This window comes from Lytechinus variegatus, chromosome 5, assembly GCF_018143015.1.
Source record: "Lytechinus variegatus isolate NC3 chromosome 5, Lvar_3.0, whole genome shotgun sequence".
Classification (NCBI taxonomy): domain Eukaryota; kingdom Metazoa; phylum Echinodermata; class Echinoidea; order Temnopleuroida; family Toxopneustidae; genus Lytechinus; species Lytechinus variegatus.
This window is the reverse complement of record NC_054744.1, coordinates 45,821,710-45,945,817: the sequence shown is the minus strand read 5'-3', so window position 1 is coordinate 45,945,817 and position 124,108 is coordinate 45,821,710. Positions and strand designations below refer to the sequence as shown.

Genomic DNA, 124,108 nt, shown 5'->3' with positions numbered 1-124,108 from the left:
TTACAAACTCTTTATCCATTATATATTCTTAAAAAATATGTATTACATGCCCTCATGTAGAAAGAACACATGATTTATGGATAGATGTGATAAAAGAGGCAATTCAAGTGAAATATATACTAAAGTAATGGGGAGAGTTGTTCATCAGTGACATCACACATCTTTGTCACATTGCCAATTTGCTATCTCCATAGCATTAGTGATCGCAATATTGAAATGCTCATAACTTTCTCATTATTTGTCCGATTTTTCTCAAACTTTTGTTGATCTGTTTCTTTGATTTTTCTGTTTTCACACAAGCTATCTTGTTCCAATGGTTTCATTCTCCTTTAATGCTTGGCGATGCCAGATAAAGTATTCCTGTCCTTTCCCTATTAGTATGTGGTACCTTCCTGAAGTGATATTTTTCCAGTTTTGTGTTTCATATGAAAAGATGTACTGCTTTTAAATTATGATGGCTTGAGCAGTTCATGCAGTGAAGTAATATTGGAGAAAAGTGGTGGAACAACTTTTTAAAAGAAATTGGTACATATGTCATGACATAGTTATGTAATGCTGATTAATATTGATACAGCTATAATGTTTGAGTGTTATGTGACTTATCAAGACACCAATTTTGTGAGGAAATTTGTGATCCCACCATAATTTATGTGCACTTTATGCAAACCTTGGCTTCAAATGCAAACAGACATAGGTATTTACTCAGGAAATATTGGGATAGAGTTAATTCACTAACAGTTACCTCGTGACGAGTGTACATTTTTTATATTTATAATAATTTAAAGAAGTTACATCGTATTGCATTATACTGTATGGATTGTACAGGTTTTAGTGACTCTATTTGAAATTACTGTCGGTTCAGAGCCCAGAAGTAGAAAGTGTTGCATACATGTACCGGTAAATCATGTCATTAATTATCACCCTTCATCTCTGTCAATATACTTTGGTGATTTTTTTTTCAAACTCAAAGCTATTTCAATACAAGTTTGGGGAGATACATTTAAATCAAGGGGTCTGTATTAAAGTTACATCATTTCATCAATTATGCATAAACAGCTGTAAACTTGTTTTTATGATTTTGATGCATAATGAAATTATGGTTTTAAAGTTGTAGTTATTCCATAGATGAGAATCCATACTTTCTATATTCACAATGTTTTTTTAGAATAAATACCTTGATACCTTGATTGCTCATACAGATTTCATATCAAATTCTTATATGTTGATTGATATCCATTCCAGTTGTCCTCCTCTTATTAATCACATTCAAATAATCAGTTGATCTTATTTCAATATTTAGAACAAGTATGGTTTCCCAGTATTCAACATTGTTATTCCTTCTGGATAAAACAGATTTGGAGGATTTTTATTTTCGTATTCATTCTTAAAATAACATTATTTTACATTCTCCTTGTATGCAAGCTCTTTATACTCAAATCTCAATATTATAAATCAATAATCAATCTTTGTTATTTTTATTTTATGTCTCTATTATTAAAGAATATATTTCTAATATGTTTTAATTATTTTGAGGTATAATGCCAAAAGTGTAAATCTAGCATGCTATCTGAGATTGATTGAATACAATGAAATAGTATTCAATGCAGTATTCTCATCAGATAAGAAGTGCTCTCATGAAGGTTTTTTTTTTTTAAACTTTTATTTACATGTATTTATTGTAATGTTACCCCCCTCTTTATTCTAAAGACATGAAGCACAATTCATTTCAGAGGTGTTACATATACCCTGTTTTCACATACTTGTACTTGTATAAGTGTGATATAACCCAGTCTTGCCAATGTTTGAACAATTCTCAGCGTTTGGTTTCCTTAAAGTGATTGAATTCTTGATTTATTTCTTATTTTACCTTGGGTTTGTTTCACCTTCATGATGATTTTGCCAGCAAGTATTGCATACCAAGTAGCAAGTGAGATGATTCTTTTTCCTGCTGTGTAAACTATATTATGACGGTTCATCTTTGAATTACCATTACCGGTAGATATTCTCAATATACTGTGTGAGTCGAAAAAAAAAACTTGACACCTCATAAATCCCTAATTTAAGGAAAAAATATTCCATGCATGCATAATCATTACATATGGTCTGAAAGAGCATGTTCTTCCAAATAATTTGATACCATATTTATGCGGTACATGTATGTGTTAACGCTTGGATGGCCAGGAGGTATTCTTTGCAGCGATGTAAATCTTGATTTGCGCCAAATTACGGCATGACTTCAATGACTGAATCCAGATGTCAATGATGTCATAATCCTACAAGGGTTGCATTAAAATCCACTTCAAATCACCTTTCCAGTAATTGACACATTTTTGTAACAATTCTTTAGTTAATTTCACTGAAAATGGATTAGCAAATATGTTTGCTAACTCATGCAGGACTTTGACATCATTGGCATCTGGAGTCATTTGCTGCAATATTGCCTTACTTTGGCATAAGTCTAAATTTACATTACTGCAATAAATACCTACTGATTATCCAAGCGCGAAGACTAACAACATAAATATGGTATCAGATTATTTGGGAGAAGATACTCTTTCCACACATATATAACAATTATGCATTTATGACATATTTTCCCTTCAGTTAAGGGGATTTGTGAGGTGTCAAAGTTTTTTTTTTACTCACTCTGTACAGATGAATTGTTGTATATGTAATAAATAAATTGTGTTTTTCTGTTTGACTTGAAGTTGTGAACAAAACAAATTTCCAATATGGATAAATAAAGACATACTTGAACTTGAACTCAACAATATGTAAGTTAATCTTCAAAATCTACAAAAGTTTTTCAGTTAAACCAATGCAATTTGAAATAAATTAAGAATCACCTTCATGTTTGCAAATCAAATCTGTAAGGTTACAAATAGTTCTGTGAAACACACTTTAGGCTTGTAACTCATTGGTCATTCAATCAATTACATATTTCAATGAAGTATTCTGATTGGTCAATACTGGTCATACAATCAATTACATATTTCAATGAAGTATTCTGATTGGTCAATACTGGTCATACAATCAATTACATATTTCAATGAAGTATTCTGATTGGTCAATACTGGTCATACAATCAATTACATATTTCAATGAAGTATTCTGATTGGTCAATACTGGTCATACAATCAATTACATATTTCAATGAAGTATTCTGATTGGTCAATACTGGATGTGCATGTCACAATAATCTTAATCAGCATTTTTAGCGTTAAAGAATCAGACAGGAGCTATAAGTGCAATTAACAAATAGGAAATATGTAGGCTACATAGTTCAACAGTCTAAGTTTTATGCATATTCACCGCTTGACAGCTGAGTATTTTGCTTAAGAAGAAATAAAACTAACACGTTTCATGGGGATTTGGACAAAAGGCTTACCATTACCCTTCTCCAGCCTCAAGACCAGTGACGTCATGTCGTGTTAAAAGCATTAGGATTCCATAGACTTGTACACTGAAAAAGGAGGTTATTTTTCTGCTTTTCAGATTCTGAATTTGATTTTTTTTTTCAATTTGCAGAAAAAAGGGTAATAACAATTATTCAGTGCTCAAATGGAGGGAAACCTACAACTCTTCACTGAAAGTTTTGTGATTTCTTTTCTTAGCTCTTATTTGGCCTAAATTGCTATGTCAGGAAACCTTGTTACACATAATCTGAATGCAGATATAATTCAAAGGTTGTGCCAAATAAGCAGGAAATCAAATATGGTGAAAACTAGTCCAAAGCCGTAGATTTCGTCATTTCAAGCTTGCAGAAAAAGATATTTATGATATCTCTATGTGACAGAAAAAAAAAATCGTATTTTGAAAGGGGGGAAAAAATCACCCACTTTTTCTGTGTACAACTCTATGGAATTACACCGCTTTTAACACAACATGACATCACAGTCTCGAGGCTGGTAAAAGCATTCACAAGAAAGTCTATTTTCGAAGCCCGATAATTGGAGCTATTCTTAAGCAAAATACTCAGCTGTTAAGTGGTGAAAATGCATAAAGCTTACATTTCTGTATTAAGTAGTTAATTAGCTTTCGATTGGTATATGATTTGTCAGTTTCATGGGTCTTGTCTGGGTCTTTAAAGAGAAATTCCAGTAGTTGCAGTTAACACTGATTTCATGAGAATGTCTGTAAAACAAGGCTTAATTGCCAGTATATCATCGAGGATCTAGATCTGGTACAGTTACATTAACTGGACTTTGTGAAATCTTGAAATCTACGCTGAAAAATGTTCACACCGAAAATCCCCAACACAGATAAGCGCACGTGAGACAATGTATAATTATTGCTTAGGGCGTCGGCCCGACGCCCTACCCGAATCCCGTGCTTATTTGCTGATTTCTCAGCAATTACACAATTTCTTCCAGAATCCTTTGGCACGTGCGTTTTATTTATACAAACATACACTTTGGTGGTCATTTCATTGGATTCTGTATGAACTCATTTTGATATCATTACCAAAACTAGCATTTACCTTTAAATCATAAATGCAGGTTCATATATAGCTTGTTATATTGATTGTTTTGGTGGCCCAATCATGGAAGAGTCTATGTGCCGTGCTTTGTAACAGAAAGGTAAAGTCACTATATCAAATGACTGTTGGATTGGATTATATTATCTCTTCATGTCTTCCCAAGTTGGTTGATGGCTAGATTTATATAGAGGACCTGTGTGTTAATATTGTACATGTACTATATACATGGATGAGGAGTATTGTGAAACTTATTTGATATGGTGAATGATATCTCTTTGTACTTTGGTATTTAGATAGCTTTAAATGTATTACAATGCCTGGTAGGTAGCTTAGAAAAGTTGAGGGAGGAAGGAAAAAAGAAAGATAAAGAGAGAGAGAGAGAGAGAGGGGGAGAGAGGAGGGTGTAGTAGTGGTAGTTGTAGTAGTAGTAGTAGTAATAGTAGTAGTAGTATTAGTAGTAGTAGTAGTAGTAGTAGTAGTAGTAGTAGTAGTAGTAGTAGAGTGCTATCAATTCTTTCTGATAAATCATTCCAAATTTTTTGTTTGGTCAATAACTGATAAAAATGTATAAGTTAAGCATTTAAAACAAATGTTTTATCAAGGAGTGCATCTCTTGAATTGACTCACTACATGTATGATTAGCAGTCTCTCCACTCCACTTGTTATTCTTCATCCAATTTCACCTGAAATCCTCAATATGTATTGAGTGATCTGTTATTCAAACAGACTTTATTGATGATCAAGTATCAACTGAAAATGGTGTCCCACTGCATTACTCTTAAGTTGGTCTTTGTGTCACAAAGTTCAGCATTTCATCAAAGAACAAAATTTTATAATCGATTGCATTGATGTAATGCACAATCAATTGAGGAAATAGTTGCACAATATGTCTCTATGTTTGTGATTAAGGATCCATATATGGACAGGTTCTGCCACAATGGGATAAAGGATAACAGATAGTATGTGCTTGCTCCTTCTCATTCTGGTAAGACAAGAAAGATGCATCATTTACCGTCAAATCTCTACATCTCTACCTTTTATTCATTATCCATCATAGTGAACATCAGAGCCCTGTCTTACAAAGAGTTATGATGGATCCGATCAATCTCAAATATATGGAAATCCAACATTGTCATAATTTTTGTCTCACCTGCACAGCAGAGTGAGACTATAGGCGCCGCTTTTCCGACGGCGGCGGCAGCGTCAACACCAAATCTTAACCAAAGGTTAAGTTTTTGAAATGACATAACTTAGAAAGTGTATGGACCTAGTTCATGAAACTTGGATATAGCTTATTAAAATATTACTTAACATCCGGCCCGTGTTTCAGGTCACATGACCAAGGCCAAAGATCGTTTGGGGTCAAAGAACTTAGACATGTTGGGGGAATCATCATCAAAATCTTAACCTAAGGTTAAGTTTTTGAAATGTCATCATAACTTAGATAAACTTTATAAGTATATAAACCTAGTTCATGAAACTTGGACATAAGGTTAATCAAGTATTACTAAACATCCTGCCGGAGTTTCAAGTCACATGACCCAGGTCAAAAGTCATGTAAGGTCAATGAACTTTGGCCAAGTTGGGGGTATTTTTTGAATTACCATCATAAATTTGAAAGTTTATGGATCTGATTAATGAAACTTGAACATAAGAGTAATCAAGTATCACTGAACATCCTGTGCGAGTTTCAGGTCACATGATCAAGGTCAAAGGTCATTTAAGATCAATGAACTTTGGCCATGGTGGGGGTATTGTTGAATTAACAACATAACTCTGTAAGTGTATTGGTCTAGTTAATAGAACTTGGAAATAAGAGTAATCAAGCATCACTGAACATCCTGTGCGAGTTTCAGGTCATATGACCAAGGTCAAAGGTCAATGAACTTTGGCCAAGTTGGGGGTATTTTTTTAATTACCATCATAACTTTGAAAGTGTATGGGTCTGATTAATGAAACTTGAACATAAGAGTAATCAATTATCACTGAACATCCTGTGCGAGTTTCAGGTTACATGACCAAGGTCAAAGGTCATTTAAGGTCATTGAACTTTGGCCATTTTGGAGGTAATTATTAGATTGCTGTCATAACTTTTAAAGTTTAGAGATAACGTTTATAATATGTGGATATAGGGGTAATTAAGTATCACTGACAAGTCTTGGGTCGCATGGTCAAGGTCAAATGTCATTTGTCAATGAACGTAGTATTTTATCATTATAGGAAAGGTGTTTTTTTAATAATAATTTTATAGTAGTTTTCAAAGTCAGCACTGCTGCTATATTGAATCGCGTGGTGCAGGTGAGTCAGCCAGAGGTGCTCCACTTGTTCCTTTAAGAAATTTCTCAATTTCCATTGAAAACTAAGAGAAGTATACTGATTTGTCAAGAAAACGGTGAATGTATGAATATACAACATTTCTAAAAATTATTTTGAACAAACATGTATTTGAGATGTTGAAGTTACTGGCATTCCATAGTTGCAATTGATTGGATCAAGCGCAACTCTTTGTAAGACATATTTCATCAAGGGATGAAGTGACATGACATTTTGCTTTGGGACTCAGTTCGTCTTAGATGTTGGATTAAGATTATGGTTGCAATAGGGGTTTGTTATAGGATTAGGGTAAGGTATAGTGCTAAATCCAGTCATTTGATTAGTGTGTGGAATACAATAGCGGAGGAACTGTTGCTGGAACAAATGTCATGTAACCTATCGAGGTGATATGATGAGCTAAATTAGATCATGTCATGTAAATTGTATCAGCACTCCATGTATTGTATAAAAAACCCCAATGAAATCCCAGATTAAATCTTGTTCATGTAGATATGTCCAGGTATTTTCTTTCTGAAGTCACTAGATAACTGTGTTATTTCAAAAAGAATCTTATTATCATTCATTGTTTATATTTATTTTGTAATATAACCATATTCTGAAATGTTGATCATATCTCTATTAATGTCCATGAGACTTTAGAAATGGATTAAATGAATACTAAATCCTACACTTTGTTGTGTGTTTTCTGTTGTTGACTGATTTACATAGGCAGATACATATCGTGTTCATGATTACCTTAAGTGCTTAGAATGTCAATTTTCAGGTCGGAAAATCATTAAAAAAATAGCTTGCTTCGCTACCTTTCCTATTCATGATTACAAAATGCTAACAATTTTACATTTTTCAGGTCGGAATAACAAAAATTTTCTGCTAGTGCTTCGCGTTTGCATTATTTGATTGATAAGATTTATAAGATCCGACAAGCCTACCTTCATTTAGTCCTTTGTATTTCCAAATCATTTTTTTTTCATTCTCCCAAAATGCAATCATCGCGGCAACTTATTTTATTACAAGGGAGCGCTGTCCACAAGCACGTAAAGGCAGTTCTATGCACAGCCTGCCCAGCAAACACAAAACGTTTCAGAACATTCAATGAACGCTCTAGATTCCGTGGGTCTTCGTCCAAATTTTACGTTTTAGAATGTTTATAAAACTTCAAATTCGAACTTGGAAATTGAGGCATAGTTACTTAACTACTATTTTTCATTATTTTTAAAAACACTTTTAAACGTCGATGGATGTTCCAAAATGGGACTTTATACGCAAAACATAAAAAACTTTACCGGAACTGTTGGATGTTACTAAACTTTTTTGAAAACGCCATCAGATTTGATTTAAATCTGTTTCAAATAGAAAGGTATAAATTTATATGTAAGAAATATTTTCACTTGCATAATTTTTATGCTGTGAATGCTCTGCCTTCGTGGTCTTTTGAAATAAAAAAAAATAATCGAATGACATTACATACTTATAAACTTCGTCGAATAAATTTTCAGTATCATGCCTGTTGATTAAAAGTGAAAAAAAAAACTTTTGGGGGGATGGACTTTACCTTTAAATTATAGGCCTCCTTTGTTCTTTTTTCATTTATTCATTTCGGTTTATTGTACAAAATACTTCCTTGTTAAAACAGTTGGGAGACTGATACAAACAAAGATTACAGTGTAAACATAAATTTCATGTTACATAAGTGAAATGAAATAGTCAAATAATAATGTTCCCTATATTGATATTAGTGAATGTTTTCAGAACGCTCTTATACGGTTTTCTAAACGTTCACAAAATGTCCCATTAGGTTTTCTGCAGGTCCTTATACTAGAAAGTAAAGGATTATAATCCATTAGTGTTCATAAATAAAAACAAATTCTGGAAATGATAAAGGACAAGCTATTTTTTGGTAAATTTATAATACAAAAGCTATTGAACATTGGTTGTATCCCCTATGACCAAAATGCAAGCCAGGGAGTTATTTCATTGACTTATACTTGACCTATTAACAAGCTTGGGAATTTGAATCGTTTGTTTTTCATTGGCCATTGAGATCAAGTCCCAGTACATTGAAAAACCCGACTATTATTTTCAATAGGTTTAGGATAGCATAGGATAAGTATATCATTTACATGAGAGGTGAAATAGCTATCACACGAGATACATGATATACAGGTGCATAATTTGCTGTTTTTTTTTTTAAAGTTTATCACAAAGGTTTTGGACGTTCTAAAGAACGGAAATTAAAGGTTTCCTATGGCACACTTTCCGAACGGTTCGTAAAACGATATTGAACCATTTTGATTGATTGATTTTTTTTCATTTGATAGCATTTATTCTATTATAAAAGCAAAACACGGTACATACAAAGTTAACATATATTACATGGGAAAATTGTAAATAATACAATGATAAAATCTTGGAAACAGTTGAATAAAAGCAGAGTGTACATAATTTATAAATGAATGAGGAGGCAACTTGAAAGGGATCAGCGCTGCCACCTTTACAAAAATCTGGAAACTGAATATATAAAGTGAAGTAATAAATACTTTTGGCAAGGTTTTCTGAGTGTTCTCGACAGGTTTTCATGGTTTTTCTGGACGTCTGCCGAACTTCCACAGAACGTTTTTTTTTATAATTTTAAAACGGTTTACGTCTATCATGTCTATACCATTCATAATGTTCTTAGCAGGTCTACAATTTTTTTTTCAAAACATTTTTAAAAATCGTTTTGAGCGTGTAATTTAATCGTTTTTAAAAGAATGAAAACCTTACACAAACGGACTTAAACGTTTTGACAAAACGTCCAAATAGAACGGCTAAGTTAAACGGTTTCAGAACGTGACGGTAAACGATCGATTGCTAATTGTCTCCTATATTTGGAAGGCCTTGCATTAATCCTAGCTTGTTTTCCCCATCAGTTCATGATCCGTTCATTTCAATATATTACTTTGTCTAATATAGTCCTTGCACTTGCTTTTCTTGTAAATTAGAAAGATGGAAAGATTATTAATACATTTTTTGTTAATCCCGAAGCCATAGTTTAACCTAGATTGGAACACTTAAGGTCATTATGGTCCTAATCCGTCATAATAATAGGCCGACCATATAGTTCAAGGCACCAATCGGAGCGGGGGTTGCTGTGTCCCCCCGCCATATTATCTATCCATCTTTCTAATTTACAAGAAAAGCCAGTGCAAGGACTATATTAGACAGAGTAATATATTGAAATGAACGGATCATGAATGAAAAGTTTGGATCTCATTCACAAACCACTGGCCGATTGTCCCCCTGTCATAGAAAAAAACAACAACAACAGAATAAATTCTCATGAGTGATAATAGAAACATGCCTGGTTCTTGAGACTTTTCTGTACCACTGTTCGTAGCTATCGGCTTGTAGTCACGCAGGCCATGGGATGGAAGGAGAAAGGAAAAGGAGGAAAAAAGGGAAGTGAACAAGAGGGAAAGAGGAACGGGAACGAAGGGGGGGGGGGGGGGGTGGAGAAAGAAAATGAAACAAAAAAACTTTTAGGAAGAAAGGGAAAGAAATACATATTATGATCATAATAGAAGTGGAAGGCAATGAGTGAAGCGCATACATTCGTAATTCTGAAGCTTTGTTATTCCGAAGGTTCGTTATTCCGAAGGTTCGTATTTCCGAAGGTTCGTAATTCCGAAGGTTCGTAATTCCGAAGGTTCGTTAGTCCAAAAACGAAGTGAGTTTCGTAATTCTGCAGGTTCGTTAATCCGAAAAGAAATGAGGTTCGTAATCCCGAAGGCTCGTTAGTCCGAAAACTAAATGATTAACTAACCTTATTTTGTTTTCGGACTAACGAACCTTCGGAACAACGAACCTGATTTCGTTTTCGGATTAACGAACCTTCGGAAATATCGAACCTTATTTCATTTTCGGATTATCGAACCTTCGGAATTAGTAACCGATTGAAGAGGGTAGAAAGCGGTCGTACGTGCCAATCGGCTCTGCAACGTAACCCCTCCCCAATGAAGTAACGAAGAGGAAGATTGAAAAATAATAAAAAAAACCAAATGATGCAGTCCGGAGCTGAAATGTCAAAAGAAAAAAGACGGGAAAGGAAATAATGATTGGGGGTACACGTAAGTTTTTAGTACATTTCTAAAGACAGGATTTTTGTATTTATTTATTCTTCGAAATGCACAATATAATAAAAAAGAAACACAAGTGTACATATGAACATGAATAAATATAAAAGCAAGATATAAAATAACAAGTAAGAAACAAATATACATGTATACAAAGAAACAGCAATATACCAAAGAGACACGTGAAAAGCCTTACAAAACTTTCTTAGAACAAAAGGGAAACATAGAACATTGGGAATGGGGGGGGGGGTAAGGGTCCAGTATTAAATTTGAAATACTTCATAGATCAGGGAGGAGGAATTGAGCCTATGTACAGATGTAAAGGCATGGTCACACCGCCCGAGCGTTGTTGGAGTGGTAGGGAAAGAGGGTCGAATTTCGCTCTAAAAATTGGGGAAAAAATCGAAAACAAAAGAAAAAAAAATCGAAATCGAAAATGGTTAACGGTAGCGATCGGCGATGATTTTTTTTCTCTCCGCTCCACGACCGCTACAACAACGCTCGGCGGTGTGACCATGCCTTTAGAAGACTTTGAGACTACAAGAGACCTTATAGGATTTGCAGGGAGGTTATTGAACTGAGAAGCACCTCTGTACAAAAATGAACATTTACAATTAAGGTTTTCCTAATATTAGATTTCCATGGGACCTTAAACTGGCTACTGGTAATGTTGGAAAAATACTCTCAAATACATTGAGGAGCAAGTTCACTTAAAGCCCTTAAGGACAAGTCCTACCCAACAAAAATTTGATTTGAATAAAAAGAGAAAATTCCAACAAGAAAAACTCTGGAAACTCTGAAAATAAGAAAGTTATGACATTTCATAATTTTGCTTAATTTCACAAAATAGTTATACGCACATCCCAGTGGTATTCAAATGAGGAAATTGACGACATCCCTCAAGCACTCACAATTTGTATTATATGAATTATGAAACATTCTCAATTTTTTCTCATTGTCCTGTGTTACAAATTTTTATTTGTCCATGCACATTTGGATTACCATTGTTTAAAATTTTATGGTTCAGTCAAGTTGATCCCTATTGTCAAATCTGTGACATTGAAATATTGTACAATTCAAACAACAAAAGAAATAGTGAGTGAGGGACACCATCGATATTTTATCATTTTCATGTGACTATTTTGTGAAAAATAAACGAAACTTTAAATGTCACAACTTTCTTATTTTACATCCGATCGATTTTGATGAACTTCTCAGCATTGCGATTTTCTGATTTGTCTCTATTGATTCAAATCAACAAAAGGTCAGATGAGTGGGCCTGACCTTTTAGAGACCATTGTATTTAGATGATAGCATCTCCTAGTTCATAAGGTTTTCTATTCCAAATTAACATGTAACTCGTGTATAAACACGCGACTGTATGGACTTATTCCTGATATACTTCTGCATGCTATACTTATGCTTCCATATACTATTTAACCGTAGTAAAAAAAAATAGGAAGGATGACGGCATTGCACACAATTATCACATTTTTCCGATCAATAGAGTGAATAAACAAATGAGTTTGTTTAATCTTAACATATAATTGTATTCGATATGCAAATCCCACTTTAAACTGGGATCTAACAACATGCTAAGATATTTTCTTAAATTCTATATTATGAGATGCAAGTTTCAAGAAATTGATTTAAACTTTCAGGCTTTCATAACCTTTGTCAAAGTAAAACAGAAAACAGAATACTATATAGCTGAAAAGAATGATAAGTTGGCACTGCATTTCAAGAAGTGGTCCTTTAATGTAGATTAATGCTTATCCTTCACAAAATTATTGTTTTCTCCATATTCTGGAATCTGGATGCCTTTATGTATTTTTTATTTATTGATTAATTTATTTACTTATTTATTTATTCTTTATCTTTTTGCTACTGAGAGAATCGTGTTTGTCCTGTGTATGTGTCGTCTTGTCATCAGTTGTGTAGATATTTTGTGTAGATATCTTAAGTACAGTAGCTATGAAGTTTTGTTGTTATTGTATATATTATTTTGTTTTACAATAAAAACATAAATACAAAAAAAACATGCTAAGATATTTGGTTGACTCCACTTGTTTGTATTCCATACGTTCAAGTTCAACCTATTACATTTACCAATCATTTTCCAGAGCCAAATAGCATACTTACTGTTTTATCACAGCACACAACCAGTGCTTTTCAGCTCAGAATTCAGTTGGGCTTCAATAGTAAGTTGTTACATTTTATGAGAGAAATAGACTACTGTGTCATCAGCATATAAGCGAATAGAATCTTTTTTAAATATGCTTTACGATATCATCAATGTTAATTAGGAACAAAAGCGGACCAAGCATAGATCCTTGGGGAACACCGTAGTTTATTTCGGAGTCCACAGAACTGCAGAAGTAGATGAGTTGAATTTGGTATATATACGATAACCCTTTAATAAATTTGAAAACCAGGATAAGCAATCAGAAGATACACCAACATAAATAACTTCTTCAAAGGATATCAGCGCCTTGTTGTACAATGAGTTACGATTGATCCGATCAATCTTAACTCTATGGAAATCCATTAGTGTCATATTTTTTTTCTAAGAAAAATTTGCACAATGTCCTTTTTATGCAAAGAGAAGCGCAGTGAATTTTCAAGAAAACAATGAGTGCATGAATATACATCACAGCTAGGAAATATTTTGAACAAACATGCATAATAGATGTTGACGTCGCTGGCTGTAGTTGCGATTGATCGGATCAATCCTAAATCTTTGTACAACAGGGCCCAGGATCCACGGTATCGAACACTTTACGCAGGTCTATGAAGACCTTACCAGTGGACAGACCGTGGTCCATTGCATTCAACCATCGACCTAAGATTTAACCAATCATCGGTAACTCTGACCATGGTAGCTCCATGCTTTGAAAAGTGGTGTAATAGTCGAGTGAATTTTTCTTTAAGCTTGACTGAGCTTTAGACAATTGTTTCTGAGTTTCTCGAGGATTTTGGAAGCAGAAGGTAATTGGATATAGGCCTGTATAGTTGTTAGCTGACCTTTTTGTTACCAGATCTATGAATATTGGTACAATTTTAGATTTTTCCATCTTGTATAGGAAACACTTGTTCAGATAATGAACTATTGAAAATGAGTGTAAGAGCTAATATAATATAGCGTTGCCATTTTTAACATAATTAATCAAAGAGTTATCATCAACACCAGTAGATCTTTTATTATTCAACCCCAAAATTATCCTCTGAACATCATCCTCAGAAACTTAAATAAAAAAAAGCAATTGTAGAAGGCTAATGTTAACATAGTATCTGCACAATTATTAGTTGCAGTGGGTTGCAGTTGGAATGGCAGAAGCCAGTTCAGAACCAACATTTGCAAAAAAATTGATGAATTTTGTAGCTAACGAATACTAATCATTATTATCTTCAGTCGCACCCTTAAATGTTTTTTTTAGAAGGCAATAAAGGTTTGAGTAAAGTCCAGACAATCTTGCTTGAAAATGTACGTCCCATGTACGTCATATTTCACTGAATTTCACAATAAACATTAGCAGAGGTATAAATTGTAGAATTGAAATATTTGTTTCTGTTTAAAACCAGGAGATAAAAATATTTATATCTCTTTGAAAATTTCGAGAAGGGAAAGCTCCTTTATTGTTATTATCTAGTATATATTTTATATTTTACCAATATAATGTTTATAGTGCATGTATGAATTATACTTGCTGTTTATCTCAGATAATTAGCAACCAATTTCTCTCCATGTAAACTCCGATCTTTTCCTTGAATTGATGTAGTGGCGTTAGATCATTTCACAAACAATGATATTCTTACGATGCAACATCCTGGTGCAACATTATAAAATAAAATTCTTCTTGTTTTCTTTTTTTTCCCCATAAACTATTCACGACACCCTGTCAAAGCGCCCCCTTAGGCCCAGGGCGAGACAGGATATCAAGTATATATGGACATTCTCATCTATGCCCTCGGAGGAATTAATTCTCAGAACAAGTATTATGCTTTAAAAACCCCTCAGAGAAAAACTCCTTGGCAATTTTCTAATGTAGCTTATACTCATTTTGTTTCATTGGATTAACGAACATTTCCTCGATTGAGAAATATGCCTAAAGCCAATGAAGTCATTGGTATACATTGAAACACCTGATACCAGTGCATTCTAGTTTATGTATCATGACTGTGCATATAACCAAGAAGATACATGATGTGTGTAATGATAGTGAAATACAATACAATTGGCTGCATTTGGGGGCGTCGCGGGCTAGTGGTTAAGACTATCTGAGGGACGTGGGTTCGATTCCCAGCCAAGGCGTGTTTTCCTTCAGCAAGAAATTTACCCACTTAGTGCCGCACTCAAACAAGGTGAGGTAAATAGGTACCGGTTGGAAGTTATTCCTCACAAAGCTGTGAGCACCGGAAAAGGTATACTCAGGGGCTGATCCAGGCAAATTTGACAAGCAAGCAAGAAAAAAAAAAGAGTAATTCACTTGTAACGTTCCCATTAAAAATATAAAATGTGAATTTCCAAATAGTCTTGTGTAAGAACGGCTGGGTATACAAGCTTCGCCGGAGAATATATAGGAGCGCCTTGATCATCTAACAACATGAACAAGGTGGATGTATAGTACGTGCGCTATATACAAATCCTGTATCATAATTATTTCAAGACGCATGATATAAAGTCTGTTTATTAGATGAACTGCATGTTTGTCTTCCTTTTTACTTATTCCTGTTTATTCAAAAGTTGCTAAATGTGGCAGTGCTCTTTTGTGTAGCGATGGCAGAGACAAAGTGGACGGTTTTATTCACTTTGGACTCATGAAATTAGCAAAAAGAGAACCACCAGATGATAGACCTATTGCTCTCAACGTGTGCACTATTATTGGCCTATACATGTTCCTGACTCGAATTAATTAGTTTTCAGAGTAACATGATTTTAATTTCTGATTATAAGAGGCATTTTTGTGTCTCAATGTGTCTGAAAATTAAGCTTATAATAAAAAAAGAGATAAGCTTCGAATTTCTTGAAACATCAAACGAAATTATCATGAAACAATGTCTTCGTTACCATGGTTACCTTACATGTTGTGGACAAATCAGAGTACCTTGAAGGCTATCAGGATGCTCCTTCCTATAACTAAAGTTCAAAAGTCATAACTATTTTCACTTTTTTATTGTGCTTTGCTAATTTTGAAGTATGATGTTTTCTGTAAATGGGCCATATCTCATTGTGAACATGATTATAACGAGCTACTGTTTATAGTGGGTTGTATTCAATGCGAGGAGTTTGAGACAGTTATGTAAAACATTTTCGTATAATTTATGCCAAAGTATCTTTGTGAAGGCTAAATTGAAGACAGGGGGGAGGGCAAAATAACTTTTAGTATCTAATCGAAATACATAAAAACATGAAAAAATGAATATATACAAGGTAATGTTATTTTTGTTTCGTATCATGAGTGTTGTATTTTTGTTACACAAGGTGAAAGACACATATATTACTCAATTACATCTTGTACAGTCGACCTAGATAATGAACTATTCCTATATTGGATATTGGATGGACCTCTTAATCCTCAAGCACCTTCTCCCGTGATGAAACTAAGAGGATATTATAAATTTCATTTATTCTTTTTTACTGTCGCAAAGATTATTATCAATATCAGATATACAGAATGCAGGGTGTGTGTGTGTGGGGGGGGGGGGGGTTCCAAGACCTGATTTATTTTGTTACTAGCAGAACTACAAAATCATTTTGAATATCAAGCATTGTGGTAGGGGCATGTCTAGAGAACGTTACTTTCACGAAATTATCGTGATTTATTTTGATTGTTATCTTTTATTATGTTAATGAGATCGTAGATTTTGATTGGCTAAGAAAAAAATTGTCTGTGAAAAGCACTGACAAGGGTCTATTTGAAATACTCTCTTCATCTGCCTTCTTCCAAAGATCGTTATTCTGATTTTTAAAATAGTGTTTGTGACAGCTTTTCGATGAATGGCGAAGTGCGCAGATTGCGTGAAAGGACCAGCACCCATTTCTGTTCACTATGACAATAAAAATATATTTTTTCAGAATACCAACCCTTCCTTCCAATGACTAAGCATATATTTGTATAATTATGTATCACTGAATAGTTGGCTGGCAGATTAAATCGATATTATATATCTCAAGTGTTTCTTATCGTAGGCTATTATGTACAAAGGTCGTGTTGTCGAACTACATTATCGTCATCATGTTTATGGACATTTTTAAAGAAAAAGGTAATTCATTTAACTCTTACATTACCGATGTAACTTCTATATGCCACTGAGAAAGATAACGTATTGAAAATAAAACTAGTTTGTAAAATCTATCATTGAATACCTTTACGAAATGAAGACAGTCAGGGATTGCTATACTTAGTTTTGTCAAAACCTTTATGAATTAGGTTGCATGGTCAGGCTAGGCCCACTTTACCAAGTGCCCAACGTAGAATATCACTGACTCTATTTCAAGCCAAATAATATGGACTTTGTGGACTTCTATTATCACCATCTGGTCAAGTATTAATATATATGCATAAACCCCGTAATCTGAACTCCGGTTTAATATAAACTCTGGTTTACAGTTGTGGTTTGTCTATATGGATAGCATATAATTAGAAATCTCTTAAAGTGTACAGGTTCAATTAATCAGCTCAACTGCTATTCCAATCATTCAAAAGTTTCCGAGAATAATAACTTTTTTTCGCCACTATTGCATTGTGAAAGAGCTCAGTAAACAATGGTGACAAAATTTTGAGATTGGTGGCTTAATTCCCATAATTCTAGCAAAGAATCCTTTCATTTCCGTGGTTTAACCATAGCCTTTTAAAGTAAAAACAGAAATCCGAAAACGGACATCAATTAATTAGAGTTCTTATAATCCAGGCCGGTATCTCCAAGTCTTGAGGCCGTCGGAGAAAACCTTCGCCCACAGACTTTGAATACGTGACTCAGCACGAGGCCATGGCTGGCAAAATCTGGCCTTCGACTACATCCCTGTCGGAATGTAATCAGAATGTCAAACGTACATATTTACCTCTTTTTTCTTTCACTTTTGAAACTTCTCACATAATTCCTATGTTCTCTCCCGCTCTCAATCTCACTCTCCTGCTTACTCATAAGCTCCCTCTCGCTTCCTAATCTTATTTTCCGTTGTCTCCATCTTTTATTAATTTCTGAACTATGTGTCTGTCAAATGAGAATTATGAGACCGACTGTATTATTTTTTGATGTACAGTGTAAACCGAAATTTCTGCAAAGTTCATATATATATTTTTGTTTTATAATAATAATAATAATAGTGATAATAACAATAACAACAATAATAATGCAAATAATATTGATAATAAAAATAATAATGATAATAATAATAATAGCAGGATTTATAAAGTGCTTTTGCCTGAGGATACAAAGCGTTGCCATTATTACCCCAGCTTTAGTTCGAGGTACCATCACCAGCGCTCAGTGCGCGCAAGGAATTAATCCTGCCGGGTACCCAATCACCTCACCTGGGTTGAGTGCAGCACAGTGTGGATAAATTTCTTGCTGAAGGAAAACACGCCATGGCTAGGATTCGAACCCACGACCCTCTGTTTGAAAGGCGAGAGTAAGAACCACTAGACCACGACGTACCCATCATGGACCTTTCAGAATTGCACTTAACGAATTTGGTACACAGCAAAAACTGTGGTGTTAACCGGTGTACATAGAGGACCACACCAGTTATTTTACACCGACGTTAAATTGGTGGTGTTAGTTTTACACCTATAGGTGTTATTACAACACCTATGGTTGTTACATTTAAACTCTTTGGTGTTATGTTCAATCTCTAGGGTGTTATTTTAACACCTCAGGGTGTGGTCCTATATTAACACCAATTGGTGTCAGTTTTAACACCACAGTTTTTACAGTGTACGTTCTGAATGAAATACATAATTTTTGGTATGAAAGTTATGGGATAATCAGCTCTTTTCAATTTCACTGAGAAGTAACATATTAATATATTTGTTTTCCTTCAAAATTTCACAAATCTGCTTCTTTGAAGGATCCCCCAAGAATTTGCAATTAGGATTGAATATGCATTTTAAAGTTTTAAGTAGATTATCAAAACGTAAACGTGTTTTGGTTGATAAATGGTAATATAAAAATGGGAATATCAAAGTTCCTTTTAAGGAATGAATAATAATAATAATATTGATAATAATAATACTAATTATGATAACAATAATGATAATAATATTGATACTACTACTACTACTACTACTATTAATAATAATAATAACAATAATAATAATAATAATAATAATAGCAGGATTTATAAAGTGCTTTTGCCCGAGGTTACAAAGCGTTGTCATTATTACCCCGGCTCTAGCTCAAGCTACTACACCAGCGCTCAGTGCATGCAAGGAATTAATCCTGCCGGGTACCCATTCACCTGACCTGGGTCGAGTGCAGCACAGAGTGGATAAATTTCTTGCTGAAGGAAAACATGCCATGGCTAGGATTCGAACCCACGAGAGTAAGAACCACTAGACCACGACATACCAATCGCGGACCTTTCAGAATTGCACTTGATAGGAACAAATTTGGTATGTTCTGAATGAAATACATAATTTTTGGTATGAAAGTTATTGGAAAATCAGCTCTTTTCAGTTTTGCTGAGAAGTAACATATTAATGTATATTTTTTTCTTTGAAATTTTACAAATCTGCTTCTTTGAGGGATCCCCCTAAGAATTTGCAATTAGGATTGAATATGCATCTAAAAGTTTTAAGTAGATTATCAAAACGTAAACGTGTTTTGGTTGATAAATGGTAATATAAAATTGGGAATATCAAAGTTCCTTTTAAGGAATGAATAACAAGTAGAACATTATGTGACATTAAAGACAAATCAATGCAGCCTTGATAACATTTCCCTTTAAAAAAATTAATTAAAACCTTTTTTGAACTAATTTTTTTTTGTACATGTACATAATAGGCAAGCAAAGTTTAGGCAATATATTCTATTCAACAAAAATCTTCAAATTTCTCAACAATATAAATGTGTTTTATAATACAGGTGCATAAACGTATATAAGTAAATGCACTAAAAATAAGATACTAGTCACTGTGAGGGAACTAAATTCATTTTTACTTAGTGCAATTTTCAAATCTATTACTATACATATTATACAACCTGTAAACATATTTTGCTTGAGATAATTTGCTTTTAGTTTCTAATTTTGTCTATTTGAGTAAAAAGCATACTTTCTGTCCTTTTCAACTCTTCCCACCATCCACACGAAAGATATTGTAAAGTGAAGTGTATTTCTACTTTCTGACTTCCCAACCAACCACCTCTGAAAACCCCCCACATAAACATGGCAATATATTGATATTTACACAAATTTCTCCTGAGATACAGCAAGTTCATTGTTTGCTGTTTTAGTAATCAGTTTTCAACTGTTGCTATATTGGGCCAGCCTCTGGCAAAGAAACCCAGATGTTTTCAACCCAGGTACAACATTAATAGATTGAAAATGTCAATTTTCTGCACATAACCAAGGGAATAATTTGAAATTTACAATAGGAAGGGATGTGACATTTGAAGACTGCTGTAAATCTACAGAAACTGCATTAGTGAATTAATTACATCCGACACAGATGATGATAAAATTCTATAGTCACAGATATTGTGAAATATATAGGGTAAAGAGAGAACTGGTGACTTGGCTTTAACTTCTGAGGAAATAAGTACATGCAATGTATTTATGTATAGCCAATTAAAGGGATGCTCAGGGCTGAGAATATTAAATTTTATGTCTAAATGAATATAGTGAAATTCATAAAGCAAAATGCTGAAAATTTCATCAAAATCGGATAATGAATAACAAGCTATTGAATTCTAAAGTTTAGCAATATTTTGTTTAAAAAAATATAGGCGCGTCATCATGAATACTCATTAGGTGGGCTGATGTCACATCCCCACATTCCTTTTTCTTATGTTATTGTATGAAATCATATTTGTTCAGTTTTTCTATACATGTGCAAATAATGTGTCTCCACTATATGATGAAATAAGTTGCAGCAATAAACTGATGCATTTAATCAGTTGTCAATCCAATCATTTCAGCTCTTGGTAGAAATTTTTTGAATAAACCTAATTTCATGTAATAAAATACAAAGGAACAAGTGGGGATATGACATCATCAGCCAACCTAATGAACATTCATGAAGACATGCCTTTAACTTTTTCACCAGAATAATGCGAATCTTTGAAATTCAATAACTTTGTTATCCGATTGTTATATTTTCAGCATTTTGCTCTTTGAATTTTACTCTATTTATTGAAATATAAATATCTTCAGCCTGGAGCATCCTTTTAAGACTCTTAAATACAGTGTATCCCATAAGGGCTACATAAGCAGTTCAGCAATATACAAGACTTTGTTATTTTTTGACCATCAACACAATGGACTGGTAAACCTTTTTCCTGAAATAATGTCGGTCAACAATAATATTTAAGAAAAAACAGAAACTTGTTATTCCCTGACCATTTTCCCTGGTTGAGGTATCATAAAGAGCTCATAACTTTACATGCAAATAACAACAATTTTATCAATATTGATAAATAATATGGTACATTACTTATACACCATGTTTAATTATGCACTGCATCAATGGCATAAAATACAGAAATAGAAGTATGTACTCAACTTTTTTAACATTAATAAGAACTGCTCTAAAATGAATTATGATATCAATTCTTAGTTGATTTACTCTCTTATGCTATTATAATTAATTGAAATTTCATAAAATACTGACAATAATATTGAATTTCATTTTTTTTTTTGGGGGGATGCACTATTCATCAACACTGAAAGATACAGTAAAGACAAAAGTGTGTAGTATGCTAATGCCCTTCAGATGGGCCATTCTTGGTCAGGTGTGTAACCTTAAAGTGTCACACATGTGACCCACTTCTTTTGAACTCTGACCTTGAACATGCATATTGTTGTCATCATGCATTCTTTCCAAGTGATAGTTGACCAAACCTGTAACTGTCAATATAAACATCAAATTGCTAAATCTTTAAGCTTTTGAGAGTTATAACAAATTAAAGTCAAGATTTCTCATGATTTTGGTCACATAATTGCAAAAAATGGCCCCCAATGTTTTTTTTTTTTTTCTTCTTCTTGTTGATTGGTCTATTAACGGAATGTTGATCTTCTAATAATCAGGAGATAGTGTTTTGGATGTGCATTCTCATCAAACAATTTGATTTCCACCTGAACGAACAATCAGACATGAATGTATCTTTAAAGGAATGTCATCCTACCACCACGATGATGATTACCCGATATCCTGCATTCACATGCAATTATTGTAATGGTCAAGAAAGCGTAATGTAAACCCGCAGTCACGATCAAATAACTCTTTGTATATACAGGCCAGACAAACTGCGTATATGCTCTAATCCCTTGCTGACAGACAAAAGTCTCACGTTATCCTATCTCCCCGTGTTGCGACCACAATGCCGGAATGGTTTGTTTAGAAAGAACAAGGGTTTGTGAGAGGTTTCAGTCTATGACTGATGAAACAGCGTTGAAGTGACAGCTTTATCCGCAGCGGACTATGCTGGCTGTCTTTCTCTCGGATAGTGATGTAATTTGATGGATTTGGCTAAATAAGGTAGCGGGATGAAATTTCAGTGATGGTTAAGGCCACATCTACTTTTTCTCAAATTATGACTGTCTTGCTTGGATTGCATTGTATATACTTGGCTGGCACTGCTGCTACATGTATTTCAATGAATCTCAGGAGATGCACTTTATAACACAGTAACGATTGATAAAACTCTTCATTTCTTAGAAAATCCATATGTGGGAGTACAACACCATCTTGCATGCATATTTACATCAATATAACTGAGAATATTCATGTCAAAAGGGAATTTCTGCAAATCTGTAATTCTTATAAAAATAACCCTGGAAGATAAAAACTAGGGTACTATCTTTTACATTAAAATGATCTTTGAAATGATAGATGTTATCCAAATCAGAATATCCCCAAAATAACCCCAGAATGGGTAAAGATCACAATTAAGATAACATTGTTTAGACTATATTCTTGTTAGTTCAAATATTTAACTGGGAACTTACCATATCAATCTATGAAACATTTTACAAAATGCATCATCACTTTTTAATAAATATTGCACGCGACACGGTTATAAAAAATTCTACAATATATAAAAATATATCATACATGTAATAACACTGTACATTTGTATAACATTTTACGGGTGGATATTGATGATGTATGTTGGAACGAACTGCAGTGACAAACAATTCAACATATATATAGGCCTACAGAAAGTTTCTTTCATGTTCAGATCAATCATGAAATTCAGTAGTAGTCAAAATGGTAGCATAATACACACACTTTTAATACAAAAGGTTACTTTCATGAAATAAATCTCATACATGTAATTCTTAGTGTTTAATAAATGTTGATTCCCAAATTAAAAGCTAAATTTAATGCAACCGACAACAAGTTCAACATCGAACGGGAACTTTGATGAGGACTTGGAAATGTGAAAAACTATTCTCATACTAGGTGTGTATCTACTCACATGTATTTGAAACTCGCAGTGACACCTTGAAACTCATAGTGAAACCATAATTTGTATAGCACACATAACCAATTGAATAAAACATAGTGTTTGGGATATTCTAACATTGATCCAGGCCCATCTCCATTAGATACAAGCAATGCCTGGTAAGTGATGCGGGACATAACAATTACATGTAACTTCAAACATTTTTAAAGGTATCATTTAAAATTTGTGAGTGCTATCCTATTAAAGGCTTACTATAATTGTTTGAATATTCACTTCTATCTTTTACCATCACTTCAACTTGTACATTTGAGTTTGACTAACTTCTAGTGAGCATTAGAAATATTTACAAATCAACTGTTTGCATTACTTTATGATAAATATATGAAAGCAAATGTTCCTAATAGCTCTAGATTGCATGTCAAACAAAGATGCCTTTCTTGTCCTAAGAGGCTGAACTGGAACTTTCAGGATCATCATATAATCCTTGCCGCACTCCCTCCGTCAAGATATCAGGAATACCCCCCTCTGGAGGCGAGGCATTCAAGAATGGATCACTTTCAAAGCCCATTACTGGCTGGTGACTGTAAAAAGAGAAATAAGAAACAAAATACAATTGGATAGATGGATAGTTTTCTCAATTTGTTTTATCTTCACATGCAAAGCATCAAGAAATAATCATGTTTTAAATCCACATTCCCCTATTGAAATACACAACTAAAACAAGTAGGAATAATTGTCCATTATCCAAGAGTGGAGGTGTCTAATGTAGGATTGAACTGTATATTTAAAAAAAATATTGGAAAACTTTAAAAATTCTGAATGTTCTTTGTTGCGTGCTTTAAAATTCATATTCTGTCCAGATTCTTTGATCAAGGTGAGAAGACAATCAACAGAAATGGAAAGACCAATTAATCATTTTGTGTAACAATACAAAATAATCATAGTAAACCCTGCTATCCTTACATTCAATGAGAATTAATTATTTTTTTTATATCAAAAACAATTTTTTTATTGTTCAAGATACCTTAACAATACCATAATACTCTGGAAATCACTCCCCTCTTATTTTCTCAAACTGTCATACTACAATGTACTATAAAAAAAAAGTCAATCTAACCATTCTCTTTGATTATCAGAACTATTGCCAATGATGAATTTGTGATATATGTTGCATGTCAGTAATTTAGAAGGAAAGCAGAGGGAATGCAGGTCCAAATATTGATTTATTTCCTTGCAAAACGATCCCAAACATTACAATGTTACAACTACACAAGGGAGATTATAAATGAAACTTTGACAATTTATGAGTATTTCTCTCCCCAGCAACATGCAATCACTGTCCTCGTAAAGCACACTGTATCTTTTATTTACATGAAAACAAACACACACCTGTCTTGAAGGAAATCAACCCCAAATCATTTTCTATCACAAACCTGTAGCGTTGACTCTCATTATACACACTCTGTTATTATTACAAAAAGCATTTATTACCGTTCAGATTTACAACTTTTAATACAAAGAGGGGCAGTAGATGTTTTATATATTGCAGGTTGTAAATCATGACAATGGGATGAGTTGGCAATACAGGTAGCGTGTGCTTCTAGTCGAAATGGCATGTTTATCAATGAAAGAGATGTATATTTCCCGTTTCTGCTCATTACTTTTCATTGATGATACAGTCTATAAAAGCTACAGTCCCACCTGTGGGCGAAACTTACTCCATGCAGGGCCCGTCTGTTTCGAGAAGAGTTGAAATTGATCTGATCAACCGCAACTATGGCAAGCCAGCAACGTCAACATATTGACTGTATGTTTGTTCTTAATATTTTCTAGATAAGATGTACATGAATATTTCATACCTTCATTCATTTCTTGAAAATTTATCGTGTTGCTCTTTATTTACAAAGGACATTATGGAAATTTCCTGTAGTAAAATAATAATGATCTTGATGGCTTTTCCATATAGCTTATGTTGATTGGATCAATCGTAACTTCTTGTAAGACAGGGGGGAGGGAGCAGATCGTCAAAAGCTTTTTAAAGGTCAAGTCCACCCCAGGAAAATGCTTACTTGAATAAATAGAGAAAAATCAAACTAGCGTAGTGTTGAAAATTTCATCAAAATCAGATGTAACATATTATAAAGTTATGACATTTTAAAGTTTCGCTTATTTTTCACAAAACGGTGATATGCACAACGAGGTGAGTCAGCTGATGATGTCCATCACTCACTATTTCTTTTGTTTTTTATTGTTTGAATTATACAATATTTCATTTTTCAAAATATATTTGACATTAGGACCAACGTGACTGAACCATGTAGTATTAATGCAAATTGCACATGTTTAGGGAGGAAATAATAAATCACTTGACAATAACAAGGAAATTAGAATATTTCATATTTCATATAATAAAATAGAAAAGAAATAGTGAGTGGATGATGTCATAGTCTCCTCATTGGCATACAAACCAGGATGTGCATATAACTGTTTTGTGAAATTAAGCGAACCTTTAAAATGTCATAACTTTCTTATTTTTGTTGGATTTTTCTCTTTTTATTCAAATCAACTTTTTGTTGGGGTGGACTTTTCCTTTAAACAATGAAAGATCATTGATCAGATAGAAGTCAGATTTGCTGGTGTGGCTGCAGCGTAAACATGTCAAATATAAGAATGGCAATAAAGAGTAGAAAATAAGGATTGGACATTAATCACTGGCTCTATGGTGGGTTATATTAGGTTTATATGGAGGCATATAAGCGTTGATTTGTACACATGTGCGAGGGATTTCTTAATGAAAGAATACCAAGTTGTAAATAAGACATTCTGACATGTGTTTATGGGAGAAATGAAGACGAAAAAAAATTCAGTATGAAGACTGAATGGTTATGAGCATGGACAAGTGAGAGGGAGATAAAGAGAAGGAGGAGATCTTTGAAATAGCAGCCCCTTTTATGCGACGCTCAGAAATTCAACACAAATCATCTCTCAAATATCAAAACATCACATCATAAACTGACAATATCAGGTCTCAGACAATATCTCTCACCCTCCCTTAACTATAAATGAAAGTAATACTGAAAATCCTTTATCAAGGCACCTTTCAACAAATTGATTTGAATAGCTAGAGAAAAAAAAAATGCTCATTATGCTTTTAAACTTTCATCCAAATCAGATTTCTAAAAAAATTATGTTCTAAAGATAAGATTTGAGTATTTTCACTAAAAAGTCATGTTGACTTTATATAAAGTTGAAGAATCTGACGACTCACGTAACAGAAATTATAGTAAGCGACATCATTCACTCTTTCTTTGGTGACACTAATAAAAGAACATAATGTTCTTCCAATTCAACTTTGTTGTTTTACAAATCTCATATTGATGAATTTTGCAATACACAATATGTGCATTTGCTTGCTTGAGTTTTCATTCAACTCAACATTGTGATTTGGATGGCCTTTAAACCCTTGGCAAAGCCCAGACCAATCATACATGAAGTTTATGGCTTGACTTTCTCATTAAGTTTATTTTCTATCAGTATCAGTACAAATTTCTTTAAATCATTCCTTTATGTATTTAATTCTTTCCCTGCCTCCCATTTCCATTCCTTAAGAAAATCCCTTGCACCCGACACCAAAACTTTGTTAACTAATCATTCATTAAAGGACAAGTCCACCCCAACAAAAACTTGATTTGAATAAAAAGAGAAAAATTCAACAAGCATAACACTGAAAATTTCATCAAAATCGGATGTAAAATAAGAAAGTTATGGCATTTTAAAGTTTCGCTTATTTTCAACAAAATAGTTATATGAACGAGCCAGTTACATCCAAATGAGAGAGTTGATGACATCACTCACTCACTATTTCTTTTGTATTTTATTATATGAAATATTTTTATTTTCTCGTCATTGTCATGTGAAATGAAGTTTTATTCCTCCCTGAACACATGGAATTCCATTATTTTAAAATTTTGTGCTTCAGGCAAGGAGGTCCTAATCGTCAAATTCGTAAAAATTGAAATATTGCATAATTCAAACAATAAAAAACAAAATAAATAGTGAGTGAGACTCAGTGACTGACATCATCGACTCTCTCATTTGGATGTAACTCGCTCGTTCATAAAACCATTTTGTTGAAAATAAGCGAAAGTTTGAACTGTCATAACTTTCTTATTTTACATCCGATTTTGATGAAATTTTCAGCATTGTGCTTGTCTGATTTTTCTCTATTGATTCAAATCAACATTTTTCTGAGGTGGACTTGACCTTTAATGATCAAACTACATGTATAGAAGTACAGTAAAACCATATACTGTCAAGGGTTTCAACCAAAGACCATATATTATTGGTTGAAACCCTTGAATGTAAAAGATTTGCCTGTGATGATCTATAAATCCCAAAGAGTCTTATCCTAGTTCATGTAGATCCAAAACCAATTTTTCTACGTTACCTTTTATTTTGGCCTAATTGCAATTGAGCCCATTTACCATTTTGTCTAATTTTCAGTAGGGATACCTTCAGTACAGTAATCAGTCAAACAACACTACTTCTATGACTAGATGAACTAAACCAAAATGATATTTTCATTTGACAAACTTGAAAATGATAAGCAGACAATGTGGAAGATTAGACCATGAATGACAGTTAAACCAAGCGATGGGTAGGTCAAAACTTCTCATATAGGCAAATGGATACAAGACAATGATTATAAATGCATGCCTACATGATATTTCAGGAAATGTCACATTTCAATTTGATGTGTAGTTAGTTAGGCAGGAAGCATGTCAGTTTTCATGTCAACTGGAATACAATATGTCAGATGAATGCCACTGTTAGCTGCTGTGAATTATGATGACAAATTTTGAAATGGAAAGATGGAAGGTCTAGATGTACACCCAAAACTGTATTAGAATGCTTTCTTGATTCATGGTTATTCATGAGGGGGATATAAAATAATATGCACTCACGTTGAGGTTTCTTTAGTATCTAAATCATCCAATGAACTGTGAGAAGGAACCAAAATCATAAGATACTCTATAATAAAAGCAGCTCTGATTTGTCATGCTTTGAACATGCAGAAAATATATTGAATTATTATAATGGGCCCTGTTGCCATTCAATGTGGTAATAACGCATGCTGAAAGGACAATCAAAATCAAGGATTCCATTGATAGCCATTTGATGGTAAAAATGAGAATCTAGTTATATACAGCATTAAAAAAATCTTTTGGAAGGCTTTTGATAACATTATAGGACATGTAAAATGTGCACCATTAAAATAGTAATACATGTTGAGTTTAGCATCCCAGGTGCACCAAGAAGTATGGTACATATTGGACAGAACATTTTTCTGTTCACATCATTTTCTATCATTATCAATTTAAAAGCTAACAGAAGTTGAAGGAAATTTATCATCATCAGCAAGATCGGCATTAATCAATATCATCATTACCATAATCATCGTGATTATCATCACTATCATCATCATCATCATCATCATCATTATCATGTTCATCATCATCATCATAATTATCACCATCATCATCATCATCATCATCTCCACCATCATCATCATCATCATCACCACCACCACCACCACCACCACCACCACCACCACCACCACCACCACCACCACCACCACCACCACCACCACCACCACCACCACCACCATCATCATCATCATCATCATCATCATCATCATCATCATCATCATCATCATCATCATCATCATCATCATCATCATCATCATCATTATTATCATCATAACCATCATCATCATCATCATCATCACAACCACCACCATCATCATCACCATCATCATCACCATCGTCATCATCATTACCACCACCACCACCATCATCATCATGATCATTATTATCATCATAAAAATTATTATCATCATCATCATCATCATCACCATCTCCATCTTAATCATCATCACCACTATAGTCTCATCAACATCATTATAATCTCCATCATCGTCATTGATAATCGTCATCATCATCGTCATCATCATCATCATCATCATCATCATCATAATCATCATCTTCCCCTGTAGTCCAGTAGAAATACAACACAGCCATGAAGTTGGGTATACATGTATGCAATTATTTTGCTCAAAGTGTTGGTGTCTTCTTCGAGAATCCAAAGGAAGCCAAGTGGGCATCCTTGAGCATTTATCATATTGACGTCATAAGCCACACCCATTTTTTTCACATTCCTTTTAATCATGATTTTTCTTTTTGACTGAATAAATATATCTTTGGTATATCTAAAGCTGATAGAAAAATAAAATGCCTACCATGTCCTCATTGGACAATATCTTTTTTCCCTTGTAATTTATGAACCATACTACATTTTTACAAAGGCATAAACATATTAATAATAAGAACATTCCGCATTTATATAGCGCTTAATACATCGGAACGACGTCTCTAAGCGCTTTACAGATATATTATTACCCCGGTCATCGGATCCTTTTTTTTGTTTTGAATAATGTTTTTATTCTGATTTCATGAACATAACATTTCAATTTAACATTTCAAATCATATATAATACTTTACACTTCATATTTTCACTTTTTTCCACTAACTTAACAAAATCATGAGTCATATATATCTTTAAAAAAAAAATCAACAATGAAATCAGTTATTATAAAAATGCTTAAAGACCAAACTTCCCCCTCCCCCCACCACAAAACACACCCAAACACACACACACACACACACCCAACACAACACTGCCCAGAAGATCTGCTCACACTCATTATAAATAAATCATGTTTAAAAGTACAAAACAATTCGATGAAAAATTTTGAATATAACAAGCTCACAGGAGAAGCATTACATATATTGAAAGTAAATAAAGACTTACAACTTAACCTTGTCACAATTTTACTGTTTCCCATTTTTGCAAGTGCCGCCCTAATTTCCCCACTTTAATAGCTATTTTCTTTTCTTGATCCTTATATTCTAAAATAAGTTTATGTATATCGTCAATGGTTGGTAAAACCCCCTCCTTTCTAAATATAAATAATATATATTTTACCATAAAGATAATAGTATTACAACTTTTTATTCTATTTGTATTGCCTGACAAACCAACAAATATATCCCGCCAATTCAAGTCCTTTATTTCATCTAATTCAAATCGCTGTATCAAAGTTTCCCATATCAGTTTGACCTTTAAGCAAGACAAAAATATATGGGAATATGTTTCCGTTTCCAGTTTACAGTACGAACAGAGATTATCTTCAACAAATCCAAATCTAAACAAATTAACTTTAGTGTAAATTGCCCCATGCAGAAGCTTAAATTGAAATTCCCTCTGTCTTCCAATTAATAATGTTATTCTGGGTCTAAAAAAACATTCACTAATTTCTTTCTCTGTATAATTATAATTATTTTGTCCATCTCTTATCTGTAAATCATATGACTTTTGCAATTCTTTAATAAAATATTCATATATTTTTCTTGATAATACCTCCTTAAAGCTAATTTCCCTCCCCAACAGAAGCAAGTTTATATTATAATTAATTAAGTCTATGTCACAAAATTGTATCGAACCTAAATCATTTCTCCAATCACTTGGAATTGCATGATATATTTCACCTATTATAAACAAAAGATCACTTCCCATACCAAGGTTAAAAAAATATGCGACTGGTTTAACATGTCCATTGTCAATGATATGTTCAACCTTAATTAACCCTCGTTCTAATAAATCTTTATCAAATATCATTTTATTTTTTATACAAATATTCTTATTATTGAAAATGATTGGATTTCTAGAACCATTGAAATGTCTTAAATTATCAATCTTTTGCCAAGCATCTAGCATTTCCAAATAATAAGATGGAATATTCAACTTACTTTTTATCTTTTTCATTTCATAATCACATAGAAAAATTAACCTTCCTCCAACTGAACTTAGGGAATAATCAAAAAATAACTTCCACCCCAGATTTCTTTCTCCATACAAAAGTCTTTTTACCCACATTATACGCTGCGTTCTAACAAATATTTCAAAATTTATCATTTTAAATCCTTGCTTGCCCGCATACAATGTATGCACCTTGTCCACTCCTTGGGGAGCATTCCAACAAGAGTTCCAAGACTCAATTGCTAGGCATACTACATAAAGACTTTCACATCCTACCCGGTACCCATTTAACACCTGGGTGGAGAGTGGCAAAGTGTGGCCTTGTCAAAGGACACTAGGCCATGGTGGGATTCGAACACACGACCCTCTGATTACAAGGCGAGAGTCAGAACCGCTACACCACGACGCTTCCACGCTAACATATTTTAATCATGACAAAATATTATCTATCAATAAACAGTTTATGAAATGAACATGTTTGGTATCGTATCGTATTGAAGCTAATTTCAATGCAAACATGTTGATCACCTGGCACCAAAAACATGTGCACTCCACTTGTGCAGGTTATTAAAAAATGTCCCTTTTTTGTGATCCCATACATGTTAACATACATGTAAGGTGGGGTCAAATGTCATCAAACTTCACAATATTCTTTTCATATACAAGTACATGTACCAGTCAAGCAAAATCCAAATGCTTTAAAAAAATACAAAACCATTTATATTTACATGTAGTTGGAAGTTGTTAAGATTTTATAGCCCGCTAATTTTTAAGAACTACTTGAAAATATTGAAATGGATTTTGAATAAAAGTCAAGCTTTGGATATAGAGTAAAGTGAGCAACAAAACCTAAATCCATTAAACATGTATTTCTTAAAACTGTAGTTTTACTTCATTTTCGCCCTTTCCCCTCATGTAATCAATACTGCAATATAGGTGCAGGGAATGGAGGAAGAATTAAATTTGAGGTCTTAGGAAAAAGTCAAGAAAAAAAAAAGAAAATCAATATCCTATGTATAGAATATATTGTAAACATTCATGGCATGCAGGATTGGGAGAGAGATATGAAAAAAAATATATCCTTTTTTCTGAATTGTCAAACAAAGATTGCAAAAAATGTGACTGTCCTCCCCCCCCCCAATTTTTTCTATTGAACTTGAAAAAAAAGCATCCTATTAAGCTTTTAGAATATATATAACTTGTCATAATTGGTAAAAAATAACCCACACAATTACTTAATTGAATATAGAATTGAATTGAATGTGAGGTTCACTCAAACATTAGATCTGCACACTGTGCAATCTCATTGACACATCCAAGCATTCTGGGAAATAATTGTGTTAAAGAAATAAAACATCTCTTATCTTTAAATTGATATGCCATCAAACCAATCAGATGAATCTATTGAGTGAGCTCGGAAGCAAATCTATCTGAGTCAATAATATGAATGAACAATAGTCAATTCTCAGATGAGATATGCTATCCCAAACCAATGCAATTTGAGTCACGTCAGGGTAGAGTCAAAGTCGATTTTGCTGAAAGCATGCATCTTAAATTCTTTAACAATGACAATTTGATGGTCAAAGAATTCATTCTTTTTCCCTTTTAACTTGTTTTGATTCTTTTCCATGTTTAAAGTTCTACTCCTATCACTCCTTGTTATTCAGATTGATGATCACATGTCTAACAGTTTATAAGGACAGCACGGCCCCTAAAAATTCACTGAAGTTACCGAACTCAACCTAAACGGGAGAGAAAAATTTTAAGCCCAAAACATGTGATTTAAATTCAGCGTATTTGAACCATGAAAAAATAAAGAGTATGGCACATGAATAAAAGAGAATGGCTCAACAAACAACGTTGCATGATATGCCCAATCGGTGATTTTAGTCTAATTATCTGCAATCCTAGAACCATTAAAGTGTAAATTGGATGGTAATTTGAGGCCCATCTCATTGCTGGTTAGAATCCTAAATCTCTCAAGGGGTTGAATTAAATATGATTAACATGTAGCAATCAAACCTATATTCCTCCCCCTGTGTTTCACTATCTGCTTCAGAACGAGGTTAAACTGTTGGCCATTTTCAAGCTTTCTATTCCTTGCGGGAAAGGGTGTCTACCGTCCTTGGCAATTGTGCTTTTTTGAGTCAGAGAGTGCAATAAACAATGGAATTGAGAACCAATATTGATTTCTTAGAAAAACAAATGGTTGTTTTTCTTTTAGCATATGAAAGCTTATACTCTACAGTGATTCAATCCTACTTCAACTCTTAATAATTGTCCTGAAAAGTTTTAAAATTGGGTGCTTCAAGAAACAACATTGTGAAGGTTTATAAAATAAGATTTAACATGCTCAGTAATGCTGCTATGCATGAGGAAAATAGAACACCATTAGACAGTATAGAAATCCTGGTAAATCTACACACACCACTTGGATGAGATAATACTTTTTGAGGAACAACAAACATCTGGTTAACATGTACATAGTGTAAGTTCCCCTTTTAATCCTAACTACATATACCTGGGTTACAGAAGCTTGCTCGCTTAAATTCCCGGATGGGGGGGGGGAGGTATATGCCCCCAAGATCTAGGCCACAGATCATGTGATCAAAACTTTATTTGTCAAATGATAATTATTGGACTAGAAATTCACTAAAATAAAGGTCCTAGAAGGTAAATTTCTGTGTACATCTGCATTTTTTGGGGTTCTTTTATTCTTATCTTTGATTCTTCTTGTCTTGTCTTATGTCCATGTTTAATGAACTAGGTTTATATATTTTCTAAGTTTTGATGACATTTCAAAAAGTTAACCTCAGGTTAAGATTTTGATGTTGATTCCCCCAACATGGTCTAAGTTCATTGACTCTAAATGACCTTTGACCTTGGTCATGTGACATGAAACTCTGATAAGATGTTCAGTAATACTTGATTAACCTTATGGCCAAGTTTCATGAACTAGGTCCATATACTTTCTAAGTTATGATGTCATTTCAAAAACTTAACCTTAGATAAAGATTTGATACTGACGCCGCCGTCGCAGCCGCCGTCGGAAAAGCGGCGCCTATAGTCTCACTCTGCTATGCAGGTGAGACAAAAATATTGGAACAAACATGAGTGACCTAAAATTTTTGGATTTACATGATCTGTCTCCTTCTCTGGAAGTTTCCAAGAAATATATATATATCTATAACTTCCATTCAAATTTCAATCAATAATCGATTCAACAATTATGCCCTATTCTTTTCATCTCCTTATCAAGTTTGGCTATAGAGATGACAACTATTATTTGATTTTTATGTTCATGTGAAGATTAATTGAAAGTTATATGTTAACTAATTTTTTCTTTGTAATACTGGCACGGAATAGTACATAAATCTAAATAACTGGTAGCTTGTACAAGAAACAGTCATCAACGATCAAAGTTTACATCCCATACTTTCATGGTGACATCATCAGTGATGAACAAAAATTCATTTCTTTTTTTTTACTCACTCATAGCTGATGGCTCTGAAATTCTTCACATGTAAGAATGTGAGCAGCGATTTAGGAATAGAATCCTTATCAAGCAGACCCTATAATGAATTAACAGAACAAGCCATATAATTAGATACACTTAATATATATCACATATCATATGTTGTAGAAAGAGAAATTATGCCAAATTTTATAACTTTTTTCATGACAATTAAATTATTTTTTAATTAGTCATGTACAAACAATGACTATGGTGACCCCCGTAAACTTTTGTCACATAAATGACAGGTGTTGAACTTTTCCATTTTTTACGTCCTTGTCAATGGTGCAAAGCCAAAGCAGGGAATAATTTTCCTGGTATCGCATCACAATATGTTCCACATTTCAATCCAATGGTACAGTGGCTGTGGTCAGCTACAGACACAGTACTGTAAATAGCAAAACAGTTCTTAGCATCACCCACTGGGGTTATGCGTTCTATTATGGTTTGAGAAGAAAAATTGATAAAAAGTCCTGATGGGATGACAGGCAAAATCGAACCACGTTAGATGATGAAATTTTGACCAATCAGTGATAAAATACTTTCTATTCAAACTGTTGTTGCATTGTTGACACATACTAAGGATTTAGGAAACTTTTGGACTTTGCTATTTCTCAACATTCACTTTCAAAAAGAGATAACGCTAGACCGCAACACCTCTAAATAATATTCAAGGTTTAGATTAAGTACAGGATGCAAATTTACCCCCCTGTTGCTAGTTCCTCACCTGAAGGTAAGCTTCCAATGCGACCCTCCTTTGCTCCATCCCTCTGGAGCTCAGCTGACGCACTTTCTTGGGCGGGAAATCTGGAGTGTCAAATTTCTTTTTCACCTAGGCAATAAATGTATAATGAGAAACATAATTATCGCCATACATTCACATGTAGACAAGATAAGAAAGAATGTAAATAACAACAAGTGGAGCACCTCTGGCAGTCTCACCTGCGTCACACGATTCAATATAGCAGCAGTGCTGACTTTGAAAACAACTACAAAATAACTATTCACAAAAAACACCATTCATATAATGATATGTACAATACTGTGTTCATTGACAATAAATGACAATTGCTCTTGATCATGCGACCTAAGACTTGAGAGTGAAACTTAATTACCCCTCTATCCACATTTTATAAACAATACCTATAAACTTTGAAAGTTATGACAGCAATTATATAATTACTTCCAAAATGCCCAAAGTTCAATGACATTTGAATTTGGTCATGTGACCTAACACGAGCATGAGATGTTCAGTGATACTTGATTACTCTTGGGTCAATATACGTCAAATCAACCAATTTTCAGACAATTTGTCACCTGACCCTCTACGATTTTCTTTAAACTTGCACCAAATGTTGCTACAACGGCCTCCCATAGCAACCAATGCGCACTCAAAGAAATTATTTTAAATAAAATTGCCTATTTTTGATTGACTACTGCAGCAAAGTTTGCCTGGTTACAGTCTTCATTTTAAGTAAATTGGAAGAACTTTTTGGTCTAAACGTGCAGAGTATACTATAGCGCAGATCTGTTGACCGGATTTCACACGAGGTCACCGAAAATGGTGTTTCCATGTCAATAATTTCAGAAGCATGTTTGGAGGCTCATAAATCCAAAACTAATTTAGCTTAGAACCAAATATTATGCACGTTTATGGATTTTCATATACTCAACAGAAATACAAACTATTGACCTAAGAGTGTGCGTTGTTTTCTTGTAGGGCGCCCTCAAAGTTGGATTTTTTTCAAAAGATGCCAAGTTCAAGGTCACCTCCCGTCCCATTAAGAAAGGGGACCAATTTCTGTGTTTTGATAGACATTTACCCATATTTTCAAGTGTTACTTCAGAAATTTTGCTACCAGAATGTTTAGTGGCTGATTTACCCATTCCAAAATGGTCGTACACATCCTAAACTTAATGTTAAATGACACATACATGCTTTTCAACACTTTTGAAATTGTGATAACTCAAAGATGAAGAGCCAAAAGACAGTGATATCTTCTGTGATGATAGTCTGTAATTAGTATTAAAATGATATATCTTCAGAATTAGTTTGTATTGTTGGTAATGACCTTGAAAACACACCTGAAATTCAATAAAAACAATAAATTGGTTAATTTTCCAGAATCATATGGCATTCAAGTGTGTTTACATTGAGTTTCAAATGGGTGTCATTTCAATACTAAGGGTGAGTTTAAGCCAAAAATTGAAAGACATGTTCAACTTTTAGCAACATAAAATATATGAACTCAAAACCATATCATTTGACCTTGAAATTATTCCAAATATAGCTATTTGTGCTTCATAAGTAGGATATTCAAATCATGCTTGTACTTCTTCGCAACACATTTCAAAACGGATTTTCTCGTAAAGAGAATACCTGATCAGGTTGATATTTGCTGTATTTGTAGTCTGTAATGAGTTCTTGAAGGATCCACAGTTAAAGTAAATTTTATTAAATGATAATGACCTTGAAAATATAGCTGAATATCTAAAAAATGAACAAGTGGAATGCCTCTGGCCGTCTCACCTGCATCACGCGGTTCAATATAGCAGCAGTGCTGACTTTGAATACTACTCTAACTCGCACAAGATGTTCAGTGATACATGGTTACTCTTATGTCCACTTTTTATGAACTAGACCAATAAACTTACAGAGATATGATGGTTATTCAACAAAAAACCCCAACATGGCCAAAGTTCATTGACCTTACATGACCTTTGACCTTGATCATGTGACCTGAAACTCGAACAGGATGTTCAGTGATACTTGATTACTCTTATACATGTACAAGTTTCATGAATCAGATCCATAAACTTTCAAAGTTATGATGGTAATTCAACAGATACACCCAATTCGGCCAAAGTTCATTGACCTTTGACCTTGGTCATGTGACCTGAAACGCGCACAGGATGTTCAGTGATACTTGATTACTCTAATGTCCAAGTTTAACGAACTAGACCAATAAACTTTCAAAGTTATGATGGTAATTCAACAGATACCCCCGATTCGGCAAAAGTTCATTGACCCTAAATGACCTTTGACCTTAATCATGACACCTGAAACTTGCACAAAATTTTCAGTGATGCTTGATTACTATTGTGTCCAAGTTTCATGAATCAGATCCATAAACTTTCAAAGTTATGATGGGAATTCAACAGATATCCCCAATTCGGCCAAAGTTCATTGACCCTAAATGACCTTTGACCTTGGTCATGTGACGTGAAACTCATGTAGGATGTTCAGTGATACTTGATTAACCTAATGTCCAAGTTTCATGAACTAGGTCCATATATTTTCTCTAAGTTATGATGACATTTCAAAAACTTAACCTCAGGTTAAGATTTCGATGTCGATTCCTCCAACATGGTCTAAGTTCATTGACCCTAAATGACCTTTGACCTTGGTCATGTGACATGAAACTCTAATAGGATGTTCAGTAATACTTGATTAACCTTATGGCCAAGTTTTATTAACTAGGTCCATATACTTTCTAAGTTATGACGTCATTTCAAAAACTTAACCTCAGGTTAAGATTTGATGTTGACGCCGCCGCCGCCGTCGCCGTCGGAAAAGCGGCGCCTATAGTCTCACTTTGCTTCGCAGGTGAGACAAAAATCAATAAATCAGACAATTTTCATTAATAATCAAGACAAAGTGTTTTCATCCACTTTTAATGGTGTGTCATTCCAGCTTAGATTGTGAGTTCATGCTGATAATTGCAAATCATGCTCCACTTTTGACCTTGGGCATGTGACCTGAAACTCAAGCAAGATGTTCGGTAATACTTGATTATAAACCTTATGTCAAAGTTTCATGAACTAGGTGAACATGTTTTCTAAGTTATGATGACATTTCAAAAACTTAACCTTAGGATAAGATTTTGATGTTGATTCTCTCAACATGGTCAAAGCTCATTGACCCTAAATGACTTTTGACCTTGGGCATGTGACCTGAAACTCAAGCAAGATGTTTGGTAAATACTTAATTAATCTCATGGCCCACTTCCATGATCTAGGTCCATATACACTCTAAGGTATGATGACATTTCAAAAACTTAACCTTAGGTTAAGATTTTGATGTTGATTCTCTCAACATGGTCAAAGTTCATTGACCCTAAATGACTTTTGACCTTGGGCATGTGACCTGAAACTCAAGCAAGATGTTCGGTAATACTTAATTAATCTTATGGCCCACTTCCATGATCTAGGTCCATATACACTCTAAGTTATGATGACATTTCAAAAACTTAACCTTAGGTTAAGATTTTGATGTTGATTCTCTCAACATGGTCAAAGTTCATTGACCCTAAATGACTTTTGACCTTGGGCATGTGACCTGAAACTCAAGCAAGATGTTCGGTAATACTTAATTAATCTTATGGCCCACTTCCATGATCTAGGTCCATATACACACTAAGTTATGCTGTCATTTCAAAAACTTAACCTTCGGTTAACATTTGGTGTTGACGCCGCCGCCACCTAATGAAAAGCGGCACCTTAATGTATATTCTCACTCTGCTATGCAGGTGAGACAAAAATTAAATAAATATCAAATCACAGCAGTATAAGAGACAAAATAATAAATAACTAAATGAAACAACATATATGAAATGAAAAATGAAGAAATGAGTGAAAAGTTTTCTGTAAAAAAAGAAAAACATTGTCCAACTTGCGTTTAACTTAACTGCAAATCCAATCTAATCTACAAAAAATCTGAACCTAGTCCTCAAATATTAATAAAATTTTTATAAAGATGACATAATAGTATAGATCTCAATTTGCTAAAGAATATAAAGAAAGGATTTTTAAAAATGAAGAAAAATAAAGATGGACAATTTTAAAACGAAAATTTGTAAATTTGAATGCCAAAAACAAATGATTTGAGATTATGAGCCAATTTCAACTGCTGATTGTGGTAGGTCTAAAATTTTTGGTTTTATTTGACCTGTTGGTATGCATGGTAACCACTTCAAATCGGATCTATTCAATGCTATGGACAGATGGGAGAGTATTCTTTTTTTATTTTTGTAATCTTTTGAGATTTCTATCTAAGATCCTTAGTGTGCTTCCATGTGTAACAAAATATATCATCTAAAGCTTTATAAGATATAAATATATTCAAATTAACTTCAGAAAATCCATTCTCTAATCATGACTTGAAATAAAATGATTTGTTAGATTCCACGAACCTGTTTATGAAGGGCATGAAACTCTCTGTATCTCTTGTCAATTGAATGGATTCTTCCTGATACTTTGACATTGATCTGATATACCTGTTTCAAACAAAAAGAGAAAATTATTACAAAAATATTTCCAATTGTATTTAAAGGTCAAGTCCACCTCAGAAAATGTTGATTAGAATAAAACGAGAAAAATCCAACAAACATAACACTGAAAAATTCCTCAAATTTGAATGTAAAATAAGAAAGTTATGACATTTTAACGTTTTGCTTACTTTTTCACAAAAAAGTTACATGAACGAGTCAGTTGCATGCAATGAGAGAGTTGATGATGTTGCTCACTCAACATTTCTTTTGTTTTTTTAAACTCTTTAAATGCCATTGGCAGCTATGCGTGCCCTTAGCCCTCTCGTGCCATTGGCACTTATACGTGCCCAATAACTTTTTTTTTGTTTAACCAATTTTACACCCAGAAAATCAACACCATATTCTGTGTTTTTTATGTTGTTATACTGGCAATTAATTCACAATTCAATTTATCATATAAAAAATAGTGGTTTACGTAAACATTTTTTGAGTAAAATTGTATTTTTGCATCATTATTTTGAAGAGTTGATTTCGGATATTGCCACGATCTGAATCAAGATTTCCCCTATAGACACGTGTGATATAACGGTTGTGTGTAGCAATACACATACTTCTATGGGCAGATCAAAGGCGAATGTGTGAAGGCATTAAGCTCGGAATTGACCAATGACAAAGCGGTAAGATGTTCCTCACCCAACACTACTCGCCCATTCGCTATTGTTACATGAATATTCATGAGCTATCGATCGGGTCTTTTGCAGGCCGGTATGGTAGTATTCTTGTCTCAAGGTTTTTCTGCCTGCAAATGTGCACGGTTTGGGGGGATCTTTTTTGGGGGGCGGGGAAAAGGTCTTATACTTTGTTTTTAGCATTCTTACAAAATTCTTCTCGTTATAAATATATGAGTAAAGAAGGCTGTCATTCCCAACTCTCGTCTGCGCACTGCAATAATCACACTCATTATTTATTTATTATTGTTATTATTATTATCATTATTAGTATTACTATTATCATAATCATTATTATCATAATTGTTATCGTCATTATTATTATCATTATCATTATTCTTCTCCTTCACCTTTTTCTTCTTATTACTACAGGGATTGTCTGGGCTGAAAGTATTTATAGTTTTATAAATAGAGCATAATTCACTGAGCAAAATACTGAAAAATTTCATCAAAATCGGATAACAAAATAACAAAGTTATTGAATTCTAAAGTTTAGCAATATTTTGTGAAAACAGTCGTCATGAATATTCATTAGGTGGGCTGATGATGTCACATCTTCACTTGTTCTGTTGTATTTTATTATATGAAATTAGGTTTATTCAATCTTTTTTCCTCCAAGCACTAGAAAAATTGAATTGACAACTGTTTTAATGCATGATTTAGATATTTATTGCTGCAACCTACATGTATTTCATTATAAGGGAGACATATTATTCACACAAGTATGAAATAATGAAATAATTATGATTTTATGTAATAACATAAGAAAACGGAAAGTGGGGATGTGACATCATCAGCCCACCTAATGAATATTCATGACGACTCTTTTTCACAAAATATTACTAAATTTTAAATTTCAATAACTTTATAATTTGTTATCCGATTTTGATGAAATTTTCGGCATTTTGCTCAGTGAATTCTACTCTATGTATAAAGATATGAATATTTTCCTTTAATCCCTTTAATGTTATTGCCATCAGAGTCATCATCATTATGATTATTATTCAAAAATAATTGTTGTGATTATATCAATTGCATTTCTTCTGCAGCCAAACTCTCTCTTCATAAACTTAAGATCAGGTAAATAACGGGTCATATTCGTTTGTCTTTTTATAACCCAAACCATTTTTAAAGAAATGATTGACATTGTTATGCTTATCAGTATCATATTCAAACTTCTCACAAAGATATGAATCGTTCAATATTCTCCTCGAATAAAATAGGAAGAAGCAAAAATTGTGATAATTAAAACTGCCGATAATAACGCTTTATTCCTCTAAAGATTTATCTCTTTTTTCAAAGTGGATGTTTTTCCTTTACTAAATCCAACCATCTGACCATTGGTAATAGAAAATGGAAACGGAGTATGCAAAGCAATATCAGATGTTTTGAGGAAAAGAAAGAAAGGGTTAGGGCGGAACAGCTGCCATACATGTACATGTACATTAACAAAACCGATCAGACCGACCTGTTAGTTGCTGGATTGACTTCACTATCAAGTAGATTTTAAAACGACTTCAGAGAGTAGAAATGAAAATGATGACGATAACAGGTTGAATATTACATTTCTCATATATTGTACATTATGTCATCTGAACAAATTATTCTTTTTTTTACCACGGATAGTGCTACGAGCTGGGGAGACCCTGGGTGGATGCCGGATTTTTATGAAGGGGGGGGGGCTAATTGTTTTATTTTTACGTGGTTCACCCACAAAAAAGTATTATGTAACAAGAAATAAATATTGGAACATTTGAAAGTATTGAATAGTCAAATCAAAAGACGTGCGTGAGCCCCGATTTCTAAGAACATCCTGTGCTAAATTGCTCTCCTAGATAATAGGTCAGGAGGGAGCGCGGATTAGAGATTCCTCATGAAAGAGAGTCTGGGCATCTATTGTTCATGACTTGGTGGCATGAACAAAAGAATGTAGTCGCGGAGAATGTTAACAGGTGGCTACATTGGTCAGACCAGTAATACAGAACAAATAGGCCTATTTTCTTTTTTGAAAATTTGTATTGATTTTTTGTTTGTAACTAATCTGCATTTCCTCTTCTTTGATTCACAAAAAATAAACGCTTTTTTTCTTGCTTTTTTGTACTTTGCCAAGAACGCCCATATCATTTTGTGGGATTTTATACCCCAAACTTGTTAGTAGTGAATCTGTCCGATCCCTCTTTATCTATATTTTGATATATCATCTTTAATTTTATATTTTGTCTCCTTCTGACTGGCAATAACTTTGTTACACTACGAATAAAAAAAACCACAGGGTCTTATTTTGAAGACTACACGAATGAAAGGTTACAGTTGGCCACACTTTGAAGATACAGGGTTCTGATATATTATTGTGTGTGTTCGCTGGGCATCGCAGCTGTTCTGTGATTGGTCACTTGATCTAAGACTATGCCCTTTTTTTGAAAAGAATGCTTTCAATTGTGTGTGTATTCTTCAGAGGAAGCAACTTAAATAGCAAAATAGTATTTCATTCAAAAGAGCATTATTTTTGGTTATTTCTGTTCGTTCAATTTCATCAATATCTACGTCATTTAAAAGGGTAAACATTGAACTTTCATTTTATCTTCTTAATTTTTTTGTATCTCTACAATTCATCAGGTTATTTGCTCGTTGAAATGTTCATAAAATTATAATTTCTAGGTTTTACTTACTGAAAAAAAAACGATGTAAAATATTACATTTTTCTCATTTTTCTTAAACGCAAATAAGAAAGATAATAACACGATCATTAAGTCCATGAACCATGTATCATTTCATGTATAGAAGGTTTCATTATACAATGTACGGGTAAAGAGTTATGACCGTTTTAAAATCAGTCTCTGCTTACGTTTCGGTCAATTTAGGATTCAATTTCATTTATCGGCACACATATTTGCACTCTAAGCGTCCAAATTCAGGTAACATGTTCCTGTGTTTATTTTTGTAAGTTATACATTTTATTTTAAACCTTACACTATCTTTTTCTGACCTTTTCAGTTAGAATTATTTTATTCCATTATGTTTGATAAAGACGTAATTCATGTAACATTTATAGAATATGATTGTAAACGGTAATTCTTTTAGTGATTAATGAGTGGGTGCAGGGGCGGACCCAGGATTTCCCGAAAGGGAAAGGCACATTTTCCCTAGGAATTTGACGAGCAAAAAAAAAAATTGTGGCTCTCAAAGGGGGGGGGGGGCACGAGCCGGCTGTCCCCCCCTGGATCCGCCAGTGAGTGGGTGGATGACCTAAACCAATGGTAGGTATTTTTTATTCATCATCTTGTTCTTTTTTTTATTTTTTTTGTATCGGTTTGGAAGGGATGGGAAACATGGTATTGACCACAGTCTATAGTCATGATAGTTATGAAAGTGGAAAAAAACCGAATTGTTCCGATGATGGTTTTTCCGATGGATGGAACATTTTAGTAAAATTGTAAACATCCAATTTAGAGGTAAAATCCATTTCCATAATCATTCAAAAGAAGTAAACAAGAAAGCGACGAAAACACTGTCCGTATCCTATAAATGATTTTGAATTCCTAAACATTCGTAAGGAGGGTGTCGGGGCGAATTTGAAAACACTTCTTCAGCAATTTAATTTAATCGTTCTTTATACTTGTTTAAATGAGATAACCGTGAGATCGCGTGCCAAGTGAATTCAATTGAATGAAGTATTTGGCTATTTAAAGGTCAAGTCCACCGTAGAAAAAATGTTGATTTGAATCAATATAGAAAAATCAGAGAAGCACAATGCTGAAAATTTCATCAAAAATCGGATGTAAAATGAGAAAGTTATGACATTTCAAAGTTATTTTTTTAACAAAATAGTTATATGAACGAGCCAGGTACATCCAAATGAGAGAGTCGATGATGTCACTCACTCACTATTTCTTATGTTTTTTATTGTTTGAATTATACAATATTTCAATTTTTACAAATTTGATCATAAGGACCTCCTTGCCTGAAGCACAAAATGTTAAAATAATGGAATTCCACGTGTTCAGGGAGGAATGAAACTTCATTTCACATGACAATGACGAGAAAATCAAATTATGTTATATTTCATATAATAAGATACAAAAGAAATAGTGAGTGAGTGATGTGATCAGTTCCCTCATTTGCATACCGACCGACATGTGCATATAACTGTTTTGTGAAATGAAGCGAAACTTTAAAATGTCATAACTTTCTTATTTTACATCCGATTTTGATGAAATTTTCAGTGTTATGCTTGTTGGATTTTTCTCTTTTTATTCAAATCAAGTTTTTGTTGGGGTGGAATTGTCCTTTAAAATGATGATCTCATAGGTCATTCAAATTAGTTTCAAATTGAACTATTACATCACTATATTGGTTGAAATTTTGATGAAATTGGACGGGAAAAACTATATAGCATGGCCCGCTGGGAAAACAGTTTACTGAACTGAAGTGGCCATATTCGTATTGGCACAGTAAGAGTTAATTGTTTGAATTATACAATATTTCAATTTTCACAAATTTGACCACTTGAATGAACTGGTCATGAAATGTTAAAACAATGGTAATTCCACATGTTCAGAGGAACAAAACTTTCTTTCAAATGACAATGAGGGGGAAATTAGAATATTTCACATTTCATATAATAAAATAGAAAAGAAATAGTGAGTGGATGACGCCATATTAGTTCCCTCATTTGCATACATTGTAAAAAATCAGGATGTGCACTTAACGATTTTGTGAAATTAAGCAAAATTTTAAAAAAATTCTAGGGAAATCCATCTTTGTTTACATGTGTCTCTTATACATACATGGGAGGCGGTTCAGTGCTCCATGATGAAGAAGTGTCAAAATATGAAAAAAATCATCATGCCTTTCATGGAGTCCTCAAATTTATTCATATTATATCGGCCTCGTCCTCCTAACGCTTATTCTAAAGGCGACCGCACACCTTACGACTGGTCTGCGACCCGATTTCATTTTATGTGGTAGAATTTGATGCTAATATTGAGACTTGGAATATCTTACTGTGTAATGTTCTAAATCCTCGTATGAATACCTATGTTCACTCATTCAATGAACAAGGTTATAATATAACCTTGTTCTCAGTTATATCTCCATGTGTGGCAAAGTAAGGGTGGCAATGTTTGGCTTATTTTCTCTTTTTCTTTGGGGCAAATGTTTGATTTTTTTATACACTGACAGTTTTCTTTACACCTATTATTCATACTACTTGGCTCTTATTTCAATTTGATTCTTTAAATCATTTTTTCCTTAACTAAAAATAGAGATCAAAATTTGAAAATTTTCTTGCTATATTACTTTCCACCAATAGAGGGCATACACAAAAATAAAATGAAAATTCAAGTCTTTGAGCGCTCTGGTGAATACAAAAATTATTCCCAAGTTACTAATGAAAAATAAATTGCAACTGTATGAAAATTAGTAATTTTGGTCACAAAAGTGATATTTTAATGATTTTTTGAAGTGTGTGCTCTGTACAACATTGGCATACCATAGTCCTACCTGTAGATCACCACAGGCAGGGTGGTAGCAATGAACAAGTGCCTATGTTCAAATCTGTGACTATACTATCGTATCATCTTTCTTAGAATAAAAGCGAATTCAATATCTAGTAGTCGTAATGACGTCATAGCAGCTCGTACGATTGGCTACGATTTGACACTAATTTGGCTTTACTCCAAAATAAGGGCTTGCAGTCTCTCAAAATGGTTATCATATTATTCTTTCAATTAATTTTAACCTAAAATAAAATTATATGTTCCATTCACATCTTTAGAAAATGAGCAAAATGCAATTTGTTCCAAAATCGGATCGCGAACAGTCGTAAGGTGTGCACTGTGCAGTGGCCTTTAGATGTTTCATTACTCATGAAGTAGTATAAATTTTAACTTAAGTAGTAATGGACCTGTATAACTTAAGGCATGTTATAAAGGCCTAAATATAAAGGTTAGACATCCGCACACACATCTATCTAACGTATGTCAGATGCACTCTAGGCGACACCGCAATACTTACCCATGTTAAGAAACTGGGACTCCACTCACGTGCATTTGGGCCGCCCTAGCTTAGAACTAAGCTTTCTTTCCGTTAAAAAAAATTATTCTTATGATTAAACAAATATTACTTAATACATGAATACTGTTAAATCGGTACTCACCGGTTCTCTTCTTGAATTTTCTGCCAATTTCCCACGCTGCTGGCTACAATTCCGCGTTAAATTTAGTCGCCATAGACAGCTGTTCATGCAACTTTATTTATAAATGGAGCGCCCTTTACGAGAGTTGTTAATGCCGCGGAGAAATCGTTAGGCATTTTGGCCTGTGTTCAAGGCGTAGCTGTTCTATTTTTTTTTATAAAATTATATGTGAGATCGAAATCTCAGTGAGTAAACACTCTTCCATATGGAAGAGTGTATACTCGCTGTGATATGATCCCGATAGGGAGGCGCAACACCCCCACCCACATGGGCGCAAACCCCAGGGCCGGGGGACATGTCCCCTCACCCAAAATAGTAGGGGGCACATTATGAAATGTCCCCCTACTATTTTTGGTCATTTCGTTCAAAATCGAAATGTATTTTGGAAGAGACGATCTTACTTTTGGCATGCCCCCTTTTTTTTGCTTGTTTGCTTGTCAAATTTCTTTTGGTCAAGATGACCTTCTTTAGAGGGTGATAAACCTTTTTTTTTTGTTTGTTTTTTGCTTGTCAAATTTTCCAGCCCCTGGTCCCCCTACCTTTGGGGAGAGATTTCCGCCCTTGCAAGTAGACATACTCTTGATATTGTTTGCGAATCTGCACGGGCGTCGATCGAGGGCTGGGGATGAGGAAAAGCGGTGAGACGAGAAAAAAAATAGAACTTAGAAGGGAAAAGGCGACAGAAAAAAAGTGAACGAAAGAAAAATTAATGGAAAATAAAAGGGAAGAGAAAATAGGGAGAAATGTGATGGGTAAAATAAATTATGGGAAAAGAGGACATAAATAAAGTGAACGAAAGAAAAATTAATGGAAAATAAAAGGGAGGAGAAAATAGGGAGAAATGTGATGGGTAAACAAAATTATGGGGAAAAATTCTGGACGCACTATTCATGTTTTATCATGAAAAGGATAAGTTATTTATCCGCGAGCAGACACTTTTTGATATTGTGATCTGAAACTGGATAATGATTTAAATAGAGAACAATCTGCGTATCTGAATTAACGTGTGTTTTAGATTTCGACCTAGAATTTGGGTATTCTAAGTAACTTTCTTATCATGAAAATCAATAAAGAGAGCGCAAAGCGCGAGCTAAAAATATATGATATAACAAAGGGTGAATTTAAGCTCTGTAATGCAAACACTTTGTGGGAAAATTGTGAATTGTGATGGATCACAGTTAAAAAAGAGCTAATGTATTTTATTTTTATTACTTTGAGTTTTTACATAGGACCGGAACATGCTATGAGGGCATTATGTCATCATATGAAAATGATGACCATCTTCCTATTTCTCTCGCATGGGAGCGCGAAATGTGTTAATATTATGGCCTGAAAACTGGACATTTAAAGCACTTTGTAATTATGCATAAGAGGCATTATATATCTATCAATGCGAGCAGAAATCGCGAGTCGAATTTTTTGATAAACTGTCATCAAATTAGTTTGATTTAGAATTAATATTGGGATATACATAACCGACTAATCAAAATGCTAGCGTGCGGCGCTAGCTGATACGTTTTAACAATCTGACCTGAATAGGGAACTTTTTGAGAACTTTATGGAATACAGGAAAATAATACGTACCTGAAAATTCAAATTTTGCGAGCGCGCAGCGCAAGCAGAAAATGATAATGTTCAGACGATAACACAGACATTTTTACAGAGCACTTTTTAAAAATCAATTTGTAAATGAAACAAAATAATGAAAGTTCAATTTCCCAGCTGAAATATGTTTTGTATAATGACTTCAAAGTTTGATTTTTCAAGCTCCATATTGAGCAAGATATGCAAATACCCTAAAAGACAATAAGGCGCGAAGCGCGAGCGAAAATTTTGTATCCTAACAAATAGATTTAAAAAAAAATTATTTTCAGAGTCTTCCCCTGATGTTATTTCATTTAATCATGTTCCTCCTCTTATGTTTGCCTTTCTTCTTTTTTCCTCTCTTTTCCCTTCCTTTTCTTTTTTCCTTTCTTTTTTTTCTTTTTTTGCTCCGCCAATAGGGGGGCCCGGGCCCCTCGGCCCCCCTGGATCCGCCTATGTTAGCGGTTGTAGGTATAAATCGCGCTCTAACGCTCTAAAACCGTGTTCTTTATCAAAAAGCTGTCTTTCATATTCATTTTGTTCGCAAAAGAATATAAAGTTAATTTCAATCATTGTATATAGTTATCCTGTTTATGATAAAAATACTTAGAAATTGGGTTAGGTTAGGGTTATCAAATTATCAGGGCAGAAAATATATATTTTTTTCTCATTTTGCGCGTCGAGCTGGCACTATTTGATCTGTGAGATTATGTTTTTGATGACATTCATTGTATTCACAGCAATAATTATTAAACATTGCGCACGCGCCGTGCGCCGCATGAATTATGTAGATCAGGTGAATAACTTACCGCTACACACGAGCAGTTGCTCTATATATTCTATGTAATATAATATATAGAGCAACTGCCCATTTTTAATGGTCCATAATATACCCACTTTCTTCTTTTTTGGAACGAGTATGAATTTATCTACTGATATACTGAATGTACAATAAAAGTCATTATCATGTATTTCTTGGCATTTCATTTACTTTTTTTTACCATAATTATATCACACAGCTGCTCGCATAGGCCTACGCCGTCACAAATAACAAAACAAAATCTCACTTTTTTTCTTTTTTGGTGGGGGATGGATTTTCCATACGCATACATGTACGTATAATTTTTCAAATTATTTTTTTCTGCTATTTTCATAATAAACTTTAAATGATTTCGCCTTTGCACTATTATTTTTTTAAAGACAAAATTACATCATCATCATATCATCGTCACCAACTTCATTCTCATCTTTATCACCACTACCACCATCATTATCATCATCATCATCATCATCACCGCCACCATCACCACCACTATCATCTTCACCAAGATAATTTTCATCATCATTATCATCATTGCCATCATCGTCTTTTTTTCTTATTTTTTCTCCTTCCTGCTTTTTTTCCTTCCTATTTTCCTCTTTTTAGAGGGCACACCACCACGCCCCCTTACTGGATATCCGCCTCTAACGTTTGTTGTTGTATATAAGTTGGCGGATGCCTCATGAAATGAAATAAGATAAAATAAGGAAAGGGAAACTAATTAGAAAAAGGACTGAGGAGAAGAAAAAAGAAAGCCAAACAAACAAGAAAAAACAATATCAAAATTTTGTTGTAAAGTCTTCTACAATGTACGTCAGTTTAATAATTATGTTTTCATTGAAATGAGAACATAAAAAAATGAACAAGTAAGATGGGCTATACATCGTAGCAAAGAAATAGAGGGAAGCCCCGAGACAATAAAAAGGGTGAGAAAAAGAAGACTTTGAAATACTCACAACACGAGCATAATAAAAAAATATGGAATAAGCAAGGACAAGTAGCTGAGGGACACCCCCCCTCTCTCTCTCTCTAGTTATTTATGTATCAAACTCGCATACACAAGAATTTCTTACTAATCAAAATATTGCGAGCAAAAAGCACGAGCTGACATTTTTTTAAATATTCAAAACTGATAGAGAGACACATTTTAAACAATTCATGAATCATAATAATTATACAACTAGCTTACCAATCGAATCATTCGATTGCGACAAATGATCTGAGAATTAATGCTTTTAGGAATTCATTAAATTAAAGCAAAGTATCTCAACATTAAAATAATTAAGGCGGGCGCAAGGTATCAGCTAATACACCGATAATTTTTTTTTGGACATTTGAAGTATTTTCGGTAATCATGAAAAAGATTGATATTTCATGAAAGCTCAAATCCCGAAGAGCGGAATATTTTTAATTGACTTTTTAAAAAAATGTTCTAAGCCCCATTTAATATTTGATTATAAGTCGATGCAGTAAAAGCTGAAAAAATAAAGTATTTTGTGTTCCTCTATCATAATTGTCTTTCTCTTTAACCCTGGTTCTTTTTTTTTCTGGGGGGAAGCATTTTGGTTAAAAAAAAGAGAGAAAAAAGATAATTGCTGGCTTGTGGACGCCCGGTGTGGACGGTGGTAGGGACACCCCCGCCCCCCCCCGTAGTTACGCCAATATGGGACCAAATGATCCTAAATGTCCGAGGCGAAACTTGTGCAATCAAACGTTATTTCTGAATAAATTAAAGCTTGCGCTGTTCAACTTCAATCTCTTTCAGCTAAATTTGCGATGAACGCTGCGTTATGAAATATATAATTATCAACATCTGGCGAAAAGAATAACCGACCGATCACCTGACGAGAACGCGTATTACGTGATCTGCATATCAGGTCCGATCGCGAGTCAGAAGTGAAGGACAACTGCCAAGAAAATCAGGAAAAAGTCGTCAAAATGTAAGTTCCCCTTCATTTCTTTCAATTTGTTGTTACTTATTCAAAAATAAATATCTCATTAAAGCAAAATTTAAACAAAAGCCTCAAATTCAGCTAGTACTGTTGTTGAAATTACAATAAATTTACATCCACATAAATCTCTAACCCAATTTTAGGACTGATGTCGCCTATGTGGTCCATACATGTAATGTTTGGACCTCATTGGTACTACTAGGAGTGGTCAGATGTACAAAATAGTACGGTAGACTACTCACAAAATTTCCAACATCTGGGACTGAACAAAAATATATTGTAAACAAGCTAGGTCTAAAATACATCATTTACCAGGATGTAAACCTTCTAATAACGTATTTACACAACACTGAGAAAATCTCACCGTATAAGGTCTCTCATCATCGCTGACAATCTGCCGAAATCCGGGAATGGACACCTGAATCATAATCTTTCTGCTTTTTACCAATATCGGTACCGGATCAAATCAAATACCGGTAAGATATCCAAGATGAGAAAGGCATTCTATTACACAATCCGGGCGCGGCCGGATCGACGAGACGATGGACAACCCATTTGATTTTGATTATTTTTCGGGTCGGCCCCCCTTTCAAAACCGTTCCACGCCCCCTGTCCCTGTTATTTTGCACGACGTCACGAATATTGATGATGTCATGATTATGCGCCCATTTTTCTTTTCCTTACTGTCATTACAAGAAATCATATTTTAGTGAACACCCAATATGGGCAAAGAATCAGAAGGAGTTAACACATACATGATATGGACCCAAATTTTTGTAAATTCAAAAAATATATGTATATTTCTGACATCTTTTTTCCTTTTCAAAGTTACGTTCCCCCCCCCCCTCTTTTCCCAGGGCTCCGTTTTGTTTTTTTAAATTATGTTTCTGGAGTTTGTAGAGATTCGTAGATGGGGCAAGCCTTAATAACAACACAAGACCTTCTTGGGAATTCGGTTATAAAATGGCTCTATGAGAATTCGTGCGTTTTTCGAGGGAATGCTTTGAGGTATTCTTTCGTTAGATTCAAGGACATCTAACGATTTCATGCTGTAGCAAGATGGTCATAATTCAAGGCACCCGTTAAATTTTTTTACCCAACATTGTGTACCTACACCTTAATTACTAGTCCCTTGCGAATGGCATGTACAAACGCCAAGAGTCGTTCGTGAGAGCGACGTACGAGATATAGAAAGGGGGAGGGGGGGGGGGGCTTTGTGAGGCAAACCCACCCAAAAAGCGTTCCACGTTGAGAGAAGAAAAAGGAGACGAAAAAAAGAAAAGGGTGATGCAATATGACACTATTTGTTGAATATGTGCAAAATCTATCAGTTTTTTCCCTTTTTTAAAGTAAAAAAGACTTTGTTTGTCACTTTGAAAAAAAATATTTTCTCCATGTTGTGCCCCTAGATTTATTTTGGCCATATTGTGCTATCTCGGGAAATATACCTTTAGGCTTATAACAAAACTAGTCTGCTGTATCATGTAATTTCACAATTTTCTTGCTCGATCTATCTGCGCGTTTTGCGTAATACAATATTCTCCCACCAATATAATTATGTGGGCAAATATTCAACAGATCAAGCAGTATAGCTAGCGTCTCTATGCTATAATAGCGAAAAGAAGAAACACGTTGATAGGACACACGGAAGCGGGGATGTCACATGGTAACTGATGACATAAACATTGTTGATCTAATCAATAAGAATAAATGAAAGTCTTTTATAGGATAACGCAATCCCGTCTACCAAGCTTACGTCATTATATTGATGTCAATTCTTGGCTGAAGGTGGTACTCAGCTCTCATGAAAAAAATTCGATCAGATACAATCCACACTTGATCAATCCCTATCCTCACATGTCCGATGATCAGTAGATCTTAGTTCGGTAGATACTATTGTTTCCCTGAGATGATACTTGAGACGTGAATAGTTTCCCGGAGACCTGAATTACTCCCTTAAAAAATATCGATTGGCTTGCATTGCTTCAGTGCAACGTAATTCGTTGAATAACCCCTGCATTTTATACATGTCTTACCTAGATATCCTGTTAAACCACCACTACAAGAATCATTCGTGTTAAACATGTTTCAATTCTACATTTCCGGATACTTCTGATCCAGAGATGCATTGAGGATGGTGATGATGATGATGGTAATACACACATCAAGTGACCTTTCGGACGAAGTGCCTCGCAAAAGATTATCATTTAGATCCAAGCGCTATAGAGGTAAGTCTCAGTATGAATTCATTGAAATAATCAAAGTAGAATAAAGTAGAATATATTATTATCGTAGAATTTGGGGAGGGGGGCAAAGGTCAAAGACCCGTCGAGGCTTCTCCTAGAGCAATATGGGTAAAAAATACAGAGTACTGTATGCCAAAGAAAACCGTCTTGAGTCCAAAAGACTTGAAATATATATGACTTTCCCGGAGTACTGTACTGTCGTCTGTTCGCCAGTCATCATGATAATTATAAGTAACTAAAAATACCATACAATAAAGTTTTATGCATGCGCTTTATAATAAATTTCAGCAATAAACTTTACATAATAGGGTATTCAGAAAATCCATAACTGGTTGGACAACCATGACAACTGATGATGCAAACCAGTAATGATCACCGGAAAGCTGAAAATCAAAGATTGCATTTCACAGGGCACTGATCCACTAGAATTGTATGATCAAATGGACATTACTCCTACAAAGGAAGTCTTCCAATCCATATTGAAGGAATTCATAATCTTAAAAATCTGACCTTTGATCTTACATATTGCCAAAGGAACTACCCCTAGTTACAATAACTCTTTGAAATATTACCATATAAACTACCATCCCTTGAAAAGTTAGACATAAGCGACCGCATTTAGACGGAGCGATTTGAAAATGTTGGTATCATCATTATTACTATTATTTGCTATCATTCTATTATCATTATTATTTTTATTATCCTTTTGTTTATTATCATTATCATTATTAATAGTAGTAGTAGTAGTACTAGTAGTAGTAGTAGTAATATGCAATATTTATAAAGCACTTAATACAATGCTGCATACTTTTTCCCCGGCACTGATTGGCTTTAGACGAAATGACATTAGACTGAATGATATTAGACCATGCAACTGGTTGTAAACCTAGTGTTGAAAAAACTATCCGAAAAATGGCCTCTATGAAATGGATTTTTGAAGGTTGAATATAAATTCAAGTTTCGGTGAAACTAATCGGAATGGCGTAAATAATGCAACATTTCTGCAAAACCGGGAAGGGGGGGGGGGTGGGCTTTGTACGATGGAAGGATTTTCCTTTCAACACGACGCGACACCGTCATCCAAAAAAAATCATTCTTTTCCCAGTTCTATGTCGCCTTATATGCTAACTTTTCAGGTTGTTTCATCTACTTGACCACTGGAAATCGCAAGCTATACAGCCTTAAAAAATAAAGTAAATGAAGTTATTCCTGTTTTTATCAGAAATTGTGTAAATAATAATGATAATAATAACAACAATAATGTTGTTATCATTAATAATAATGATGATGACAATGATAATAATAACAATGCTAATAATGATTATAATATATTTTCTCACCTGCATAGCAGAGTGAAAATATAGGCGCCGCTTTTCCGACGGCGGCGGCGGCGTCAACACCAAATCTTAACCTGAGGTTAAGTTTTTGAAATGAAAGCATAACTTAAAAAGTACATGGACCTAGTTCATGAAACTTGGTCATTAGGTTAATCAAGTATCACCAAGCATCCTACATTAGTTTCACGTCACATGACGAGGGTCAAAGTTCATTTAGGGTCAATGAACTTAGACCGTGTTGGGGAAATCAACATCAAATCTTAACCGAAGGTTAAAGTTTTTTAATGTCATCATAACTTAGAAAATATATGGACCTAGTTTATGAAACTTGAACATCAGGTTAATCAAGTATTACTACACATCATGCGTGAGTTTCATTTCCCATGATAGAGGTCAAAGGTCATTTATGGTAATTGAACTTTGGCCAATTTAGAGGTGATAATTAGATTGCTGTCATAACTTTCAAAATTTATAGATATAGTGTATAACATGTAGATATAGGGGTAATCAAATATCACAAGTTTTAGATCACATGATCAAGGTCAAATGTCAATAAATGTAGTATTGTATCATCATATGAATGGTGTTTTTGTGAATGATTATTTTATAGTAGTTTTCAAAGTCAGTACTGCTGCTATATTGAATCGCGTGATGCAGGTGAGACGGCCAGAGGCATTCCACTTGTTTACTCAGGGAAGCCACTTCAGTTCTGAAAACTGTTCTCCCAGCGGGCCTTGCTATTATTATTATAGTGTTACATTATTACATGATACCGATTGAATAAAACAAAAGCTTCTCTAAATGATAATTCAGAGAATGACGTCACGCAATGGCCATAATGGTTCCATGGCGAGGAAGGTACCTTGAATACCTACTCTCTTTCAGTCATCAGATAACGCGTTTAATAGTTAATAACAAGCTAGATTGGCTAAGGTTCAAATGAGAACCTCTAAGTTATAATTAAACCAGAACGGTTGTTTACAGAGCATTGTTCACACGATTCTTTACTTGTTTCATGTAAATTGTCCCTACTTTGTATATATTCATTTCTACAATGATGACAGAAGGGGTTGGATGTATAGAGCATGTAAGATATTTTTAATTGTATTCGGTTGATTATCTGATCGATTTTTTGCCAATTTCAAACACAATTAGGATGTTTACATTTTATTTCATATACCATTTCTTTTTAGTAATTATAGGGCCTATTTATATTTCCATTTTTTTATTAATACATTTTATTCACGTTATTTTGATTGATCTTTTTCTAATATATTTCATTTATCTATTTCTATTTATTTTCTTTAACTTTATTATTGTTATCATTTATGATTTTTTTTTGGGGGGGGGTAGGAGGAGGGGGGGACTAGCTTTTTCCGGTCGCTAAATAATTGAATGAACATAAACATCATTATTATCGCCTTACTGTCATTAAAGTATTTGCTTGTGTGAATATGACTCGTTTCCTTTACAAACTCACTTTGGTCATGTTGGGTGGGACGTGCAAACATGTTAATCTTAAATCCAAAAGATACAGAATTTATAACTGGCCCAAGTTTAACGCACTTTTGAAACCTAATGACCAAGATTAATTAGACTTCGTAAGTATGTCATGCTGATAGAACCATGCATGACCAATATTTTGAAGAGCAATAAAGAACGCAGTTCAGTTTACAATCGTCTCTGAAGATTTGCAGCAGCTGCTTTTCTTATATTTTTGGCAGAGAACCTTTTCATCAGCATCATATTCATCGTCAATTACGGAACATTACGAATCTGTAAGTACATTAAAACCATTTCTTCCACGTTATTATAATTCGGTCAATATAAAGCAGTAACCAAAAATCAACATATATGAACCTTGCTTCAACCACCTTGACCTCTGAAATCAGAGATTCAGTAATTACACATTACGTAATATGATATCACCATCAACAGGTACGTTACTGTCTAATGTTAAATTAGTCATTAAAACCTGGCGATCGTGAAGGTATACACACATTTTATCACTTACTAAGTTTGCTTTGCTGCGGAGTAGTGTAAGTTGAGGAAATCACATTTGGAAAGGCTTTACACATAAACTGCCTGCTTTACACCATGTTTAATGAAAATGAAACACCCGGGATGTGACGTCAGTATATTATTATAGAAGCAGCACTACTCACCACCTCAGCCGCTATGTCTAAGCGACGAAGAGCTGCAAATTCTACAAAACAACCACAACAACACGAAGAACAACAGTAACAATGGCAAGTAGTAGTAGTCGTAATATTACTACTACTACTACTACTACTACTACTACTACTACTACTACTACTACTACTACTACTACTACTACTACTACTACTACTACTACTACTACTACTACTACTACTACTACTACTACTACTACTACTACTACTACTGCTGCTGCTGCTGCTGCTGCTGCTGCTGCTACTACTACTACTACTACTATTACTACTGCTGCTGCTGCTGCTGCTGCTGCTGCTGTTACTACTGCTACTACTACTATACTACTAATATACTACTACTACTACTACTACTACTACTACTACTACTACTACTACTACTACTACTACTATTACTATTACTACTACTACTATACTACTACTACTACTACTACTACTACTACTACTGCTGCTGCTGCTGTTACTACTGCTACCAGTGTTGTAGTCAAGGCTCAAACCTCCAAGGCCAAGGCCAAGGCCAAGGCTTTAATACCCAAGGCCAAGGCTTCAATAACCAAGGCTGAGGCCAAGGCATGGAAACCCAAGGCCAAGGCCAAGGCCTGAAAACCTCAAGGCCAAGGCCAAGGCATTTCAATTGTACGATATATGGAAAAAAAAATAGACAACAATGCTTAGGCGGCATACATGACACACAGGACCAAATGTATAAAAGGTGTGAGCGAGCAAAATTTTTGACCCTTGTACATTTAAAACGAAAATAATTTCATGATAGATCATGTAGATTTAGACATAAAAACATTTAATTATTGTTCTAGGCGATTCACATTGCAATAATTATTATTACCAAGGTGATCTGATCCTGGCATGCCCATTCTCAACATATGTCTTTCTCCTCTACCTGGTACAGGGGAGGCAGAATGTATTTTTTTTTTTGGGGGGGGGGAGGTCAAAGCCAAAAATGCACTTACAATATAAGTCAAAATGAGAATTTTGGTGCAGTTCAGCAAAGCTTTTTTAAGTGATTTCTAATTGATAAGACAGATATTTTGATTTAGGCTTTAATTTCCCGCTATAGAAAGCATAGCGAGCAAGTGGTTTTGGAAAAAAAAATCAATTTTGAAGTTGTAAAACTCGATTTTGGGTCAATTATGGTGCTAATCACTGTTAAAAGGACATCCTTGCGAGATGTTGTAATAAGATGTAATAAGAAATGAAATGAAATAGAAATCAACCTTGTTATCATTCTTTAGAGTAAGCTATTTTTAAAGTATGAAAATTGTTGTCAAAATTGCAGTCAGATGTGTCAGAATTATTCCTGTCATAAAATCACTATAATCAGTGGCGTACTGTAGGTCACGGCATTGGGGGGCACCAGCACAAACTTGGAACTGCCTAGCGAGCTCGCGAAGCGCGCCCAGTTGCCAGGTATACTGACCTAATAGAGATATTTTTATAAGGACAGTGCCAATAAACGGACATGTATCTCACTAGTCAAATAATGCGAGCGCGAAGCGCGAGCTTAAAATTTTTGATATTCAGAACCTAAAAGGGACATTACAATCAATCTTTTGTAATCATGATACATACCTGTCTCGCTAAATAATGCGAGCGCGAAGCGCGAACTGAAATTTTTGTAAATATTGACCCCAAACAGGAAGATTTTAAGGACTATATTTTAGGAATCTTTTATCTATTAAGATTATACACATCTCACCATAGTCATTTAATGAGAGTGCCAGTAAGCGCTTGCTGATTTTGTTAGAATTACATCTAAACATGCACATAAAGCACGGTAATCATGATTAACATACCCATCTCACTAATCAAATCTTGCGAGCGCGAAGCACAAGCTGAAAATTTAGGAGATTCAGACCTGAAGAGGGGCATTTTAAGGCTTGTTTGTAGGAATTCAAGAAGACCTTACGTAGTTCACTAACCAAATGATGCGAGCGCGAAGCGCGAGCTGAAAATTTTTGATATTCAGATCAGAAAACAGAAAAAGGGACATTTTAAGGACTCATTCTAGGAATTGATGGAGAGCAGACATCTTTCACCAATCCACTACTGCGAACGTAAGCATGGACAGGAAATGTTTTATATTAAGACCTTAAAATGGGACAATTACTTAAAGTATTCATGAAAAAGAAGCATAATCTTGTATGTAAAAGAATAACTCGAAGTGCGAGGAAATATATTTGGTAGTTTGGTGTATATTGACTTGAAAACGGGAGGTTTTAGTATAACAGGATTATATATCTCGGTAAACAGACAATGGGAGCACCAGGAACAATGAAGACATATATGCCCTGAGCCAATTATGTTTCATTTATATGAACAAAATGTTTCTTATGTAATGTAACATAACATAATTATAACATTATAATGAACATTAATGTCTTCTTTCCCACTACGTTTCTCTTCCTTTCTCCCTCTTTTCCTCCTTTTTTTTAGTCAGCCGATTGGGGGGGGGGGGGCACGTGCCCCCATGCCCCCCTGTAGTTACGCCACTGACTATAATCCTAATCATAATTATTATTGATATTGTCATTATCCTTATTAGTCATGATTACATCATATTACCAATAAATGATATTAATTTTCATCACTTCTCTTTGTTACATAATTATGTGATGATAATTGCAATTGATGGCACTGCTAAGTACACTTACTGCTTCTGCTGCTGCTGACTGGTAGTATTTAGTGTCATTAGATGTACAGAACAATTGAAACATTTATAATTACTTTTATAAAACAAATGAAAGTACAAAATACAAAATGCCTTGAAAAAGCCTTGAAAATGCCTTGAAATTTCAAGGCTCAAAATCCTCAAGGCCAAGGCCAAGGCCCTCTCAAGGCCAAGGCTTGAATGTTCAAGGCCAAGGCTTTGAAAAAATAGGCCTTAAGGCGCCTTAAGGCCAAGGCCGAGCATCAAGGCACTACAACACTGACTGCTACTACTACTATACTACTACTATACTACTACTACTACTACTACTACTACTACTACTACTACTACTACTTCTAATACTAATACTACTACTAAGCTAAATAGATTGAGGGGGCCGAACGTGGCACATGGGACGAATTTTCTGAGAAGACGCGACCTAGCGGAAATTTTAACCTTTCGAAGAAACCGAAAAAAAATAAAAATTACTTTGTGATATATTTTGGCATACTATTCAGAAAATGATATAATTTATCCCATGCCTTACAACCATTATTATTTTCTTTTTCATTTTCTTGTTTCTTGTCGTAGAACTTTTCTTCGTGTGTGTGTGTGTCTGGGGTTCAGTGTCCCAACCCGAAATACACCAGTGATTACAATACTACTAGTACTGCTACTTATGTTTTTTTTTTTTTTACTACATCTAAAACTAATTTGTACATTTTGTTCCTTTTCATAATTTCTGTTCTCCAATACATTGCATACCCCAAATGGTTGATTTCATGAAGCTGTTCTTCCTAACATGGGTCATCATATTTAATAAAAGAAATATATATGCCCTATAATAGGAGAAAAGCCTTCAGCTATGAGTATGATGTAGAGTAATGGGAAGGAATATGATAAAAATATAGCATACGTCACAACTTTTCGAATGCAAGCACTTACAGACGACAGAGACGGAAGACAGGCACCATTTTCTTTGATTTCAATCTTGAATTATTGACCGAGATAACATATGCTGTGGTCACTTTCGGAATGTTTGACTTTATGGTTAAATCAAACATTTGGTATCAAAATCAATACCAGGCAGGGCCCTTGGTGTACCGTCTTTTGCAAGCGTCTAGGTTAAAGAAAAATACGAGAAACGGTGAAGAGAAAAAAGTGTGTTATCTCCAAGGGACCATTATGTTTATATAATATAAACATAATCATGGCACAATTTCAGAGAAATATGCTTTGTCATACATTTTATGTTCACGTCTTTAACCTATTTTCTTTTTAAACAATGAAACTATGAAAGCCTATTTAGTGAACGCAAGTTTAGAATGAGGACTTGTGTTTGAGGGGCACTTATTATAAATACAGTGCCCACAGGGAGGAAAAGATGCGGTCTTATTTCTATTATCTACTAAGTCACCAAGTTATTGATAAATAATATGTGTTAAGTAGATGTTTATATACATTTACATAAAAATACTAAAGATGAATTCTATGGTGAAGTAATGCCTCATAAAAGGGAGATTTATGATCATAATCGATGTCCAATGAACTTTAGGGGTTTCAATATCGAGGTCCCTTGGATGGGAAACAATATTATCAGTCTTCTTATTGATTACTTACAAGCATTTGTGGTGTCTTAACATTGACAGAGTAAAGCAATTTGCTGTTGGGGAATTATAAAAAAAAACATTATTATTTATCGCCTGTATTGGTTCATAGTTTACTGCAAAATGGACAAATCTAAACACAGCATGCAAAAGGAAAAGAAAACACTTGCTGGAGAAAGATTATAACCAAATGATTTAATAAACCAAACCCCCTAACACTAGACCAAAACAACAACAAAACAACAACAGCAGCAGCAGCAGCAAAATGAACTTTATACTTTGTGAACGAGAAAATCAAAGGTGAATAACTAAATAAAACACCACTATGAGGGTACTACTACTTTGATGAACACATATATTTTGTTGGCATTGTCATCATGATGGCATTGTAGATTAGAACCCCTTGTAATCCTAAAACAAACAAGGGTTTGTCGCTTCTATTATGCATATTGCGATGTTATGCTCTCAAACTTAGCAATGGTGTAAACAATAGAAGTTTGACTGGATGAATCAATAGCTGTATTTGTAACAGCGTAATATGAGTAAAGTTGAACTCATAAGATAAAAAAGTGAAAATACTTGAAGAACTTTTGTAGGCAAAATCATTATGATAAACATTAGTTTATCTATATTCAAATAACATTCAGCCCCGATTCAGCCATTTATATTTAATCACTCATATGAATAAAAGTAATTCTTACATCATTCATGAACAATAGCAACTCATCTTTTCCTAAGGTAACCAGAAAATATACTCTATTATTCATGAAAACTAGAAATTAAAATTGTTGGGTCGATTTTTGAATAATGTTGTTTTTTCTTAAGTTAATAAACACATTTCTAACATTTATGTATAATGAAAATTTTCTATTTTTTCGTTTTCTATGAATGATGACAAACACCCTGACTTAAATCTATCTGCGCCCACGACATGAGATTTCATCTTGAATATTGCTAAGTTGAGTTCTTCTATTCATCCCTTTGTTATAAACAATAGAACATTTTATATACATGATATAGATGATTTTTCATTCTCCAAAATATTAAGTTATACCGATCAATATAAAAGGTGTAAGTGCGAGGGGGTGAGAGACGGGGGGGGGGGGGGGGGGGCGACAGAGAGAGCAAGCGAGATAGAGAGATGGGGAGGGAGAAAAAAGAAAATAAATTTCATCTACCAGAAACCGACAGCAGTACATAGCCTACTCACAAAAACGCATTTTCAAACAATAATTGGTAAGTTTGCCAAGACGTTTCCAGTTTCGTACTTATTGATAGATCATTTTGTGTACGAATTACGTAACATTGTTAGTTTACTACATAGGAACGGCCTTGGAGTGCAAATAAAACCCCAAACTAAACACAGAACACGCTTTCCTTACAAAATATCACAGCAAATCCACATTATGAGCTGTACTGAGTTGTGATTTTTTTATTGATTAGTGATTATATTACGAACGATTTCTTATTGTGGAATGAATGCGTTTCAATCTTATTGTCAGGATCATTATCATATTAAATCAGGTACAACGAAGCTGAATTTTGGTAAGATATTATGATAAGTACTACTAATCAATGACCTTTCATGATTGGCGTGCAACAGTTGTAATTTATCATGAAGTCTTTTCTCTATGATAAAATTATTCAATGACCTTGAAATTACATTGCGACGTAACGGGTCGTAAAGTAAAACTGCAAGCCGTTTGATTCAGAATCAACTTTTCAAAAAAATATATATATTATTGCTAATGTTACTAATAAAGCACCACTGAAAATTCTGCTACTACAATTACTACTGAAACTACTACTACCATGACTACTTTTACTGCATACTACTAAATGGCTATTGGACCAAATGGTTGTTAGACGAAATGTTGATGGGCGGATTGGCATTAGACTAAATGAAGGAGACCAAAAATGCGATGAAGTCCATGTGACATCAATTTTTTTTTCATCTTTTTGGGTTGAGGCATATATTTTTATTATATACTTAACATTATTCGACTATTCGACTAATACAAAAAGAAATAAACGTAATATTTAATATGAATAAAAAAAAATATTGGATGATTACGGAGAATGAATTAAGTTCAGAGATTAATAAATAAACATTAAGAGAAATTAAATTGATGACAAGTGAAGAGAGACGATGCGACATTATTGATGAACTATACCTTTTTGATCAAATAAACAAGTTTTCGGGACCTCACTCTCAATTTCTTTCTATTGTCATTTTTAAAAATTATTTTTATTCTTTCCAGTTGTTGATACATCATGACAACTCTTCAGTATGGTGAATACATACAGCGCGTTAATGAAGCCAAAATCGTGGTCGAAGAAATGCACAGTGATAAGACAGACTGGAAAGTGAGCAAAACAACGGTGAGTTCATTAAATACGATCATTTTATAGAAGATCTTGCTTTCATTCTCAGTCAAACCAATCTTTAAGTTGGTTAAAATACCGATCAACCTTCAGTTGGTTTTATTAAAGCATGCAAAATGAACTAGAAAATCCAGCAATTAGTTGGTATGTATTTCAACAAACCTTTTAAGTGGTATATAATAAACATGAGAGTTCAGTATAATTTATATTCAAATAATTTGATAAAACCAAAACTTTTGCGAGCAATGGCGGAGGTGGGGCACATTCGGCCCCGCCCCCCCCCCCCTTGAGAGGCCAACAATAAATATATATATCCACTCGTCAAATTTAACCTGGAACGAAGTGACATAAATTTTGGTTGGAAATTAAGAGCCTTTTTTCTCTTTTTTTTTGCTTGCCAAATATTTCCTGTAAACAAAATGCTTTCTGAAAAAAACATAGATCTGCCCTTGTTAAGTGATGAATTGAATTGATAGGACGTCGTCCCTCCGAACAAATGCAAGCCCTCATGAATATTGTGGAAGGGGATTGTTTTGTTTTCATTTTTACTTTCATCGATATCAGTAATAATTAAAATAATGACCCTACCCACAAAAAAAAGCAAGACAGCTATCGACAACACTCTAAACTCGAAGTCCAAGATGCCCTATACCACGACATGCATCAAAACCGCAGGTCGCCATCTACTGATAAGAATGAATATCACTTCACCCATACCTATGGTTTACTGACGGTTGGTTTAATATCACTTATATCACACTAATCTTCACATGGGCTAACAACCTTCGGGCTAAACTCACTTAGTCCAATTCTCATTTGATCTCATGGTCACTTGGTCTAATAGCCAATTAGTCTAATGACCACTCCGTCTAATGGGCAATTGGTCTAATGACCACTCGGTCTATTAGCTAATTGGTCTAATAGACATTTGGTCTAATGCCTAGTTGGGCTAATCTTCACTTGGTCTAATTTTTGTTTGGTCTAATTGTCTAATGCTAGTTAGTATAATACAAGTTCGTCTAGTCCTCACTTGGTCCATTATACTGACCCTTTCCATATCGGAATATCAAATATTTTTGGTTCGCGCTTCGCGCACGCATTTTTGATTTTCATGATAAAGATATAATCGATATAGGCTTCATCATAAGAATTATATTTGATTAGAATAATCCGTTCGATGAGCGACTATCTCGTCATCGGTAGTCCTTCATGGAGAGGTTTTCATGGAGAGGTGATAAGTGACAATCCGATAGTTCACCATACAACCTATCTACTCTTTTCAGACATCGCCCTTACATCTATGTTCATATCTAGGCCTATCTAGGTTGCAATATACTTGCGTTTCGAATTTTCGTTATGTGATGCATGGAGGTAGAACTTTCTACCTCCATGTGTGAAGCAATCGGATATGTCATATTTAATTCTTTAGAACTGTAAAATATTCCTGTTGATCGGTGAGGTCCGTCTGTGAGTGCTGGGGCTGGATTCTAAAGACCTTTAATCTCTCTTTTTCTTATTTCCTTTTCTATTTTTGTTTCCAATTTTTCTTTTTAATTCAACTGGTCATGCTCAAGTTGGTACCTTATTTTTTTTATATGCTAAACAACTGCAAGAATATTTATTAGGAGGCTGCACTCTACAAGCTCCGCTTTTTAGCAGCCTCCTCCATTTCCAAGCTGATTTGTAATAATCTTTAATATAATTTTCTGTACAGGAATATTTGAAATATGTTTTGTTATTTATATATGTCAACATGTACAGAGGAATGTACAGAAGAAACTGTAATTGTTGAAAATGGACATAAACGAATGAAATGGAATGAAATATCAACAATAACAAATCACAAAACTCAATAAAATAATAATTTTGGACATGCTAACCCTTCATGTATTCAGACTTTGTCATCTTCGTCTTTTAATTCAAGAAAAATGGGTGGGGAAATTAGAATCAATTCAGTTTCTACTTCAAAACTATCGGCATCAAACATGCGTGGGATATGGAAATTCATACGGTACCTTGCATTTTTCAAAAGTGTTTTTCATTAATTTGCTACTATATTTTGGATTTGGGTCTCCTGAATTTCTTCGGTAGGCCTACATCAGGCCTTTTTCATGATGTCATTGAGAATGGAAGTAAAGGAATGAGCAATATGAATCAGCTCGTACAGCTTGATAATAATAAACATAAACCAATCTAAAGAACTGGGTATTTGGTCTATCTTCCATGCCTTTATCTAACTTATCTAATATCCTGGTTGTAGTATTATAACTCAAAATGATAACTTCGTTATCTGAACAGGCGTTATGAATATTCAATTGAATTACATATAGAAGAAGGGCACGGAACCCTCTCATCCTTTCATTTTAAGAAATCAAATTTGAAGCATGTAACCTCATCGGGCACTTACTGAATTCAAATAGCGCGGAAATGAGGACAATAATTTATCCAATTGTTCGCGGTTCCCTTAGATGTGAGTTCCTTTAGTCTTCCCGCGACCCTGCCTCGGGTGATCTCTTACATGACAACTCTAGTGGTGTGAGAGATATTTAGTTGATTGCAGACATGTAAAACTTCATACAGCATCAAAGCAAGGGGTCTGTCTTCTAAACGGCAAAGAATAGAGAAGGAAAATAAATGTATTTTATTGATAGACGAATAAAAAAGGTTAGGCCCATGGTTACAAAACATTTTCCAAATATTCCACACCCCGTTGTGATAATCCCTAATTCAATAATTAGCGATTTGTAAGTAACGGAGGTATGAAAATGTAGTCAAAACAACAGGGTCTGTTTTTGTTTTAAAGATACTAATATTCATGGTAGTATTCCCATGGTAGTTTCTAAAATATATCTTTGCAAAATTACTATAATCAAGCTTTATGAAACTGGCCTGAACTGCAAAGGCGTGGAGCCTTATAAAACTTACCACATAAACACCGTAAATATTCAATTTTGCCTCTTTTTAAAGAACCCCCCCCAGATAACTGGAGGAGAGGGTGAAAGGTTCTAGATGAATATTATGAGAGGTGGGGGGGGGGGGTGAATTTAATGTATGAAGGAAATTTCCGTTTTCTAAAGAGCATACAACTTATACTTTCCCGTCAAAAAGAAATATTGATTCAAAAGTTTATAAAAACTTATATCCACATTGCCGACCTATGTTAAAAAATATGGTAAGATATATCAGTTGATAAATTTTGGGACCTTAACAGTCTCATTTTCAAAAGCAGTTGACCCTACTCTGCGCGTGCATGTTTGGACATAATCACTTTGCAGGCTATAATGCGCGAAACCCCCCAAAATGTAATTTCAGGGGTTAAATGTCATCAAATTAATATGCAGTTACTTTAGAAAACTGTCTCTCTATCAACAATTTTTTTCAATCCCGCATGGGTAAATGATGTTGGGGAAGATTATGTGTGCATATAAAATTAAGCCAAGTGCGATTTACTAGATCAACTATCCCCGTTCTTTCAGTCTAGTCCCCCTCCCTCCCTCCCTCCCTCCTACTCACTCACTCACTCACTCACTCACATCCCCTCAGATATTCTTGAGTTCCATGGCTGCATAATACAAATAATGCACGTAAGCGCGTGCATGCAGGGCTAAACATTACACAACTCCCAAAAATGTTTTGTTATCTGATTGGTCCAAATCGGATCACATGATATTCAGCAAATTGCACTATTACATCCAAAATGCACTATATTGCAATCTGACGTCAGAGTGCATGATAGTGCATTTGGTATGACGTCATAGTGCAGTTTAGTATGAATATCATGTGATCCGATATGTGATCAGATTAAAGAGCGTTCTTGGGAGTTGTATAATAAACCCTATCTAATCTATCTAATGAGAGTGTGAGTGTATGAGAATGTTAGGGTGTGCGCGAGAGGGGTGTGTAAGTGTGTTAGGGTTGTGTGTGAGCCGGTGTGAGGGGATATGTGTGACAAGCGGAAGAACCGAATAAAACCGAGTCGATACCCAAATGAGAAGGGTGGTTAAATATGTGACAGTGGTGGTATTTGTTATGGAGTGGTTTGGTGGGGTTGGGTGGTATATATTATGGTGTGGTTGGGTGTTTATTTTGTTTGAAGGAGTATTCCAAACTGAAAATAACACGATTTGAACAGATAAAGAAAAATCAGGCAAACAAGACACTTGAAATAACGAAATTATGACATTCAAAATATTTGAATTATTTCGGAAATGGGATAGTGGTAATGCGAAGGAAAGGAAGGAAAGAGGTATTTTGGGAATTGTTTTGAAGTAATAAGATTAAGTATCTCCCTCTTTTAATTTGCTAAATAAGGATTGTTGTTATTTTGCTTAGTTGTAAATATTAGGTAGTTCATAATGAATATTGCATTTTTGTGATATTCTGAGTATTTGAATGAAAAAAAGGTAAATTAAGATTCTTGGATTGTTCTGTATGAGTTTAATGATTTTGATTACAGAGAAAAGGACAAAGAACAAACACTATTTACAAACAAACAATAAAATATTATAGTGGCGAGTATGTGGCACATTACCATTTCTATCGGTAAATTGCCAATTCGTCCACTGCCAACTCGTCCAGTCACCACATGGTCTACCTTCATTTAGTCTTATGCCATTCCGTCCATCAACATTTTGTCTAACAACTATTTAGTCCAATAACCATTTGGTCCAATCATCACTTCGTCTAATCACCAGTTCGTCTATTACCATTTCGTCTAGTAATAACCAGTTAGTCTAATACCCATTTAATTTTCATTCTTTTTGCACAAGTACTACTTTACTTTAATTAGACTAAGTGGTATGTGGACGAAATGGCTATTGGACCAACTAGTAATTAGACGAAATGGACCACGTGGTGAGTGGGCGAACTGATGGTAGACCAAATGAAAGTAGGCCAGTTGGCAATTGGACGTATTGACATTAGACAAATTGGAAATAAATGTTTCTATCCAATATTGAATCCCACATCGATTTGACTTCCACACAGCAAGAAGGAAATCAGGTTATGATAAATATAATGAAGGAAATGGTGTGGCTTTTCGATTGATTAATTTCCTTGAAAATAATTTTTCTTGTATAGTTCATGAAGTTACGACAAGCGAAAGCTGATTACCAAGAATAATCTTAACCGCCTTGCTCATTTAAACGGAAACCCCCTTTATAGACATTAACCTTGTTTACATGCTATTGGAAATTGTGCTCCAAGGCCCTGTTACAACCGGTAATGTCGCAGCGAAAAATAATGTCTCAACCAACGCATAATGTCGAAGAGTTTGACATTATGCGTTGACCATCTAGTGCATAATGTCACTGCCAACGCATAAAGCCAAAACTTTCCATCACATAACGTCACGTGTTCTGACGCATCGTGTCGCTGCAAATTTCTAACGCTGTCACATGGCTCTAACGTAATTTCGTAGTGTTATTCAGTTATAAAATCCGAATGTCAGATAACTTCATAAAAATATGTCTCCAATCGGTATTTGTCCCAAGATGCGTGGTGGAACGTAATTTTGAAAATGTGTGTGTGTAACGTTGTAGCAGGGACAGATCTAGGGCTGGTGCCCTTTATTATCATGATACACAACGCCCCTCTCGATTGGTCTGCGACAGATTTTGGAATTAATCGAAGTAAAATTAGATGTGAATATCGGAGCATCATACGGAAACTTATGTTCAATGTGACTATTCTACTATCCTTATTACTATAATACTTTGTGAATAGTATAGTAATAGTAGGAATGACGTCATGGTAATAATACAATGGGCTACGGTAAAAAATTTTACCTTTACACCAAAATTAAAAAAAAAGCATTCTAAAGGTAATTTGAACCTGAAATAAAAAGATACTTTTAATTCACATTCTCAGAAAATTAGTAAATTTGTTTCAAAATAGGATCATGGACCAGCCGTTGAAACGCCATCTAAATTTAATTATATTTAGAACTTAGAATGGGACATTCAAAGCTGTTTTTGTTATAATGAATAGTTTGAGCACCTTACAAAAGAAATACTGAAAGTGTGAAGTGCGAGCTTTAATATTTCTTTGTATATTTACTTGTAATCGCTATTTACACCGGCTTGCCAAATTAGCATCATAGCTATGCAGAGTTGGATTGATTGATAGTGGGGAGGAAAGTGGTCTTCAAAGTCAAAGAAAGAAGGTTCTACCCGACAATCCTTTCCAGTTTGTAAGAATTTACAATCGATGAGAGGTCTATTTATGTAGCTCAATACGTACATTGGTTTAGCAAAATAGAATAGACATTTTACATTGTTACTTGTAACTATGGATGTGGCAGACCTACCTATGTCGCGAGTAAATACAAATTCCTTAAATGGATATCACTGTTAAATTACGCGTTAGCTGTGACGTATTATGCTTTGGATAGTTAAGGCATAATGTCACAATCTGCGACATTATGCGTTAGTCAATATATAATGTCATACTCTGCAATATTATGCGGTGGTGTGACATTATGCGTCGGTGTGAAATAAAGCGTCATTGCAACATTACTGGTTGTAACAGGTCTATCGCATGTTCTCCGCTACCATGACTTCATTATAAGACCGACTGCATCCGTCCTTTCAACATCACTAATCTTTTTTAATGATTAAAAAAATATACACATAAATATAAACACTAATAGGCATATAGGACTCTGTCTATCTATTTGCAATTTTGGCAAAGCAAGTAATTATGTTTATCCCCAACTTCAGATCCACTTGCATATCAACAAGGATTAACGCTAAAATATATATATTTTTTCAAATACCATGAAATTTCCTTAGATATATTTTCGCTTAATTTGTATACATTGACGAAGAGATACTGCAAATCAAGATACTCTCCAGTCGCAATAAACGTAATCTCTTCCATTTCCAATGTGGCTTGAAGTTTTCCCTGAAGGGGGATTTATTTTAATTAGGTGTATATATACATATATCATGTAGCAAAGACACTGATCAATCAAAGAATATTATATATGGTAAATGATAGTAGCTTGTTGTTCAGGGTATCTAAAGCATTACATATGTATTTCATGAGAAAATACCAAGTAGGATAAAAACCTCATTATATCAAAAGAACTTACGCGTAGGATGGAACGTAATAAAGGAGAAGAGAAAGAAAGAATAGAACAATCAACAACAAAAAAAAAACCCGAAGAAAGTTATAAAGCATAGTGATAATGAAGAAGAAAAAAAAGGATATGAAAAACAAAGAAAGGACAAAGAATAGTAATTGGGCAGGCCAATGCCCACGATTTAGTGGATTACAAAGACTATTTTCTATTAAGACTCAAATTAACATCTATTCCCGGTCTGCTGATCGATATTCTGATTATATTCTATACATACTTTGAGCGAGGCTATCTGAAAATAATTTCCATTAACCGAAGATTAACCATCAAATTAATTTTCATCCACCGGGCATTGTAGTCAGTGATAGATCTCTAACGAGAACTTTATTTTTTTCAATACGCTGGAAGCAATCTTGCCCACTAGACGGCGTCTGCGTAGATCTTATGAAGATGTAAAGTTATTGTCCGTCCGATAAGCTTTGACCTTTCCTGTTCCTACCAAGGTTATATAGGAGCTGATATAAAAGTGATTATAAGGCAAAATGTATTTGAGGCATATTTTCTCCACCTCTGCTACCTTCGAAAGTTAAAAAAAGCCATTCAAACAAACAATAATTGCACCAAAAAGAGGTATAATAAAACATAGCAGCATGGATAAAAAAGGGGCATACGACCGAGTAGGGGTGGATTCAGGATTTTCGAAGGGGGGGGGGCAAATCTTTCCGAGGAAAAGGTTGACAAGCAAAAGCAAAAAAAAAAAATGGGGGTCTTCAACCAAAAGTTATGCCATTTCGTCGACGAACAAATATTAACAAGCACAAAAAACAGAAATATGTCTTCATTTTCAAGGGGGGGGGCACGGGCCGGCTTTGCCCCGCTGGATCTACCTGTGCAACAGAGACTTAAAAGAATTCGAAGTGGAAACTAAGTATGTTAATTAAAGAGGAATGAAGTTGGGAAGTAAAAGACAGAGGGGGAGAGAGGGGGAGAGGGAGCGGGAAAGAGAGAGAGAGAGAGAGAGGGGGGGGGGGGGGGGGGGGGGAGAAAGACGATGTCCAGTCGATGATGGCGCCGAATAACCGCGTGTGTCACTCGTGCCTACAATGGTTAGATCCAAACTTATGGTGGGATCGAAGAAAAGAACGTGACGGGGTTTTAATATTGAACAACAATAAATACAATATGCATGGTGCTTTATGCAAATATTGTCTATTAAATCTTCTTTTAATTTCAGAGATTTGAACATCTTCCGTCATGCCCTTTTTTATTTTCCCTTCGTTGCTCATTGGCGCCAAACCATGCCCTACTTTATGTGTTTGTGTCTTGCTTCCCCTCTCCATATTCCCAGGTTTTCTTTGCCGCTCTATCTCTTAGTCGACCGGGCTGTGCTAAAGATTTGTCAATTATCTATTCCACGCTTGAAACAACCGTTGACAAGATTTTAAAACATTGGATTCGTAGGAATATTTGAATCGGAATATTAAGTGGAAAATAAATGATAGACAATACTTTGAACTATCTAAGTAAGCGTAAAAAGGCTTTCATAGATCATGATCATGTTCAAACGGTGATATTACATTATGAATTCAAATGTATTTTCATAAATTGATTTCACACTTTTAATGTCTATTTAAGTCATCGAGGTGATTACATGACTGGAGAAGTCGTGATTAGGAAACGAGTTACAATATTTTCAATGATATTCTTCTTCTTCTTTTCTATTTAATGTGGTGTTTATCTTCATCACCCAAGTTGAAACAGCCACTTAAACTGATCGAAGATGTGCAATATTTTTAATCTATCCTTCTTATTTAAAATGACAAGCGAACCCCCAGTCTGCCGTCATGAATGATTCCTTTAGATGAGAACGATTAAATTTCATTGATTATTTTTCAATTGCTGTTAAAATAGTAAACTGCTCTTGCTCTGGCTTCCTTTGAAGCTGTATAGGATTACTCGTTCGTCGAAACAACAAAATAATCATCATGGATATGACTTAAGTAATATATATATATATATATATATATATATATATATATATATACCCATCTAAAGACGTAAAGACTTAGATCAGGCTGAGACCCTTTTCATTTCATACACCTTAGACGTTAAAGCTATGTAAAAAAGTAACCACTGTTTGATTTTTCCTGTTTTTACTTTCAGAAACACGTCACAGTCTCATCGAAAAAGTCTAAAGTATTCCATGGTTATATGTAAGTACATCGGACCGAATTATTACCAAGATATATCGTACAAAATCCGTGCTGTAAGAATGCCACCTAGTTTCGTATTCCTTAATATACTCTTCCTACTTTTATTTTCCAATTGTTTCGTGGCAAGAAACTAATTATTGTGAATATGATGTGTGTGTGAGGGTGAGGGAGTGTGTGTGTGTGTGTGTGTGTGTGTGTGTGAGTTTTATAAATCACTATCATTCGGCACTTCTTTCTATAGGCTGAGAGGAATATCAATGTGTCTGAATATGTGTTCAACCATTGTCATAATTGTCTTGAAAAATATAAATTTTGCTTACTTTTCCATCCTCCTAAAACAGACGAGTTTGTTCACCTTTATAAAGAGACTCTCCCGGACATTTCCTTTTCAATCTCCTGTTCGGAATTCAATACCATATTCCTCGTTCTGTGGGTATCATTAGTAAGCTCAAGTTTCAAACCATTTCCATCTCACACCCTCTCTCATACATTCTTTCATAAACTCTTTGAATTTTACAGCTCTTGTCTCCTTTCCCCCTGCCAGGATATTTTTATGTTTCTCCGAATGGTATCTCAATCAATATCATTTTGTTTTTCTTTTATCAATTCTGTTAAAAAATGTGTATTCTCAAGAAGGATTTGATCATCAGATTACCTTGCTGTATGCATGCTCATTAATTTAGAAATCAACCAGGTCTCAAGAGTGATTGTTTCGCACCATTTCAGATATGACACGTTATGCATGCATCTTACAGTGTTATCTCGTATCAATCATTTCTCTTTGTTATAACACGAAAGTATATACGTGCTTGCATTTTTATCATCAACATCGCATAAAAGAGTGAACGATGAAACTACTAATATTTTGTTTTAGAAATGCATTTGAGGTCTTCTCTTTGTCCATGTATCTTGTTCAACCATTCTATGATAAGCCATCCTTACGATTATACAGAATAGAATAAGCACTTTTGGATACCCTTTCTTTACTTTCTTTCTCTCAGTAGAACTGTTCTATACCTTAATATTTTCCCATTTAATCCATGCGTTTTCCAAAACTATTTCTTTCTTGACTCGTTTTCGTATACTCCCTCTTTCATCTTCATTTTTTTTCTTCCAAGCCACACCCCGTATTTAAATTCATTTTCAGGGCCCTGGTATTATGGTACTTTTAGACTTTCATTAAATTGTACTCCCCTCTCCTCCTCTCATGTATTGTTTTCATTTCTCTCTCCCTCTCTCTCTCTCTTTCACTCGGTCTGATTGTCTTTCTCTCTTTTTCTCTCCCCTCCTCCTTCTTCTCTTCCACCCTCGCCTCTTTTATCGTTTCCTCTTATATTCACCCGTATCCGTTTCTTCCTCTTCTCTTTGTCTGCCTCTAGGCATCGTATCGAATGCGTTGTGGACGTCTCGTTGGAGAAAGCCTTCGAGTATTTCTTGCCGAACCCGTTAGGATTACGACTAGATTGGGACAAAACGCTGCAACTCCATGAATGCATAACACACATCGAAGAGGTATATCGCTTTCTTTTCTTTGTATCGAAAATTTGTAATTCTCACTTCGGTTTAACATGATTCCTATTAGGGTGGAGTAGTCATGAAGGCAAATGAAGAAATTTAGGTTTTATATTGGCTGATATTTTAAAGAGTCCTCTTTCATGTTATTTACCTCAATCTGTCGTTGGATCTATTTTTAAAAATGGATAATAAAATCAGTAATGCCATGGAACATAGAACTAAGAACTAAAACTAGAAACTAGGTTTTAAGTCCTGAAATCTTGAACAATACTTAAGTAAGTACGAGTTAGACTTGGACCTCGAACAAGATAGCCAATGATATTTTTTCTTCAAATTTTCATTTGTAATTGAAATAAGTAGGCTTACACTCATTCACTTAATTACAGTCTGTGGAATAAACATTACGAAAAAATCATATATTTAATCCTATTACTACGATTTAAGCTGTATTTTTTTAAAGAAATATGTCCATTAAGGAGGCATATTTTCTGAATAGTTCTTCTTATTTGAATACTCAACAAAAAGTTCATGTTTTGTTTGGACCGTGTTATGCATTCTCCTGAGACCATCAGGAGTCATCGGCTGTGGGCATTTCTAGAAGGTTTCACCCATTACGGAATTACACCGGTATATCCTGACGGTTTCAAAAGCTTCTTTATTTGACGATACACCATCCACGTGGTGCTACTGCACTTTCTCTTTCTGCAACATTCTCGTTCGGATACCATATCGTTTCTATGAATTTCAAAGAGAGATTTGAGCTTTGAAGTACACATCATAATGCATTAGTTTAGGTTTGTAATTTGTCGGAAGTATACTGCTATACGCGTCTGATGTTAATGTCCTTATTTGACTCAACCTCTAGCATCCGTTTAACCGTAAGATCTTACAATAGGCCGATCCGAATAACAGGATTTCATGAAGGACAAAGGCAAACTTTGAAATAGAGGCTATCACATTACGTGCATTATTTATAGTGAACAAACAGTTAGGGATAGAAATGAAGATGCTTGTTAAAAGGTGTCTAACTTGGGGCGCCATCTACCATGTCTACCTTCTAAATCCACCTGTTACCCTCCGTGATATGGAAACGTAATCCCAATGTCATAACTGTTCCCCAAGCCAATAGATCCGGCATCTTTCATGTACTCTAAGATTTAGTCACAACATTTGATATCGACTCATCGTTGCAACTTGCTAAATGTTTTTGTAAGACAATCCGGAGAGGGCTTTTCACATTCATATAAAGAGATGTCACCTAAAATTACAAAAGAAAACAAGACAAGATGGCACGTGTCACTATAACTGCTCTTGACGAGGCTGCCTTGAAGTAAAGTGTGCTTTATTTTGTTATTGCAGTTTCTTCGTTACATTGTATCTTTCTATATCCATGATGTTTAAACAGTAGCATTCTCTCCATGTTAAGAAGTTAAGATAATTATAATCAAAATAATAAGTGTTCGAAGCGAGAATTCAGAGAGGCCGATTCCAGATGAATACCGCTTTTAGTATATTGAGCTTACAGCAATCCATCATTCGATATGGATGGAACCTTTGGTAGATGAGGGGATACGCTATGTCTTATGTTGTAGAATTTATTAAAAAGCTGTCAGTTATTGAAACGAGGGAGCAAAATGTTGGCCTGGTCAGAATTAAATTCTGATTTTATGATAGCACTTGTTTTCTCCCCCGTCCACCCCCTTTATTATGGCCAAGCTAGGGGAAGGGGGTAGGGTTAGTCCCAATTCTGTACCCCAATGCTTGGGTATAAAAAATAATCTTTGCTTTCAGTTTCTTTCAAAACCTATAAGTTGTATCTTTTTTTACAGTAATCCTCAATTATGTAGTCAAATGGACACTCTATAAACGACACATCATTATGCAATGGAGACATCAATCATTGTCGAAAACAACGGGTTTGGGAGTGTGGCATTAAGCTACGAGGAAAAATGGCTGTTTTGTACAATGTCTCGCTAATAATTTCTGCGAACGAGACCTTAAATATATTGGAATTACGTCGCTATCCAGGAGCGATGCGGTCATCTGGGATCTTGAAATTGATACATTGCCTTCGGTTTGGTAGGTAAGACAAAAACTGTCTCACGTCGCATAAATTATCCTTTCGTCAGCATGTTGGGAAATCTAAAGTTAACACGTCTATATTATTTTGTTGGAAATGTGATAGCTGTCTATTTGCAGTTGTTTACCAGATATGGAAAATATCTCAGGATGTGACCTTTAAAATTAATACCCCATCCTCTAATATTTTCGTCTCTTCATGTCTTTTTTAGATCAAAAATAAAGAATCCCACCTTGTTTTCCTCCGCCTTTGTTCTTCCATAATATGACCCCGCTTCTACTCTATTTTCTTTCTCTTTCTGAATAAAAGAGGTTATATGAATATATATGTTCTTAACATTAAATATTAACCCCGAAAAGACGGGGGGGGGGGGTGATTCAGCCCCCTTATAATCTCAGCCTTTGATCAAGTGATCGCGACGGAAATCGGCACGCTGGTTGCCCATGGTATAATTTACAAAGTTGTACGATCGAATTCTTCGAAAAATCTCATTTCTAATCAAATATGCTAATTTGTGCGTAAAACCAAATATTTACTAAGTAAATTGGACCCATAAAATTGTTTTTTTTTTGTTCTCAGACTCTTTATAGGATTCTGATCATTATGTACTTTAAAATTGTTATCATAGATAATTTCTTCTGTATTTTTCAAAATCTGTACTTTTCTGTTTTTCAACTTATTTTTTATTGTTCTTTATTGTATTTTTAAATGGAAATCGTCTGGGATTTTATTTTGACCATAAATAGGAGAAAATTAATTGAGTTTAAGAAGAAATAATGATATATTTATGAATTTTGGCAAAAAAATTAATTGAATAGGATTTGTATACAAATGTTGCTTAATTTCGGATCTGTGTACCCGGGGTCGTAATTTTGGACTCTAGAGTTGCGCAAGAAAGTAAAAGTCAGCGAGCAACGCGGTCAAAAAAAAATTGCGCGGCGGAATTATCTTATTAGGGTTAAAGGGGATGATGAATGAAGGAAAAATCATATGAAAGAGGGCAGTGTAACACCCCTATACCTAATTAGATTAAAGACAAAAGTTGATGTCACCTTTACGGGGTCATGTCAGTCTTATCTCCTAGCGCCATCCTTGTACGATTAACTTTGTTTCCAAAGGGATATTATGATCATTTTTTTAAAAAATAATCATGATATTGATGGACGTTGATGAACTTATGAAATGATGCCGAGGTTTGAACCCCGGTCGCCTTCTTCTGATGGTGACCTTCATGGTCGGTCCCACTCATTAAATAATGATTACGGATACCCGTAACACAAAGATTAGCGATTAATCGCTAAATGAAATGAACTATTAAGACCATCGTTGCATTTAGACTTATTGGGAACCAATCAGAATTCTTCTTTCATTTTAGGGATTAATCGCTAACCCTTGTGCTACGGGTCGCTGATTGATACACGTCTAAAAAAAACAATACCAAAAATACGCACCCACACGCACACACATGAATGGACATAAAACTCACCCACACACATCCTCCCACATAAACCTTTCTACGGTTTTTCATTATTATAAATAATCTCATCACTTGTATCTCTGTAAGACAGGGTTTTTTTAGTTCTGATATTAGTCAGATTGGTCACTGTCACGTGACATTATTTTTCTTATCTTTTCCTACCTGATTTCATCCTATATTAATCGAGAACCCAATACAATATCTATGCTTGAAGCAAGAAAACCAATTTACGAACTGTCTTGTTTGGAAAAGATCTGATATTTAATGAACCAGAGTTTTTTCTTCTCAAAAGGGAATTCAGTTTTGTTGATATTCATACCGAAGATCGTTAAAGGCAAAAAAGTATCAATTTCAAGGTCACCCCGAGAGCATAAACTTAGAGTAGAGCCAGAAACTATCGAAGATTGACATTTAAATTTACACCCTTTTCACTTTAGTTTCGAAAAAAACATTTATTAGCACGACAATTGCAAATCCTGATTTTCAAAATTAATTTCTTTTGCTTTATTTTATTAACTTCATAATTGTCGCGATCTTTTATGATTTCGTTTCAGTATAATTTTTAGATTTTTTTCTCTATCCATTAAAATATAAAATCAGCTAATTGCAAAAAATTGCGATTCACCTATTCATTTAAAAGAAAACCTTGTCTGTTCGATAGTTCTTTAAAGAAACAAGTAAGATATCCAGTCCCGAATAAAAAAGTCAATGATTGCAAAAGGTGTTAAGGCGTTTATTGAATTGCAGGAGGCACTTGATCAATTGTTCATAGGAGCCTTTTACAGACAGGCTGTAGCATGAATAGACATATTTTTTGTAGGAGAAGGGGGAGGGAGGGATCAAAATAATTTCCTAAAATCTGTAGAATATATTTTGGGGTTTGCTGGACATTTCGATCAATTTTGGGAAATCTTAACTTCATTTTAACATTTCGTGTTTTTGCTTCTGTAGTGTTCTGAAACCATTTCATTTTTTGAAATGTATTTTGTCCAAGTCAATTAATATCATTTTCAATTGTTTCTAGATATATTCATTAATTGTTATTGGTATTATTATTTTTTTGGGGAGGGGCATTTGACAATTTTTTTTTTATCTTTAGGGGAATTTATATTTTTTTTAATGAGAAGTGATAGATATTTAACAATGTTGAAGAATTTTCCACTACTACTCAAAAGGAAGTCAATGTTCATTTAACGAGCTCAATCACAATGCCCATATAAAGCGGAAAGCGCAGTTCTGGGTGATAATGATGATGGTGATAATAATAATAACATCAGTAGGCCTAATAACAATAATAATAATAACAACAACAAAAACAACTCTTATTTACACAGGATAGCCACTTTCAGCTGTAAGCTATTGTTCCAACGGGCCCTGCATAACATTATATGTTATTCCTACCCTTCTCCATTCTCATACGTCGAGCTTCTGACAAGAAGGCAGAAGGCGCCATTTTGAAAAGTCTTTGGACTCGGCCGGGTGTGTGGACAATTGTTAGTTTGCTTGGTTTAGCACAGGTGTAGAATATATGTCTCAAATACTTTTTGAATTATTATCCACTTGCTTTTATATCAGTTCCTGACCTTGGTAGGAACAGGAAAGGTCAAATCTTATCAGACGGACAATAACTTCATATCTTCATAAGATCTACACAGACGCCATCTAGTGGTGAAGATTGCTTGTGCCATATTGAAAAATATAAAGTTCCCGTAAGTGATCTTTCACAGACTACAATGCCCTGTAGATAATATCTCAGACCTCAGAAAATAATCACCCGCTAAATTTGATTGTTAATCTTCAGTTAATGGAAAAGCATTTTCAGATAACCTTGCTCAAAGCAGAGTCCATGCTCAAAGTATGAAGAATATTGATCAGCAGACCGGGAATAGATGTAAATTGGAGTCTTAATAGAAAATAGTCTTTGTAATACACTAAACGAATGAATCAATGGTGGGCATTGACCTGCCAAATTACCATTCTTTGTCTTTTCTTCGTTTTTCATTTCCTTCTCCTTCTTTTTCTTCTTCTTTTTCTACTTCTTCTCCTTCTTCTCCCTTTTTTCTTCTTCTTCTTTTTCTTCTATTTCTTTTACTTCTTTTTACCTTCTTCTTCTACTTTTTTTCTTCTTCCTTCTCCATCTCTTCTTTTCTTGGTCTCAACTCTCGTCTCTTTCACCTCTAAACTGAAATGATTAAGATGTTTTCTTTTCCAAAAAAATAATGTCTTCTGCTAGATAAATCTTGCAAGTAATGTTCGCATAGAAAACAAAATATTAGTGGAGATATGTCTTGCCAAACATTCATTTTCAAATACACACGAAAACAATAATAATAAAAAAAACTCCAAAACAATAACAAAGTTAATGATAGTTATTCTTCCATTCTGCAGTCCTAAACTTTATCCAAAAAGCACCACTATATACGATGCAAACAATGCCATTTTTATAAGTTTTGTTAGCGATAGGAACGATGTAATTTATGGCACGGTTGTTGTCTTCTTGGAAGAATAATCATCCGTTTTCTCATTTCTGGTAATAATGTCAATCACCTTCAAATGCCCATGTGAATGACTAGGCGTGTTCGACCCCCATGTCACATGCTGCTGAAGCAATCACCAATATAAACTGTAGGTGTGTGCCTATTAAAACGACGGGTTCGTTTTTCTAATTAGCCATCGCTCTCCGACTCCCTAAAGAATCCCATGTTTTATCGTTTTTCTCCATGAAGGACGATCCTAGCCGAGAGATTCTCCGAAAAGATCAGCAGCGATCGTTTGGAGAAAGGACAGGCTTTAAAGTGACTTTAAATTCGAGCATTCAAAAAGAAAGATCGTTGGAATAAGCATGAAGAAAGGCCACAATACCTCCCTCAACTCACATCCAGCACTCCTATCTAACAAAATATAAAGCAATGATAGTGTGACATTTTAAGATAATACAAAAGGCATGAAAAACACAAAAATGAGGCGACTTTGAGATGCATTTGCGAATGGAGCTTCAGAATGTAAATGTTTTCATTATAAATCATGTTCACCCGTTAAATATTTTTAATTGATGGTTACTATTTCACGCGTTTCCACTTCAAAGAAATCTATCTTCCTAGGTTTGCTTGTGAATTCGCTCAGGAACAAAGATATTCTTTTTTTGTTTCAAAATGTGAATGAACTGAATAGAACACAATCCTCTCTGAAAAATGAATGGTTTGTTAGTTTCATTCTTCCTCATCCATATAAGAAGAAATTATCACACCCTTCCCTTAATCGAGGCCATTATCTTTAATTATTCTCATTGATGAAAGCGCCCCATGACCATTAGTGGGATTAGCTGGGATTATTCATGAGATTGCCATACCACGTTTGGGATTTGTTAAAAGACTAGTTAACTATGGGAGATGGATATGCTGGACATAATGAAAGAGAAAGAATTGGTGAGGGGAAAAACAGAGTGGGCCAGAGGAAGATATGAAGTGAGATAGCAAGAGGGAAGGGAAATGGAAGGCATGGAAGGAGGGGATCAGGACAACGTGGTCTAGTTTTATTCAAGGATGTAGACAGTATCTGTTATAAAACTGGAAAAAAGAGAGCCTATCATCGCTTCCCAATCAAAAGTGTAAGCCAACTTTCAGCAATCGATTAGGGTCGCCATTATTATGTGCCCGAGGATAAAATATATGAAAATTTGAAATGCAGAGTGAATAAGATACAACTCGAACAAACGTAGCCCCTGGGCCCGACAGCAATGAAATATAGGCGTGTATCCCATATCCATTCGTTTGATTAGGGTCAATATCAATATTCTGGTCAAATATTCAGCAGTACTTATTTTCTTTGACAGACAGTAGTTATGTGATACGTGATTGATGATGGGATTGGGAGGGGTGAGAATCTTCTTGTTAAGTAATGACATCAGAGATAATAGGAGATTTGATTTCGTTCATACAACATGTGCCGGTGTACCTTACCGCGTGGAGGAAAGGGCATTGAGTTTGAACGACATATTTCTGTCTCGATGACAAAGAAAAAGAAGACAAGACACCTACGTATAATCCTTAATGGGGTATACTCCGGCCATGCTAAAAATAATGTGATTTGAACAGAAAAATAAAATTCAGACAAACAGAACACTAAAGACTTGGTAAAAAAAATCTGCCAAGAAAGAACAAAGTTAGTTGTGAAATAATCTTTATCTTGGTGAAGTAGTTGTATAATATTCAATGAACAAACTGATGTCATATCCCACTTAATTTCAATTGAATTGATCCAATAATCGAAACTTGTCCTCTTGCATCTTATTATAGGAAATTATGTTTATTCAATTTCTTCTTCCAAGAATAAAAAAAGGTTGACAACTGGTTTAATGCTTTAGAATTTCATTGCTACATCTTATCTATATATAAACGGATGAAATAACATAAGAAAAATGAAAACGGGTACATGGCATCACCATTCAGATAAGTACAGAATACTCCCCAGGGAGTGGAGGATGTGCACACATTGTGTGCGGGAATGACTGATTGAATCCGATGACCGGGGTAATAATATATCTCTAAAGCGCTTTAGACACGTCGTTCCGATGGATTAAGCTTTATATAAAAAAGTGGATTATTATTATTATTACAGTTTACATGTTTATATTGACCTCACTCTCTTTTTATATCAGGAGTCCTACCTATACCATGCTATCACTCACAGTCAACTGATGGGCCTCATTGCTGCACGTGAGTTTGTCTACATCTTACGTACGATACGAAGACCTGAAGAAGGTTGTATCTTATCAGTGTGTCAGAGTATTGATCATCCTAGCTACCCGGTCCAGAAATCCCCTGTCAGGGGTATCAACTATCCATGTGGAACCTTCTTTGAAGTACAAGCAGAGTAAGTATTCTAAATATCAGATTTATTCGGTAAAAACAGCTTCTAGTGATCGTGTATCTTCTCCACATACAGGCTGAATGTACCATTAATGAAATTCATCAAGTCAAATAAAATTTGAGTTCGATTTTCAGGTTTTTGCGAATAGAAGAAACCTCTATTTCATAAAGTTTAAATCAAGAACCACTTAAATATAGTTTATTAAGAAATCACTTTATATGAAATTATTCGAGATCTAAATTTCCAGATTTAACTTGGTCTAATATGTCTATATAACTGGAACTCTTGACTGTCCATACTCGAATTGTTTGCATATCTAAAGGTCAAGTCCACCCCAGATAAATGTTGATTTGAATCAATATAGACAAATTAAACAAGCATAATGTTGAAAATTTCATCAAAATCGGATGTAAAATAGGAAAGTTATTACATTTTAAAGTTTCGCTTATTATTCACAAAACATTATATGCACAACTCAGTAATATGCAAATGAGAGAGTAGATTATGTCGCTCACTCACTCACTCACTCACTTCTTCTTCTTCTTTTTCTTCTTCTTCTTCCTCCGCTAATACTGGAGATCTACAGCTGGTTGCACAAAAGAGCACAAAACACCTCCTCCTTCTGAGTTGAATAGGTATCGGTGATACACTATTTCTATTGTTTTTAATTATTGGGATTATAGAGTATTTCATTTTTTACAGATTTGACAGGAAGGACCAACGTGATTGAACTATAAAATGTTAAAAATATGGTCATTCTACATCTTCAGTGAGGAGAAAACTTTGTTTCACAGGACAATGTGGAGCAAATCAGAGCATTATTTTCATATTTCATAGAATAAAATACAAAAAATATATTGACTGGGTTAAATCATCATTCCCCTCATTTGCATACTGATCAGAATGTGCATATGAATGTTTTGTGAAATTGAGCAAAGCGATATTTAAAAAATGTCATAACCTTCCTATTTTACATCCGATTTTGATGAAATTTTCAGTGCTATGCTTGTTGCATTTTTCTCATTTTATTAAAAACAACTTTTTGTTGGAGTGGATTTATCCTTTATGAGGGCTTAATCTGTAAAGAATGAATGGGTTGGCTTTTTGATATACCATCGTATTCCCAAAACATGTAACTGGAGCATTTTATCTTTGGCTTCTGACATTTCTAAGAGAGTTCCCGTTTCTGCTTCTTTTCCTTTTCGTGGTAAAAACGGTGTTCACTGAAATCGAAGTTGAATACATTTTGAGGAGGGGATTTTAAAGCGCCCATAGTCGTGTAATTGATCGAGTGATGTAAGGCCTTCAAAAGGCAATGTCCTCATGAGTATTCGAGGGTAATGGTTCGCCTCTCTGCTTTTCCCACCTATTTCTTTCATTTGTCTCCCGATTTGATAATAATGATAGTCTTTTCCCCCGTTCAGCTCTCAAGGATGATGTAACACTTTCACGAGCCGTTATTACTTCAGAGGATTAGTCCTTTTGCGATTAGTTGTATGTTCTATTTAATGACAAATAGCTTTATATCGTCATTCTCATACGGGTCAAGCAATCTAATATTTCTCAACATTCTAATAGTGAATTGTGAAATTTACACGGTGCCATAATCTAAACTGTAGCACATTTCATTAGGAAGCCGCAATTGGTATTATTCTCTAGTTAGAAGTTACTTGTACACTATTCTGAAAATATTGTTTTCGTTATCGCCTAAATCGAGTGTGTGTGTGTGTGAAAGAGAGAGAGAGAGAGAGAGAAAGAGGGAGAGAGAGAGAGAGAGAGAGAGGTAAATGCATTGATCATGTTGATATAACTCATATAACTCAGTCATTGTGGCTGTCTCAAAACATTATTATATCGTCTATCAGGACGGTAAGTTTAGAAGAATCATTAATAGCAAAATAATAAATCAAATCTATTTAAATTATTTGAATTTTCAATGAAAATAAAAAAAAACAATGAATATACATAGACAATACAAACGAAAATTGTCTCATAATGCAAAACATATGAAATTGAGGGGCCAAAGAAATAATCTGATTAATATAACAAAAAATATTAACCAGCTTGAATCCCAATATTTGAAACAAACAGTATCTATATATTGGTTATCCAAAGACACATCCTGGTTAAATCAAACATCAAACACACTTATTTGAATAAGCATACATATTAAACTGCAAATTTAGAATTACCTTTTAAGAGTTAAAGGAAATGAGGTTAGAAATGCGAGAATTAATGGTTAGTTTCATTTATATTTCCACCGCCATCATCTTCAATATCATCATTTTCATCATCATCATTTTCATTTTCATCATCATCATCATCATCACCATCATCATCATCATCATCACCATCATCATCATCATCATCATCATTGCCATCCTCCTCCTACACTCCCTCCTCATCACCATAATCATTATCACCACCACCATTATCATAATAATAACGGTATATTCACCAGGGTAGCCACTTCAGTTCCGAAAAACTGTTTTCCCAGCGGGCCCTACTATTATCATCATCATATTCATCATAATGTTTACTTAGTCATTTCAGCTGTTATTATCCTCTTCTTTACATCTATTGTCGTCAAAAGCTTTATATACCAAAGTGTTTATAGACGCCTTCAGGCGCATTTTATTATCCTTATAACGTCTCTGCATGTTTATCTCTTTTCAGAGAAATAAAAAAATTGTAATATATTCTTGAAATCTTTGGTTGTAAGAGATAAATCTCACTCATTTACTATCGGCCGTATGATGGATCCATTTCTGTCGCAATGGGTGGATAAAAATACAATCATAATTTTCCAAGAACAGATTTAAACTGTATATTCACACGTAATGGTAATGCAGCTTATGCTCATGGTATGTATCCCTTGGAAATGATAGTGATCGCAAAAATACAAGTGTTCATTATTATATCTTTGTGTATTTATTTTCTTTCATTGATATTCGTATTAACAAACTAAAACTATCGGACAATTCAATATCCAAGTATATTACTCAATTGCAACTTCTTTCACAAGTAAGATTTTATAAATGTGAGATGCTTGTTTATATATATCTTGTTCTGCATTAGGATGGCGAGCACAGATGCTTAAGCTACATGTATATTGTGCATATTTAGATGTCCTGTCATAGTATTATAAATATTGTTATCGTGTTAATTGCGGTTGTGGGGTAGGTAAACACATGTATTACACACTATATAAAAGTTATCTTAAACATTGGGGATTGGCGGAAACAGGAATACTTCTTTGACATAAATAATGCAAAATGATTGTAAAAGAGACACATTAAAAAAGCCACAGTGGATTGAGTTGTATGCGTAAATGTAATATTGTACCGTTAGAAAATGGAAGTTCCTTTTTTATGACCCCTTCAAAGCTAGAACCTGTCCACCCCTCCACGATGTCCACCCACGTTGTAAGATACCTTCCTTTCAGCAGGACAATGACATAATTGAGCTCAAACGGACATTCGTCAGCGTGATCATCACCTAAATCGAATGTCTCTATCGACAACCCTCCGTTTCTCTCTACTTTTCCTTTCATCCTTTACTCCCTCCCCCTGGGGAATGAGACAATATAGTCGCATTAGCAAACGATTAATTCTTCAATGCTGACAAGCGAGAATCCATTCCGTAGAATGATATTTCCCTCCAGGACGAAACTTTAGAAGTTTTTTAACCGCGATGGAACAAAGTATAAGAGGGATAGCGGTACCTCCTAACATCCTATCAATTTCTGATCTTATCTCCCGGTATTCTTCACTTAAAAAAGAAGAAAAAGATAAGGATAAAAAACGATGTGCCTATGATTGCAAGCAATATACCTATCATCGTGATGGACTTTTATCAGGAAAATACTTCATCGATGCATCCGTTGTTTTTCGTTTCGACATTTTATTTTCAATGATCATTATGATATTTGGTCTCTGAGATAAGAATGAAAATTGCACAATGTGTTTCCAAGGTTTCCTTTTATTCAAAGCGAATCCTACATGTAGAATGGCTGAAAAGGTTGATTTATTCTTATGCTACTATTGGATGGTAGGAACACCAAGACGACACTTTTTAAAATGTATCAAATATAGTATTTATGTCTCGTTTAAAAAAAAGGAAAGCACAAAAAGGGAAAGCTAGACAGCATGTAAGATTAATGCCTCGAAAAAATGTTTAATAATGGAAAATACAGTGGAGAATAAATAGTACAAAAGTATGGTTGATAACCGTTGTATCTATTAGCTATTGATAAGGTGTTGCGTCTTCTAACCGATATCTCCTTTTTAAACTTTAAATATTCATAGATTTGTTTTATTTAGGTAATAAATTTTTCATGCGTCATGGGTTTTATTTATGTCTATATCATCTGGGAATAGCTTCATATTGTAAGAACGAATGATTCATGGTAAAAGTCATTGTTCATACCAACAGTCCTTACTCTGCTAGTAATCACGTTTTACCTTTAAGATTTATTTTCAGATTGTTTGTGATGCAAGGCACCCAGGACGAATAGCTGCCGTTGCAAATAAAGACAAACCGTCTTATGTTTACCACCTTCGAGTCGATTTCAAACCAATTGTGGTTTCCGCAGAAAGAACCATGAATAAGAAAAAGTTCAAACATACTTATACTTTCTTTTCATAAGCCAATGCAATGTGATTTGTAGTGTAAGAATGATAAAGAGTATAATGGTTATACAACATGAGTAATATATATATTTTTTAAGAAACTAAGTACGAAGAAAATAAAATTGGTAATTCTAAAAGATATTGGATAAAGAATATCAAATTTTTGATTAATGAGATTAAGTCAGTCTCAAATTGACCACCGCCTTGATGTGTAGATCATCTATTGAAATGACAACTCTTCCACTCATCTGAATCCAATTCTGTTGCTCTTTTAAAAAATGTCTATGGCACTTTTTTCCCTCAAGTCAGTAATTAACATAAAGTAATAACATAGTTAAGCTATTCTCATAAATAGAGATTTATCAATCTGATAGTTAGTTTTTCCTCATGTTATACCTCGTCCCACTTCCATGACCGCCAAATTCGAATCCAAATCGGCCTGCATTTAAATAACGGTGTTAAAACTTTAATAATGTTCACATTTCTTATGGTGAATGCTGTAAATAATTAAAAGTTCATCCGACTGCCTATTTCATTCGAATTTGACCCCCTTTAAGTAATGTATAGTGGCATGCAGGGCCCGTTGTCCTGTGTTTGACAAGCTTTTAAGAACTGTGTCATTCACATTGTTTCAGGTAAGTCACATTTGACTGTCGACTGTGATTTGGATGTACTATTCCTTAGGCTGTACAGAAGTCATGCAGACTTGGTAGACACGGGATGTAAATAACATGAATAAATCACCAAGGGATGTCCCATATAAAATACAATCTGGGTTTTCAACCTGTCATGCAAAGAATAGGGAAAAGAGTATATCAAAGACAAGGTAAGAGGGCGGAAGAAGAAAGTGTTGAGGAAAGTGAGGAAGAGAAGAGAAAAGAGAGGGAGGGAGAGGTTTGGGGGGGGGGGGGTTAAAGAGAGAGAGAAAGAGAGTGAGGAGGGAGGGGAAAGAGAGAGAGAAAGAGAAGTGGGGGGGGGGGGAGGGAGAGAGAGGTTCATGAAAACCATGATGAAAACAGAGTAGATATACGGATGTTACTTTTCATCAGGCCACGTAAGGCGTTACGTTTCTTTCAATATTTGTTCAGTGTTCAGTTTTTATTTAGTTTCTCCTTGCATCGATTTAAGCATGGTAACTTAAAACAATGTCAGCACACCAGGTAACGTGAGATAAGCCTCTAAACATGGTTAAGACGTGTTCCTGAGTAATCTTCGCCACCACCCACCCACCCGATGGCACCGTCGAATTAAAGGAGAGAAAAGTGGCTAGCATGTTTCAGTTTGATGCTGGAATTGCTTATACGAGAAACATGAACAACATGATATTTGCCTGGAAGATTAAGAAAATAAAGCCAAGCCGCCAAGTTCGTTTCTTGTTTAGTTAGTAAGCACTTGTTGAGTGTCTGGCTGGAGTTTAAATATGTACTGCAGGGTTTTATAGCGATGATGTAGTGCTCACAGCATATCAGATGCTTGCCGGTGATCACGGTTTCGTCATGTTTCGTTTTATTGAATCCAAAGATTATACTAAGAAACAGAAAGGAGTCACTGCTTATACTAAGTCGGAATCATGTTGATCAATTCTATATCTCATGTGCTGTATACGTATATACTGAATAACAAACTGTAAACCATTTTAACCGTATATTATATTACTATCGGTGGGCAAAGTTAAATATGTTGTGTTGATCGTTGACCTATATAAGCTATTACCAAACTATGTTAGTTTCATATTCTATATAACATTCATGGGCAGATCAAACACATTTTTTTCCAAATTTAAATTAAGTCGTCAGCGCATTACCATCAGTCTTTATTTCAAGAGGTTTATTACAATGAAGGGAAGCGGTTCGCTCTTCTGGTAAAGATGTTCGTCGCCACGTGCGAGTCACAAGCCCCCTCTGTTTACAGTATACCTCCTTGATCTTTACTCTACGCTCCCTAAGCGGACGTACCACTGGTCCCGTGTCTTTAATCACACGGGGAGGAATATACACCCCTCCAGCTAACACGATGGTGTTGAAACACCTGTTCTAACAATAAACCAATTGGATTTACCAGCTCCCTTTAGCAGAGGTAATCCGACGCCATCCCATCAACATCACAACACGTTATCGATAGAACCTGGGATGAAAACCCAGCCTACGAAATTCAATTCCAATCATTATCATTATTGCTTAAAGGGATGAGCTTCGAAAATACGGTCATTAGATTAATAATGCCAGGCTATAATCAAATGCAGCTTTCATGTTGTCATGGCCGACTATTCTGTTGGTGTTTGTGGGGGAATTAGGACAAAGTGTTTTGAAGTGTCTTGGAAAGGGGTAGGAAATAGTTTGTTTATGAATACAATCAGCGTTTCTGTGTCAAGTAGCCAGAGGGTGTGATTGTATCATATCCCATCCTACCCTTGTAATTACAGCAAAATAGAATGTCGCTAAAATAGAACTGGATAGATCGGTCGAAAGAAAAAAATAAGGATAGAGAAAGAAAGAAAGAAAAAAGACAGAAAAAAAAGAACGGACGAAAAAAGAAAGAAAGACAGAAAAACGGAAAGAAAAGAAACGAAAAAAGTCAACACAAAATAAATATTCATAACGTTCAAATCAACCCGAGTTTGTTACTTCTGTCATTATCCACGTCTTTGGTGTCATGAATATTTCAAGGCACTTCGGAAGGTATGGTAAAATATGAACTTCATGATATTTGTATTTCATATTCTTGCAGCTTCGGGGGTTCAAGAGGATTTGAGTACGGATTTGATAATATGCTGTAACGCGCTTTGAGCCATTCTGGGAAAAGCGCTTTATAAAAATTGGCTAGTAGTACGGGAGCGGATTAATGATTTTGTTTGTTTGAAAAAAAAAGCCTACTAGAATGTGAAATCATAACCAGTACCAATTAATGATTTTTATTCACTGCTTTCGAAAATGGTGATATGTTGCCTTCTTGGACAATTCCAGATAAAAGCATCCAGTATCTAATACATGTATAAGCTAATTAAGGTGTTTGCCATTTATCATTGCACCTTTAAAAAAAAATAGCTCACCTTATTTTGGTTTTAGGCAGCTCTTTATACTAAGAAGCGATGCTTCATCATGTTCATTTGGTAGTGTTGATGCTTAGTATATTCTCTTCTTATAAAACGAATGATTTTTGTGTGAGATGTCTCCATCATCATCCCTGCCGGCCCTGTCTAAAACCTGAAAATAATCCCTCCCTCCCTTCTCCCACTTCAAAACTCATTTTAATTTTCTTCCCCCCTCGATCTTGCCATCGTAGCTCACATGCCATTCCACCTCTGCTTTGGGTTATGCAGCCGAGACTAAATTCACTTAGACGGTTATTAACCCGATTGTCTGGGCAAATGTAAAGGGATTTCGTATGGTTGGAGTGATAACAAGGAATAAAACAACGCCAGGATCTGTCTCAAAACGTTTGCTATGAAACCGCACATTCAGTACGTGCTTTAAGCGTACCTTCGTCTAACTTAGATGGTGAATGACCGCAAACATGGGTGGGAAATGTAACCTGCCGTATACTTGATCACGTTACCATGAGGACAACCACCCCAGTATATTGAACAAATGATCCATTAACAGCATGTCGCTGTGATACTGATGATTGGGATTCTAAAAATAAACAAAAACAATTCCTGAATAATCTTCATAATTGATTGCTTTAGTGAAATAATATCCTTCTGATTATAATATAACAAATCTTAATATTCGGAGAAAGTTTAAGTTTGTCAATGCAACTGTGTAAGGCGTCTGTAGGCCTAATAATGAGAGGTGACACGCTAATGAGATCCATTTGAAAAGGGCAAATAAACAATCGTCTCTTTTATGCAACACCCATCATGTCCAAAAGATAGTCTAACGTTTGCGAAAATTTGTCCATTACATACAAACGCTCAGGTTTAAAAAGGGATTTGAAGTATGGAAATCCAAACGAAATATGAAATTACAAAGTTAAAATTCCCTAGTAGAATATGTATAAGATTGAAGTCTGAATTAATACATTTTTTCTAAATACAAAGTGTATTAATTCAAACAGAGAATTATAAGCAAATAGTTTTTATTACAGAATACCATTTATATACCATCATCTTTAAATTCATTTAAATATAATCTTAAAAAACATCTCAGGTCGATTGACATTTAAGGTTTGCGCTGGCACTTGCTACTTTGTTATATTTATGTTTTTGAATGTTTGAATACCATTGAAATAATCTCTCTAATCTTCTAATGTTTATTATTGATGTCTTCGCAATTCAGCTTTTATTGCATTGTTTGCATACATGTACATGTATGATATGTTATTTTGAATGTTTTTATCTGTAAATATTATCTGTTTTTACATTTTTGTATATAGGGGCCCCATGGGCGATCAACTGATGTTGAATGGGCTACCCCTTATTGAATAAACAATAAAAAATATCAAGAGTTCTGTTCATATCGCTTAATATTTTACTTTTAATACCATTCAGTAACAATTATATCATAATCCATTTATATTGCGCAGTTAATGTTCATGCGCTTGATACTAACTTTGTATCATTGTTATTACCCCAACATAGTCAATAGAACTAGTTACTTATAGTCAGGGGCGGATCGGGGAATTACTTTAAAAAAGAAAAAAATGGTCTTCACTCTCAAAAGACAAAGACTGGGGGGGGGGGATGGGGCACACTCGAGTAAAAACGGGAATATTTATAAACATGACCAGTCATTTATTTTAACTAACGGGCGAAATTGCTAATAATAAGTGAAAGTATTGGCAGATCCAGTGGATCTGCCAATACTTTCACTTATTATTAGCAATTTCGCCCGTTAGTTAAAATAAATGACTGGTCATGTTATATATTTTGACAAATCATTTGATTAGGACTCATTTCACTATTTTTGTAATATTTTGAACGGATTCAATAATTTACACTAACTTGTCTTTTCTTCTCTCTTTGTACAGTAAAAAAGTTCGACTAACCAATTACTATCACGTGGACCTCGGAGGTAAACTCCCCCAGTCCGTGATCGATAGTTCGATACCGTCCATAATGGCATCGGTAATGGAACTCTACTACAAGCATTTGCAGACTATCAAAAAGTGACACCATTCCAGCAATTTTAGTGTTACGTTATGCTATAGTCACACAAATGAAAGCGATTTCAGAGCAACCGATAATATGACTTGATGGCTTTGGATGGTCCGGGTACGGTGACACAAAAGATCCTTTTTGCTCAGTAGAAGGACAAGAAACCAATCAGAATTGTTCTTTCAATTTAGCGATTAATCGCTAACCTTTGTGTGAAGGGGCCCTGGAATAGTTTTCATAGGAGTGACTATCGCATAACTGGATGACCATAATTATTCTAAGACCATGGGTTAAGGGCCTGGTCCCACTGGCAGATGGATACAAAACGTACTCATAACGGATACAGCGGACCAGCAAACTTTCGGGGTGGCTCTATCCGGATCCAGAAAATGGACAAAAGGGGCGAACAATGAAATCACAGTGGACGGATGCTCGATGATGTAGAGCGTATGACGTATGCAAAGAGTACACAACGGACACATAACGTTTTCCAACGAATGGCAAGACTCTTTTCCGTTTTACATCCCTTTTAGCATCCGTAAGTGAAGTGGGACCAAGCCTTTACGTGTGTTCACATTACTGTAATAGACTTATATAGGCATATTTGATTATTAGGCCTGCTAGTCCTTTTATGTAACCTGTCCTTAATACTCATGATACCTTATACCTCAAAGTTGATTTTCGCCAATGAACATTATGATTTAGATAATCAATAGCATAATAATTACAGGATTTAAAAAGCAAGTTTCATAATGATTATAATTACCAAATGTGACCTGGGGGGTGTTTCACAAAGATTTAAGTATGACTTAGAGTCGCACTTAAATGTCGACGCGTACATGATATGCAACGCGCAATCTTATTGATCAATACGCAGTAGTGCGCGTCCTCTTGGCATGATCTGACCAATGCTGTCATGCCTTTTATACTGTGCGCAACCAGACATTTAAGTGCGACTCTAAGTCATGGGGGTGTTTCACAAAGATTTAAGTATGACTTAAGTCGCACTTAAATTCCGACGCGTACTTGATATGCAACGCGCGATCTTATTGATAAATACGCAGTAGTGTGCGTAACCATGACACGATCTGACCAATGCAGTCATTCCTTTCATATCGTATGCAACTCAGTATTAAAATGCGACTCTAAGTCATACTTGAATCTGTGTGAAACACCCCCAGGCCCATAACATCAAAATTGAAGCCTTACACCATGGTTCGTAACCCCAAATAGCATGACATTGTTGTAAATTTAATATCGGAAATCTAATCCCTTATCTCAGGTTATTATACATTCCATATATTATATGCAATCCTTTTTGCCATTTGTATAATATTACCGAAGCATAGATAATGAAATGTTCTACCTTCCTTGACGATAGATATGTTCACTGAGGGGAGTGTGGCTTTCAAACAGTAATGCTTGAGTATCATCGACCTTAATATGAAAGCAAATATTGGATATAGTGCAACTGCTGCAATAAATACATACACACACACACACACACCCTCACACACACACACACACACACACACACACACACACATATATATATATATATATATATATATATATATATATATATATATATATATATATATATATATATATATGATATATATATATACGATATCTGTCAATCGATGGTGCCTGTTCTCTTATCAATGTATATTACCTCTTAGACGGAAAAAAGGTATCATGGAAAAGATTACCATATCAAAGGTGGGGAACATAAAGCCGGTATACCCCCTTGAATAGTGGTTTCGACAAAACTTAGCGAATTGGGTTTCTAGAATATAAAGAAACAAAAATGAAGTGATAATTATGTGTTTTCAGATGTTAATTACTATCAGTGCAATGAATAATTTGAGTGTATACAGAGTAAAATGAAATATGATACGGTTATGAAATTGCGAATCTTGAAGAATAGAAGCAGACAATGTTAAAAACATAGAAAACAAGGTAAACACGAGCCACTTTGAATAGCAATGAGGTTTGAAGGAGAGAATAGACATAAAGGTTTGTATAAAAACATTACGTTTTCAGAATACACTTTGACTTGTGATTATAAAAACAATAACTCTCTAAGACGTTCAAAACCGATTTTGCTAAATATATTTTTAAAAAGAGATTAAAAGAAAACATCCAAGGCACTTTCTACGCGATTATGGAGAAGGATAACGATGACGTCTGTCTCTATTTTCATCTGTTGCATTGGAAGTCTTATGATGAGAATTTTCTATCGCAAACTGAAAATGGAAGAGGAGATAAACGGCTTACTTCAAGCTTAAAAAGAATAAGAGAAGTAAAAGAAGAAGAACGAGAAAGCAAAAAAGTGAAAAAAGTGAATTAAAAAGGAGACAAATGGGATTAAGGGGTGAAACAAGAATAGAAGAATAATTAACTAAGGGTACAAAACAAGACACAGGAAAGTCAAAAGAAGTAGGAATGAGATATGTAACTTATTTCACAATCATGTTTTCATCACGAAATAAGTATTATCAACAGTATCAGACATAATGAGCTGGTAAGGTGTTTCATAAATGTGTTCGCAAGATATGAATGACTTTATGCACGACTGAATATGACCTTAGCTCCAGTCGTGCGTAAAGTCGATCGTAACTTTACAAACAGCTGTATGAAACACCCACCTGGGGCCCGTTTCATAAAGAGTTTCAACTGTTGTAACTTTGCCATTATGGCAACTACCATGGTAACCTTGATTCTGATTGGCTGCTGAGCGCTGTTGCCATGGTAGTTGCCATTATGGGAAAGTTACAACAATTGCAAGCCCTTTATGAAACGGGCCCCAGGTCATTTACAATACCGTGTTGCCCTGCATTTTCCGAGTATCGGGAAGGGATGGGTATATTGCCCTCGTCTAAAGACTCGGGCCAATATGATTCCTTTGCTGGCAATATATTTGATGTTCCTCTAAACGCCAGGCAATATAATATTACCCGCATCAGACATCTGAGCTGGTCATTTACAAAACCGTATAATGCCCTAGATTTTCTGAATATCGGGAAGGGATAGGTATATTATTTGCATTTTGCTCGGTCTCTATGCGCGTATTGATTTTGCATGCAGAGACGACGCAAATCATACCTTTGTATTTTCCCTGGTCTCACATCCGGGCATTTGAGGATACAGAGAAAGAGACATGCTTCATAATGATCCGCGTAGCAATAATATAGGTCGTAATAAAGACAATCATGGACCCGGACGCTTGATATGCTTCCATGGGGATGCGGTCTTAATTATGAATACGTCATGTAGAGCCTAGCTCCTCATAACCATGACACGATATAACCTTATTCTTAAAAGAAATATATCGATTTTCATGATTTTTGCTCTAGATGTCTGATTTTGATAATAATAAAAATATTGACTGGCTTTTTTCCGGGAAACATCAAATACATTGCCCTTTAAAGAACTATGTTGCACTCGTTTAAAGACTCGGGCCTAGTATTATTCTGTTGCGGGCAATAAATTTCATGTTACCCCCAATACCAGTCAACATTATATACATGTAACTATTCTTTGACTTTCTTTGAGTATTGATAGTAAGACCTAGAGAGGACCTGAAGGATATGAAATAATATGCCTTATCAAAGCATACTTCGACATCAGTTCAGAGTAAATGCCTAATCGGTTTCATAACAATGACAAGATTTTATTCAAAATGACAAGAATTCAAGTAATCTCTCTAAAATCTTCTTATCATAAAAAAGTAAAATATAATGTATTGTTTCAAATCTAATTGTGCCGCTTGATAATATGATATAAAGTCGAGGAACAAAAATAATAATGGCTTATGATTGAATTATAAAAATATTAAAGTATTTCGAAAATGAAATAACCAAATCAAGTGATTCCAATTCTATAGTCGTGTAAGGATTTTTTTCGTAGCATTGATGTGTTAACAATGTTTAATTCATAGATTAAGAGACGTAGCAAACATAATTGTTGATATGAAAATAATCAAATCTTAAATTAGTGGAAAACAAGATTTTATGTAATTTCGCTAATGCTATGAAAAGTCTTTGTTGAAAAAATGTCGGTACCAATGAGATATATATATAAAAAACATGAAAACATACAATTAGAAAATGGCAATAAAAAGTAAAGTCTAAACCTGAATTCATTTCTATATAAGTAATACTGTCAGGGATACCAATAGTAAAATGAGGGGCCAAAAAGTGTGTATGGTATTGTTATAAAAAAAATCATGCCGAAAAGAGCATTCTCCTTTTGAAAATGTTCTGACACACAAAAAGCCATGGAGCATTGAGATGGAAGTAATGACATAAAAGTTTAAGGTAAAAAAAGGAGAATGCTCTTTTAGTTCACTTTTAATGCGTATTTATTTCTAAAAATTGTGAAATAAGCGGATTTTTAAAATGTGGTGGGGGGGGGGGGGGGGCTTGGCAGTACGCCAATATTTGATTAGATTTTGATTACCTCTATGGATTACCCTTAGGTGATTTGTTTTTTAAGCTTTATTTACAACTGTGAAATAGTTAATAATGATAATGAGAAGAAGAAGCAAAAAATAATAATAACGATATGTTCCAAAAACTTCAGTTCCGAAAACTGTTCTCCCAGTGGGCCCTGCTATCATTAAAGTTAAAAACGCAATTCGATTAAAGCCCACCGCACACCTTACGACTGTTCGCGATCCGATTTTGGAACAAATCGCACTTTGCTCATTTTCTGAAAATGTGAATGGATTATGTCATTTCATTTGAGGTAAAAATCAATTTAAAGAATACTAATATAACCATTTTGAAAGATCGCAAGCCTTTATTCAGGAGTAAAGGCCAAATTAGTTTCAAATCGTAGCAATGATACGACTGCTATGACGTCATTACGACTAGGTATTGAATTTGCTTTTATTCTTAGGACGGATGCTAGCATAGTCACAGATTTGAACAGAGGTATTCGTACGATGATTTCGAACATTACACATTAAGATATTCCGAGTCTCAATATTAGCATCAAATTCTACAACGAAGTTCTTCCAAAATTGAGTCGCAGACCAATCGTATGGGGTGCGGTCGCCCTAATGTACAGTGATGAGAATAATATTGAAATATCTTTACAGTTCATACGTAATTTTCAGTGTATCAATAAATTATTTTTGAATATTTGCAATGTAACATATCGATTCTTTGCCTATCTTTTCAATCAGTTTGAATCTTTTATGAATTATAGTGGTAATTGTGAATGAGCATGAGTGGATGTGTTGGGGGTATGTGTTTGTATCATGTGGAAAAGGAAAGAGGGGCATCTAGATAATAAATAGATCTAGCTACATTATCTATCTATCTATCTATCTATCTTTCTATCTGTCTGTCTGTCTGTCTGTCTGTCTGTCTGTCTGTCTGTCTATCTATCTATCTATCTATCTATCCATCCACCATCCATCCATCCATCTATATATATATATATATATATATATTTCCGTAGATGTGTAGATGCTGATGATTGTGCAAAGTGCTCAATGGTTCAGGCAGACTGACGTCAGTCTGCCTGCTAGATAGATAGATATAAAGGGAGCTAGATATAATATTGATAGGAAAAATGATAATTAGTAGCGGTATGAAACATGAGGAAATGTCATAGAAAGAGAAAGCTGTATAATAAACTACTCAATTGGTTTCATTTCTCCAGTTTGTATCTCAAATGAAAATTCGGCTTCGAAAGGTACGACTGTGAATTCCTCAGAAATATTACTGGTTTACCATAGAAAACCATTTTGTGGTAAGAGAGAAATTTTATCTTCTCAACATTCTCTTTTTCTAACAATGAAATCATCGATTCATTCACTTCGACAGTGCTTTATCCCTCAAAGAAATCATATTACCCTTCTTTCCATGCTCTGCGCAGAATATTTCAGCGCATGCTTTTCCTGCTAGTTAGTTTAAATGTAACACAATATATTACGGTAGAATGAGAAAGTCGAAATAAATAGAGCATGATCAAATCAGATTGATTCGGGCGTCGTGACGAGTTTATTGGAAATGCTTTTTTTTACTGCCTCATTCAAACATTTCTTAGCACGTTGAATTTAGCTCTGTATGATAATGGCAATAATTTCATGATACATGTAACCATGGACATAGATGTGGGTGCGTCCTGACTCTCGCCTTTCATACAGAGGGTCGTAGGTCCGAATCTTAGTCATGGCGTGTTTTCATTCAGCAAGAAATTTATCCACACAGTGCTGCACTCGACCTAGGTGGGGTGAATGGGTACCAGGTGGGATTAATCCCGTGACTACCCGGGGTGACTGCACGAGCGCTGAAAGTCAGCTCAAGCTAAAGCCGGGTTCATAATAATAACAACAAATCGTCTCGGAATATATTGTTTCTAGATAGATGGCGCTATACAAATGCCTATTATTATCATTTAAGATGTAACTGAAAATTATATTGGGGATAAAAAAGTATGTATTTAAAATGCAGCTGTTAGTGGATGAGTATGTGAGGTTAGTGGAGGCATTGCAGAGCTGACAGGCAAATTGTAAAATGGAGTATCTTTATGATAATGTGAAGTTTTGTGTTTAGACTGCTAATACAACATGATCAAACTTGATGCAATCGTCAATTCACTCTTAGCTCTATTTCTCCTTCGATCTTCACCCATGGTGTTTGGTACAGTGTAAGGTATGCATGAACGAAAGTACTCACTACGTTATATGTTGGAGTGAGTGCTTTTCCAAATTCCTTTCATTTTCGCTGATAAAAATGTATACAATATTAATCCTGGAAGAAGATAAAGCGTGGGCAATTTTATTCCCAGGAAAGGTGTCAGCTCTTTATTGGCATGGCTCTTGTTCGGAAGAGCGTTTTAAACAGAAATAAAACAATAATAAATAGTGAAACCTTATACATGATTGTCGGGAGAAATGATATCGAAAAAAAAACAAAATGTGATATTTAAGATAGGAATACGAGGATATGGCATGAAAAATAGTATTTCGGAGAAGATTCAAGAAATAATAATATGAAGCTTTCTGATCTGTACCTGATGCCTTGGCATTTAGCATCGATGTCTAACGACATCAACCCCAAACTTTCTTTTTCATTTATCTGCTGTTAATCAACAAAATATAACCTTTTTTTCAGAAGGATTAGATGGTCGATTGCTATAAGAAGCATTCCAAATAGAAGACGTTCATCATCCCATTCTTTAAATGTCAATGACAATGTCACACTTCATTTGTCTGTTGATCTTTTACAGGATATTTTGTCAGTTATTAATTCTTAAAAATATTACGACGACAATTTAGAAATATATCATGACGACATGGTGTGATTTCATTATTTTGTTTGACCTTTATTTTCCCCAAATCTTTCAATTCTCTTTCATTCATTGAAACTCTGGAGAAATCTTATCCTCCACCCACCAACCTCTCAACCCCTCCAACCGTTTATATAATATTCCTATGACGCCGAATCCGAAGAGTCTATGTACCATTCTCTACGGGACATATAATCTATATAGACCTCCTAGAGCAACCGATGAAATGACAGATCATGTTGGATTCCGGCGCCAATGTCAAGTCTTACAAATGATAGAACGGGAACATTCGAAACACTAGACATCTGGGAAAGAAGAAAAACAACTTTCACTTACTGAAAAACTGGAATTATGTCACGTCCGACCTTTATCTTTTTTCGGTGATACCAAAAATATAGTCACCTAAATGAATAAAGGCCGCGTGGTAGTGTAAACCCCTCTTTCGGCAGACATCTGTTATCAAAATAGCTCTTAAAATATTATCTTTGAGGAAGGAAGGAAGCATCAAATATATCACATTTCGTTGTCACTAAAATGTCGTTACAATCCAAATTAAGTGTTAGCTTGAAATACAAGGATATACCTCCGTCCGAAAAATAGTAAGCCAAGTGTTTTTACTTTACAGGCGAAAATGTCGTGATGATGTTGGCTAAAGGATGTAGAAATGAATATCTAGGATCCTTGGCTGTCCTCGGTAAGAAAACTGTCCGAATTCTCGAAAGAAAACAAGAAACTGCATGCCCTAGAATCCATTGGCGGCGGAAGCCACAGGGAACAAATTTGACAAGTAAAAAAAAAAAAAAGTTCATCACCCCCCGCTTCCGCCGCCTTTGTTAGAACCCTAAACCACAGAGACACAATAGTTCAGATGAATGCAACTCCCAAAAAAACATTTAAAAAATAACATAAAATAATAAAATAATAAAAAAATGACATACAAATGAATACAAATTGAAGAACGTAACACTATACACTTCATATTCCTGTGAGGGCCAGGGGAGAGCAACTATATAAGGTGATGTCCCCTGGCCCCCGGGGTGAAACTGACATGACAACATGTCACTTTATATTAATAATACTAATTGGAGATATAGGATAAAATAGGATATGAATGTATCACCAAATATTGCACTATCGCTACTACATATTTGTTCTAAATAATCTCTACCATGCTATAAATACATATTAATATAGCATTTTCAAAGCCATTGCTGCAGTGAAGGACCCTGATTTCTAAAATACAGTGCGTCCCAGAAAAAAAAAGAAACCGAGATTTAGCAATCATTTATCATAACTTAATCATAAATAAAATAGACAAATGACCTACCAATTTAAAGCTTAGAATCTCTTCTTTCATCAAATTTTACTTAGATTATTTCTCATTCACGCATGAGTGAGCAAATACAATTTGGAGAAAGGATATCAAAAACTCATTTGGCGGGGGTATCTGGGTTTCAAAAAGAAAACCAAATTTTTGAAAAGTTCAATATCTCCTCTTTAATTTGATACCTAAATTACAGAAAATGGTCAAGAAATAAGAAAGTTCTGGTCATTTGAAATAAGGCTTGAATTTCAATAATTTCATAAAATGAAGAGGTTCTCCAGGCTGGCTTTCAAACTCATTCTACACCAGCCATTCTCAATTACTTTTTTTGAAGCTCCACATTTCTTGTTGTCTTGTTGAGAATCTGTAATGCGCCACTATCCATTACGCAAACCAGCAGAGTATTTTGGAAGGGGTCCAGAGGCCCCTGGTGGGGGTCAAGGGGACAGATCCCCCAGAAGTTTTGGAATATTAGAAATTTTAAATGGAATGATTTTCCAAGGGCTGAAATTCAAGCGTTGCACTGCACGAACGCCCAAAACTACCCCCTTCCTCTTTCATGTCTTTCTCTCTCCCTCTCACTCTAACAACTTCGGATTAGCACTTAAGTTTCAAGTGAAGATTTTTTTTGTTTTCTCTTTGTATTAAAATGATCACCAAATCCCCATGTTACTGGTCGATTTTTTCATTTTTCTCCCAATTTTTCCTTATTTTGTATTTGTTTATTTTTTTTAATACCGGCTCCGAAGCGCCACTCCGCAAGGCTCGATGCGCCACAAGTTGCGCGTCGAGCCTTGCGAATCCCTTGAGAATCCCTGCTCTTCACTCTGTTGTGTTGACGATCAGCCATGCATTAAATCTTTTGTTCACCATGCGAAAGCTTCTGTGGGAAACCGGTGAAAACACGTTTATCTCATGAAATTATGGAAATACAAGCCTTAATTAAAATGACCAGAACTTTTTTTATTTCTTGACCATTTTCTGTAATTTAGGTACCAAATTAAAGAGCAGATATTGAACTTTTCGGAAATGTGGTTTTCTTTTTGAAACCCAGATAACCCCCGCCAAATTAGTTTTTGGTATCCTTTCTTCAAATTGTTTTTGCTCACTCATGCGTGAATAAGAAATAACTTAAGTAATATCAGATGAAAGAGGAGATTCTAAGCTATAGATTGGTATAGGTCATTTGTCTATTCCATTTATGTTAAAGTTATGATAAATGATTGCTAAATCTCGGTTTCGTTTATTCTTGGACGCACTGTATATCACGACAATGTTAACATAATAAAGCTATAACCATAAAGAGAGAAAATGACAGACAAAGATGCATTGAAACATTTTAAAAGGAGGGAATCAGTGACTCTCAATCACAGAAATATGTTTCTATCTTTTTCTAATAGCTTTGGATAATTTTGATAATTCCTGGTATACACTCAGAAGAAAAAATGCAGTAACGAATAATAGATCAGTAAAGTGTTCACAAACATGTTTTTAAAGGACAAGTCCACTCCAACAAAAACTTGATTTAAATAAAAAGAGAAAAATTCAACAAGCATAATACTGAAAATTTCATCAAAATCGGATGTAAAATAATAAAGTTATGGCATTTTAAAGTTTCGCTTATTTTCAACAAAACAGTTATATGAACGAGCCAGTTGCATGCAAATGACAGAGTTGATGACATCACTCACTCACTATTTCTTTTGTATTTCATTATATGAAATATGAAATATTTTTATTTTCTCGCCATTGTCATGTGAAATGAAGTTTCATTCCTCCCTGAACATGTGGAATTTCATTTTTTTTTAACGTGTTGTGCTTTAGGCAAGGAGGCCCTCAAATCGTCAAATTCGTAAAAAACTGAAATATTGTATAATTCAAACAATAAAAAACAAAATAAATAGTGAGTGAGTGACTTCATCGACTCTCTCATTTAGATGTTACTGGCTCGTTCATATATATATTTTGTTGAAAATAAGCGGAACTTTGAAATGTCATAACTTTCTTATTTTCATCCGATTTTGATGAAATTTTCAGCATTGTGCTTGTCTGATTTTTCTCTATTAATTCAAATCAACATTTTTAGAGGTGGACTTGACCTTTAACTAGAGAGATTTCTACCGAATGGTTTATCGACCCTCTTCACAGAATCTTTTTAAAGGTCAAGTGAACGTATGTTTTCTTTTTTTAATTAATTGTCCCCAGGTGAAGATGGTGAACATGAGTCAAAATGCACAAAAGAGTGAGTTGAATCACACATTTAATTTGTCTTTATGTGTCCCATGACACACTTTTGCGTGACACGACGCATATGATTTGTGATGCCCATAGGTGTGTCATTGTGATGTTTGTTTCAAGTGTGTCATGTCACACATAAGTGTGGAGTGTGTCATAAGACAAACTGGTTGTTTAATACGTCATTTGATTCAATTTTATGTGTCATTTAACGCTCACTTACTTTACGGGATCAACTGTCGGGGATAAGTTAAGTCATTTTAAGCTCAAGTTCAAGTTGACCTCAATTCTACAAAACATTATACATGCCATCATCGAAGTAGCAATGATTTAAAAATAATCAAGATGCAGAACTGAGGAGATCTATTAAAAAGCACAGCTTGCAAGACATAGATCACATGTGAAACATAGTGCAAAGATACATAAGAATGCATACATATACAACATATAAGCGAACAGAATATGAGAGAAAAAAGTGTAGAGGGCAGAAGTTTAAGGAATAGAATTAAGAAAACGGCAGGGCTATGAATTATATTGAAAAGTTGAGATAGAAGAGGAGAACCTAGAGAAGAAAGAGTGAAGAGCGAGGGAGGGGAGAATAAAAAAAACAAATGTACGCCATGTACCTAAATTCACAAAAACACACACGCACATGCGCGATCAAGGAAGTTAATAATAAAACACGAGAAATTAAAATGTACATTAAAAACTACATAGTATATTATTGACAAGGATGTGTGATGTCACATGTGAACTGCTTTCCCTTTGATGGACTATAAAATACCCCCCCAATGTCTCTTTTTGTTTTTTTCTTAAGGTGATGCAAACCTTTATCCATGATGCATTTTTGTTATATCTGCATTACATGCCCTCCTATTGAAAGAACACATGATCTACTGATAGATGTGATAAAAGAGGCAGTTTAAGTGAAATATATACTAAAGTAATGGGGAGAGTTGTTCACAAGTGACATCACACATCTTTGTCGCATTGCCAATGTGAGGATCTCCATAGCATTAGTGATCGCAATTTTCGAGTGCTCATAACTTTGTTTGATTTTCTCAAATTTTGATCTGTTTCTTTGATATTTCTGTTTTCACACAAGGTATCTTGTTTCGAAGGTTTCATTCTCCTTTAACTTAACATTTCTTGTGTTTATTTTGTAAAGGGTATGTAAATTATAGGGGAGTTGAAAACAACAACTTCTCATTCGATACATCACCACGATGACGAATTTCATCACGAGAGCCACGAATGAAGGTAATAAAACGGTGTCTGAGGATATATAGCAAAATGTAATATTGAAACAATGTTTACGTGCTCTTATGAAAACATGATGAGTATACCTAGGACAAGCCGCAAGGGGTTTAATTTTTACAAGAAGACGAAAGAAAGCTCATATCCTTCCCAAGAGGAAATATGATGTTCATCCAAACACAAGAAAATGATGTGGAACAGGTCTTTGAGCATTACAGCGGCTCATATAGCCCAGAGCGTAAAACGTCCAAAGTTCGTTTTAATGTTCTCATCGTGTTTATTAACATCGATGACAACCATGGAAATAAGCCTTATTTCACTATTCTTCGTCATCTTGTTCATTCCATTAGATTGGTACCTTATTATCTAGGATGATCTGTTAAATTCTCCACCCCATATCATTTTCGTTGTCATGGTTACCAATCACAAACCTTTAAAACACACACGAACGCACCATCCCATCGGCTTTACATAGATGATTAGATATTTTATCTATCTTATCTTTGGCTCGTGTGAATAATAACCTTGTTTTCTTCCCCATCCAAGCTCGTAGCAGGGGGGGGGGGTTAGGTTCGGGGGTTTGATTCCTCCAAATTTTTAAAAACAAAAACAGTTTCTCGAAGACGAAATTGTCAACAATTTTTTTATTGATGACATTTTTTTTCGCTTGTCACAGTTTTCAGCAAAGAAAGAAAAGGGATCGAACCCCTTAATAATTCAAGACCCTGGCTAAACAGGAATGTACAAGTATGAACATTAACAGGGAGTCCAGTAAACAAACTGGCTCCATCATTTAAAAAGGAATTTCGTCCATTTTAAATTAATTTATTAATGATTCTAGATAAATCGGTATTAGACTATTTAGCATTTTGAAAACAAGAACATGATATTGATATCATCTAAAATAATTAAATAAATGGCTTGTGGCATTGCTGGTAGATTCCAATCTAACCAAACATTCTTTATCTGTGAAAGCAAAACACATATACCCCAAGAAAACGAAGCAATTATATGTAATAAAGAATTCCCTAAAATGCTGAATCGCCTCTCTGAAGAATCAGTGTCACGTGTCGATTTTTATGTTATATCAATGTGATCATCGTTTTAAAATGACAGGTGAATATACATTAAATAGAGAACTTTAAAGGAAAGGGTCAAATGAAGTCGAAATAAATAAACTTTACCAGTTATATAACAATATCCCATTAACATGGAAAGGTCTTTTGAAGAAAACTTATTTCTTGGGAAGACACTGATCTGATACTTGAACTTACATTTAATAAACCACTTTATAGGTTAAACGAATAGGTTGAGGGGATTTCAATTTAAAATGTTGTATTAGCTTATATACACTAGAAAATATGTGTATGCATTTAAATTTACTACTTGCAATGATTGTGCATTCTGTGATAAAAATTAAGAAACCTACGAGCATTTATTTTTCAAGTGCGAAAAAATAAGAGATCCATGGAAAAACTGTGGTGTTTTTTAAACTTAATTGATATCTAACATATAAATTGGGAGGGAATTCACATTGGTACAAAGATATGCAATGTAGAGAAGGAACAGTTGGTTAATCACATAATACCGTCAATCAAATACATGATCTTTGTTTATAGTAGGAATGTAAATAAGCCCCCTTACCTCAAGAAATTAAACAAAAAATATTGAAAATGAACAAGAGGAGAAAAAATAGCTGAAGAGAGAGCACTTTTGTGCACCATCTCAGAAAATGGGACATTTTCACCAATAGAGGTGGCGAACCAGGCACGGATATCATGGATTGATATTGATAGTACAGGAGGGTGTGTACTTCCGAGGGTGTGTGTGTGTGGGCGGGGGACTGTGCGTGTGTTGGGGTGGTGTGTGTGTGTGGGGGGAGGGCTGTGGGGGTGTTGTGCGGTGTTTGCGTGTGGGGGTTGCGCTGTGCGGGTGCTGGGGTGTGCGGTGTGTGTGGGGGGATGGGCTGTGCGGGTGTTGGGATGGTGTGCGGTGCGTGTGTGTGGGGGGTGGGCTGTGCGGGTGTTGGGGTGGTGTGCAGTGAATTTGTGTGTGGGAGAGGGGATGTGCGGGTGTTGGGGTGGTGTGCGGTGTGTGTGCGTGGGGGTGGACTGTGCGGATGTTGGGGTGGTGTGCGGTGTGTGTGGGGGGTGGGCTGTGCGGGTGTTGGAGTGGTGTGCGGTGAGTGTGTGTGTTTTGAAGACAGATTAAACTTCTCTCAGACCTTCAGTTAAATTATGTTGCGTGTCCATTCTATGTTTCAACGATAATGCATTTCTTTTTACATGAAAATTGAAAATGTTTTGTTGATTGCACTATGATATATTTTTTGGGGGGGATTTTGGAGAGAAACAAAATATTTCTTAAAAATGTTCAATTTGTTTTATTTTCTAATAGTCTTTATTGAATTTATCATTCAGTTCAAAAACATAATTATACGTAATCTGAAACATATACATACATGTAACACATAATCTGATGGAATATGTTACACAAAATAACACAACAAATTTGCTACTGAGCAAAAGCATAGCATAAGTTACAAGAGTTACATAATATAACATTCAAATGATTTAGATTCTACAATTTCTATATCGATAACAATGCGATAACACACAAGAGACCCAAGTGACGTACATGATACTTCTGACAGTTTCACGTATAAACTCAAGGGGGGGGGGGTTCAGATTATTGGGATCGAAAATATTTTTCTGAAAATTTTTATTCATCAGGGCGAATGTACCATTTTTAACTCATTAATGAATACATGCTACCACTTTCCTACTGAATAAATGATAATTTCTGAAAGTTTATATTCATTTCTTTCACTCTATATTCTTTTCATGTCTCCCGATCCTCCCCATTTTTATTAAAAAATCTCCGAACAATCGGCAACGGCAGGGGACTAATATGCCCCCGAATAGAATATAAAAATATTTAAAAAAAGGGGGGGGTAACGTCTGTAGTAATATTCTTTTAAGGTCCCGAACGAGCGGAGCGAGAGAGCAAAACTTTTGACATTTGAACATAAAATTCAAATTTTGTGACAACACTCCTCAGAATTTTTTTTTTTTGGGGGGAGGTCCTGTAACTTTTGGGGTGCAATTAATGTAAGGGGGGGGGGGAGTTTGAAATTGAGTCTCTGCAACTCGGAGAATCAGATTATTCCATGCAGATAAGAGGCGTGCATCATTCATTAGAATTATGAAAATTTAATGGGTCGGGGGGTCACGATCTCCACCGTGTCGCATGGGGCATGAAATCGATTCACCCTGTACGCTATTCTGAAAGATTGCCTGTCTATCTGACGAGGTCAGTGAAATAAAGAAAAACAGTATAATCACTGTCACCGTTGGTCATTATTCTTATATTTTGTTATGAACTGACGATTATTCCCCCTTTTCAAAAAGTATATAGAAAATATTGATTAATGGTGATGAAATAATAGGAATGACAGGATGGTGTTTTTTAAAAACAAAATGAATATTATGGTAAAATTTGCTATGCCATTGACACTTGATTAGTCAGTATATGATTTGGTAACGAGTTGTACTCAGTGGGGCATCAACTGAAGAGGAGGGGGCTAAATGTGACGTTATATTTTTCGCTATTGAATGGCAGGGGTATACGGTATATTTCATACGGCCCCAGCAGAATTTGCTTTTCTCCCTTCGTTCTCCCTTTTCTCATTGTACCATAGTGATTACCATTACTGTAAGTCCAGGAACCCCTGGCTTTCAATTACATGTATATGTACAAATATATATTTTGAATGAACTGCAAACGAAGCCATAGTTATTGGCGCTATCCCATATAAACATGTATATACGTATATTCCTTAATTAGTTGTTTCAGGAAGCTATATCATTTAATGATGAATACTTCACTTGACTTCAGAATGACGCACAGATATAGACCATATTCTAAACTGTTTCGGGTTAACCCTCAGCAGAATATTGATAGAAGAAGCTGGATGTTAAATTCTAATTTTATTGCAGATTTTAATTTTTAATATCCGATGGTAGTATCTAATAAAGAATGAAAATCCATTACTTAAAAAAGAATCCTTACAAACAAAACACAAATTGGGAAATTGAGAAGCATATATTTTAGAACACCACAGATTGGCTCCTGGTGACAGTCTGCGTTCATAGAGCGGGAGTGGAGGGGGGGGGGGTGGCCGTACCCTTGTCAGACAACCGTGGTGGGGCAGCTTTTTCAAAGGCTGGGTTGAGTAGTTTCCTGTACCAGTTGATAAATTTTTGTCTGTGTGTCACGGCTCAAAAAGCGACGACAGTGCTACATTTCCATCTATTTTAGGCCGCTTTGATTCTGTTCTTTTTCTGAAATGTTTGGGTTGAACTTCTTTGCAAACTTTATTAAGAATAGCACATCCGCTCCTTTCTATTTATTAAGCTGTTCAATAGGCCTCCGTGGGGGTTTCTAGAATGATGTATTTTATCAATTATGAAAAGATATTAAAGATCGAGATGATATTCAAGCTTTCCTTTTTACTCACCATAACCCAAAGATAGTGTCAATTGGTTGTCACCGCCACCGGCATGGTCTACTCTCCGTTTGGTTTCACGATTTTTGTATAACTCGCCATTTACCCAATTTACCATTTTGTCTAATTTCCAGCTATACATGTAGTACCCATTCTGTCAGTTATTAATTTGGTCTAACACCACTTTATTCATATATTTAGACAAACTGTTTATGAACAGAATTTGCGTTTTTGAAAAAAACAGTAAGAATTAAACCAACTAGGCATTCCATTAACCAAGAGAAATAACAGATTCATATCAGATCCAGTAGTCGGCCCATGGTTTAGCCGAGATTGTGTTAATCAATCTGATAATTATACCATCTACTGTGGACCATTTTATGAATACAAACCTGCAAGAATAGTAGTTTTCAAATGACAGAGATTGCTTCATCAAACCAACATTTTTTCTCTTCTGTTTCTCAGCCCAAGTATAGCGTACGTGGAAGGATATGGGATCTTGACAATGGACCTTCTCACTTTCAGCTTCGTTTCAAGTTATATGAGCAACTTCAAAGACACTCTGGTTTCCTCCAGACATGCCTGTAGTTGTCTCATCAAAATGCTGATTGCCTGCAATCTTATCCCAGCCTTCTTTGTATCGATTTGACTAGAGATGCCAAAACAGGACCACCCCCCCCAAAAAAAAGGGATGAAGACGATGGGATATTCGAAGAAATGAGAGAACTACAGAGAATATAACTTTAAATAATACCTAGTTTTCAGTTGGGAGCGGTAAAACAAGAGAGAGATATACATAGACAGAGAAAGAGAGACGTGGGGGGGGGGGAGGGGAATGAAAGAGAATGTGTATATATGTGTGTGTGTGTGTGTGTGGGGGGTTATAAAAAAGGTATAAAAGGGTATAAAATGTAGAGGTGTTGTGGCTCAGTGGATAAGTCTCCGGACTGTGAACCACAAGGACCGGGGTTCAAATCCCACCGCAGCACTAGCGCCCTTTGGCAAGGCGTTTATCTACATTTGCCACTCTCGACCCAGGTGTAGTAAATGGGTACCCGGTAGGAAGAAATTCTATGAATGCTCGATGCTAGACGTGCTAAAGCCGGGGTAATAGTATGCAGCGCATAGAAACATTTGTATTAAGCGCTATATAAATGTTGCATGTTATTATTATTATTATTATTATTATTAAAAAGAATGAAAACATTCACTGAGTATGGCGGGGGTATATAATCTTAATGTTCTCATGATTCTTGTAAAGGTAATGTTTTTCAGGTCGTAAAGTAGTGAACATTAAAGATCTATTCATTTCAATGTTTTCTTTTAAATGTCAATATAAATGGCAATGGGTGTAAAGGAAATCGTTTTTTTTTTAATTGCAACCACATATGAAACTATAAATTGCAAGTCCAGTTTCCAATAAACCAATTCAGTTAAATTTACCTACATGTCAATTCTTGTGTACTTAAAGCAATTCTCTATCAACCAAATTCCCAGTTTTCCAGGACGCATTGCATATTACCTCAATTTGCATCTCTTTTGTCAACACGTCGATCCAGAAGATAACATTACGACTTTTTAGAAAGAAACCATTTTGTCCTATCTTACGGCCATATTATCTCTATAGAAGAGAGAGGAAACTTGCCCTTTATATTTTAAATTGATTCAATGAAAGAAGCAGGCGATGCCCTTCTCTTTAGCAATTCAGCAAATATCTCCTAGCAGTGATTCTTGATATTCCAAGTAAATGTTGCGGGTGCTTTTCAACGGTGCCCTCTTTTTCCAGACGAGATTACACTAGAATTTTTTTTTCTTCGTAAAAAAACAATTATCAGTCTATTGGATTTTTCTAAGCATTTTTTATCTAAGCAAAAAATTCACCCGCTCACGCGGCGCCAAATAGGTATACAATTTTTTTTTAATGTAACTTTGCATATGTTCTGTCTGTAAGTGACAAGTTTATCATCGATGTCAATGATAGCCGTACGGTAAGAAAAAAATCAAGAAATCATCAATGATATTTTTAAAGGTTTTCTTCTTTTTTAAATTCTCGAGGAAGCTTGTAATGAGAATGAGATTGTATTAACAGAATTAGAAAAGTAGCTTCACACAATAACATTTTTGAAATTTTCGGCTTTCCACAATTTTAGCAATAAAGGGGGAGGTGAGATGAAGTGTGTGAGCAATGCCATGAATGTGGGAGTGCCTCCAGGGGCCCGTTTCATACAGTACTTGCAACTGATGCAACTTTGCCATTAAGGCAACTGCCATTGTAACAAGGCTCAGCAGCCAATCATAATCAAGGTTTCCATGGTAGTTGCCATTATGGCAAAGTTACAACAGTTGCAAGTCCTTTATAAAACAGGCACCGGTTTTGGAATTCACCTCTTTAAAGGGGTACTCCGGCTTGAAATTAATTATATCTAAATAATAATAATATAGGATATTTATATTGCGCACATATCCACCTTGTTAGGTGCTCAAGGCGCTCCTATATTACCCGGCTAAGCTAGGCGTTCATAGCGCACACAGCTTTTTAAGGAATTACTTCCTACCGGTACCCATTTACCTTACCTGGGTTGAGTGCAGCACATTGTGGATCAGTTTCTTGCTGAAGGAAATTACGCCATGGCTGGGATTCGAACCCACGACCCTCTGTTTCAAAGTCCGAAGACTAATCCACTGGGCCACAACGCTCCACGATAAATAAAATAAATAAAATAAAAATTACAAAATGCTCAAAATTCCATCAAATTAACAATTAACAAAATAATTGCTAGCAAAATTTACAGGGTTACATGAATTGTGATTCAGCGGTAAAGTACATGTCTCATGAATGGGAGGCTGTGGGTTCAATCCTGGACAGAGTCATATCAAAGACTTTAAAAAATGGGACCTTCTGCCTTCTTACGAGGCGCTCAGTATTTAGACTGCATGGAGAAGGGTAATGCTAACATATTAAGTTATGCAGGTAGAGCAGTTTCCCAATTGAAGTGGCTACTCTGGGTTACTACACTGGTTATTATTATCATGTACGTCGTCATGAAAAATCATTAATTTAGCTGATGATGTCACATCCCACTTTGCCTTTTCTTACATTATTACATGAAATGATATACATTTTTTTATACACGTGTAAATGATATACGTTTCCCCGAAATTATGTCTAACTTATAATAGATTAGGTTGCAGCAATGAATGTCTAATGCATTAAATCTGTTGTCAATCAAATTTTGTAGTTCTTGGGGGAGAAAAATAAATACACATTATATCATGTAATAAAAAATAACAAGTAGGGATAATGACACCATTAGTTTGTTCATTGAATATTCATGAAGACATACGTAGAACTGTTTCACTGAAAAAATGAAAATCATTAAAATGTCATAACTTTGTTATTTCCTGTCCAATTTTGATCAAATCTTCAGTGTTTTGTTTGTCTGATATTTCCTTATTCTGTTTAACTCATAATCAAAATCCAAATGCTATTTCGTATCGTATGTTTCTGCGTGAAACTGACTTTCTGACTTTAGCAGAGGAAACCAATTTATAAATATCATATGCCCTATACCCCAGTAGCATGGCAGACTGTTGGAACCTTAAATACAATGTCAACAGATGAATAAGACTATATTGTCTTTCATTCAATATGTTAAAATAAATATCAATATTTTTAAAAGTATGAATTATGGAGCATAATCCATTTCTCTGTGGTATAAAAAGACCAATTATAAAGCGAAACATAGTAAACATTTCAAAAGATTAAAGAAGGGTACACATTTTGATGACAAATAAATCCATTCAAAATCAACAAGTACATATCAATGGAAAAATATATTGGATATTTACTCAATCATTTAACAGAATAGAAGAAGATGGTAAAACAAAAATCATGAATAAATCTATTATGCATAAAAAGGAATCTATTCTGGTTAGGGTTCACATCATCTACCAACAATTACTATCACCATTTGAATCACCTCCTTTTCCAACTGTAAAGTTATCCTATGTCTAAAGAGAGATAGTAGATACCCTTTGTGCCTAAGGACCATGTCAATTAATGAAACTCAACCGTACCGGCCTTGTATCCCATTCCCTTTTCTCAACTGCCAAGGTCCCCGACTGTCTCCTCTTCTTATTTTTTCCTTCCTTCGTCTCTCTTCAACTGCCACTGGGGTGAAAAGTAGAAATAAATAAATAAAATTGATTTTTCTAAATACGAGACACTTTGGAGTTTCTTCGTATAGTGCGGTTTGAAGAGCCCTTTAAAACGAGTGAGCATTACACTCAATAACGAGATGGGCACCAATCATCCACCCGCCAAGCCTCTCATCCAATGTCGCTATCACTCCCTCTTTCTCTTTGTCTCTCTTTCTTTCTCAATCTCTTAAAATGTCCTTGTTTATCCTTTCATGTCAACGGACCTACCTCATCTACACTCACTCTCCCAATAACTAATGGTCTTCAGCTACCCCGATCTCCCACCCAGTGATTAGATGCTCGTACGCTCCCACACACAGGTGTTCATTCCTCTCTAATCTTAGGGAGACGTTTCCACCTGTACCGTTGAACTTCATTAGGCCGGTTATAATTATCCATCTATATATATCTTTTTGGTTCTAGGGGCAGTCGTCAGTACGTCGCTCTAGCGGTACTGGCAAAACAAACAATAAAAACCGATATGACAGCAGAACAAGTGTTATATCTCATAGAGAACATAGCAACACGCATGCTAATAATGTATCAAAATAATAAAACTAATGTATAATATTATTATAAGTTTATCCTCTTTCCATATAGCCGTTCAATTGATAAATTTTCCAGCTTCAGTAATTCTGTTCAACTAAGCCTATAATTGATTGTTTTTTTCATTATAAACATGATGAATTGTAGCTTTGTGAGAACTTGATAGCTTAAAACCAAACAATAAGGGGAAGGAAGTTGGGGACTGGTGAAAAAAAGCTTAATTGTTTTCTCCAACTTTCATGAATTTTTTTTTGCATTTCTCATGATGCTCTTAATTTATCGAATAAGCAAACAACAATTTTGAAATATCCTTTCGATGTTCCTCTTTACGTCTTTACGAATTTAGCCTTTGGACATTAAGACATTGGGAAATCATATTGAAAACGGGTAACCAGGGGAGCGCTTCATAAATTGATTTGTCAGACGTTTGATCCCACAAGTAATATTTCATCTGACAGTTACCATATCAACAGTGCTTCTCAGCCAATCAGAATTGATTTTTTTTCAGATCTGACAACTTTTCCTAAGAAAAATGTTAATGAAAATGTTCCCCACATGACTAATAATTTGTATCAGAATACATTATGGAGGAACCAATATTGAGCAAGTTTCAATCTTGATTCTCAAGAATTCAATATGCTAAGTGTAAATCATTATTCACTGCAATTAAGATGATTTAAGTACAACGGAGTTTGATATTTAATTATTTTATTCAAAGTAATCCATTTTGGGTGTATGAATAGCAGGATTGATTATCTTATTTTTGTCGTATATAGGTATCAATAGAAACGCGCCTTGTTCTTCATTGCAATGCACCCCTATGGCCGAGAGGAAAATCGTCGTAAATGAAGATTATTAATGACATCGTTGGCATTAATAACCCAAGTCAAGTACACTTGAAGAAGATTGACAAATCAATTACCGCCGGTTTTATTATACGATGTTTTCATCCAATAACAAACATAATGTTTGGAATATAGGTACTTGTTCAAAGGTTAAGCAGGGGTGGATCCAGCTGTCGCCAATAGGGGGGGGGGGGGGACACCGATTTTTTTCACCCATACGATCCCTGATCGGATGCTCAAAGTCGATTTTTTTTTCTTTGAAGAGGTTGTCCCAGTGGCGTAATGAGCCACAAATAAGAATTTGTGAGCGAAGCGAGCGAGCGAAAATGTTGATATTTTTATCACAAAAATCCAAGTTATTGTGATAGATTTGGACATAACATTTGAAAAATAATATCATTTTTCACCCTTATCCCTTTCCTTTTCTCTTTTTCGTTCTTGATCATGATTCTTTTATAGGGGTGGCAAAACGGCCATTTCCTACCATTCATTTATTAGCTTTACTCTTATGAACAACATACATGTGCAATAATCTCATAAGCCGTATTTAGATAGTGCGAGCGCGAAGCGCGAGCTAAAAATATTTGGAATTTCAAGTATTTTGTCCTGAAAATCGACGATAATGGGCAATGTTTATGAACTTGAACGAGATGCGTATTTAATTAGATAATTAAGTTTTAATATGCGGTCTGGCCTGATAGAAAAGGGACCTGTTAAGGACGTTTTGCTGTTAGCTTGTTAACTTGTGTGATTAATATGTCTCCCTTATAATGAAATAAGTTGCAGCAATAAATATCTAAATACACTAAATCCGTTTTCTAGTTCCTGGAGGAAAAACATTGAATAAACCTAATTTCATATTATAAAATACAAAAAACATGTGGGGGATGTGACATGATCAGCCCACCTAATGAATATTTATGACGACTGTTTTTCACAAAATATGGCTAAACTTTAAAATTCAATAACTCTTTTATTTGTTATTCGATTTTGATAAAAATCGGTATTTTGCTCAGTGAATTCTACTCTATTTATTAAGTTATAAATGCTTTCAGCCCGGACCATCCCTTTAAAACGATGCATATTTTAACTATAATATAATGCGAGCGCGAAGGGCGAGCTGAAAAAAAATGATATTTCATTGCATTTCATTTCATTTATTTCCACAAAAATAAAATATATACAATGCAATATACAAATACATTTTAAAATTATGGTGGACCAAATGAAAGCTCATCAGGCTTGTTTGGATGGCCCAAAATAACATTCATAAGCGCACATACTACTTAATACATAATACATAAAACATAATACATACTTAATAAAAAATACATCCTTTTGGCATAAGACAGGACAGGGAAGAAAGAGGAAAGAAACAGAGAGGCTATGATTATTTGTCAAGAGAAAGGGGTTGCTCAGTGTAAAGTAAATTTCGTTTGTAACCAAAGTTGAAAAGTTTACATGTCTTTGCTGTCCGAAGTTTAACAGAGAGATTGTCTAAAACTGGATACTTTTAGCACGTTTTGAATAAAGATCAAACTGCGCGTATCGAAATAAACATGCGTGCGCGTGTTTTAGAGCTAGACAGAATCTGGGCATTCTGAATACATTTCATTTTTATCATGAAAATAAAAATGCGTGCGCGAAGCGCGAGCTGAAAATATTTGATATTCCGATATGGAAAGGGTCAATTTAAGCACTATCTAAAGCACTGTGTAGGGAAATTGTGAAGTGGATGTGGATATAACACTTATATAATCAATAATTGCAGCGCGAAGCGCGAGCTGATATTTCTATTAATATTTTGACCTAGGACCGGGACATTCTAGGCCTAAGGACAATTTGTCATCATATGAAAATGATGACTATCTTCCTATTCTTCTTCCTAAGTGCAATATTAAACTTGTCGATATTCCTTTCTGAAAAGGGAAAATTAATATTAGAAAGTAATGAAAATTTTATTATCATATTTAGTAATCCCATAAGCCTAATGAAGGCGAGAAATTTGTTGAGATTTAGGCCTGAAATATGGATATGTTAAGCATCTTTGTAATCATGAACAAGATTCATGGGTTGATATATTTTTAACAATTGATGCGAGGGCAAATCGTGAGCTCGCGAGCCGAAGTTTGTGATAAACTGTCATAAAAGTGGATTTTAAATACTTTGTTATAGAATTAACATAGAGGTATACATAACTCACCAATGAAAATGCGAGCGCACAGCGCTAGCTCATATGCCTTCGTTTTTGACTATCAGATGCTTAAAAAGGAATATTTTGAAATTCTTATGGTTTACACACAGACAATAAGTAGGCCCACTTGGCAAATCAAATAATGCGAACGCACAGCGCAAGCTGCAAATGTTGATATTCACAACAAAAAAAACGGACATTTTACAGAGCACTTAAAAAAAATCAATTTGTAAATCAAATAAATTGAAAAATTGATGTCCGAGCTGAAATATGTTTTGAACATAGACTTCAAAACTCGACATTTTAAGCTACATATAGCCTAATGAGCAATATATGTATCTCATCGGACAGGCAATGCGAGCGCGAAGCGCGATCGAAAATTTAAGATAGTGACATCAAACATTAATTTTTTCCCGAAGTCTTCCCCTTTTTTCTGACCTTCCTGATTTTCCACATGGTGGCAGTTGCTACTTTTACTTCAGTAATATGTACGATGCAATAAAATGCTGCATTTAGATAACACTCTTCACAATGGATTCATCACAGGGCTTTACAAAGAAACAAATACTCATGGAAAAATATGAATTTAAATCACGAGTAATTAACTATTAAAAATAAATATCTTTAAAGATCGCTGGAAAGATTACGAAGATAATTCTCGGATACAGGAAGGCAGCTGGTTCCAGGGGCGTGGTGCGGTAGTAGCGAATTATCTTTCAATTGAAGAAGTAGCAGATCTTGATCTTGCCAACACAGTATCACCATCAGTCTATTTGGTAACAAAAAAATTACTTGTAATTATATACAAGACAATGTTCAGTCGAACAGTCACTTATATTCTCAATTATTATCATATGTCAGTTTTGTCCTCTGCATCCCATATATCGCGCCCTTTGCTTCTTTAGATGTCATGCATATATTTAATATATGGGTCCCTTTGCATAAAAGTTACCATTATGGAATTTTTGCCAACCAATTGTAACTTACATAAAATCCTTGATTTTGATTGGATATCCATCATCGTTACCATGGTAGTAATCATTGGATGACAAAGTAAATTTTATGTAATGGGGGCCCTGGTTGATATTTTGTTCCGTCTTCAACCACACATGTTCTTACACTCCTAATAGATCAGGAACATTTACTGATAGAAAGATAACATAGGCTCTTTCTTGGAAAAACCATGTCCCTTCATCATATCTATCTGCTTTGTGATTTATTACAAGAACATAGCAAGAATGCTAAAAAAGATAACTGAAAATATTAACTTCCAGATGCACTTATGAATCTATTAAAAAGTAGTACAAGCAGAAATTCTCCCCAACAAACACAAAAGGGTAGATTAGAGCATAAAGTATACAATTTCTGAACTAGATAAACAGCAACAAAAGCCCCAGTCCGTATGCTCTAAACCAAGACTTTTTTATAAGTATGTTGCAATTCCATGTTCATCTGTGTTTTCCTACCCACTTCTGTATTTTGATAGACGTCTTTGTATGATACCATAGTAACTGAACTTTATCAGAGCTGACATTGTTAACATCCTTGATCAACCACAATCTAATGCTTTATCCATTTTGTCTGAGAGACGTACATCTAATGTGCACCCAATCGAGCGAATCATCTTCTAAAAACGAAATGTAACCCAACGCGAATGTTGCCATTAGATTAGATAAAGTACAGCAATTTAGGATAGGGGTGGATATCGAGGTTAATAGGATTGGACGGTTTAAAGAATATATCTCTTCACCGATGGACATAGTTCGATGCTCCCGTCACAACAAATACTCCTCTACCAGACCAATTAGGCATTAGATGATGACCAAACCAAATAAAACTTGCTTCTGTCTCTAATAGTGAGTGCATCAGCTGATAAGTTTATTCGTTCGGTATGTATAGGCAGTGAAGGATAAAACGAAGATCCAATTCAATGTTACAGTTACACCGGCGAAGACACTTCTAGACAGATCGAACTTATTACCTTATGTTCGATGATTATACCATCGGTCGGTTTGGGGTAAATTTTATTGGTGTGACCATGGTATAACCGATGGGGACCTCCGAATATCCTTGTCATCCCTTGTCACCGATGACCAATGGTACTGCATATACTGTAGACAATAATAACCTTTAATAATACGACCTTATTTATGAACGAATTACCAGGTGTGTTCACTCCTGCGTAAGGTTAAGTTGGTTAATATATCCTCCCGAATCGAGGGACACTGCCCGACAAAGTGGACCTCTACCAGACCGATTGATACCAGAAAACTGAGTCCCCCGCTGACCTAGTAATGTACAAACTATGCTATGGTTGAGAATTGACGTAATCAATGAAAGGTGTCAATGATACAAAAGTATCTTGGTCCTCGTCAAGACTCGTTCTGGATCAAGGATTGGGGGACTATTGACTGTTCTTGCCATTTCTAGTCATTCGATTGCTTTTTAAAGGATTTTCTGGATGTTTTAGCAGCGGCTGTGAAATTGACTGTGGAAAAGGAAATCCATAGGATGAGGACCCATCCAAATTCATTTTCCAAATGTTAATGATCTATCGGTATTCAGAATGAAGAGTAAGCATTTTTATAGACAAGACGGGTATCAACCGAAAAGAAATGCATGTGTACAGGTAAAGATAAAGAAAGTCTGGCGGTAACTGGAACTGAAAAAAATAATGATAATTGAAAAAGTTGTTCTTTCTTAATTTGGGGATTTTCTCTACTATGCACTGATGGTATTTTTGCAACCGTTTAGGAAGAGAGAATGAGGTTAATATGCGAGCTCAAAATGTGAACTGAATAAAAAAAATATAATCGTGGTGCAGGGTGACCAGATTTCACAAAATGAAATACGGGACAATCGACAAAAAAAAGATCAAGAAAGAAGGCTACTCAGTGTAAGACTTGTGAAAAATATATAAAGAATTGGAAGGGAGAATGAACGTAAGAATGAAGGAGATAAATAATAGAAAAAGATGAATTAAGAAGAAAGAAAAAATGAAGGGGAAAATGAAGGAAATAATAAAAAAATAAGAAAGTTCTAATAAAAGAAGGATGAGCGAGAGAGTAAAAATAGATAAAAAGGTCTCCGTTATTATTTGAATTGAATATAGAAAGAAAGAAAGAAAAGAAAAGAAGGGAAGATCAATAAATGTGTGAAAGTCAAAATAAAGAAGAGAAAGACAACAAAGTAAGACATAAGGAGGAGGAAAGAAATAAAAATCAATGTTTCTTTCATTCTTTGAAAGTAAGAAACAAAGAAAGAAGAAAAACAGGAAGGAATGAGGGAAGGAATGGAGAAAGAAAGGGAAAGAAAGTATAAGGGAAAAGAATAAGGACAAAATGAAATAATGAAAGAAAGAAAGGAGGAAAGAGAGGAAGGAAAGAATGAAGGGAGGCCAGAATGAAAAAAAAGAAAATATTGGTAGGAGAGAAAGAACGAAACTAAAAACGAGTGGAAGTGAGAAGGAAGCGAAGAAAAGTTTAAGGGCAGACAGAATGAAGGAAATAAAAAAAGAAATGTAATAAAGAAGGCAAGTAAGAGAAAGAAGGAAGGAAAGAAAATGAACAGAGAGAGAGAGAAAAGATCAGGACATAAAGATATATGTAACAAAAAAAGGCAAGAAGGAGGGATAGAAGGATGCAGAAAGAAAGATAGAAAAGAAAGAAAGAGGAAAATTTCAAACTTCAAGCAAACAAAAACAGTCCAATCATATAACAAAAATCCTAATGTTTGGTGTTTTTTTCTATATTGATTTAAAAAAAATAAAATGTTTTAGAAATGAATAAAATTTCAAAGTGAAACACTGTTAAACTTAAAAATCGTGGAATCATTCACAACAAGACTCATAACGAAAGCTGAAACTATAGATTTGATCTAGTTAAGAAAGCTGAATAACTTGTTCCTCCGATTACTTCTCCAAATCAGCAATCTGACAATCCATTATTATAATATTAAAAAAAAAATCCCTTCAATTTCGTGATTATTTTGGTGGAAAACTGTTTATCATGTCATTGTTTGCTGCATCGCACCATCGAGAATCTGCTCTAATCCTACATGCCTAGCTAGTAACCAGCCACACACAGGCAGGAGGCCAGTTCGTTCGCAATGTATTGGGTTTGTAAGAAAATTTGTCACTTAAATGTATGAACTACATTTTGTTTAATATTCTGAAATACGGGACAAATGGGCGTCCCGGGAAGGGTTTGTCGGGACGCCGGGACAAAGGGGCAAAATGCGGGACGATCCCGGGAAATAAGGGACGTCTGGTCACCCTGTCGTGGTGTCTTGTCACTTTCAACCTCCTGGCCACAAACAAACAAAGTCCAGTAGAGATTGAAGGAGTCATGAGATAATGTACCGTCTAAAAACGGACCTGACGTTATAAACCACAAAACACACCTTTAACAACTGAATTCAGAAGAGATTTCGACAGGCAGCTCTTCAAATTGTCCAGACTGCGTCAGAGTATGCAACAAGACACACAGAAATAGGAAGCAATATTTGGAAGGAGTAAGAGGTATGGTAACAGAGGGAGACGGGAAGGAGAGATGCAGAGAGAGAGAGAGAGAGAGAGAGAGAGAGAGGGGGAGAATGTGTCAGGAGAATTTGTATCTGGATCGTAACCTAATATTTTCATGATTTATTCAGATAATTTTGAAATTGAAATAAATCAGAATGACAAACAAAATCGTGGAGTAAACAGATTGTTCATTAAAAGATTGCTAAAATAAAACAAAAGTAAAAAAAAAATCTCAATCCTCCCGAATGTTGAGTTAATCGTTAATATTGACAATTTCTTCGTTGACACCTTTCTTGCAGATTAAAGATAAATCATGTGTTCCTCTTTGATATTTGATTTACAATTGGATGTTCCGGCCGAGATGTAGCAAATTGACTCGGTAATGATTCACATAATAGATAAACAAAGAAAGGATTCTTCCTATCATCCAGTGATTCACTTCTTCCCTGTCTTTCATCTTCTCCAGACCGTCTCTCGAGCTTCATGGCGACCTTATCTTTCTATCTACGTTCACAAGGTAGATAGAAAGTACTCTAATGAATAAAACAAACGACTCAAATTAGCATTGTTTAGCAAAGTAGCCAAAAGGTCAGCTTCTTAGTTACATCGTATAAATACGAGCTTATCCTTTTCCCGTTTGTCTCTAAAGGGCATAGCTTTCAAAACAACGGAAAGGATTTGGTAAATGTAGTAGAGCCTCGAGATTGGATCAGAGATGAGAGAATGGTCAGAATGTCCGAGCAGAAGGTTTGCTAGTTGTTTCGTTTTATCATGCTTATAGAAGATTGATTATGGTCAAAGAGTATGCCCTCTCCTTTGCGCATTTTGAGTAGGATTTGTAGTAAAGATCTAATACAGCGAAAGAGAAGACTGAACGTGTTAAAATACAGGCCAGTGTGGGCTCTCACATTCAGTGTGGTTGTCGGCGTTGGGGATGACACCCCATCATAGGAAATCGATCTATGTTAAAGAGCAAACTTGAGACAAATATCCGATCTAACAATCGATAGTGGCGCGTAAAGTGTCGTCTGCTATCCGAAATTCCGTAGTCTGTCAACGCTTCTTGTTCGTATAAGTTTCCAAGTTTTTTAATATGGGTTCGGAAACAATTGTTTCATTTTTTTGTTGATACTGAATGTATTGGATTTACGGTATGACGTAAAGACATTGTTAGGGTTTTTCCAAGGATATACAATGAGAGAAGAGGTAATGCCGCAAATTCCTAGATTACCTTCTTGACGTTGCATTAGACGTGGCGAGCGTTAGTGCAATTTCAACCTTCATGCAGTGAGCTTTGTTGTCAAATATTTTTTAAAAATGAATTCATCATCTTTTATAAAACCTTTGTGTCTTGCCCACGCTGAAGAACTTTGTGTCAAATAAATGTCATTTTTTTATGACCATCAAATTCCCAATTATCGTTATGTTGCTGCATTTATCTCTTTATTTCTTATTGACTTTCATATTTATTTAATATGTTCATTAAATAAGAAATTGCATACTGTTGGTTTATTTTTAGATCTAAGCAAAGCGTTTGATTCTATTGATCATGCAATTATGTTAAAAAAACTAAAAATATATGGAATACGAGGTACGGTATTGAAATGGTTTAAAGATTATTTGAAAGATAGAACTCAGATAACTTTTTACAGTGGTGTTTTGTCAGACCCAAAGAGAGTCAGATGTGGTGTGCCTCAGGGCTCAATTTTGGGGCCGTTATTGTTTTTATTGTACGTAAATGATTTGATTAATTGTTCTAATAAACTGAAATTTATTCTTTTTGCTGATGACACCAATATTCTATGTAGTGATGAAAATTTTAACAACTTAAAGAAAACTATGAACGATGAATTACAATACGTCTCACAATGGTTTAATTGTAATAAGTTGTCACTTAACACATCGAAGTCCAGTTTCATTTATTTTAGTTACAAGCAAAGTTTTATTACAGATGACTTATCAAATAATTTAATCATCAAAATGAATAATGTTGTCATAAAACGTGTGCAATCTACAAATTTCCTAGGGGTTGTTATTGACCAACATTTAACATGGAACGAACATATACGAGTCATATCAAATAGAATATCAAGGAATATTGGTGTCATCAGCAAACTGTGCCATTTCTTGCCACAGTATATTTTGATTTTACTGTACAACTCGATGATTTTGCCTTACTTAATGTATTGTAACACTGTCTGGGCGAACACATATCCCACCAGGCTCATTGGGTTGTTCAAATTGCAAAAGAAGATTGTTAGAATATGTTGCATGTCTGATT

At 34.8% G+C, this 124,108-nt stretch overlaps 2 protein-coding genes across 7 annotated transcripts; one reads left to right on the top strand and one right to left on the bottom strand.

Moving 5' to 3' along the window:
• Window positions 1-21,929: 21,929 nt before the first annotated feature.
• On the bottom strand, window positions 21,930-51,972 carry LOC121416281 (sorting nexin-24-like). 2 transcript variants are annotated; one of them, XM_041609815.1, is made up of 6 exons: window positions 51,864-51,972; window positions 40,142-40,225; window positions 35,677-35,781; window positions 34,928-35,007; window positions 28,521-28,556; window positions 21,930-24,137 (listed from the first exon to the last, which is right to left on the bottom strand). In XM_041609815.1, exons 1-6 carry the CDS (start codon window positions 51,924-51,926, stop codon window positions 23,999-24,001), a joined length of 507 nt encoding a protein of 168 aa, XP_041465749.1. In that variant the 5' UTR covers window positions 51,927-51,972; the 3' UTR covers window positions 21,930-23,998. The 2 variants fall into 2 exon arrangements, with proteins under 2 accessions (XP_041465749.1, XP_041465750.1); XM_041609816.1 differs by lacking the exon at window positions 28,521-28,556.
• Window positions 51,973-53,415: 1,443 nt separating this feature from the next.
• Window positions 53,416-93,714, top strand: LOC121416280 (stAR-related lipid transfer protein 6-like). Of its 5 annotated transcripts, none has more exons than XM_041609811.1 (6): window positions 53,416-53,727; window positions 63,805-63,925; window positions 73,173-73,222; window positions 74,602-74,734; window positions 82,952-83,166; window positions 92,763-93,714. In XM_041609811.1, the coding sequence occupies exons 2-6, from the start codon at window positions 63,818-63,820 to the stop codon at window positions 92,902-92,904; spliced, it is 648 nt and encodes a 215-aa protein (XP_041465745.1). In that variant the 5' UTR covers window positions 53,416-53,727; window positions 63,805-63,817; the 3' UTR covers window positions 92,905-93,714. The 5 variants fall into 5 exon arrangements, with proteins under 5 accessions (XP_041465745.1, XP_041465746.1, XP_041465747.1 ...); XM_041609812.1 differs by lacking the exon at window positions 53,416-53,727 and adding an exon at window positions 56,825-56,860; XM_041609813.1 differs by lacking the exon at window positions 53,416-53,727 and adding an exon at window positions 62,925-63,067.
• The last annotated feature ends 30,394 nt before the right edge of the window (window positions 93,715-124,108 follow it).

What these genes read in the sequence shown, in the direction of transcription:
- LOC121416281 (XM_041609815.1), bottom strand. Translation starts at nt 51,926, where the DNA reads ATGATTCAGGTGTCCATTCCCGGATTTCGGCAGATTGTCAGCGATGAT. An exon ending in ATGATGAGAGACCTTATACG is followed by an intron (nt 40,226 to 51,863) that starts GTGAGATTTTCT and finishes TGTTTGAAACAG; the next exon opens with GTATATCAGATCAATGTCAA. An exon ending in CATTGGAAGCTTACCTTCAG is followed by an intron (nt 35,008 to 35,676) that starts GTGAGGAACTAG and finishes AATTCATTATAG; the next exon opens with GGTCTGCTTGATAAGGATTC.
- LOC121416280 (XM_041609811.1), top strand. Translation starts at nt 63,818, where the DNA reads ATGACAACTCTTCAGTATGGTGAATACATACAGCGCGTTAATGAAGCC. An exon ending in GGAAAGTGAGCAAAACAACG is followed by an intron (nt 63,926 to 73,172) that starts GTGAGTTCATTA and finishes TTTTACTTTCAG; the next exon opens with AAACACGTCACAGTCTCATC. An exon ending in AAAGTATTCCATGGTTATAT is followed by an intron (nt 73,223 to 74,601) that starts GTAAGTACATCG and finishes GTCTGCCTCTAG; the next exon opens with GCATCGTATCGAATGCGTTG.